The following is a 122500-nucleotide window of genomic DNA, read 5'->3' as shown; positions in this document are numbered from 1 at the left end:
CTGAGACTGCTTTGTCTTTGAGCGTGTGTCTGCCTGTACGTTGAGGACTCCCAGGGAATGGATTCCTGGTGGCTTTGTGAATATGCATGGCTGTCTGCATGCATGATTAATTTCTTGAGCAAATGTCAGCGTATGGAAGCAGAATGTAAATACGACTGTATGCCTGCAGCACATATAGCTATCTTTTAACTTTACTCTGCTTTTATTAAGAAGTATGCAAAAAAACTGAATCCAAAGACACCACATTTATCAATATCAAAACACAAGATGTCTGTATCTTACAAATCTGTTACAAATTAAATTGGGCTGTGAGTGAGTTTTAAAACTCCACAAAGATGATTTTAGTTATTTCTGAAATTAACAATGTGGCAATATTAGTTTCCAGGTTGGATAACCAGGCATCTGACACAAATAGGTTTAAACAATAAGTCAAGTCACTCAACCCACTGCAGCTCTTGAGCTTCAATGTGTATAACATCATGGATGTGAAGCTGGGGTAATGAATAAGAGCATGCATGCTCAGCAAGTCATCCCAGAGTAAATAAAGGAAAGAGACATCATAAGCAGTGCAAGACATCATGAGCAACTAAACAGTAAAATAGTGCCTCAGATTGGTGTATGAACAGCCTATACTGAGGTATCGGTTTTTGCTCAGGTTGAGGAAAATTCTGATTGTATTTTAAGTCTTAGGGAAGCCTATTATGACAAATAGATTCATTCCAAATATCATTTTGTGTTAAATGATAGTCTACTATTGTTGTGATACCCTCAGGGAAATTGTCTTATCACTTTGTGCCAGGGAGATCAATGTGCTGCTCAAGATAGTAAACCCCCTTCATCCCCATGTTTCTTGTCACAAATAGATGGTGTCTTCCTCTACTTGGCCACCCTGCTCCACTAATGAGGCAAATAAGATGGATATTTGGTGGCATTATGGCCTTTGTTTTGTTTTTATGTTTACATTTTGCTGCAGTAGCATTTAATTTAAGTTGCAGAGAGGAAAGCTGCATGTCCTACAGTGCATCATTGGTTGTTATACTGCAGAACCCACCAGTTTTGTTCTGGATATAATGAGCAGAGTATAAATGGTTCTGGAGATATTTTCTGTGTTCTGCTGCATTTGAGCTGCAAATGTAAATGTGTTTCATTACTACTTCTTTTCCTGTCATTATTTGAAATTGAAATGGATTGCAATCAGCAACAATTTCTAAAGATTGGAACATTTCCGCAATGATGTAACACAGGGACCAGTTGTAGTAAAGGTGACAACACGTCCATCAACAGTTATGTGCCACATTTATGTGTCCACAAGCCGTTCTCTCACTGCAAACTGCTCTGGTCAATTAACGAAATGTAAAAATATAAAAAGGTGCCACAGACTGTGTTGTGTATTTTCTTGAATTGGGACAGATTGTTTTCACCAGCTCAGTGGTGTGCTTTTATAGGGATGTGTAGGCAGAGGGAAGCATCATAATCTGGCACTGGGAGCTGAGGGTGGGAAAGAATGGTCTCTAATGAACCATGATGGATGAGGAAAACAATTCATTCAGATGAGAATAAGATGCATTATATCAGATCTGTCAACAGTAGTATAATTGCAGTGTGAAGCATGGGAGTGTGAGAAAAACAACTGTCCCACACTTATATATTCCAATTCCAAATTAATTTTGATCACGAATAAAGGAAATCTGATCATCCTTATTTATTTATTTATTTTTGCATGTCTTCATACTATTAGCCATGTTGTATTTCCCTTTTGCTATGGCTGTGCTTATTGTAAATTTGAACATTTTACAGCATACTGTAAATTTTAATTTGTCTGAGATGATAATACCATCAAAAAAGTTATGAAAAAAGAAAAAAGAAGAAATTGTAGCATCACAAGAAATATTCAGTCACCTCAATCATAACCTCTAATCAATCCAGGTTATTTACATTTGTCATTTGTTTTTATTTTTATTTGCTAAATACTGTAAATCACTTTGAAATATGTGTTATAAACTGTATGCTCAGATTGACAACATACTATTTTTGCTATTTTTAATATTTTTAAGTTTATATTCTCAAACTTAGCATGAAATAAACAGCTGAACCAGCTACCAATGACCTTGTAAATAATGTGAAATTCAGTTGATTCACAGAATCAGAGAATCCTCCAACTTTTTGCAAAAGCTCATCTCTGGAGAAAAGTGAAATAACATCCTAGCTTAGGCAAATATCATGTTTGTGGAGACATTTTTTCAGATGAAACAGAAATGTGAAATGGCATTTTCTGCAAGCAAGAGAACAGTCCCAAAATTTCTTAATCTGACTGTGACCAGAATCCACAAGAGATCAGATAAGGGGACACTGCAGACCACTGTTATGGATCTGTTCGCCTGGTCCACCAGAGGGCACTATTGTCCTGTCTGCTCCATCCTACCAAACCCGCTCAGGGCGTTTTCCCAAGCCAAGGTGCTTGTAAGGCCCGTTTCTGGTTGTATGTTACAGCTCAAGGTATTGTGTTTGTAAACTCCTCTTCCTCCCACTCCTTTTCTGCCTCTCTGGAGGCTCAGGCTGTCTTACATCCCTTATCACACTGCTGGGTCTGACGGTGCTGTGTGTATCATTGTGTGTTTTTGTGTGTTAGCTACAGTATAAGTGCAATTCTTGTGTTTATGTTGTAATGATGGAAGGCGGATGTCGGATGATGATGTTAAGTGCATGATGATAGTGCTCAGGCTGCATTTGCTCCCCACAGTAATTTAGGTTGACTGATTATTTAATTGACTTTTTAATGGCTGACACTGCTTTTTGTTATGTTTAGTTGCATGATCATATCCTAACAGCTAGTGTACATCTTTATAATGAACTTGTACAATTGAGACACTAACAATTTAACACACAAACTCAGAATTTTGTTTACTTAAGCGAAATATTATTTTGCCTTTATGTGCTTTCATGCAAATAAAAATATTCCTTCTTGTTAATTTGATGGTTTTTCTTATGTGATAACAGCTGATCAGTTTGCTCAAGTAAGAACTTTTTTTTGCAAAATCAATGACGTCTCCAACACTTCCTCTGTTGTTACAGTTGTACCTGGTTCCAGACATTTCAAGCTAAGATAGAAAGTAAAAGGGAAAACTGCTGGTGCTTTCTCCACCATCTGACTGGATGCCTACTAAGAGCAAATGGCTCCTCTTCTTTGTATTTCTTGACCTTATCCTCAGCCCGATCATACAGCGACAGAGGAGAGCCCTGCCTTGGATGAGTTTGGATGAGAAGACGTCTCTCTAAATAAATCTGCTAGAGCACAGATACCTGCTGAGTTCATATTTCTTCTGCAGTGCAGGGATTTGGAAAAAAAAAAAAACACTGTCAGCTATTTCTTGTTCTGGTACATAGTTCTTTTTTTTTTTTTTTTGAAATTGAAATTACTAGTACAGTTTTAAAAATCAAGTCATCATAACCAAGGCCAGATGGCTTACATTGTCATATTTAATTATATGTGTGTATGAATATGTGCGCTGGAAATAATACAGTGACACACTCTACATGTGCCAACCAAAACTGAGAAAAACATTTTCTCAGTTTGACAGATTTCCCTCTGCTGTCATGCTGTGGGCTTCCAACTTTTGTCTGAGAAACGAAACAGGAATGAGAGAGAGAAAAAAGTGAACCCACAGAGAATTATCAGCCGACCCTGCAGTTCCTTTCTCTACAAAGCTCATTGATTTGGTTTTCCAGCCCACAACTTCACTGTTTTGATTCAGGCAGTCTGCAGCAGAAGGCTGTTTTCATTGAGAAATCAAGTGAACACTACCTGCCAAGCATCAAACAGCAAATAATCTGAATAGGCTACTGTTTGCTAACAAGTTCACCAATACAACCTAAAAGGTGATTACATGTGAATGTTGTCCTCACAGTGTGTTTCCGCTGCCCCCGAGTGGCCAAAAAGTGTTACCTGCAGGATTAATGATAAACATAATCTTTCTGTTACTTAATCATGCAAAAGGATTCTGTTGTGATAAAACAAAAAGGAGGGAGAAAGCCAATTGTAAGCAACATACATGCCTAATGCATGCCATGAAGAGGACTTAAGGTGCACAGGTGAAAGAACGTGATAAATGAGAGGCAAATAAAGTCACATTAGTGAGGCAGAGTTTGTTAATTATCCAGGGTAATACCTTTCTGCAATATTTTTTTATTGATGTTGTCAGACAATCAATACATGAGTATTACTATAACAGCACAACATTTAGACCTGTACAGGCAGCAACGAGAGCAGCTGCAAATAAACTAAAATGTATATAAAATTATTGTCAGGTTGGGGAAGCAGGAGTGGACGCCAAACGCAGAGGCTGGAATGCAGAGTTGATGAAAAAATCTCCTTCAATCGTGGATGGTCATTAACAGGCAAACAGAGCTGAACAGAACTAGCAGACGAAACAAAACGAATGATCCAACAAAGACTCAACTCAAAACCAGACCTTAAATACAGACTAAACTAATCAGGGAATGGGGAACAGGTGACGAGACACAAGGGCAGGCTGGGAGTGATTGGCTGAGGAAACACAGGAAGCAGGGCAAGGCTGACGAGACTGATACAGGGCAGGTGTGGGGAAGACACAGAGCAGGGCTAACGAGGGTGAAGCAGGGCAGGTGAGGAGGAGTACATGAACACACACAAGGGAAACACAGTAACAAAACCAGAACCCAGAAAACACAATACTCTAAATACAACCCACACCAACCTGTCCAAGAACCATCATGAACCTAAACTAAAGTATACAACACACCAGGCTAAACAACAAAAGGCAGTCCAAACCCACCACCCAAATATAACAAGAAAGGAAGGACTAAACAAAAGTGCAAACCAGGAGACCCCAAAGAACACAAGAACATAAAAATACCAAAAAACACACAAAGTCCAGGCAGGGTGTGACAATTATAATGTTAGAAATTGTTAATAATGAAAAAAAAAGGTTTTTATGATTAGTATTGTAAATTAAGGTGGCTAAAAAGTCAAATACAATCAATGATGTAAACATTCTAAAAAAAACCAGCATGACTCAATAAATAGAACTCAGAACACAAATGATGTCAGAGCCTTCTATGACCTAACAAAGGCTTTCTGCAGGAGGGGGTACAAGCCAGTAAAGCTTAGTTCACATTTAAGAGTCTAACATTACTGTAAGAAAGAGTACTTTCGAAGAGACGTAAAGATGACTTCCCACAATTTGTGCCCGTACGGACTGAAGAGCTTGTTGGAGTGTATTACCAGAGCAGCACTGCTATCTCAACCTGGTGATAATCCCGACTTTTTATTCGAGTATTTATCAGAGCTGGTCAACTTCAGAAGATGTCACCCTGACGATGATCCCAAGATTGTTTCCTTCAACTACCAAGAGATGTGGGGTAAGCTACTGTTCAAAACTATATAATATAATCCTTATTTATTTCATAATTTGTAATAATTAATTACACAGCAAGCTAACCTGATCAAGGACTTTTTCATAGATTAGTCAAGTAATGTTAGCTTAAGGTTTTGATGCAGCCAATCAGCCAAATACTTCACCCATTGCAACACAGTAATTTTTGAAGTGGTGAATAAAATTAATATTCTTGCAATATTTAAAACAAACAATCAGATACTTACATTTTAGTTTTGTTTAACTTATGTGTGGGCCAGTTTAGAATCTTGTTAGTGAGGGTTTATACATTTTGTAGTCGTAGTCATGACAACATTTAAACTGCTACATTTGTTGTTTACACATAAAATTTCAGACTCCGTTCAAACAAAACAACCTGCTTCAACTTTCAAACATATCAAAAACACTTTATCAATTTTAATCCAAGGCTAGTTAAAGTATTGGCACAGACTGAATGGATTTAGATCAGAATTAAAGGCAGAATTAAGACATCACTGCAAATAATATATAATAAAAAAAGATCATTGAATTCTATCTCTTTTGGCACACAATCTCATGTCATTTTGTAAATTGCCCTTTCCAGAGAACAAGTTCCTGGGAACGAAAAAAGCGTCAGAGACTCCAATCACCGCGTCTGCAGCAGCACCACAAGTTCCATTGCAGGCTGAGGTAGAAGAGACTTTGAAGGAGCTGTACTTGGATTTGGCATCTTCTACTGATGGAAACGTTGTAAAAAAACCTCAAAAGGAGAGAATGCCAACCAACAAAACTTCAGGAAAGGACAAGAAGCCCTCTGCATCTCCCATGTATCCCACACCGACACCACCTCCCCGTGTGGGAAGACAACATGGGAAGAATGTACCACCACCTTTCCTTGTTGTAAAGGGAGAAAGGAAGCCTGCACCACCCCCCCGCGATGTCAGCATGAAGACACGTAGAGTGTCCTCAGTGAAGGTTCCTATTCAACAGGAGAGTAAAGGAACCTGTGAAGATGTCAGGAAAACGCCACAAACACGCCGGCGCACACTAACACCAATTCGAGCCAAATCTTCAGAACCGGAGAAGGTTTCAGTGTCAGAATCCAGAGTGGCCAGTAAACCTGCCAAACCTTCCAGTGTTCCCATACCAATAGTGACACACAAGCTTGTTCTCCCACCTATTCCACAGAGGAAAAAACAAGATGGCCAGGTATCTGTGGTCCAGGGCAAGGCTGCGCCCACTAAACCCAGGAAAAGTTCACCAATGAACAGGGAGGTGATGCCAGACGAGACCAGCAGCAGGCCTCCAGTACGCAAAGCACGGGGGCCACTAAAGGCAAAGGCAAAAGCAGTACCAAAAATAGCTCCTGTACCTGGACCAGAGAGCACTAAAGAACCAGGACCAGAGAGGCCCAGAGAGACCACACCTGCCCCACCTACTGATCCGAAGCCAGAGAAGAAGAGGATACGTCCTGACACGGCACCAGAGAAAACCAGAGCACCGAGAATTCTGCGGCCACTGAGGGCAAGGGTAAAGCCGGTGGAAAACAGGACTGTAGAGGGTATTCAGGGTACAGCCTTCGGTAGACCAGGCTCTAGTACTTTTACTAACATTCACCCTCATTTGGCGCATGTGGTCCATATAATAAGATATAGACGGATGCAGATTAGATCCTCTTCTCAGGGTCACAGTGATCCCTCATTAAGTTAACCACACCACTATTAAATATAAGGAGGTTTCCCAAATAGAGTAATTCCACTAGTGCCCCCATAGTGAGAGTCTAACATTACTGTAGGAAAGAGTACTTTCGAAGAGACGTAAAGATGACTTCCCACAATTTGTGCCCTTACGGACTGAAGAGCTTGTTGGAGTGTATTACCAGAGCAGCACTGCTATCTCAACCTGGTGATAATCCCGACTTTTTATTCGAGTATTTATCAGAGCTGGTCAACTTCAGAAGATGTCACCCTGACGATGATCCCAAGATTGTTTCCTTCAACTACCAAGAGATGTGGGGTAAGCTACTGTTCAAAAATATATAATATAATCCTTATTTATTTCATAATTTGTAATAATTAATTACACAGCAAGCTAACCTGATCAAGGACTTTTTCATAGATTAGTCAAGTGATGTTATCTTAAGGTTTTGATGCAGCCAATCAGCCAAATACTTCACCCATTGCAACACAGTAATTTTTGAAGTGGTGAATAAAATTAATATTCTTGCAATATTTAAAGCAAACAATCAGATACTTACATTTAAGTTTTGTTTAACTTATGTGTGGGCCAGTTTAGAATCTTGTTAGTGAGGGTTTATACATTTTGTAGTCGTAGTCATGACAACATTTAAACTGTTACATTTGTTGTTTACACATAAAATTTCAGACTCCGTTCACACAAAACAACCTGCTTCAACTTTCAAACATATCAAAAACAGTTCATCAATTTTAATCCAAGGCTAGTTAAAGTATTGGCACAGACTGAATGGATTTAGATCAGAATTAAAGGCAGAATTAAGACATCACTGCAAATAATATATAATAAAAAAAGATCATTAAATTCAATCTCTTTTGGCACACAATCTCATGTCATTTTGTAAATTGCCCTTTCCAGAGAACAAGTTCCTGGGAACAAAAAAAGTGTCAAAGACTCCAATCACCGCGTCTGCAGCAGCACCACAAGTTCCATCGCAGGCCCAGGTAGAGGAGACTTTGAAGGAGCTGTACTTGGATTTGGCATCTTCTACTGATGGAAACGTTGTAAAACAACATCAAAAGGAGAGAATGCCAACCAACAAAACTTCAGGAAAGGACAAGAAGCCCTCTGCATCTCCCATGTATCCCACCTCCTCGTGTGGGAAGACAACATGGGATGAATGTACCACCACCTTTCCTTGTTGTAAAGGGAGAAAGGAAGCCTGCACCACCCCCCCGCAATGTCAGCATGAAGACATGTAGAGTGTCCTCAGTGAAGGTTCCTATTCAACAGGAGAGTAAAGGAACCTGTGAAGATGTCAGGAAAACGCCACAAACACGCGCACACTAACACTAATCCGAGCCAAATCTTCAGAACCGGAGAAGGTTTCAGTGTCAGAATCCAGAGTGGCCAGTAAACCTGCCAAACCTTCCAGTGTTCCCATACCAATAGTGACACACAAGCTTGTTCTCCCACCTATTCCACAGAGGAAAAAACAAGATGGCCAGGTATCTGTGGTCCAGGGCAAGGCTGCGCCCACTAAACCCAGGAAAAGTTCACCAATGAACAGGGAGGTGATGCCAGACGAGACCAGCAGCAGGCCTCCAGTACGCAAAGCACGGGGGCCACTAAAGGCAAAGGCAAAAGCAGTACCAAAAACAGCTCCTGTACCTGGACCAGAGAGCACTAAAGAACCAGGACCAGAGAGGCCCAGAGAGACCACACCTGCCCCACCTACTGATCCGAAGCCAGAGAAGAAGAGGATACGTCCCGACACGGCACCAGAGAAAACCAGAGCAATTCTGCGGCCACTGAGGGCAAGGGTAAAGCCGGTGGAAAACAGGACTGCAGAGGGTATTCAGGGTACAGCCTTCGGTAGACCAGGCTCTAGTACTTTTACTAACACTTACCCTCATTTGGCGCATGTGGTCCATATAATAAGATATAGACGGATGCAGATTAGATCCGCTCCTCAGGGTCACAGTGGTCCCTCATTAAGTTAACCACACCACTATTAAATATAAAGAGGTTTCCCAAATAGAGTAATTCCACTAGTGACCCCATGGTGATTTTGAAATGCTTGAAATTCAGCCCCGACCTAATTTCTGTCATGCTGCCCACCAGGTACCCATCAGCCTTGGAAGGGGGTCCCCTCTTGTGTGATCCTTCTCAAGGTTTCTTCCCCCTCTACCTGTTAAAGGGTTTTGGAGGGAGTTTTTCCTTGCCCACTTGAGGGGGGGGCCTTATCATGTGGGTTTAATGTAACATAATTAAATGTTAAATTCGAGGTGGTCAAGGGCGTAAGTTAGGGTTAAGGTTGTGTACACACACACACATATACATACATACATATATTCATGAGTATACAAATACACATACATCATATGGGTTAAATTTGTTAAATGTGTTAGATGAGTCTGGTCGAGTTGGCGAAAGTTTGGTTTCACAAGGTGATGGTGGGGGATGCATATACATATATATGCTATATAAAACTGTTAAAATCAATAAAATACCTTAAATAGATTCCACAGTTGTGATATTTTATTCTTACTAAGAACAAACCTTAAAACAATGTGAACTCTCACCTGTAAGTCATAGCTCTTTGCCAGCAGCAAGATGGCAATTGATGTAGATTCATTATTTATGAGTTATTTGTTTCTATAGGCGGATGGTTCTGCCCAATTTACTGACTGAGAAAAAGACATTTCCCGTCTAAACTTGATGATTTAATTTAAATAACTGGCTAAGAAGTTAAACTGTCCCACAAAAAAGAAAAGATTAAAGTCAAAAAATGAATACAGATTTGCGTGGGAGAACAGTTCTTCTTTCTAACCCCATTAATCATATTAATCTTATTAATACCTGGTAAAGACACTGAATAAAGCACGTTAAAAATCAGTATTTCTCTCATGCTGTTCCGCGGACACAGGACATGTGGATGGGCCGTGAGTCAAACTACCGCAGTTTGCTCGGCTTGTTTTGACAACTTAAGATCCAGACATTCAGGAGGATTTTAACGGGAGCTGAATTATCCACAGAGGTCTCCTCCTCCCGAAAACAAACTTACACGGTAATTAAAAGTGGTAAAAACACTGAATGAAACAGTTTCATGTTAAAAATCAGTGTTTCTCTGGCGGACATCGGATGTCCGGATGGGCTGCTGATAACGTTTTCTCAGCTTGTTTCTCTGATAATTTAAGATACAGACGTTCAGGAGGTTTTTTTGGAGCCAGATTATCAGCAGGGGACTCCTCTGCCCCAAAACAAATTTACACATGGATTAAAACCGGTAAAAACACTGAATAAAGCAGTTTTATGTAAAAAATCAGTGTTGTGCAGGTGTACTCTTTGGAAGAGGGGGTATGACGCCATTGAGAAGTGACAAAATGAAATGGACCGTTACCTTGATTAAAATCACGGATTTCTCTGGGTTTGAAAATTGTTGGAAATATTTGGGATATTGTAAGTACACAACTGAACAAAATATATAAAATAGGTCTAGTTGTTTTTTAGACATTTCAATGTGGAATAGTTCCATATTATCCCAGACAGCAGACCAACACTGAATCAATGTTGATTGATCAACGAAACTATCATTGAATCAATGTTGAAATTTAACTCTAACTCAAAGTAAATAAAACATCCTTCAATCAGACATTAATTAACATGCAATTTTATTTATTTGTGCCCCACATCCTGTTTGAACAGGAAATAACATCACATTCAGGAAAGCAAGAGGCTCTCAAAATGTCATTTCATTCATTCAAAATGTATAGAGCTTAAAATCTTAAAATACAACTTATATGATAAATTAGATGACAAAATGACTTAAACAATTAGATGGGAATGTTAATTCTGAATTTATCAAAGCAGATTCCGCATGATGCACTAAAATTTGAATGTCATAAATTCTTGCGAAAATGAAGTGCGTGGACACAGCTTTTTTTGCAGTTGTTATTTCCAAGAGAAAAGCCTGGAAAATCATAACATATGCAAAAAGCAAGAGAAGTAAATGCAAATGGAAGCTTGCCAATATTTAGAGCTTAAAATACAATTTATGTATTACAGATTATGATAAATTGGGTGACACACTGACTTAAAACATTCCTATCTATCAGCACAATGCCCTCAACAGTGCCCAAAAATTGAAAAGTCATAAATTCATATGAAGTTTAAGTGCAGAGACACCTTTTTTCTACAGCTCTATTTGCCAGGAGAAGAGCCTAGAAAACCATGACAACATATACAAAATGCAAACTCACCCACAAAGACAGAAACACCACAGTACTACAGACTCAGATATTACCATAGTTCAACACTGTTCAGGACTTGATACTTTCCAAGGACTGAGGATACTCTCCTGAGGCCAAAGGGTGGCCTTAACCCTCATTAAATGTCCCCTGTTCAGGGGCATAACAAAGCCATTTTTTGCACTGTCACAGCAAAGACAAACTCTGAGGCCTCCTTTTTCTCTGCATTCACTTTTGTAAGGCTAGAATAAAAAAACAGGAAATTAGAACTGCACAGTGTGTATGGGGTGTGTCAGTTGCAGAGAATTATTAGTGCTGAATTCACATGCCTGAATATCTGTTGTAATATTCTGATTATACTGAAAGAAAATTCTATCAGGATTTGAGTTTTTTTCTCATTTCATGCATTTATTTACATTACTAGATTGCTCTGATCACATTATATTTGCAAAACATAAATATATTGAATATTACAAGGTATTCCCACTAAAACACATGTAATACGTGGCTTATTTTTTATTTAATTACAGTCTAAAGCTGGCAAAGTGTCTTGCTTTGGTTTGTCTGTTGGCATGACCAAGTTATGATAGACAGAAGGTGGGTCCATAATATTTGGAAATGTGACCAATTATGTGTAATTAATTTACCACAAAATTAAATGCTAGTGTAACTTGAAATTTGATAAAATGTTTATGTTGAAGTTAAATTCAAATATAAGACTATTTGACTTGATATAGACATTTTCCTTTTAAAGACCTGAAGACACACTGGTGGACTGAATGGAAAAGCAAGGTAAAATCCAACTTGGTTCCATGTCTGTAGCTACTACAGTCCTTTAGACATGGCACTTGGTATGGGGCCCAAACAGTGATCCATTGGCGCTAGAGGGAAGGTCACCAACATTGACAGGATTCACCCTGTAGGCAACATTTATGTTTACACAAAATTTCATTGCAATCTACCAAATAGATTTTGAGATATATCAGTCTTGACCTTACTGCTGACAAACAGACTGACGTGCAGGGTTCCAAGCAGACCAAAAACTTTTGCAAATAAAATTTATGGGATGGAAAATATTTTAAGAAAAAGAAAAAACTGAAATCATACCGTAATTGCAGCCAAAACTGAAATCATACCACAATTGCCCTTTTTCTCCATTCTCCACTGACAGTGAATGCAGTTTTTTGTTTATGCGTATCTTTCAGTTTCTTCCCTGCACAGTTCATCTGAGAGGCCAGCTGATACTCAGGGGCATATTGGCATAGAACATGAATAGGTTACAAAAAATGCCATGCAGGTACATGGGAATATATTTTACTTGCTAGACAATATTCAAAACAATATTTGTCTAATATGTGGTGAATAAAAAACTTGCTTTTCTTAAAAAACTTTAGATTTAAATTACCATCACACATCTGCCATCTTCACTCTGACGATCCGCTCAGCTTCTTCCAACTTGGTCTTTCAGAGAAGCTGGCACTGCCTGGCTCTTTTACCGCAACAAAAGATGTGTTTTATCATTTAAGTTAATTAGTAAAACCCCCGTCACCCCCACCTATATTGATATGGTCATTCACATACAATTTCTCAAGTGAGTGGCTTGCCATTTGTGGAGTTTCCAGCATTCTTACATAAAATGTAGCACTTCACATCTTGGTAAAGGAGCTCAAAACTAGCAGGGCTTGCAGTGACTGAATGGATAGCAATCTCTAAATTTTTACATAAATAAATGTGCACTATGTAAAAAAATTTTTAAATTTTTTTTACAAAGACTATTTTTTGGCATTTCTGATTTATTTGATATTGAGAGTGAAGAGAGACAGGAAAGGCAGAGGAGAGAGAAGGGATAACATGCAGCAAAGGGCCTGGGCTGTATTTGAACCCAGGCCGCTGTGGTAAGGACTCAGCCTTTATACATGGTATGCATGCTCTACAAGGTGAGCTACCGGGCACCCCCACTACCTAAAGTGAGAGAGCCAAACCACAGCCACTGACTACAGTGGGATGAAAAAGAGCATATCAGTCTTTTAAGCATCAGGGGCCAGATTTAAAATATATAGAGGTAAATGGACTATTACTATGATTGTTAATCAGCCCAGTGTTTAAAATGAAAACATTATAAGCAGACATGCAGTCAATGGCTGTGAAATATAACATTTTCTATAGATTTCCACTAGCATAAAGTCATTGTGGTGTTGATTGGTTGTGTAGCACTCGGCTTCTAACACTACTATTTAGTAAGGATTTTAATAATGTTGGAACAGAATCAGAGGATACCAGATTCGAACAGGAGGCAGAAATGGTTATTTGCAACATTAAATGACCACATGAGACAAGAAGCTGCAAACTGGTACCTTGTAATATCTTTTTTTTTTTAAATAAACAAAATAAATAAAAAAAATAAAATAACTTTAAGTGCAGTTAATAGTTCAATTCCACAAAGTCAGTTTCTCAGTTTCAATTTAGCAACAAATTATTTCTTCTGTCACTTTTTCTTTTGGTTTTGAACCACTGAGTTCTTTTCAACTACTAGTCTGTTTTGACTGGGTGCACCCTTCTATAGGTAAACCAAATTCTCAATATCTGGATCCAAGGTTAGTTAGGTAACAATATCAGAACCATATCCTGTTCAATATTATCACTTCACAACACTCTTCAACCTTGCAACAGTTCATCATTCACTGCTCATCATTCACACTCGCTCTAGCAATAACAAAATCACTTTAACCAAGGCACAATAATACACCATATCAATAGTATGAATACTTAGTCCACTCATTTAAACCAGTGCTGGTTATGGCTCGGTCCTTCCACAGGCACAGGGAATGCGTTTGAAGAAGAATGAAGAAGGTAAGCGTCTTTTCCAAATCAAGTCAAAAAATGAAGAGTAAAGTCAGAGTCTGGGATTTTGGATTGTGCAAGTGGGGCTGGGGGTTGAGCATGAAAGTGGTGCTGGCCTTGTGCAGTTAAGATGTTTACCCTACCGCCGTGGCAGGAGAGAGGTAAGGTTGACAGTTCTCGGCTCTGGGCTCTCGGTTCAGGGATCTTCAATCCAGGGATCTAATGGTCTCATCTGGTTTGGCTCACCATCAACTTCAAATCAACTCAAAAAACCTGACTTACAGTCATTGACACGGCCAGAAATGATCATTAATCAATTGCCATTCTGATTTGTCAGGAATGATTAATTCCTTAAACCTCAACAAAATATATACATATAATGTAAAAAATCAACACATTTTAAATAACCTTTACAGTAAATGAATTTCTGAGTAAAATGAACTAAATAACTATTTTTTATCTTAACCTGGTATTTTTAAATTAAAACAATATTACATGAATTACAGACCAACAGTGTGAACTTTACACTCTATATTCTTGGGTGATTCTTCAATTCGGGGCACTTTTGACTTTTGGAATTTTGAAAAAATAATGTTCTTTAATCTCTGTTTTTTCTATTTCAAAAGGTTTATCAATTGGTCTGGAACAAAGATCTTAGCATAGCTTTGATTGTACTTCATGATAATTTTGATATTATGATGCTTTTTTCAAAGTTGTCACAGCAAAATGTCATTACCATCACAAAAACAAAACAGTGATTTTAATACAAAATGATTTGACAAGCAAAGTTTTCACAATCATTCCAGTAAGTACAAAACATGCTCTTTAAGAATTATGTTCTAAATATTTGTAAGTACATTTAAAATACATTTTAACAACATGTTCTCACAAACTTTTTAATATATTGCCTTGTCTCAACAATGAAATATTGCGTAATAATCAGAATATTTGAATTGCAATGTATATTTTTTCAGAAAATGCAAATTTAGACTTTTAAACATTACCACAATGATTGAGGTAAAACCCAAGTTAACAAAAAAGTAATATTTTCTATAAAAAAAAATGTCTTGTGACGGTAATGACAATGTATTCCGGTAATGACAACATGTTTTGGTAATGACATAAAAATTAACACTGGTGTTTTTTGTTGTTTTTACAACTAATGAAAGATAAAGAAAATACTACTTTTTAAAAAGAACACCTTTTGAACACTTAACCTTCCATTAAAACGAATCACTTGGTAAACTACCACAGCATTGCTTATGTAATATCTTCTTTGGGCAAGCTGGCTCATTTCTGACATAAAAAAGGATCAAACAAGAGAATTGGCATGCTCAACTCAAATGTCCCATATGATGGGTGCCAATCCAAAAATGATAAAATGGAAAATAAAGTTTTCAGCACTCTCCAATAAGTGTGTAGCATTTTAATTCATGCACAGCAACAGTGGCGTGACCCATATTAAACAACAGTCAGGGACCTGCCGGTGATTATCAACCAGCTTATACAAATCATCAGAACAATGTCATTGAAAGACAAATACTAGTACGAAATACAGTAGAGTAAGAAAAATAGTATTTAAGTCAGTAAAAAACATATATCACATTCTGTGACTGCAACAACCACATAAGTAACCAATTGATTTTACACACTAGCAATAAGAAAATGCACTTAACAATATAAAAACTCATCATGTGCAGAACCTCAATAGCAGAATTAAAGTGTCTGGCTTTATTTTTTAGCACTTTTTTAAATTAACAGCACTCAAATATCACTTTGTAAAAAGATATTTTGACAGTTTAGAGTGTGCTACCAATATAAACCTTAGACACAAGTTTGTCTCATTCTCTGAGGGAGCACAACATCTCCCACACATTCTCTGGTAGCCTCATGTGCCTTTTTGTGACAGGCTGGGGCTCTGGGACAAGACCAAGCAGATCATGTGGCTGATACCACAGGACATCATCTTTCATAGGCCAAAAGAAACGGTTCTTGCCAATGATGCTCATTGTTTTCACAAGGGTACAACCTGCTGCATCTACATCCTGAATGATGCCTGGATACACATCTTGGTCATATTGAATGGCACACCATTGTCCTATCAGTTGATCTGTGATCTCTGAAATGGGGACAAGTGTTGATGGCTGTATGTCCATCTCAGGTGGCTGCAGATCCAGGGGTGATCCTTCCTGGCTTGTAGTTGGCTCATCTCGCTGAATGGCCACTGTCTGTGGGCCATAGCACTTGCACTCCTCTGGAGCTGAACAGAAACAGCTGAGTACTCGCCACTTGATGTGACCTGGATTGTTGGTGAAAATCTGTACAAAAATTAAAACAATTGGGTGTTACTGAATATGCTACATTCACAGAGTACATAAAGACTAATTTAATAAATAAATATTATAATATAATATATAAAATACTCCACCTGATGTATTTTCATTGTTCCATGAACTGTTTCCAGTTGATTTGGTAGCAAGGCATCCTTTGCTGAAATGTCTTCTTCAGTGACATGGAAGAGCTTGATCTTTGATTGCTCCTTCGACAGGACATCGAAGAGGATCTCACCACTTGGTATATCTATTCCACGGGCAACAATAGCATCAGCATTTCGTTTTATTGCTGCCCCAACTCCATCCGCAGGCCCTTTGCCATGCCCGGCCTCCAAAAAGTTCCAGGTCACCCTGTTGAACCCAAACCTAAAGGGTATTGTGGAGAGTAAATAAAAATTCTTCTTGGATCGGTACTGGGTTGTAGGGCCGTCACTTATGACATGCAGGGTTGTTGCAGAGGGGTTCTGTTCCTTCAAGTGGGAGAGCACAGAAGAGAGATGTGCCCATATAGCTGAAGGATCATGCCTCATTGATGAGGAAACCGAACACAATGACGACGTCCCTTTTCCTGTGTAGGCAACTCCAGTGTGAAGGGATGCTTGCTTGTGTGAGTCGCCAAAATGTACGGCTTGAATCTCAGATGCGTATTTGCAAAGATAATTCTCAGCAAAATCCACTTGAAGAATAATCTCACTCTGCCCAACATTTTCTTTCAGACGACTCAGCATGGAGTACTGATGGCGGATGTTGAAGACATGTCTTGCAAACCTCTCTTTTAAAGCAGTTGTGTAGTCTTCCAAAAGAGATTGAAGGGTACCATATATCCGCTCCTTTGTTGTTAAGTGTACATTGAACTTGTGTTTTGTTCCATCTTTGTTTGTCTTCTCACGTTCTTCAACTTTATTTTTCCAGTTAAACCAATAGGTCTGTAAGCCAGGATCAAATTCACCAGTTTGCAGCTCTTTTGCTTTGCAGAGGTTACACTCTCTGTATGCACATTCTTTTGTTGGCTTTTCACAGCATAAGGTCTCCATCATCCTGTCAGGGTTTTTGCTTTGTATCACTCTATGATACGCTAGCTTGTCAGCCATAAACTGCACATTGGCATGTATTTTGTATAAGCAGGTATCTCTGTCGCATGAAGTAGGTGCCACAACCCAAAAAGGTCGGTTTTTGCAAAACTCTGTATATGACAGCTTCAACAGTGGACTTTCCATTTTGAACTTCAGATAAAGGTTGTGAAGTGTGTCATTTAGAAAACGCTTCTGCTTTTTCACCTTCTGTCGGGTGAGTGTCTCCCTTTTCCCTGTTGTTGCTCTGCTGTTATCGTCTCGTTCCAAGAATATCTTAATTCTCTCAGTGGTATCCACACTGATTATGTTTTTGTAGGGTTTCCTATGAAAGTGAAGACCAGCAGGCCGTTCGCTGTTTTTCCGCATCATCTTGGCTGAGAAACCAAGTTGGTTTTGCGCTTCTTTCACCTAGTGGTACTTCTTTAGAATCTTCAAAGCCAGAATCTTTGACACTACTTGTTTTTCTTTTGTGCCAGAATCCTTATATTTTTTTCTCAGCTGAGAAAGCACTACATTCTGAAACAGTAGTGTTCTTCGAAGGGCCTTCGGTTTTAGCTGCATTTGTTGCTTTAATTTCATTTTGGGGGATTCTGAAATTTTCAGCTTCTCGGAGAGCCTTTGATATCTCTTTTTATACTTCTCAACCTTTCTCAGAGCATGTTCAAGCTTCAGATGGTACTCAGCAAGGTCACGGTAAGCTTTTGCCCTATTTGCTCTCACTTTTTTCCGTCCTCTCATATGACTTGGGGTTTTATGATGAGAACTGTCAGAAACATCAGGTGAAGCTTCAAGAATGGGCACTTCATTCTCATGTTCTTCCTGACCTATAGGAGATATGGGGGGGGGGGGGGGGGGGGGGGGGGGGGGTGTTTTCAGTTATATAACTTTGTATCTTCTCTCTGTTCTTATCACTGGCCCTTTTGTTTCTTTGGTTAACTTTCCACTGACGTCTCCTGCATCTTTGTTCCCGCTTTGATAATTGTGATATGGCTTTCAATTTTCCTGTCTCTTTTCTTTTTTTGTATCTCTCTTTTTCTCTTTCAAGATATTGCTGATATTTCTCAGGATCTTCCTTGATTTTGTCTCTGTATTTTTTTGACCGTTGAGCTGGTTTAGCTGGGGCCATGTTGACATCTTCAAACAAAAATGTAAATAATGGTTGGTCACTGTTCAATTATGTATCATAGTAAAGTAGTAAATAGTAAATTAAGCTAATATATTCTAGTTATAAGGTAATAAACAGATAAATTGTCATTACCATCACTGATTGTCATTACCATCACAGTCACTTGTGTGATGGTAATGACACGTGATGGTAATGGCAATTTTCACTCTTTGCAGAAAATGTTAGCTAAGTTTTAGACTTGCTAAGCTAACTGGTTAGCTAGCATACAATGTACACTGAATATATGTAAATAAAGTGAAATTTCCCATTAATGAATTAAAATACACAAATGGTAACTTGTTTGGTAATGACGCCTAATAAACATACTCTCAGATCAGGATGTATAAAACACCAAATTACTTACATATATGGGCATAAAAAAATCAGACCTCTGCCTCATGTCAGTTTTAGTTTATTTAAGCTCTACAACAGTCGGCTAATTGCACTGTTCAGCACTAAATGCTAATTTTTGTTAGCTCTAGGCTCATTCACTTGAGCTAGCCAGCTTAGCCTAGCATCGTGTGGCGCAGCATTTAATTGTTTACTTTTACTACTACTCACCAATTCGGGAGTTCCTCTGTGTCACTCGGCAGGTTTCAGTGAGCAGCCTCTCACACACACACCTCTACGAGCTTACAACAAAGTACAGGCTGTTACTGTTTTGTTTTAACAACATTATTTGGTGTTTTTACTGTTTTATCTGAGTTATATTTTTACCGTTCAGCAGCAGGTCCTCTCTCAACAGTGTCACCCAGCGTCTGACTAGCGTACGTTGTGTAGCTTGCCTGCGGTGCTGTGGACCTGCACTCTGATTGGCTGAAGCACTTCTGTGTTGTTAACCCTTTGTGACCCGGGTTACAGTTGCATAACCACAGCAACTGGTTCCATATTTTTTGCACTGTCATGTTAAAGTTCATTGTCAAGTTCATTGTTTTAGATGTCTGTGGTAAGAGCCCTACCAGCAGGTAAAAGTTGATGAAAACAGAGCTCAAGGTGATGCATATCTTTCTCCTGGCTGAGGGCAGCTGCCACATCAGGAGAATGAAGAAGGCCATGTTGGGCACCAGCAGCAGAGGGTCCTGGAACTTAGTTATCAAAGGCAAAAAACACAATATATGTGATAATTACGATTGATTACTTAAGTCAATGCAGCAGTTTGTCTCTTGCCTGTTTACTGGAGCCTACAACTTCCTAGAGGTCAAGCAAAAGTGCAGTAGAACAGATAGCTGTGGCCTCTGACTGTGGCAAATATCAGTGACAAAGTGACAATAACCATTTGTTATTCCATTGTGGAATCTCTGTCTGTATGTATGTATGTGGGTTTGTCTATCACGTATCTCGAGAACCGTTCATCCGATCGACTTCATACCTAGCAGGTGGATTGCTGGGTAAAAGAGGAAGTGCAATGTTGATGTGTGAAGTTGTCTGGATGAGTGGTTCTCGAGAAACATATAACAAACACCTCATAAATAACGTTGATTTGCTTCTTCTTCTACCCATGGGGTCAACAAACTTAAATACTGACAGCGCCAGTCTGCCATTGCAACCCACATTGTGGTCGGAGATGGGACTACACCCATAGCAATAAGAACTACCATAGAGAATTTATTGAAAAAGTTTAGAGAGTTATGTATGTTCACGACATAGTGCAGGATGTCTCAGGAACCTTTTGAACAGACACTACAGTTCATCTGATCAACTCCAGCTCAACTCAAAATTGTACGCATGTGAGGCGTTTGGTAAATTAGTAACAATTACCAAATTGTAACATCTACCAATAGCCTGCATACGAGGTGTTTAGGGAACATGGGTAAATTATAGTGTTTACTGATAGACTGCATGTGAGGCTTTTAGAGAATATGGGTAAATTATAGGCTGTGTTCGAAATCGCATACTAACGTACTATTCATACTAAGTATGACGTCAAATTGAGTATGTAGTGCGTTCCAACTGCATAGTATGTGGATTTTGTGTACGCAAGAAATACCCGGATGTATACTACATTAGCAAGAATTTCTGAGTATGCGGCGTGAGCTTACTGGACATACTCAACTGCCCCACAATGCATTGCGTCTCTTTAGACTGTGCAATGGAGGAGATGAGCCAGGCTAAAAGCTTTTGTAATTTTCGCTGTAGGACTGTTAATATGTCACTTCATTAAGTTTTAATATTTTTTCAGGCGAGAAAGTAACCATTTAGATTAACAATATGGGGTCAAGTTATCCAAATAACGCCTGTTCGTACATTTGCTCCGTTTTCGGAGATGTGAGGAGCCGCTGGCCGGGATCAGCCGGTCATCTCAGCTGCTAGCCGTGCTTTTCGCTGACCGTGCAAGAACGGCCACCGTCTGCATCCGAGCCAAGGACAGAAAGACAGACTACACACACACCCTGCTTGCTTTCTGAAGCGACCAAGTAAGAGGCATAAGTCTGGGCAGAGGCAGTGTTAGTTGTGTGTTCTTTTCAGCATCAGTTGCTGTTGTTTAGCATTTAGCTTTTTAGCTTTATTGCTATTGCTTTGTTGTGTGAGTTGACAGACCGCCGAGTCCATTTTTCTCTGCTTTACTCTTAGGAGTATTTTAAGTTTGCTGCCTGTTTAGTTGTGTTCACCACGCTAGACTGTTTTGTGTTTGTCCCGCTCGGGACTACCGCTGTGTTTGTGTCATCGTGAGTGAGAAAGTAAGTTGCTTTGTCGATCAGAAACCAGACAACGTGCGTCACAGACTGCCGTCTGTATGTGCGCTCTCTGTGGACAAAGGAACTGCTTCTCTCCCTCTCATGATCGCTTTCTCTCCTTCTTCCCTCTCTTTTGACTAACACATATACGCGCGCACACACACATGCATACACGCACCAACATCTTTTTGCACATCTGATGGTCAGATAACGTCGGACAAAGCTTTGCTTTGTCTTTCCTTATCCGCCATCAGACTTGTGTGTTTTTCACGGAATTGGGTGAGTGCAAGACGCCTACTACAAGGCGGCACCATCTTGCTTCTGTCTGACCAAGACCCCACCGTACTTCCGCCATTCGGTTCTCGTGTGACGTGACTTCCTCCCATAGTCATGTCCACGTCGCAGACCGACAACGTCATCACGTCAGGCCCTGTCGCCATCTTGTCGCACACACACACACACACACACACACGCACGCATTCCCCTGCATGTGTTCAACCCTGTACATAGCTGGTGTTTGTTTGGTAGAATTAGATTTTAGAATAGTTGTTTATTGAATGAAGCATTTGTTAACTTTGTTAATTTTGCTAAGTTTAATAAACACTGTTATATCTTTAAAAAGAAGTTCTTTTGTCATTATTGTGTGTAACATGTTGTGAAAAGTGGCTGATTGAAGGAGTCAGAGCTCAAATTCACCCTTCTTTATTTACCCTTGAATGTTGATCTCTTAGATATTAACATTCTAGGTGAACTCCCATTTATGAGACTACCTTGTTTGGTTATTGGTCCCGGTTTCCGGGTGGTACCCCGTATTTGTTAATTCATATTAATAATTCTATTAATTGTTATAATTAGTTAATGCAAATAATCAACTGTGTTCCTCACAGATCCAACAGTTGGTGCCCGAATTATTGATTAAGATTAACAATATCTTGAATTATTGCTAATAACCAAACACACTGCCGGTCCCAACAGGAGCATCGGTAAATTGTAGCATCTACCAATAGTCTGCATGAGAGGCATTTAGGGGAGGGCCACAACTCTCTCTAGGTATTGAGAAATCAGCCCGTTCCAAACGGGCACGTTTTGAACAGGCACTGCACTAGTGCCTTAAAATGAACAAGCACAAATGAAGGTGTTGTTAAATGTACACGGCACTGATTAGCACAAATGTATGATGATCTCATCCTGAAATTAGTTAGCCTACCATTTCTCGAGGATTTCCCCATTCCTCTGCTGGAGGTGGATGCACCAATAATGCCTGGTCCTGTCCTTCTGTTGCAAAGGAATGAGGAGCTAATCACAGTCAACTAAAGCTTGGGACAAACACTGACACTATAGCCTCTGATTACTGTCAGATTTGTGTAGAATCAAAAACATAAAATTACACTGAATAAGCATCTAATTGAGGACATGACAAATTTATTGGAGACATATATAGGAAACATGAATTTGTTGTCTTTTTTAAACAACACTCATATCAATTTGTGAAATATGAATTAACTGCATCATTAAGTGCAATATGAATTAAGTGCTGTATGAATCACTGCTCCATGACAACAGGAACAAACAAGCTTCACAAGGGTAGCCAGTATAACAGACACTTGGCCCATCTGAATAGTAGTAATGTACAATAACACATAACACTGCCAACACATTCATGATGGCCATAAGCCGTCGTCAGAACAAACCCACTGCAATAAACAAGGCAGTTATGTATTTTAACAGTCTAGTAAAGTATGTTAAAGTTTGTGAGGGAATAACCACATAAGCACTAACAAAATCTCTTTTTTTGAAGCAAAACAAATTTGATAGTGTAGTTACTTAATTTGTGTGTTAGGGCTCTGGCTGGGTCTCTAGTTTTTCTCCTTGTGTTTCTGTTTTTTTCCCCCTGTGTCTCCTCCTCCCCAGTTTGTTTGTGTGTGTGTGTGTGTGTGTGTGTGTGTGTGTGTGTGTATGTGTATGTGTGTGGCCACGGCTTCCCTGACCTGATACCTGGGTTCAATTCCACTCCTGTCTACAATCAGCTCGTCAAGCCTCAGCTCAAATACTCCAGTTCTCCTTCCACTCATCGCCAGATTGTTCAGTCACCTTAGTGGTACCTACACTCTCGGCCACTCGGTATTAGCAATACTAGAGTTATTTCCATGTGCTCTCCTTTGCCCAGGTCTCCAGTGTCAACCTGGTCATCTGTTGTTCTTCAGCTGCAAGCCCATTCTCCAGCCACACCATGCGAAGCGCACCCAGCCACCTATCTCTCTCTGCCACACAACCCCTCTCCAACCCGCCTGCCCCTTGCCAGCACCAGCCTCCCTCCCTCCCTTCTACCCTCCAAAGGTTGCTCATTAAACCATCTTTTTCTCATCCATCCATCTGTTTTCTGTGTCTGCTTTTGGGTCCAAAAACAACCTCAGCCGTAACATTGTGATTAAAAGATAGTATCTGTTTTATGGGAGGAATACCCCTCTGCTAGCTCAATGTGGTTGTAACATTGGGGTTAAAAATTTAACAGCAAAACTATTTTTGTCAGCTCATATTAGCTGCTGCATCAACACCACACAGTATGTTGAAATTGGGCGATTGAGCTTGATTTCTGTATTGGAGATAGGGTCGAGTCACCAAGGCATTGGATTTATACACTAGAAGACTTTGAAAAGACTTTTAAAAGACTTAAGTCTGACACCCTCTCACATCTAAAAACAATGTGTCATAAGTCACTAAGTTTACTTACAGACTAAGATTTTGCAAAGACTGGGGATCTTGCAGGGCCACTATTTGCAAGACTACAACTAAATTCATTTTGAGATTATTTCCCATCCTGCTCCTGGTGAAATTTACAAACAGAAGCTGCCCTCGTGTGTGCAGTGGTTTGTTCTGAAAAACCAGCCAAAAACAAAATGTAAATTAATTAATTCAGTTATTACTGAACAACAACCACTGTGAAGAGAAACAACAGACACTACACACTGATTGTTCCTGTTATTAAGTCATTTTCATTTAACAACTCTTTTTTTACAAATAATATTTTAAGGGGTTAACATTTCTTAGATCATTTCAGCTAAGACAATCACATTTCAAAAGGTGTCGCCTTGTACTTGAAAAATGCCTTAAATTTCCAGGTTTTCCAGGATGCGTGGGAAAACTAGGTATTTTTGCAACATTAAAACAGCTACACAGTTTATACAGCTGCCCACAGAAACCACATTCAACCATTAACTATCTGGACACAGCACTTTCAGCTGCTGGATGTTGGAGTATTTCTGTTTGAAAACCCTGCAAACTCCATGAAATACAGTAGAAACAGCAGAAGCCTGGATAATTATACAAAGGCAGAAAGCGGCAGGTTTAACTCCTCCAACTAGACTGAAATCATGTGTGAAAAAGCAGTAAATACACCGCAGACACACAGCAGCTGAAAGAAAAGGGGAGGTAATATTATGAGCTTTAAAGTTTCATCGGGATCATCAAGCATATCATGTTTACAATTAGCTGTTAATCATCATGATCAGCCACCATCAGTAATCAATACAAAAACACATTATTAGACTGTAAACCATTAGGGATGTTCTTAATTATTTTATTATTATTTATTTAATTTCGACTGATTAATACTATCAGTTAAACAGTTAAAGTTGGAGTGCAGGATTTTTGTCTCCCACTTCTGGCAGTGATTGTCTGCCACAGGCATGCAGCTCACTCTTAAGAAGGTCTGAATCTTAAGTTATCAGAGAAACAAGCTGAGTAAACGTTAGCAGCAGCTCAGCTAACAGCCCCTACTGGGCGTCCAGCGCCAGCCCAACAGCATCAGAAAAATAATGATTTTTTTACGTGAAACAGTTTTATTCAGTGTTTTCACCTGCTTTAATCACCGGGTCTGTTTGTTCCGGAGAGGAGGAGACCTCTGCAGAACATTTGGCTCGTGGTAAAAACCTGCTGAACGTCTGGATCTGAAATTGTTAGAGAAACAAGTTAAGCAAACATTAGCAGCAGCTCAGCTAGCAGCCTCTACTGGGCATCCTGTGCCTACTGAACAGCGTCAGAGAAATGCTGATTTTTAACGTGAAACTGCTTTATTCAGTGTTTTCACCTGTTTGAAACATTGGGTCCATTCATTTTGGAGAGGAGGAGACCTCTGCAGATAATTCGGCTCAAAACATCCTGAACGATGAACACTGAAGTAATCCTAACCCGAAGAAACTGGTTGTATAACAAGACAACAACTCCCATGATCCCATGCTACTTCACACTGTCTTCACACTCCGTCTTTTGTTATTGTATTAACTGAGAGACCACTAGCAGCTGAAATTACATATTGTGCATTTAAGCTAAGTTACTGGAGGAGTCTATAAGAGCGAGTAACGTTAAACGTTAGCCTAACCTTACTCTGCCCTGGAAGCAACATGAGGAGAACTGCACTGAGTTGCACCAGCTGTGCTTAAGTTCAAACGTAGCCTCGTTTGAACGTAAATTCTTACTTAGGCCGGAGTTTACGTGCTACTAACATTTTAAGGGTTGCACCAGCTGAAATAGTTACAACATAGGCATAAGTATAACTTAAATATTACACCTAGCCCTTAGTAGGTGTAAAGTCCTCCGTATAGTAGCAGTTGGCACGGTTAGCATGGTGCATCGTTTTGAAAGGTGGGATAACTTATACCGGCTGTTTTGCGTCTGCAACATGTTCTCCGTGATAGATTACATCCGTTGGACATTTATGATGACCTTGATTTATACTCGTGCTTTAGTTTTCCATGAGCGGAGATACAACAGATTACCGACCTTCTAGCAGCAGACCTGCAACATGACACGGACAGAAACGGTGCCCTCAGTCCTTCCCTACAAGTGTGTCTGGCTCTAAGATATTTTGCCACAGGATCATTTCAAAACTTGGTTGGTGATTCAAGTGCATAAATCTACTGTATGTAGAGCAATAAGATCAGTCGCACTATTGTTGTGTCAGCGCTTTAACGACTACGTTAAGTTTCCAACTCAGCCTGAGCAACAGAATATGACGCGTGAGAAGCTCTACCAGATAGCTGGTTTTCCTGACCTACTTGGCTGTGTAGATGGCACACACATCAGGATCAAGAGACCCAAAGACAACGAAAATGATTTTGTGAACAGGAAGGGATACCACTCAATCAACACTCAGACTGTGTGTGATGCTGACCTTGTTATCACAAATGCTGTGATCAAATGACCAGGGGCAAAGCATGACAGCTTCATCCTCAAGCAGTCTAGCCTTTGGAGAAATTTGAGGCAGGACGATACCCTGGGAGGTTGCTGGGAGACTCAGGATATCCCCTGAGAAAATGGCTTATGACCCCATACCTAAGTCCAGCAAGTGTCAGTGAGCAGCGCTACAATTCAGCACACACAAAGACAAGAAATGTGGTGGAGCGGTGCATAGCTGTTCTGAAGAACCGATGGGCCTGTTTGCAAAGAGGTTTCATCCAAACATCATTTCCTACATTATTTTTGTTGTATATTTTACAAATCTGTGTTAAAAGCAGACAAATTCTTACCAGTATAGCTTTATAGATGGTCTGGCTTTGTGTTGGTAAAGTTATGATCATGATTGATTGTTTTCAATGGATGCATTGATCTGGCTTGAAGTGCTTTTAGTCAAGTTGAAAAATAACACTTGTATAACTTTTAGCTATATTATATATATACATATATGTGTGTGTGTGTGTGTGTGTATATGTATGTATGTGTGTATATATATATATATATATATATATATATATACACGTGTGTGTGTGTGTGTGTGTATATATATACATATATATATAAATACTTTCATATTTTCATATAGGCATCTTAATGGAGACTGACAGAGCTGCAGCTGTAGCCGGTGCCTGTGTTGTCTTTCACGACATGGCAATGATGTGGAAAGTACCACTGGTGGAGGAGGGAAATACAGATGATGGGGATGACAGAGATATTCCCTTTTACAACAAGGACCCCCTACCAACAGAGGCAGCCACTGTTCGGGCCTACCTTACTGCATCCTACTTTGGATGAGCTGAAACTCAAAAGCTACATAATAGGCATGAAAAAAATGTTTATTTAGTAGGCCTACTGTAAATACAACAACACAATGTTTGAAATATAAAACTGCACAAATAAATAACAATAATTTCAAAATTTCATTAAAATGAATATAATTGATATAATAATTCAGAATAAATATGATAAATCTATCATTTTTTTCAACAAGCTGTGAACAAGCTACTGCAATAAGAGGCCTACTGTAAATACAACAAAGTCTTTGAAATATGAAACTGCATAAAAAATAACACTCAATAATTTAAAAATCAAAATGAAATAATAAATATAATTAATAAATTAATTTATAATGAATTATTTTTTTCAGAATGTTTTTCTTTTTCATTCTTTCTGCAAATCCAACAGTATTAGCAATAATTATTAGTAACATAATTAGTAATAACAGAATTAGTAATAACAGTAGTAGTAATAACAGAATTAGTAACAATAGAATTAGTAAGATTTGGCCGAATTATAAGATTTGTTCTTTTTTTTTAATGTCTAAAAATAATGTGACTGACAGAGGAAAGTTATTGTGTGCTGGTAAGTGTGATGGTGTATCCTTGTGCTTTTATATCTTCTTGTAATTTAAATAGTTCTAGGTTTAATTTGATCTTTTCAAGCTCAATTTTTTCTGTTTCTGCTTTGATCCTTTGATCTTGTGTGTTTCCTGTTGGAGCTTCTCAATTTCAGCAGTAAACAGGCGACATCCTAATGTGTTGACATGATCCTCTTCTGTGCTCGGAGCAGGAAGCCTCCTGTTGCCTTTAGCTGCTGGACTGATCCTCAGGGGACTGTGTAGGCTGACTGTCCACATCCAATCCAGTGAAGGTGGGCTCTGGAGGTTGGAGGGATGGTGGCAGACATGCTTCTGCAGGTGGGGGCAGAGGTTGTTCAGGAGTATGAAGGAGGGGTGGTGCTGCTGGTGGGAGAGATGCTTCCAAAACAGGCGCTGGAGCTTCTTCTGCTGTGCCACTCTCAATCCCAAATGAAATTCCAATTACTGAGGGGGAGTCCTCTCCAACAATGTCCAAAACCAGTGAAGAGTATGTCTGGCTTTAGTCTACCTCCTGTTGGGACGTGTCTTGGAAAGTCCTCAACTGCCTGCATTTTAAGGTCACTCCTCTTCTTCCTCACTTCTTTCACATCCCTGTGCTCCACTCCCTTTACACTGATGGCGCCTGTGATATCCTCCCATATTTGTTGTTTTTTTTTTATTGGTGACAAAGTTATTACATTTAGATTCCAGTGATTCTTTGCTTTGTTTATATTTTGTGAGACAGATGGCCAAATCCCTGAAACAGTACACAAACTAATGTCAACATAGTAATTTATTACACTATGTTATAGGACTAGCACTTGAAAGATTAATGTTAGACACTGACGTTATAGTGTTGGCAAGCAAATATATAGCGTTAAACAACTTTCTAATTAACAACTACTAATTTATAACAGTTTTTGCTAGTGTGGGCTATCATTATGTGTGTTACAACGTTACAATTTCATCTCAAACAGTGTACCGTTATGTTACCCTATGCTGCAGTTGAAGGTTTCACCACTCAATGTCACCATTGTTATTTTTCACTAGCTGTAGACCAAGGTTGTAAGTGAGGTAACACCTTATCATAATGTTTTGCCCGAGTTAAATCACCTTTTTTGTTGCTGTTTGGTGATTACCGTTTTTTAGCTTTTTTTTTAGCTGTTAATGTCAGCCGTTTAATGTCTAATGTCTTGGCAATTGTGTAGCAAAGTGTTAAAAGACAAATGGGCACGAGCTTGTTTTTGCACACACTTAATGAGCATGACAGGTTTTAACATATAAAAATAATGTTACATTAAAAACAACAATAAATACAGTGATTGGCAACTCAAGTACTTTATTTTCTGAGACGATCGTAATGTGGTAAATTACAAAGCAATGATAATGAAAAATGCTCACCACAGATGTAATGTGACAAAGTTACAGTCTATGAACCTAACGAATAGCAATATCATTATTATTTGGTTAGTGTTAATGAAATATGAAAGCTCTTAACCCAGATTGTCAGCCCAACTGTCATCATGTTTATGTACTTTGACAACACGGTAATAAACACTGAGTCAAGGATGGTGCTTTTCCCTGATTGGTCACAGAAAGTGAAAACGTCATTTTCTGCAACAATATTTCAATTAGTGTGGACTTTACGCCAGTGTAGATAAGATGAACACTACGTCTGCGTGGTGCAACTAAACATCGACACGGATTTAAGATCAAACTAACTAGTTTCAACGTATCATTTAGTGTGGACTTTACACCCTATCTTAAGAGAGAACTTACGCACAGCTGGTGCAACAGGCCGCTGGATTTTTAACATTAACAATAGTGGAAACACTGACAGGGTTTTTCACAAGTAACTCAGCATTTAAAACTAAGGAATAGTTGCAGAGGTCAGCCACCCAATAAAACCATAGCTATATTCCCGCTCAAAAAAATAGCTATAGCTGAATAGGAAAAAGCTAGCATGCAACTCTCACTATGCTAAGTGCTCATTCAAATTTCTTGCTGAAATAATAATTAAAAAGGCCTATTAGCTGTTTCTGCACCCAACTCCTATAAATGGTTAGCATTGCCCTCAAAAACCTAAATATAATTTATCATCAACAAACCATAGCAAATAGGAAATTAATGCTAACCCTGCTAGCTATGTGTTAGCGATACCCTGCTAATGCTAACGCAACATCATCAGTAGGACATAACCTAACTTCAGCTATGCAACACAACATCCATTAACTGTGATGAGCTAAGTATGCTAGTAAATGAGCCAGCAAGAAAACTATTCTTCTTCTTTTTCTGTAAGATAACATGGCAATTGGCAAAAAAATATTCAAAATGTACTATATATGGATTTTGTGTTCTCCTCCAAAACCCCTCAGTCAATGTATCTTCCTCTCTATCCTGTCTTCCTTTGCCAAAGACACTTAACTACAGCTCAGATAAATGGGAAATCTGAGACACACTTACCAAAAAATAGGGGTTCCAGAACTGTTGTTTTTTGTTTTGGTTTTTTAAAAAACAAGTTAAAAAAGTTAGTTTGTAAAAAAATTTCCCAGTTCCCATTTGTTTTGAAAGCAGCATAAGGTCAAGTGAGGAAAAGGGAGAGGACTGTTTTTAAAAAATGCACAAATCATTGTTAGTTGTCATTCAGTTTACCTCATGCTTTTCCCCCCTATATGTCCATGAGAAGGCAGTGTTTTAGAACATACAGTACTGTGAAAAAGTTTTAGACACCCTAGATGTTTAGATTCTTAACCATTATGCAATACCATCAGGGAGGTGTCTGATCGGTCCCAAATTTATTCATGACATGGCAATGGCCCCAAGCATACAGCTAGAGTCATAAAGAACTATTTTCAGCAACAAGAAGAATGATGAGTCCTGCAACAGATGATATGGTACGGCCCCCACAGAGCCCTGATCTCAACATCATGGAGTCAATCTGGGATTACATGAAGAAGCACCTGAGATGGCCTAAATAATAAATCCACAGAAGAACATTCTTTCTCCAGGATGGTTACAACAACTTACTTGCAAATTACCATGAAAAACTGTGTTAAAGTGTACCGAGGAGAACTGCTGCCGTTTTAAAGGCAAAGCTGCTCACAGCAAATTGATTTCATTTAGGTTTCTGCTGTTTACTCAATGTTGCAAGAAGTTAATTGATGAATTAAAAAAAATTATAGCAATATTTCTGTAAGCATTCTCACTTTACTTTTAGCTTTTGCACAGTACTGTATGTCGTTAATATGAAAAGAGGGCTGAAATGTAATGACTTATTAATACCTTAAAGGAAATAGAAGAGATACTTCTGATACAAATAAACAATGGTATAACAAATAATAATAAATACATAAAAACTATTGATTAAATAATTACACAGGTGCTCTGCTAAAAGGTGTAGCAGCAAAAATAATTATTTATAGTAATCATAATAATAATGATAACACTCGGCAGCCCCACCCCTACATTTGGGGCATATTCTATTGCATAGAAGCCAAAATGTGTCTGTTGGGGGGTTATGAGGTCACAAAATTAACAGGGTTCATCCTCTGAGTAGCATGAATGTGCTTGCCAAATTTCACGGAAATGCAGCCAATAGTTTTTGAGATATGTTGCCTTGAAATGTTGACCAAAGGATAGACCGACATGGCAATCCTCAGCCCCACTTGCCAGTGGGGAAATATCACCACTGATTCAATGTTTGTCTTGAAAAAAGCAAGGAATCATCAACATTGACTCAATATTACTTAGCCTGGAATATTCAACCTCAACACTGTGATGGAATTTCAATGTTGAATCAATGTCACCTTGGTATAACTTTAAGGTGGCTAAAAAGTGTAATACAGTCAATGATGTAAACATTCTAAAAAATTCAGTAACCTATGACTCAATAAATAGAACTCAGAACACAAATGATGTCAGAGCCTTCTATGACCTAACAAAGGCTTTCTGCTGGAGGGGGTACAAGCCAGTAAAGCTTAGTTCACATTTAAGAGTCTAACATTACTGTAGGAAAGAGTACTGTCAAAGAGACGTAAAGATGACTTCCCACAATTTGTGCCCGTACGGACTGAAGAGCTTGTTGGAGTGTATTACCAGAGCAGCACTGCTATCTCAACCTGGTGATAATCCCGACTTTTTATTTGAGTATTTATCAGAGCTGATCAACTTCAGAAGATGTCACCCTGAGGATGATCCCAAGATTGTTTCCTTCAACTACCAAGAGATGTGGGGTAAGCTACTGTTCAAAAATATATAATATAATCCTTATTTATTTCATAATTTGTAATAATTAATTACACAGCAAGCTAACCTGATCAAGGACTTTTTCATAGATTAGTCAAGTAATGTTAGCTTAAGGTTTAGATGCAGCCAATCAGCCAAATACTTCACCCATTGCAACACAGTAATTTTTGAAGTGGTGAATAAAATTAATATTCTTGCAATATTTATAACAAACAATCAGATACTTACATTTAAGTTTTGTTTAACTTATATGTGGGCCAGTTTATACATTTTGTAGTCGTAGTCATGACAACATTTAAACTGCTACATTTGTTGTTTACACATAAAATTTCAGACTCCGTTCACACAAAACAACCTGCTTCAACTTTCAAACATATCAAAAACACTTTATCAATTTTAATCCAAGGCTAGTTAAAGTATTGGCACAAACTGAATGGATTTAGATCAGAATTAAAGGCAGAATTAAGACATCACTGCAAATAATATATAATAAAAAAAGATCATTGAATTCTATCTCTTGTGGCACACAATCTCATGTCATTTTGTAAATTGCCCTTTCCAGAGAACAAGTTCCTGGGAACGAAAAAAGCGTCAAAGACCCCAATCACCGCGTCTGCAGCAGCACCACAAGTTCCATCGCAGGCCCAGGTAGAAGAGACTTTGAAGGAGCTGTACTTGGATTTGGCTACTGATGGAAACGTTGTAAAAAAACCTCAAAAGGAGAGAATGCCAACCAACAAAACTTCAGGAAAGAACAAGAAGCCCTCTGCATCTCCCATGTATCCCACACCGACACCACCTCCTCGTGTGGGAAGACAACATGGGAAGAATGTACCACCACCTTTCCTTGTTGTAAAGGGAGAAGGGAAGCCTGCACCACCCCCCCGCGATGTCAGCATGAAGACACGTAGAGTGTCCTCAGTGAAGGTTCCTATTCAACAGGAGAGTAAAGGAACCTGTGAAGATGTCAGGAAAACGCCACAAACACGCCGGCGCACACTAACACCAATTCGAGCCAAATCTTCAGAACCGGAGAAGGTTTCAGTCTCAGAATCCAGAGTGGCCAGTAAACCTGCCAAACCTTCCAGTGTTCCCATACCAATAGTGACACACAAGCTTGTTCTCCCACCTATTCCACAGAGGAAAAAACAAGATGGCCAGGTATCTGTGGTCCAGGGCAAGGCTGCGCCCACTAAACCCAGGAAAAGTTCACCAATGAACAGGGAGGTGATGCCAGACGAGACCAGCAGCAGGCCTCCAGTACGCAAAGCACGGGGGCCACTAAAGGCAAAGGCAAAAGCAGTACCAAAAACAGCTCCTGTACCTGGACCAGAGAGCACTAAAGAACCAGGACCAGAGAGGCCCAGAAAGACCACACCTGCCCCACCTACTGATCCGAAGCCAGAGAAGAAGAGGATACGTCCTGACACGGCACCAGAGAAAACCAGAGCACCGAGAATTCTGCGGCCACTGAGGGCAAGGGTAAAGCCGGTGGAAAACAGGACTGTAGAGGGTATTCAGGGTACAGCCTTCGGTAGACCAGGCTCTAGTACTTTTACTAACACTCACCCTCATTTGGCGCATGTGGTCCATATAATAAGATATAGACGGATGCAGATTAGATCCTCTTCTCAGGGTCACAGTGATCCCTCATTAAGTTAACCACACCACTATTAAATATAAGGAGGTTTCCCAAATAGAGTAATTCCACTAGTGCCCCCATAGTGAGAGTCTAACATTACTGTAGGAAAGAGTACTTTCGAAGAGACGTAAAGATGACTTCCCACAATTTGTGCCCTTACGGACTGAAGAGCTTGTTGGAGTGTATTACCAGAGCAGCACTGCTATCTCAACCTGGTGATAATCCCGACTTTTTATTCGAGTATTTATCAGATCTGGTCAACTTCAGAAGATGTCACCCTGACGATGATCCCAAGATTGTTTCCTTCAACTACCAAGAGATGTGGGGTAAGCTACTGTTCAAAAATATATAATATAATCCTTATTTATTTCATAATTTGTAATAATTAATTACACAGCAAGCTAACCTGATCAAGGACTTTTTCATAGATTAGTCAAGTGATGTTATCTTAAGGTTTTGATGCAGCCAATCAGCCAAATACTTCACCCATTGCAACACAGTAATTTTTGAAGTGGTGAATAAAATTAATATTCTTGCAATATTTAAAGCAAACAATCAGATACTTACATTTAAGTTTTGTTTAACTTATGTGTGGGCCAGTTTAGAATCTTGTTAGTGAGGGTTTATACATTTTGTAGTCGTAGTCATGACAACATTTAAACTGTTACATTTGTTGTTTACACATAAAATTTCAGACTCCGTTCACACAAAACAACCTGCTTCAACTTTCAAACATATCAAAAACAGTTCATCAATTTTAATCCAAGGCTAGTTAAAGTATTGGCACAGACTGAATGGATTTAGATCAGAATTAAAGGCAGAATTAAGACATCACTGCAAATAATATATAATAAAAAAAAGATCATTGAATGCTATCTCTTGTGGCACACAATCTCATGTCATTTTGTAAATTGCCCTTTCCAGAGAACAAGTTCCTGGGAACAAAAAAAGTGTCAAAGACTCCAATCACCGCATCTGCAGCAGCACCACAAGTTCCATCACAGTCCCAGGTAGAGGAGACTTTGAAGGAGCTGTACTTGGATTTGGCATCTTCTACTGATGGAAATGTTGTAAAACAACATCAAAAGGAGAGAATGCCAACCAACAAAACTTCAGGAAAGGACAAGAAGCCCTCTACATCTCCCATGTATCCCACCTCCTCGTGTGGGAAGACAACATGGGATGAATGTACCACCACCTTTCCTTGTTGTAAAGGGAGAAAGAAAGCCTGCACCACCCCCCCGCGATGTCAGCATGAAGACACGTAGAGTGTCCTCAGTGAAGGTTCCTATTCAACAGGAGAGTAAAGGAACCTGTGAAGATGTCAGGAAAACGCCACAAACACGCGCACACTAACACTAATTCGAGCCAAATCTTCAGAACCGGAGAAGGTTTCAGTGTCAGAATCCAGAGTGGCCAGTAAACCTGCCAAACCTTCCAGTGTTCCCATACCAATAGTGACACACAAGCTTGTTCTCCCACCTATTCCACAGAGGAAAAAACAAGATGGCCAGGTATCTGTGGTCCAGGGCAAGGCTGCGCCCACTAAACCCAGGAAAAGTTCACCAATGAACAGGGAGGTGATGCCAGACGAGACCAGCAGCAGGCCTCCAGTACGCAAAGCACGGGGGCCACTAAAGGCAAAGGCAAAAGCAGTACCAAAAACAGCTCCTGTACCTGGACCAGAGAGCATGAAAGAACCAGGACCAGAGAGGCCCAGAGAGACCACACCTGCCCCACCTACTGATCCGAAGCCAGAGAAGAAGAGGATACGTCCTGACACGGCACCAGAGAAAACCAGAGCAATTCTGCGGCCACTGAGGGCAAGGGTAAAGCCGGTGGAAAACAGGACTGCAGAGGGTATTCAGGGTACAGCCTTCGGTAGACCAGGCTCTAGTACTTTTACTAACACTTACCCTCATTTGGCGCATGTGGTCCATATAATAAGATATAGACGGATGCAGATTAGATCCTCTCCTCAGGGTCACAGTGGTCCCTCATTAAGTTAACCACACCACTATTAAATATAAAGAGGTTTCCCAAATAGAGTAATTCCACTAGTGACCCCATGGTGATTTTGAAATGCTTGAAATTCAGCCCCGACCTAATTTCTGTCATGCTGCCCACCAGGTACCCATCAGCCTTGGAAGGGGGTCCCCTCTTGTGTGATCCTTCTCAAGGTTTCTTCCCCCTCTACCTGTTAAAGGGTTTTGGGGGGAGTTTTTCCTTGCCCACTTGAGGGGGGGGGCCTTATCATGTGGGTTTAATGTAACATAATTAAATGTTAAATTCGAGGTGGTCAAGGGCGTAAGTTAGGGTTAAGGTTGTGTACACACACACACATATACATACATACATACATATATTCATGAGTATACAAATACACATACATCATATGGGTTAAATTTGTTAAATGTGTTAGATGAGTCTGGTCGAGTTGGCGAAAGTTTGGTTTCACAAGGTGATGGTGGGGGATGCATATACATATATATGCTATATAAAACTGTTAAAATCAATAAAATACCTTAAATAGATTCCACAGTTGTGATATTTTATTATTACTGAGAACAAACCTTAAAACAATGTGAACTCTCACCTGTAAGTCATAGCTCTTTGCCAGCAGCAAGATGGCAATTGATGTAGATTCATTATTTATGAGTTATTTGTTTCTATAGGCGGATGGTTCTGCCCAATTTACTGACTGAGAAAAAGACATTTCCCGTCTAAACTTGATGATTTAATTTAAATAACTGGCTAAGAAGTTAAACTGTCCCACAAAAAAGAAAAGATTAAAGTCAAAAAATGAATACAGATTTGCGTGGGAGAACAGTTCTTCTTTCTAACCCCATTAATCATATTAATCTTATTAATACCTGGTAAAGACACTGAATAAAGCACGTTAAAAGTCAGTATTTCTCTCATGCTGTTCCGCGGACACAGGACATGTGGATGGGCCGTGAGTCAAACTACCGCAGTTTGCTCGGCTTGTTTTGACAACTTAAGATCCAGACATTCAGGAGGATTTTAACGGGAGCTGAATTATCCACAGAGGTCTCCTCCTCCCGAAAACAAACTTACACGGTAATTAAAAGTGGTAAAAACACTGAATGAAACAGTTTCATGTTAAATATCAGTGTTTCTCTGACGGACATCGGATGTCCGGATGGGCTGCTGATAACGTTTTCTCAGCTTGTTTCTCTGATAATTTAAGATACAGACGTTCAGGAGGTTTTTTTGGAGCCAGATTATCAGAAGGGGACTCCTCTGCCCCAAAACAAATTTACACATGGATTAAAACCGGTAAAAACACTGAATAAAGCAGTTTTATGTAAAAAATCAGTGTTGTGCAAGTGTACTCTTTGGAAGAGGGGGTATGACGCCATTGAAAAGTGACAAAATGAAATAGACCGTTACCTTGATTAAAATCACGGATTTCTCTGGGTTTGAAAATTGTTGGAAATATTTGGGATATTGTAAGTACACAACTGAACAAAATATATAAAATAGGTCTAGTTGTTTTTTAGACATTTCAATGTGGAATAGTTCCATATTATCCCAGACAGCAGACCAACACTGAATCAATGTTGATTGATCAACGAAACTATCATTGAATCAATGTTGAAATTTGACTCTAACTCAAAGTAAATAAAACATCCTTCAATCAGACATTAATTAACATGCAATTTTATTTATTTGTGCCCCACATCCTGTTTGAACAGGAAATAACATCACATTCAGGAAAGCAAGAGGCTCTCAAAATGTCATTTCATTCATTCAAAATGTATAGAGCTTAAAATCTTAAAATACAACTTATATGATAAATTAGATGACAAAATGACTTAAACAATTAGATGGGAATGTTAATTCTGAATTTATCAAAGCAGAATCCGCATGATGCACTAAAATTCTTGCGAAAATGAAGTGCGTGGACACAGCTTTTTTTGCAGCTGTTATTTACAAGAGAAAAGCCTGGAAAATCATAACATATGCAAAAAGCAAGAGAAGTAAATGCAAATGGAAGCTTGCCAATATTTAGAGCTTAAAATACAATTTATGTATTACAGATTATGATAAATTGGGTGACACACTGACTTAAAACATTCCTATCTATCAGCACAATGCCCTCAACAGTGCCCAAAAATTGAAAAGTCATAAATTCATATGAAGTTTAAGTGCAGAGACACCTTTTTTCTACAGCTCTATTTGCCAGGAGAAGAGCCTAGAAAACCATGACAACATATACAAAATGCAAACTCACCCACAAAGACAGAAACACCACAGTACTACAGACTCAGATATTACCATAGTTCAACACTGTTCAGGACTTGATACTTTCCAAGGACTGAGGATACTCTCCTGAGGCCAAAGGGTGGCCTTAACCCTCATTAAATGTCCCCAAGCTGTTCAGAGGCATAACAAAGCCATTTTTTGCACACAGCAAAGACAAACTCTGAGGCCTCCTTTTTCTCTGCATTCACTTTTGTAATGCATCTATAGAATAAAAAAACAGGAAATTAGAACTGCACAGTGTGTATGGGGTGTGTCAGTTGCAGAGAATTATTAGTGCTGAATTCACATGCCTGAATATCTGTTGTAATATTCTGATTATACTGAAAGAAAATTCCATCAGGATTTGAGTTTTTTTTCTCATTTCATGCATTTATTTACATTACTAGATTGCTCTGATCACATTATATTTGCAAAACATAAATATATTGAATATTACAAGGTATTCCCACTAAAACATATGAAATACGTGGCTTATTTTCTATTTAATTACAGTCTAAAGCTGGCAAAGTGTCTTGCTTTGGTTTGTCTGTTGGCATGACCAAGTTATGATAGACAGAAGGTGGGTCCATAATATTTGGAAATGTGACCAATTATGTGTAATTAATTTGCCACAAAATCAAGTACTAGTGTAACTTGAAATTTGATAAAATGTTTATTTTGAAGTTAAATTCAAATTTAAGACTATTTGACTTGATATAGACATTTTCCTTTTAAAGACCTGCAGACACACTGGTGGACTGAATGGAAAAGCAAGGTAAAATCCAACTTGGTTCCATGTCTGTAGCTACTACAGTCCTTTAAATATGGTACTTGGTATGGGGCCCAAACAGTGATCCATTGGCGCTAGAGGGAAGGTCACAGGGTCACCAACATTGACAGGATTCACCCTGTAGGCAACATTAATGTTTACACAACATTTCATTGCAATCCACCAAATAGATTTTGAGATATATCAGTCTGGACCTTACTGCTGACAAACAGACTGACGTGCAGGGTTCCAAGCAGACCAAAAACTTTTGCAAATAAAATTTATGGGATGGAAGATATTTTAAGAAAAAGAAAAAACTGAAATCATACCATAATTGCCCTTTTTCTCCATTCTCCACTGACAGTGAATGCAGTTTTTTGTTTATGCGTATCTTTCAGTTTCTTCCCTGCACAGTTCATCTGAGAGGCCAGCTGATACTCAGGGGCATATTGGCATAGAACATGAATAGGTTACAAAAAATGCCATGCAGGTACATGGGAACATATTTTTCATATTCAACATATCCAAAACAATATTTGTCTAATATGTGGTGAATGAAAAACTTGCTTTTCTTAAAAAACTTTAGATTTAAATTACCATCACACATCTGCCATCTTCACTCTGACGATCCGCTCAGCTTCTTCCAACTTGGTCTTTCAGAGAAGCTGGCACTGCCTGGCTCTTTTACCTCAACAAAAGATGTGTTTTATCATTTAAGTGAATTAGTAAAACCCCCGTCACCCCTACCTATATTGATATGGTCATTCACATACAATTTCTCAAGTGAGTGGCTTGCCATTTGTGGAGTTTCCAGCATTCTTACATAAAATGTAGCACTTTACATCTTGGTAAAGGAGCTCAAAACTAGCAGGGCTTGCAGTGACTAAATGGATAGCAATCTCTAAATTTTTACACACAGACCATGTGCACTATGTAAATTTTTTTTTTTTTTTTTTTTTTACTAAGACTATTTTTTGGCATTTCTGATTTATTTGATATTGATAGTGAAGAGAGACAGGAAAGGCAGAGGAGAGAGAAGGGATGACATGCAGCAAAGGGCCTGGGCTGTATTTGAACCCAGGCCGCTGTGGTAAGGACTCAGCCTTTATACATGGTATGCATGCTCTACAAGGTGAGCTACCGGGCACCCCCACTACCTAAAGTGAGAGAGCCAAACCACAGCCACTGACTACAGTGGGATGAAAAAGAGCATATCAGTCTTTTAAGCATCAGGGGCCAGATTTAAAATATATAGAGGTAAATGGACTATTACTATGATTGTTACTCAGCCCAGTGTTTAAAATGAAAACATTATGAGCAGACATGCAGTCAATGGCTGTGAAATATAACATTTTCTATAGATTTCCACTAGCATAAAGTCATTGTGGTGTTGATTGGTTGCATTACCAGAGCAACTGGTTCCATATTTTTTGTGCTTTGTTAAAGTTCATTGTCAAGTTCATTGTTTTAGATGTCTGTGGTAAGAGCCCTACCAGCAGGTAAAAGTTGATGAAAACAGAGCTCAAGGTGATGCATATCTTTCTCCTGGCTGAGGGCAGCTGCCACATCAGGAGAATGAAGAAGGCCATGTTGGGCACCAGCAGCAGAGGGTCCCGGAACTTAGTTATCAAAGGCAAAAAACACAATACATGTGATAATTACGATTGATTACTTAAGTCAATGCAGCAGTTTGTCTCTTGCCTGTTTACTGGAGCCTACAACTTCCTAGAGGTCAAGCAAAAGTGCAGTAGAACAGATAGCTGTGGCCTCTGACTGTGGCAAATATCAGTGACAAAGTGACAATAACCATTTGTTATCTCTCTATATAAAGCAAGGAATCTCTGTCTGTATGTATGTATGTGGGTTTGTCTATCACGTATCTCGAGAACCGTTCATCCGATCGACTTCATACCTAGCAGGTGGATTGCTGGGTAAACGATGAAGTGCAATGTTGATGTGTGAAATTGTCTGGATGAGCAGTTCTCGAGAAACATATACCAAACACCTCATAAATAACGTTGATTTGCTTCTTCTTCTACCCATGGGGTCAACAAACTTAAATACTGACAGCGCCAGTCTGTATGTTGAGTTATGTATGTTCACGACATAGTGCAGGATGTCTCAGGAACCTTTTGAACAGACACTACAGTTCATCTGATCAACTCCAGCTCAACTCAAAATTGTACACGTGTGAAGAGTTTGGTAAATTAGTAAAAATTACCAAATTGTAACATCTACCAATAGCCTGCATACGAGGCATTTAGGGAACATGAGTAAATTATAGTGTTTACTGATAGACTGCATGTGAGGCTTTTAGAGAATATGGGTAAATTATAGGCTGTGTTCGAAATCGCATACTAACGTACTACTCATACTAAGTATGACGTCAAATTGAGTATGTAGTGCGTTCCAACTGCATAGTAAATGGATTTTGTGTACGCGAGAAATACCCGGATGTATACTACATTAGCAAGAATTTCTGAGTATGCGGTGTGAGCTTACTGGACACACTCAACTGCCCCACAATGCATTGCGTCTCTTCAGACTGCGCAATGGAGGAGATGAGCCAGGCTAAAAGCTGTTGTAATTTTCGCTGTAGGACTGTTAATATGTCACTTCATTAAGTTTTAATATTTTTTCAGGCGAGAAAGTAACCATTTAGATTCACAATATGGGGTCAAGTTATCCAAATAACGCCTGTTCGTAAATTTGCTCCAATGTTTTCGGAGATGTGAGGAGCCGCTGGCCGGGATCAGCTGGTCATCTCAGCTGCTAGCAGCCTGACTCCTGAGATGATCAGACGGTCAACGTCCATCGTCATCTTGGGGAGAACATGATCCATGAACTGATCATTGCAGCTCTTTGTTATATGATATAATTCCTTTTGGGAGATAAATGTTAGTCTCACAGATGAAATCTAACAATTATAACTGCCACATTAGTTTGTCTGAATGTAAAGTGAAACTTCATGTTTTTACTGGACAGAACAACAGCGCTGCCTCTGGGGCTCTATATGTACACATATCACCACATTTACATACATATAAATGGATTAAAATGAACAAATCAGTCTGTATTAAATTTCATTTTATTTTATTAAGCGTCCCCTGGTCCTCAAAAGTTTGTACTCCTGAGTCAAACTTGCCAACTCCTCAACCCAGCTACCCGTCTTTCTGTCCTTGATCTATGATCTATGATGATCGGTGAGTGCAAGGCGCTGACTACAAGGCGGCGCCATCTTTCTCTGTCTGACCAAGACCCCACCGTACTTCCACCATTCGGTTCTCGTGTGACGTGACTTCCTCCCATAGTCACGTCCGCGCCGCAGACCGACAACGTCATCACGTCGGGCCCCGTCACCGTCTTGTCGCACACACACACACACACACACACACACACACGCACGCATTCCCCTGCATGTGTTCAACCCTGTACATAGCTGGTGTTTGTTTGGTAGAATTAGATTTTAGAATAGTTGTTTATTGAATGAAGCATTTGTTAACTTTGTTAATTTTGCTAAGTTTAATAAACACTGTTATATCTTTAAAAAGAAGTTCTTTTGTCATTATTGTGTGTAACATGTTGTGAAAAGTGGCTGATTGAAGGAGTCAGAGCTCGAATTCACCCTTCTTTATTCAAGCTTGAATGTTGATCTCTTAGATATTAACATTCTAGGTGAACTCCCATTTATGAGACTACCTTGTTTGGTTATTGGTCCTGGTTTCCGGGTGGTACCCCGTATTTGTTAATTCATATTAATAATTCTATTAATTGTTATAATTAGTTAATGCAAATAATCAACTGTGTTCCTCACAGATCCAACAGTTGGTGCCCGAATTATTGATTAAGGTTAACAATATCTTGATAATTTCATAATTCTTCATAATTCATAATTATCTATGATAATGATCTATGATGATTTAATTGTGATTAAAAGATAGTATCTCTTTTATGTTTTGGCAGGAATACCCCTCTGCTAGCTCAATGTGGTTGTAACATTGGAATTAAACATTTAACAGCAAAACTATTTTTGTCAGCTCATATTAGCTGCTGCATCAACACCACACAGTATGTTGAAATTGGGCGATTGAGCTTGATTTCTGTATTGGAGATAGGGTCGAGTCACCAAGGCATTGGATTTATACACTAGAAGACTTTGAAAAGACTTTTAAAAGACTTAAGTCTGACACCCTCTCACATCTAAAAACAATGTGTCATAAGTCACTAAGTTTACTTACAGACTAAGATTTTGCAAAGACTGGGGATCTTGCAGGGCCACTATTTGCAAGACTACAACTAAATTCATTTTGAGATTATTTCCCATCCTGCTCCTGGTGAAATTTACAAACAGAAGCTGCCCTCGTGTGTGCAGTGGTTTGTTCTGAAAAACCAGCCAAAAACAAAATGTAAATTAATTAATTCAGTTATTACTGAACAACAACCACTGTGAAGAGAAACAACAGACACTACACACTGATTGTTCCTGTTATTAAGTCATTTTCATTTAACAACTCTTTTTTTACAAATAATATTTTAAGGGGTTAACATTTCTTAGATCATTTCAGCTAAGACAATCACATTTCAAAAGGTGTCGCCTTGTACTTGAAAAATGCCTTAAATTTCCAGGTTTTCCAGGATGCGTGGGAAAACTAGGTATTTTTGCAACATTAAAACAGCTACACAGTTTATACAGCTGCCCACAGAAACCACATTCAACCATTAACTATCTGGACACAGCACTTTCAGCTGCTGGATGTTGGAGTATTTCTGTTTGAAAACCCTGCAAACTCCATGAAATACAGTAGAAACAGCAGCAGCCTGGATAATTATACAAAGGCAGAAAGCGGCAGGTTTAACTCCTCCAACTAGACTGAAATCATGTGTGAAAAAGCGGTAAATACACTGCAGACACACAGCAGCTGAAAGAAAAGGGGAGGAGGGATATTATGAGCTTTAAAGTTTCATCGGGATCATCAATATCATGTTTACAATTAGCTGATAATCATCCTGATCAGCCACCATCAGTAATCAATACAAAAACACATTATTAGACTGTAAACCATTAGGGATGTTCTTAATTATTTTATTATTATTTATTTAATTTCGACTGACTAATACTATCAGTTAAACAGTTAAAGTTGGAGTGCAGGAGTGCATTTTTGTCTCCCACTTCTGGCAGTGATTGTCTGCCACAGGCATGCAGCTCACTCTTAAGAAGGTCTGAATCTTAAGTTATCAGAGAAACAAGCTGAGTAAACGTTAGCAGCAGCTCAGCTAACAGCCCCTACTGGGCGTCCAGCGCCAGCCCAACAGCATCAGAAAAATAATGATTTTTTTACGTGAAACAGTTTTATTCAGTGTTTTCACCTGCTTTAATCACCGGGTCTGTTTGTTCCGGAGAGGAGGAGACCTCTGCAGAACATTTGGCTCGTGGTAAAAACCTGCTGAACGTCTGGATCTTAAATTGTTAGAGAAACAAGTTAAGCTAACATTAGCAGCAGCTCAGCTAGCAGCCTCTACTGGGCATCCTGTGCCTACTGAACAGCGTCAGAGAAATGCTGATTTTTAACGTGAAACTGCTTTACTCAGTGTTTTCACCTGTTTGAAACATTGGGTCCATTTATTTTGGAGAGGAGGAGACCTCTGCAGATAATTCGGCTCCCGGTCAAAACATCCTGAACGATGAACACTGAAGTAACCCTAACCTGAAGAAACTGGTTGTATAACAAGACAACAACTCCCATGATCCCATGCTACTTCACACTGTCTTCACACTCCGTCTTTTGTTATTGTATTAACTGAGAGACCACTAGCAGCTGAAATTACATATTGTGCATTTAAGCTAAGTTACTGGAGGAGTCTATAAGAGCGAGTAACGTTAAACGTTAGTCTAACCTTACTCTGCCCTGGAAGCAACATGAGGAGAACTGCACTGAGTTGCACCAGCTGTGCTTAAGTTCAAACGTAGCCTCATTTGAACGTAAATTCTTACTTAGGCCGGAGTTTACGTGCTACTAACATTTCAAGGGTTGCACCAGCTGAAATAGTTACAACATAGGCATAAGTATAACTTAAATATTACACCTAGCCCTTAGTAGGTGTAAAGTCCTCCGTATAGTAGCAGTTGGCACGGTTAGCATGGTGCATCGTTTTGAAAGGTGGGATAACTTATACCGGCTGTTTTGCGTCGGCAACATGTTCTCCGTGATAGATTACATTCGTTGGACATTTATGATGACCTTGGTTTATACTCGTGCTTTAGTTTTCCATGAGCGGAGATACAACAGATTACCGACCTCCTAGCAGCAGACCTGCAACATGACACGGACAGAAACGGTGCCCTCAGTCCTTCCCTATAAGTGCATAAATCTACTGTATGTAGAGCAATAAGATCAGTCGCACTATTGTTGTGTCAGTGCTTTAACGACTACGTTAAGTTTCCAACTCAGCCTGAGCAACAGAATATGACGCATGAGAAGCTCTACCAGATAGCTGGTTTCCCCGACCTACTTGGCTGTGTAGATGGCACACACATCAGGATCAAGAGACCCAAAATCTTTGAAATATGAAACTGCATAAACAAATAACACTCAATAATTTAAAAATCAAAATGAAATAATAAATATAATTAATAAATTAATTTATAATTAATTATTTTAATTAATTTAATAACTGTTAGTAATAACAGAATTAGTAATAACAGTAGTAGTAATAACAGAATTAGTAACAATAGAATTAGCAAGATTTGGCCGAATTATAAGATTTGTTCATTTTTTTTACTGTCTAAAAATAATGTGACTGACAGAGGAAAGTTATTGTGTGCTGGTAAGTGTGATGGTGTATCCTTGTGCTTTTATATCTTCTTGTAATTTAAATAGTTCTAGGTTCAATTTGATCTTTTCAAGCTCAATTTTTTCTGTTTCTGCTTTGATCCTTTGATCTTGTGTGTTTCCTGTTGGAGCTTCTCAATTTCAGCAGTAAACAGGCGACATCTTAATGTGTTGACATGATCCTCTTCTGTGCTCGGAGCAGGAAGCCTCCTGTTGCCTTTAGCTGCTGGACTGATCCTCAGGGGACTGTGTAGGCTGACTGTCCACATCCAATCCAGTGAAGGTGGGCTCTGGAGGTTGGAGGGATGGTGGCAGACATGCTTCTGCAGGTGGGGGCAGAGGTTGTTCAGGAGTATGAAGGAGGGGTGATGCTGCTGGTGGGAGAGATGCTTCCAAAACAGGCGCTGGAGCTTCTTCTGCTGTGCCACTCTCAATCCCAAATGAAATTCCAATTACTGAGGGGGGAGTCGTCTCCCCCTCAGTAATTGGAAGAAAGAAAAAATTCTTTCACATCCCTGTGCTCCACTCCCTTTACACAGATGGCGCCTGTGATATCCTCCCATATTTGTTGTTTTTTTTTATTGGTGACAAAGTTATTACATTTAGATTCCAGTGATTCTTTGCTTTGTTTATATTTTGTGAGACAGATGGCCAAATCCCTGAAACAGTACACAAACTAATGTCAACATAGTAATTTATTACACTATGTTATAGGACTAGCACTTGAAAGATTAACGTTAGACACTGACGTTATAGTGTTGGCAAGCAAATATATAGCGTTAAACAACTTTCTAATTAACAACTACTAATTTATAACAGCTTTTGCTAGTGTGGGCTATCATTATGTGTGTTACAACGTTACAATTTCATCTCAAACAGTGTACCGTTATGTTACCCTATGCTGCAATTGAAGGCTTCACCACTCAATGTCACCATTGTTATTTTTCACTAGCTGTAGACCAAGGTTGTAAGTGAGGTAACACCTTATCATAATGTTTTGCCCGAGTTAAATCACCTTTTTTGTTGCTGTTTGGTGATTACCGTTTTTTAGCTTTTTTTAGCCGTTAATTTCAGCTTTTTAGCCGTTTAATGTCTAATGTCTTGGCAATTGTGTAGCAAAGTGTTAAAAGACAAATGGGCACGAGCTTGTTTTTGCACACACTTAATGAGCATGACAGATTTTAACATATAAAAATAATGTTACATTAAAAACAACAATAAATACAGTGATTGGCAACTCAAGTACTTTATTTTCTGAGACGATCGTAATGTGGTAAATTACAAAGCAATGATAATGAAAAATGCTCACCACAGATGTAATGTGACAAAGTTACAGTCTATGAACCTAACGAATAGCAGTATCATTATTATTTGGTTAGTGTTAATGAAATATGAAAGCTCTTAACCCAGATTGTCAGCCCAACTGTCATCATGTTTATGTACTTTGACAACACGGTAATAAACACTGAGTCAAGGATGGTGCTTTTCCCTGATTGGTCACAGAAAGTGAAAACATCATTTTCTGCAACAATATTTCAATTAGTGTGGACTTTACGCCAGTGTAGATAAGATGAACACTACGTCTGCGTGGTGCAACTAAACATCGACACAGATTTAAGATCAAACTAACTAGTTTCAATGTATCATTTAGTGTGGACTTTACACCCTATCTTAAGAGAGAACTTACGCACAGCTGGTGCAACAGGCCGCTGGATTTTTAACATTATCAATAGTGGAAACACTGACAGGGTTTTTCACAAGTAACTCAGCATTTAAAACTAAGGAATAGTTGCAGAGGTCAGCCACCCAATAAAACCATAGCTATATTCCCGCTCAAAAAAATAGCTATAGCTGAATAGGAAAAAGCTAGCATGCAACTCTCACTATGCTAAGTGCTCATTCAAATTTCTTGCTGAAATAATAATTAAAAAGGCCTATTAGCTGTTTCTGCACCCAACTCCTATAAATGGTTAGCATTGCCCTGAAAACCTAAATATAATTTATCATCAACAAACCATAGCAAATAGGAAATTAATGCTAACCCTGCTAGCTATGTGTTAGCGATACCCTGCTAATGCTAACGCAACATCATCAGTAGGACATAACCTAACTTCAGCTATGCAACACAACATCCATTAACTGTGATGAGCTAAGTATGCTAGTAAATGAGCCAGCAAGAAAACTATTCTTCTTCTTTTTCTGTAAGATAACATGGCAATTGGCAAAAAAATATTCAAAATGTACTATATATGGATTTTGTGTTCTCCTCCAAAACCCCTCAGTCAATGTATCTTCCTCTCTATCCTGTCTTCCTTTGCCAAAGACACTTAACTACAGCTCAGATAAATGGGAAATCTGAGACACACTTACCAAAAAATAGGAGTTCCAGAACTGTTGTTTTTTGTTTTGGTTTTTTAAAAAACAAGTTAAAAAAGTTAGTTTGTAAAAAAATTTCCCAGTTCCCATTTGTTTTGAAAGCAGCATAAGGTCAAGTGAGGAAAAGGGAGAGGACTCTTTTTAAAAAATGCACAAATCATTGTTAGTTGTCATTCAGTTTACCTCATGCTTTTCCCCCCTATATGTCCATGAGAAGGCAGTGTTTTAGAACATACAGTACTGTGAAAAAGTTTTAGACACCCTACATGTTTAGGCCCCAAGCATACAGCTAGAGTCATAAAGAACTATTTTCAGCAACAAGAAGAATGATGAGTCCTGCAACAGATGATATGGTACGGCCCCCACAGAGCCCTGATCTCAACATCATGGAGTCAATCTGGGATTACATGAAGAAGCACCTGAGATGGCCTAAATAATAAATCCACAGAAGAACATTCTTTCTCCAGGATGGTTACAACAACTTACTTGCAAATTACTATGAAAAACTGTGTTAAAGTGTACCGAGGAGAACTGCTGCCGTTTTAAAGGCAAAGCTGCTCACAGCAAATTGATTTCATTTAGGTTTCTGCTGTTTACTCAATGTTGCAAGAAGTTAATTGATGAATTAAAAAAAATTATAGCAATATTTCTGTAAGCATTCTCACTTTACTTTTAGCTTTTGCACAGTACTGTATGTCGTTAATATGAAAAGAGGGCTGAAATGTAATGACTTATTAATACCTTAAAGGAAATAGAAGAGATACTTCTGATACAAATAAACAATGGTATAACAAATAATAATAAATACATAAAAACTATTGATTAAATAATTACACAGGTGCTCTGCTAAAAGGTGTAGCAGCAAAAATAATTATTCATAGTAATCATAATAATAATGATAACACTCGGCAGCCCCACCCCTACATTTGGGGCATATTCTATTGCATAGAAGCCAAAATGTGTCTGTTGGGGGGTTATGAGGTCACAAAATTAACAGGGTTCATCCTCTGAGTAGCATGAATGTGCTTGCCAAATTTCACGGAAATGCAGCCAATAGTTTTTGAGATATGTTGCCTTGAAATGTTGACCAAAGGATAGACCGACATGGCAATCCTCAGCCCCACTTGCCAGTGGGGAAATATCACCACTGATTCAATGTTTGTCTTGAAAAAAGCAAGGAATCATCAACATTGACTCAATATTACTTAGCCTGGAATATTCAACCTCAACACTGTGATGGAATTTCAATGTTGAATCAATGTCACCTTGGTATAACTTTAAGGTGGCTAAAAAGTGTAATACAGTCAATGATGTAAACATTCTAAAAAATTCAGTAACCTATGACTCAATAAATAGAACTCAGAACACAAATGATGTCAGAGCCTTCTATGACCTAACAAAGGCTTTCTGCTGGAGGGGGTACAAGCCAGTAAAGCTTAGTTCACATTTAAGAGTCTAACATTACTGTAGGAAAGAGTACTGTCGAAGAGACGTAAAGATGACTTCCCACAATTTGTGCCCGTACGGACTGAAGAGCTTGTTGGAGTGTATTACCAGAGCAGCACTGCTATCTCAACCTGGTGATAATCCCGACTTTTTATTTGAGTATTTATCAGAGCTGATCAACTTCAGAAGATGTCACCCTGAGGATGATCCCAAGATTGTTTCCTTCAACTACCAAGAGATGTGGGGTAAGCTACTGTTCAAAAATATATAATATAATCCTTATTTATTTCATAATTTGTAATAATTAATTACACAGCAAGCTAACCTGATCAAGGACTTTTTCATAGATTAGTCAAGTAATGTTAGCTTAAGGTTTAGATGCAGCCAATCAGCCAAATACTTCACCCATTGCAACACAGTAATTTTTGAAGTGGTGAATAAAATTAATATTCTTGCAATATTCATAACAAACAATCAGATACTTACATTTAAGTTTTGTTTAACTTATATGTGGGCCAGTTTATACATTTTGTAGTCGTAGTCATGACAACATTTAAACTGCTACATTTGTTGTTTACACATAAAATTTCAGACTCCGTTCACACAAAACAACCTGCTTCAACTTTCAAACATATCAAAAACACTTTATCAATTTTAATCCAAGGCTAGTTAAAGTATTGGCACAAACTGAATGGATTTAGATCAGAATTAAAGGCAGAATTAAGACATCACTGCAAATAATATATATAAAAAAAAGATCATTGAATTCTATCTTTTGTGGCACACAATCTCATGTCATTTTGTAAATTGCCCTTTCCAGAGAACAAGTTCCTGGGAACGAAAAAAGCGTCAAAGACTCCAATCACCGCGTCTGCAGCAGCACTACAAGTTCCATCGCAGGCCCAGGTAGAGGAGACTTTGAAGGAGCTGTATTTGGATTTGGCATCTTCTACTGATGGAAACGTTGTAAAAAAACCTCAAAAGGAGAGAATGCCAACCAAAAAAACTTCAGGAAAGGACAAGAAGCCCTCTGCATCTCCCATGTATCCCACACCGACACCACCTCCCCGTGTGGGAAGACAACATGGGAAGAATGTACCACCACCTTTCCTTGTTGTAAAGGGAGAAAGGAAGCCTGCACCACCCCCCCGCGAAGTCAGCATGAAGACACGTAGAGTGTCCTCAGTGAAGGTTCCTATTCAACAGGAGAGTAAAGGAACCTGTGAAGATGTCAGGAAAACGCCACAAACACGCCGGCGCACACTAACACCAATTCCAGCCAAATCTTCAGAACCAGAGAAGGTTTCAGTGTCAGTATCCAGAGTGGCCAGTAAACCTGCCAAACCTTCCAGTGTTCCCGTACCAATAGTGACACACAAGCTTGTTCTCCCACCTATTAAACAGAGGAAAAAACAAGATGGCCAGGTATCTGTGGTCCAGGGCAAGGCTGCGCCCACTAAACCCAGGAAAAGTTCACCAATGAACAGGGAGGTGATGCCAGACGAGACCAGCAGCAGGCCTCCAGTACGCAAAGCACGGGGGCCACTAAAGGAAAAGGCAAAATCAATACCAAAAACAGCTCCTGTACCTGGACCAGAGAGCACTAAAGAACCAGGACCAGAGAGGCCCAGAAAGACCACACCTGCCCCACCTACTGATCCGAAGCCAGAGAAGAAGAGGATACGTCCTGACACGGCACCAGAGAAAACCAGAGCAATCCTGCGGCCACTGAGGGCAAGGGTAAAGCCGGTGGAAAACAGGACTGCAGAGGGTATTCAGGGTACAGCCTTCGGTAGACCAGGCTCTAGTACTTTTACTAACACTCACCCTCATTTGGCGCATGTGGTCCATATAATAAGATATAGACGGATGCAGATTAGATCCTCTTCTCAGGGTCACAGTGATCCCTCATTAAGTTAACCACACCACTATTAAATATAAGGAGGTTTCCCAAATAGAGTAATTCCACTAGTGACCCCATGGTGAGAGTCTAACATTACTGTAGGAAAGAGTACTTTCGAAGAGACGTAAAGATGACTTCCCACAATTTGTGCCCGTACGGACTGAAGAGCTTGTTGGAGTGTATTACCAGAGCAGCACTGCTATCTCAACCTGGTGATAATCCCGACTTTTTATTTGAGTATTTATCAGAGCTGATCAACTTCAGAAGATGTCACCCTGAGGATGATCCCAAGATTGTTTCCTTCAACTACTAAGAGATGTAGGGTAAGCTACTGTTCAAAAATATATAATATAATCCTTATTTATTTCATAATTTGTAATAATTAATTACACAGCAAGCTAACCTGATCAAGGACTTTTTCATAGATTAGTCAAGTAATGTTAGCTTAAGGTTTAGATGCAGCCAATCAGCCAAATACTTCACCCATTGCAACACAGTAATTTTTGAAGTGGTGAATAAAATTAATATTCTTGCAATATTTATAACAAACAATCAGATACTTACATTTAAGTTTTGTTTAACTTATGTGTGGGCCTGTTTAGAATCTTGTTAGTGAGGGTTTATACATTTTGTAGTCGTAATCATGACAACATTTAAACTGCTACATTTGTTGTTTACACATAAAATTTCAGACTCCGTTCACACAAAACAACCTGCTTCAACTTTCAAACATATCAAAAACACTTTATCAATTTTAATCCAAGGCTAGTTAAAATATTGGCACAAACTGAATGGATTTAAATCAGAATTAAAGGCAGAATTAAGACATCACTGCAAATAATATATAATAAAAAAAGATCATTGAATTCTATCTCTTGTGGCACACAATCTCATGTCATTTTGTAAATTGCCCTTTCCAGAGAACAAGTTCCTGGGAGCGAAAAAAGCGCCAAAGACTCCAATCACCGCGTCTGCAGCAGCACCACAAGTTCCATCGCAGGCCCAGGTAGAGGAGACTTTGAAGGAGCTGTACTTGGATTTGGCATCTTCTACTGATGGAAACGTTGTAAAAAAACCTCAAAAGGAGAGAATGCCAACCAACAAAACTTCAGGAAAGAACAAGAAGCCCTCTGCATCTCCCATGTATCCCACACCGACACCACCTCCTCGTGTGGGAAGACAACATGGGAAGAATGTACCACCACCTTTCCTTGTTGTAAAGGGAGAAGGGAAGCCTGCACCACCCCCCCGCGATGTCAGCATGAAGACACGTAGAGTGTCCTCAGTGAAGGTTCCTATTCAACAGGAGAGTAAAGGAACCTGTGAAGATGTCAGGAAAACGCCACAAACACGCCGGCGCACACTAACACCAATTCCAGCCAAATCTTCAGAACCGGAGAAGGTTTCAGTCTCAGAATCCAGAGTGGCCAGTAAACCTGCCAAACCTTCCAGTGTTCCCATACCAATAGTGACACACAAGCTTGTTCTCCCACCTATTCCACAGAGGAAAAAACAAGATGGCCAGGTATCTGTGGTCCAGGGCAAGGCTGCGCCCACTAAACCCAGGAAAAGTTCACCAATGAACAGGGAGGTGATGCCAGACGAGACCAGCAGCAGGCCTCCAGTACGCAAAGCACGGGGGCCACTAAAGGCAAAGGCAAAAGCAGTACCAAAAACAGCTCCTGTACCTGGACCAGAGAGCATGAAAGAACCAGGACCAGAGAGGCCCAGAGAGACCACACCTGCCCCACCTACTGATCCGAAGCCAGAGAAGAAGAGGATACGTCCTGACACGGCACCAGAGAAAACCAGAGCACCGAGAATTCTGCGGCCACTGAGGGCAAGGGTAAAGCGGGTGGAAAACAGGACTATAGAGGGTATTCAGGGTACAGCCTTCGGTAGACCAGGCTCTAGTACTTTTACTAACACTTACCCTCATTTGGCACATGTGGTCCATATAATAAGATATAGACGGATGCAGATTAGATCCTCTCCTCAGGGTCACAGTGGTCCCTCATTAAGTTAACCACACCACTATTAAATATAAGGAGGTTTCCCAAATACAGTAATTCCACTAGTGACCCCATGGTGATTTTGAAATGCTTAAAATTCAGCCCTGACCTAATTGCTGTCATGCTGCCCACCAGGTACCCATCAGCCTTGGAAGGGGGTCCCCTCTTGTGTGATCCTTCTCAAGGTTTCTTCCCCCTCTACCTGTTAAAGGGTTTTGGGGGGAGTTTTTCCTTGCCCACTTGAGGGGGGGGGCCTTATCATGTGGGTTTAATGTAACATAATTAAATGTTAAATTCGTGGTGGTCAAGGGCGTAAGTTAGGGTTACGGTTGTGTACATACACACACATATACATACATACATATATTCATGAGTATACAAATACACATACATCATATGGGTTAAATTTGTTAAATGTGTTAGATGAGTCTGGTCGAGTTGGCGAAAGTTTGGTTTCACAAGGTGATGGTGGGGGATGCATATATATATATATGCTATATAAAATTGTTAAAATCAATAAAATACCTTAAATAGATTCCACAGTTGTGATATTTTATTATTACTGAGAAAAAACCTTAAAACAATGTGAACTCTCACCTGTAAGTCATAGCTCTTTGCCAGCAGCAAGATGGCAATTTGATGTAGATTCATTATTTATGAATTATTTGTTTCTATGTGAAAGACTTATCTATTCTGTCCAATTTACTGACTGAGAAATTATTATTATTATTATTATTATTATTATTATTATTATTATTACTTTACATACAAGGTGAACATGAATTGTTATTGTGGGGCATCGGTTATCATCTAACTATACACTCTAATGAATAAAGGCACAACAATAATAATAAAACAAAACCTTATTTGCGAATTGTCCTCAAATACGATTTTGAGGTACATGTATTTCCATTTTGTGGTAGTTTATACTTCTTCACTACAATTCAGAGGGAAATATTGTGCTTTTTACTCCATTATATTTATCTGTTACTTTACAGATTAAGAGTTTACATTAAAAAAAAAAACTCATGATAAGCTTATAAAATACAAGCAACTGTTAAAGATTAAAGAAGTGGTTTTCTGTTTTTTGGGATTAGGACCCACATTTCACATGTCTCTGAGTTGTTAGCATTTTCACCAAAGAGACATTTCTCCTCTAAACTTCTCAGATGGTTTCATTTAAATAACTGGCTAAGAGGTTAAACCGTCCCACAAAAAAGCAAAGATTAAAGTCAAAAAATGAATACAGATTTGCGTGGGAGAACTGTTCTTCTTTCTAACCCCATTAATCATATTACGACCCCTCAGAATAGCTTTTTCAATATGGTGGATGTCCTTGTTCCTTTTGAGACTATACTGATCCTTTAGACTTTTGTGCATATGTATGCATATCAAACCTGAGCCACTGTACTGCATTTACAAATATGTATTCTTGTATTTAATGTATGCCTTTAGGCAACAAGAGAACTCCTGATTAAAAGACTAACTTCAGCCATGTCATGAGTTGTTGGAATAGGAATAGATGAGCAGCCCCAGGTTATTTGTATTTGTTGTGTGTGTGTGTGTGTGTGTGTGTGTGTGTGTGTGTGTGTGTGTGTGTGTGTGTGTGTGGCAGCTCCCTCACTGTAAAAGCCACAAGACCAATACACTACACAAACCTGAAAAACTCATTGTGCACCATGCTCTAATGATCTTGTCTGTCACACCATTCACACCCACTCATTTCCACACCTTCAGTCTCTCTCTGTTGTGATCCATCTGTTTATGTCTTCTTATTCAGTCATAGAGGTTAACCTTTGCTTTGTACACACACACCGCATCTCGGTGTTCACACGTGATTAACCATTGAACGTGAGTTAGATATGACTCAGTCTGACATGAATGTCAAGTGTGTGTGTACACAGCATGGAGCCCCCTCTCACAAACTCTCACACAGACACAAACACACACTCACCTTATTGTCTCTTTGCTCCATAACTATGGTACAGTACATACAGTAGGAGCAGCACTGATCTTAATCTTTGCTGCAATGTTATATCCCAATGGCGATCCTTAAGGTCATGGAGATAATTAAGACTTCATTTAATCTTATCTAATCTAATCTAACATAATATAATATGACATAATATAATCACACACACAGCAGAGCAGTGACATAAGCATGGCTTTCTAATTTCACTGCAAATGCAATAGAAATTGTATTTAGATAGGACATTAATGGATTTCAGCACAGACGTGTAAACACACTATGGTTTGGAAACTTTTTCCCACATGGGGAAGACAGACTGTAATCTCTTTTTGATGTATTTGTGCTTGCGTTTATCCTTATCCAGACAGAATCTTAATGCAACTTTTGTAAGTACTGGGATTTTGATGTGAAGTTAAGATTAGACCATAGCTGTGTTTATGATTTTAGTCCTTCTTTTAGGATCATAAGGCAAAAAAAGGAAGCTAGAGCCTGCAAGTTCATGAAATAGACTTTAATATAATATCAGCCATAACTAAACATTGTCCAGACAAGCTGCCTTCCTATGATTGATTTTATGTGTAGCGGGATGGAGAATGTGTTGTCTTCTACAAACTTCCTCATATAATTTGACACTGGTTAAAATGTCGTATGGAAAGGTGAGTGTAGGAGCACTGCAATACTAATCTAATAGTAATCGAATAAGCAGGTATTTTACATGAGCAGTTAAACACAAAAATGCTTACTCTTGCAGCACTCATGTAGAAACAACTTTCAAAGCATACAAAACAGTATGACAGCAGTTTTCTGTGCATTCTGTGTTTATTTACTTTTTACAGCCTGGTAACCTGTCGAGACACTAATAGTTGCATTTATCTTCTGTGTATTAAACTGGAGCATTGGTAATCTGATGATCCATCTACCTTTTGGTTTCAGAATTAATCATACCTCATTTAGTATATTGATGTGTTAAGTCATTAAACATCATCTCCTGTTTACAAAAAACAAAAAACGCTCTTACCCTGATTTTAAGAAGCCTGAATATGCTGGACTGAACTTGACAAATGGAAAAATATTAAGATATAATATGATTATAAATTAATGAGGATGATCTACATATTGTGAGTGAAAGCCTCGTTGCTCTCACCTCCGAAGAGTAAATCCAGAAGACAGCGTTCAAATGCAGCAGTGTGCAGGCAGCTAAAAACCAAAGCAAATTTATTCTCCGCTGTTGCCAATGCTCAATCAGAAATGACACAGATCCATGGTGATGTCAAGGAGTCAAAGAGATGCCTGTGCAGCCAGCAGACAGTGTTCATAAACCTTTTTAACCTTATAATCATGCATACAGGGATATAAATAATGCTGTTACTTGTTGTTCCATGTAAACATCACAAATATTGTCAAAAACAGAATATGAGTCATAACTGGGAGTGCATATGAACAAAGTCTTTGTCTGGATTAATTTGTGGTCCGTGTGTACACATTCCTGATGAATATCATGAGAGGTCAGTAAACAATGTGAGACATTTTAAAGGCATAATTATAGACAATAAAATGATGTGCAGCTCAGCATTAGACCCTCTCAGACTCTCATTTCCCACTCATCCTCTCTCTGCAATTCCTGTTTCAGTCTCCCTTGTCTCCTTTACTTTTTAACATACTTACTTTGGAGGACCAGACCTCCCATAACATGTTATTAATGGATTAAAAAAATCTTTTAAAATACATTGAAAAAAGAAATCATTAAAAAGTATGTAGTCCAATGTATGTAATTGAACGACCTCATACATCTAGTTGGTTTGCTGAAGCCTTAAAGGCCAGTGTGGTCAGAGCTGACAGTTTTCAGCTTTATTCAAGTCCTTTTGATCATTGAAAGGATTGAAAGGAGGATAAATTATTGGACAGGGAGATAAAAATTGGGTTGATTTATGACCATTTGCACTCTTTTTCTTTTCAAGATAACTGACTGTGGGAATGGTAATATTGGTCTGTTGGTTGGTCCACCACTATGGTCTAAACTCAAACTATCTCAACAACCACTGGATTGATTACTATTACACTTTTTACATTCATGATCCCCAGAGGATGAAGCCTAATGACTTAGTGTTCATCTGACTTTTCCTCTAGCTCAACCAGCAGGTCAAAGTTTGGAGTTATCCAGTAAATTATCTCACCAGCATAATTTAGTTCAAGCCTCACAGAGCAGGGAGTAGTATGGATTCTGCTCTTCCTTCATTTCCTCTTTTACCACCTCAATTTCCTCTTTCTCCTTTTTTCAATTAGTTGAAAATTCTTCAAATCATCAAATCGAAGGCATCTGTACTTACACAGTATCCTCTCACTGTTCAGAATTCAAGCCCTCAGTTTTTTTGTTTGTTTTTCTATGATCCTTTTAACTTATGTTAAGTTTCTTTGAGTAACTTGAAAAGCACTCTATAAATAAAATGTATTATTATCATTATTATTGTTATAATTATTGATAATTATTGTTTTAGGTTGTTTTAGGCACAGCCATCTGTTATACAATGGTGTAAAATGATGTCACTGTTCAAATACTGATGCTTGATAAAACATCCAGCAGATGGAACATGATAACAGAAGCCATTTAGGTGTTATTCAAATCTAATTATAATAATATAGTTGCAAGTGGCAATGAGCGGGGTCCAGACCTTCAGAGGAAGTTGAAAACATGCCACATGCATAAATTGCTACATGGTTGGCAAGTCTGAATTAGACACCCTGGGATTTGAACCAGGGACCTTTGTTTCTCCAGAGAAGCTGACTTGCTGACTGCACCACTGGGGAGATATGGTTTCTACACACCTTCTTACAACTTGAGGCAATGACATCACATGTGCCAGATGCTTACAATAGTCAAAATGTTGGTGAGAAAGTTCTGAAAGAAATCACACGTCATTCTGCTGGTTTCAGATGTATTCTCAAAGTCATTTAAAAATTACTTCTGGCTCGTTTAAATGTCGTCACACTGTTTGTCTCCTTCTCATTGTTATTAATATTCTTATCATTATCACACCCCCCCCCCCCCCCCCCCCCCATTTGCTGCTTTCCAGTACTGTGGGAAATTAGAAACTCACATCTACAGTGCAGAGGAAAGATGCAACAAATTGGACAGAGGCCTAGATGTCTACAGCAACATCTAAACATCACACTGTCTACACAGTTTCTAACATGCATGTTTTTTTCTCCGATATGCCTCCTTTGATAAGATATTTTACATTAGTAATTAAGAAATGTTTTTTGAGTCGTATTTGTGACGTACATCTTCAAAGTGGGACTTTATGGTGCATCCATGAATGCAGCATTTGTTGCAGCCAGCACTGGCAGTGGCAGACAGTGTTGTAGTCGAGTCACTAAATCTCAAGTCCGAGTTGAGTCTCGAGCCCCCAGTGTTCAAGTCTGAGTCCAACTCTGAGTCACCAAAGAAGAGTCAGAGTCCAAGTCATCAAGGTTGAGTTTGAGTCAAGTTCCAAGATGGGCTCCAGTGCTCCACTCTGGCACGATCGAAGGGCTGACATACAAATAAGAAAGGTCTACATAAAACAAAAATGACACAGCTGTCACCATTTTATATTAATATTAATGATGCACTGATTGCAATTTTCTTGTCTGATCCTGATTTCCAATTTTTTAAAAGTTTGACCTACCGATTCTGATTTTTGCCAATTCTGATTTTCTTTCTTTATAAGAAATAAACAAGATTTTTTTTTCTGGAGTTAAAGGTATTACAAATTGCGAGCTTTGTGTCTTCGTCACTCATGCTAAAGATCTTCCACATCAATGACATATTGTGTGTGTGTGTGGCTATACTGTCTGTGCCACAGCTGCCACTGTGTGCATGACGTGAACCAAAGTTCAGCTATGTGTGGAAAATCTGACTGGTAGAAAATCAGATATATGAGACAGATCTGCCAGTCACTGATGGCCGATCAGCTGAAAACCAGCCATTTTAGATCAGTGGACGATCGATCAGTGCGTCTCTAATTAATATAGCTAATATCTTATGCCAAATAAGAAGGGCTTATTACAAAAACTATTACTTCTTTATCAATTAACAAGTCCAAGTCCTCGCCTCCAACTTCCAAGTCCAAATGCAGTCAGTACTTGAGTCTGAGTCCGAGTTTGAGTCATCAGTGCACAAGTCCACGTGGAGTCACAAGTCCTGAAAATCAGGACTTGATTACGAGTACTACAACACTGGTGGCAGCAGACCATGTTTTCTGAAATTACACATTTATGCCTATTTGTTCTCATGGTTATGACTCGCGTATGATCATTTTCTTCAAAATACGATAATTTTAAGCCTCTGGTACGATACTTTAACATTTCCCATCTGGCAACACTGTGCAGAGCTGCAGTCTGCAGCTGCTGTGTGCAAAAGTGTGAAATGATATAACCTTGAATTCCAAAGTTTGATAGATGTCTAAAGGCAACACAAAATTTGAACTTCCCAGGACTATCTATCTGTGTCAACACAGGTTTCAAGCAGACACAGTATCAGACTCAGAATCGGAAACAGGGTTATTGCCAAGTAGGTTTACACATACAAAGACTTTGCCTTAGTGTTGTGGTGCATAACAGTCAAAAAATAGAAAGAAGGTAAGGTAAAGAGAAAAATACCACTACCATGACAGATAAGTGATATAACTTTATAAATAAAAAGTTACTATTAAAACGTGAAATATCATAAATATAGCAAAAATTGAGTATTGAGTGTAGATCACCCTCGTTTTGGCATTGCTCAGAACCCGATACAAAATCACTATAGATGTAGCATAAAACAGAAGAAAATAGACTTTGGGTCGACATTTTGCATGTGAAGTACCAGCATCACCCCTAAGGCTAGGTTTGGATAGCTGGTTCCTGGTCTGCAAAATGTCAAAGTGATGAAACGTCCAAATTTAGCTGACACCGGTTAAAATAATTCCATAACAGCTAAAGTGAAATGTTTCACTGTTCTGTGGTGGATGTGCTCTCTGCAGCTGGTGTCTGTATTCAGACAGATTGTTTGTGAGAGAAGAGACACATCACTCTCACACCACTCTTTGACTGCGAGTGAACTGTGTGTGTACTGTAGTTCAACAAGGAGTGGTAACCCTTCTCTAGAGCTGATCACCTCACATCAATTTAACACATCCCAGTTAAAGTTTGATTCATATCAGAATTTAAATCTGATGAGTAGCTCTGAATCAGGATCTTCAGTATTGGGAGTAAGTCAGATATGAGAATTACCGTGTCCTCATGCACTGGGTACAGGGTTTCTCTGAGAACTGGACAGTATCACACTGAGAGAGGGTTCAAGGGAATCAAGGTGATGGGAGATGGATTTGGGAATGGTGGAGGACAGGTGGAGGTCCTGTTTTCCCAGTCATGTTATAGCAGCCTTTGATCTAAGTTGGTTGTATGTCTGTAGGTAATGGTACATGTGCTTGTGACTGTGCTCGTGGTGGTCTGTGTGCTTGTTGCATCTGAGCTTGCCTTTGTGGATATCTTTACCTTCTTTTGAAAAACAAAGTTGGTTGCAGGAGGATCTTCTTCTGCTAGAATCTTTTAACTTGTCCTACAGTATTATTTTTCAGTACTTGCAGGGTAAGTGTCTTTCAGCACCACAGCGCAGACAAGACTCACAGCAGTGGTGAACACCTCAGAGAAGTGTGAACTAGTCACTGTTGAAGGTCACAATGTTGGAAGAGAAAATGCTGACTCTTGTGCAGAGATTCAACAGCTACATGTGGTCAACTGTTAAAACGAGACTGTCCTCACAAGAAAAACAACACTGTAGGTCATAAATTCAGTTGCCAAAAATGACCTATAGTTACGTTTGAGTGACAGCCATCTAGTGGCCACAGTAATTATGACCTGGAGATGTCATGCAGTTCAGATGACGACAATGTAAGATGACTTCCTTTTTAGGAGGAGGCAGGTTGAAAAGATGGCTAGATAGTTAGTGAAATGGCAAGAAGTGGAAAGAGACCAGGAGACCACTGTTCTCTTTCTGTTTCTAATCACGAGTGTCATGTTTTCAGCTGCCACTTGGGACATATTTTTTAAAAACCGTAACATGGTGTTTACTGTTGGGATGACAAGGAAGTTTGCCTAACGTTAAGGAAGTAGTAACCACATTTCAAGTGATCATTTTAACCCAAACCATGATCTTTCCTGAACCCTAACTAAGTGGTTTTTGTGCCTAACGATAACCACACCTTCACCACAGTGTTGTCACATCATAAAACACTATTTTTTACATCATTATTTTTTTAACAGTGATTTGTAATGGTTTGGGAAAGCGGCATATTACGCTGCTATGGGTCATTCTGGAGTGCAGGTACAAACAACCTATGTGGTCATTTAATTTGGAGGACTTGTTGGTTAAAACAGCCCAGCCTTTGGGCTGGTTTCAGGATTAACAGGAGGAAAATCAGTCATTGTAGGTGTTGGTCTCTCTACTGTACATGTTCTACTCTAATTTGATCTTAAGCATGAAGATTTTATTAGGTCAATTTTATTTGGATTTACTTCTCAAGTTAGCTTCACTACAACAAAATATATCCACTTTCTATAAATGGTGCTTTGCCTGGCAGTAACCAGTTGAAATGGCCATTAGACACAGAACCCATCAAAGAAAGATCCACCTCCAGCAGCAGAGAATTTGAAGTCAGTAAATAGTTATTAGAAGTCAAAATACGTCAGTATTAGTTTTGTCATTAATAGCCTGCATATGAACAGAAAGAGATAATATAAAACTTGTCAATTATACTGAGATGAGCAAGAAGAAGGTTTATTCCCGGTTTATTAGAAATTGAACTGATGATCACACAAGGAGGTGAAGGTTATTGAAGTTAATAATAAATAGATTGTGGCTGTTGAGCAGACAATGTCTTCCTCTTTTCAAAGAGATGGAACTCACCTGTAGCGCTGACCTTTGTCTTTCCTTAGCTTTGCTGTTTATTTTTTATCTGCCGTTCTTGGATAGAGTGTAAAAGATTAACATTGAAAAGTCAAACAAACTAAATGCTTTCTGAGAGAAACATGGACTAGCTGCTGCAGATGGATGTTTTGGCATCAACTGGAATGATAAACAAAAATGTTCTCTCTCCTTCTCCCCTTTTGGAGATGGAGATAGGTCAGGGTGATACAGGAAATCCTCACAAACAGAAGAATAAATCCTTTTTTGATCATTCCTCTGTGTTAAACTGTTGTAGGAGCAGACTCCCCAGATGAACAGTTTGGTGCTGAACAAGGAGAGCAGCCATCAGCCAGAGAGGTGTCCAGGGATCCATGTCAGAGTTTTACTCTTTAGAGAGAGATGCTACTTATGGAGAAGAAACTCTACTGTCTGGTTTCCCAAGGGTAACTAATCTGAGCATGCTATGAGTTTTATTGACTTCTTTTGATAATCAGTAGTAAGTGCAACAACAGTAAGGGAGACATTTTGCACAAGTCTCAGGGTTTCTCACATTTTGGTTGCTTGCAATTACAGAAAACAGTAAAGCTACTGTACACTTTCAGAACAATTTTGCTAATTGGAGCAGAGATCCAAGAGGAGCAGGTGAGGAGGTAACACAATGGAAATGCTGTTATTATAATAGTACTGCTTTTTTATTTGCATAATAGGGCTTGTCAATATGGTAGAAATCAATATCATTATAGAAATAAGAATTTCTTTTTCCAATTTTTGTATGTCAGGATATAGAAAATATATTCAAAATCACCAATTTGTGTTAAATGCAATGAACTGTATTTTACTCTAATGCATTACAGCACCTAAACCCTTCAAATGGGGAAAACAAATGAAAACTTAAATGATTAAAATAATAATTTGTAATAATATGTGTGTAATTATGATTTTCTTTGAATCAGTAACTGATTAAACTACATGTGTACAGCAATAACACAGTATGATCATGTCAGCATAACCACAAAAAGTCAGAAGACACATCAACAATGCACAACCCACACATGTAGATGGCACTGACAGTAACATGACAGATTTATTTAAATGGCCTTAACTCTGGACGATCTCTATTTTTTATTCCATTCTATCCCAAAAATGTTCAAACATGGGCTTTTTAAATGTAATGGCATTGATTAAAGACTGGTCAGGTTCAATTATTGTTCTGATTAGAAAAATCAGGAAACCTTAAACTGTTTTATGAGTCTTGATATATCCTAATACATGCACAGATGCTGTGTGCCTGAACAGGATTGGTGCTTGTTTTTATTATCACAAAGATTTGATCCAAATATCCCTTTGAGAAATCTCTGCTATTGTACACTGAGCAAAAGGACATACACCAACACATCAGGTCAAATTACACATATTTTTATAGACAAAAGAAACACCAAAAACAATACAAATAAAAAACAGTTTGTGTGCACTGTGCATTACAATTTATACTATATAGTACAGTATTGTCAAGCCAGGCCATGTGTTCATTTGTAGCAGCATTTCAGCGTTAGCTGTGGTGAAACCTCCATCTTCACCACTGGTAGTGGTCCAAGCTCCATCACTACAGTTGAGTGTGTCTCAGACTCCATTGTTATTCAAAGATAGGCATGGTCCAAGCTCTATCATTGGAGGTAGTAACTGGCCAAGCTCTGTCATCATTTTTATCAAGTTAGGCTCACATCAAAAAGTGGCTATGGTGTTGCTGCTTCAAGTTCCGTCATTACAGTTTACAGTTTGTCATCATCATTAGGGGAAGCCTCTGTTCTCCTGTCACGGTTAGAAGAGACTCAAACTTCTTTGTTTTCTTTTTGTATGTGCTGGGTGAGCTAGTATCCTTGGAATAAATGGGCACCATCTAGGAACATGATTTCCTGTTCTCATGATGCATCTATGCTCAGGCTTCGGGAATACAATAAGAAGTGGTCCATGCTTTGCTGTCACAAATAGCAGAGTGCTTCAGTTTGTTGTGGCATAAATTCTTCTGTCACCATGTACACTGGCCCCAGCTCTGTCACCACCGTTAACAGGGGTTCAAGCTCAGTCGTCATATTTTGTAGTGGTCTGAATTTAGTCATCACACATTGTAGTGGCCAAAGCTATATAACGATAGCAGCAGCCCAGGCTCCATTTTCACCGTTACCTGTGGTGAAACCTCCATCTTCACCATTAGCAGTGGTCCAAGCTCCATCAACAAATTCAATTGAAAGGCAGAGGCCTAGAAAATATCTTAAAAGGTTAGCTAAAATCATATACAAAACCATATATATATTGTAGTACTGCAGGATGTGGTGTATACATAGATAGGTTAGACTTGTTAGTCTGATATAACTCATGAGACAAACATTGCTTAAAGCTACAACAATCAATGTTTTGATTCTATGACATTTAGTATAGATATGCATGGTGCCCAGATAATGACTCCTATCAACTTTGGTGATTCCCCCCTGAAGAGAGGTTGAGCTTGAATATAGTGGTCTTCAGTAAAGTGACTAAACTGCTGAATGGATTGTCATAATATTTGGTACACACATTTGTGTCTCCCTCATGATGAATTGTAATAACTGATAACTGTAATAACTGATCTCTTAACTTTTCATGTAGAGCCATCTGGTCAAAATACCTTTTTATATTGAACAATTATAACCAAATACTTTTAAAACTAAAGACATTCTTATCAGGCCCAGCTGTTCATTGTGTTTAGTGCTTATTAGCAAATGTTAGCATGCTAACTAAGGTGGTTATACTCACATTAAACCTGCTTCTGACATCATCTTTTTGCTCAAAGCACTGCTGCATATTCTCACAGAGATAATAAAGTGCATTTACACTCTACAGTCGGAAGCTGCCAAAATATATATCCGAGGTTCTATTACATGGCTGCAAAAAAAGGAAGGAACTGGCAACTCAGCTCAAGCTTGAATGTGAATTAAAAGCCTTACAAGCACAACTTCAAGTGAGGCCAACTAAGGCTCTGCCACACAGCTAGCACTATGTCAACTTTTTAAAAAAAGCAAAAAAAAAACTGAGAGGGCATTACTTTTTGACAAACACAGACAATTTGAGACAGGAAATAAACCAGGGAAGTTACTTTCACAACTAGTTAAGAAAAATGGGAGCACAAATCCAATATCCTAACTTAGGAATGAAAGAGAAAAGTTGTGCTACAAAAATGAAGATTTGTGTGACACCATGCAAACTTATTACAAGAAACTATATACAAGTGAATGTTGTAAAGATATGGAAAAAGTAGATACCTTTCTCAACAAAATTAAATTACCATATGCCACCCAGGAATAGAGATCTTTTATGCAAACCAAAATCTGGAAGAGAGGTTCTAGAGTCTATTAATTCTCTCCAGAGCTGGAAGGCAGCATGGCCAGATGGATTTGATACAGATTTCTATAAGAAGTTAGAGGTAAATATATCTAGTCTTTTGGCTGGAATGTATGTTGAATCTTTCAAAAAATAAGGGCTACCTCAAACTTTAACTTTGGCAGATATCGCTTTTATACTTAAAAAGGGCAGACTTGTCAGCCAGATCAGACAGGCTTTATAAGCAAAGACTGTCTAGTTATAATATGAGGCACTTAATCAACATAATACATCAAGCTAAAGTAGCCTAAAAAAAAAAATATTGTCTTGATGATGAAAAAGCATTTAATAGGATTGAATGTAATTACTTAGTTGCAGTGCTTAACAAGTTTGGGTTAGGAAAGGAATTTATTAAGTGGATTCAGCTTTTATACTCTGCACAAAGGGCAAGGGTTATTTTCAAAATTGCATTATATGCAGACGATACCTTGTTATTTGTTTCAAGCCCAGAAACCACTTTATGTGCTATCCTGAAGGTTATGCAATATTTAAGTTGCTTTTCAGGTTATTGGTCTGAAACTATGCATCTTGTCTCATATAAGAACACCGCTAGTCTTAAAAAATTTCCATTTAAGTTGTCTCTCAGTGGTTTACCTTACCTGGGCATATATGATTCCCATAATGTATGTGAACTGCATAAATTAAATATGAATCCTCTCTTAAAATTGTGAGGGTAGAGTTGGAACACTGGATTAATCTAACTATTTCTGGGATGGGTAGGATAAGCTTAATTAAACTGGGTATATTATAACATATTCTTTATCTAATACAGATTATATCACTTTATATTGATTAAAAATAAATATTGATAAGAAAATAGAGAAAGAGATTGATAGAATTTTAACGAGTAATATGAAGAGGGAATAAGGTGAGATTGAGATTTACAGTACTGCAGTTACCTAAAAATTCAATTGGATTTGCATTACCAAATGTTCCATTTTACAACTGGGCATATCATGCCTGAATCGAGTGTCTTAATGAGTACTTGAAAAAAATTGATAGTTGTGATAACTGGTGCTGTACTCCTTTTACTTTGCTTGGTCTCCTCACAAAAGATATCACTAAAGGACCTGCAGCTATTACTCAAAAGCTAATAATAAATACATTCCTGGCACCATATAATAAAATGCTATGGTAAAAATAACCATGCATCTCTCCTTGTCCCTATAATGCGAAATGCTGAATTTTTACCAAATATAGAAGGCACCATGTTTAATCAGTGGTACAATAAAGGGATTAGGAATATTAATGATTTAATACAAGTAAATAGTTTGTCATTTCATTAGATCCAGACTATATGGAATACCTTCATCTCACTTTTGTACCTTTCTTCAAATTCATAGTTTTATTATGTCCAAATTTCCAGATTAAAGCAATATGCCTCCTTTACACAATATGTTAAAAAAAAGAAAGAGTAACCATTTTCTTTCTGAGTGTTATAAAATGCTGTGCTCCCTTGCCACAGAAACTATTGAAAAGACTAAATCAGCATGGTTAAGAGACTTGGAAATCAATTTGAACAAGGATGATTAATAAAGCCATAAACTCTCTCTCCATTGTGCATAAAATGTAAGTTACACACTGCCTCGTATATACATTGCTTTTGGTCTTGTTTCATGATTAAATCTTTTTGGGATGGTATCTCCGTGGAAATTAATTGAATCTTCCATTGCTCATCCATCCCTTCTTCTCCTTAATGTTAATAAGACCTAAATAAAATTTAATTTAAACTTTTGGGGAAACTTTTGATGCTTGCAAGGAAATGTGTATTACCAAAATGGGTTGAGTCTGAGACCCCTACAGTTAATATGTGGTACAATGAAATGTTTAATATTCTTTCTCTAAAGGAAATTTAGTCAGATATGTTTGTTTTTTTTGTAAATCATTGTACCACAACAGATTGGAAATATGTTGCTTGCAGGATTGAGTACCTGCCTATCAAATTTTCCTTTACGTATCAGATACTTAATTATATCAGGAGGTCAAATGATTAATAGAAAATGTAAGGATTTGCTGTAGAGATAATCGATTGTTTCTTCATTTATTTTTTCCCTCTTTTTCTTTTTTGTAGTATGTTGTATTCTTTTGGGGCTACTATTTAATTACTCTTTTTTGTTAGCTTTGTATTGCATTATGGTGATTTCTTGTCTTGCATGGGACTGCCATCTATTTTGTCGCAGAGCATTGAATGGGCATGTTATTTGTAATTATTTGTTGTCTTATTGTAGATGATGTTGTCTGGGTTGACAGGACTGGGGAGTTGGTGGAGGTGTTGTGATATTGTCACACATGTCTTATATGTATAATGTTTTTATGGAATAATGTCTTATATGTATAATGTTTATATGGAAATAATATAATATAGTATGGATACATTCTACAGTTTGTTACCTGCTTTTCTAAATCTAAGGTGAAGCATAAATTTGGAAAAAAACAAAACAAAAAAAAAAAAAAAAACATGGTTTGGACATTCTAAACTATCTTTTGTCAGTGATGAAGAGTTAGATGGAGAGCTGCAGGTGATTAAAGTTGTGATCATAAAATCTCAAACACTTACAAATTGGGCAAGGTGGCATTTCTAGGATTGTAAAAGAATAATATAAGCATGTGACTAACACTGCCGACTATGGTACCAGGGTCGCATAGTGTTAAAAATGAAGTCCACAATTCAAGATATTTCTGTACTCACATATGTTACAGCTTAAGATAAAAAAAAATAAAAAAATAAAAATAAAAATCTGTGCCCTTAAATTTGGAAAATTATTGTATACTGTAGAGGAAGACTTTCAATAATACTTAAATAGTAACAATTAGCAAAAATGAATGATACAGAAACATACTTTCTGCCTCTTGACAGGTCACATGTCTTCTGCGTTCAAAGCAGCATTAATGAAAGATTGATAAAGTCAGACTTCATCTTTTGATTGATCGAAGTGACACTCTCTTCCAGGCTGTGATATATTAACAGTGCGTTCCCCAGTTAAAGACATGAGAGGAAATGAGGCGCAACATTTCTTTCAAAAACCTGCCTCTAATATGAATTGCTGTAATTTGCAAGGTTGATTCCAAATTATTTAAAATGTTTAATGAGAGGGAAAGTTTGTCAAGACTATCTTGTCAACTAAAGTGAATCATGACCAAATCTGTCACAATTATTCAGTTACATATACTGTACATTAGCATACAAAGGGTGGCAGCCTGCAAAAAGTTGTGTGTACCTTCAAAATTATACTGCATAAAGGATATATAGTACATACTCTTCAGCTTTTAATCCTCCTGTGTAATCTAGCCATGCAGACACTTTCAGTTCCATTTCCCCTTATTTTTTGTGATATTTGATAGAAATGGATGATAAAAACAGCTAATATAGTCTGGTGTATATTCTCGAAATAACCTGCTCGAACACATTTTTCAAAAAGCTAATTAGATTTTATTTTTAATGTCTGTGTGTATGCTGAATATTTATTGCAATAGAAATTCTAATTTCCACACTTTCACTCAGTGGCACAGTCTGACTCATTAGTCATCAATGTTACATCTCAGAAACGTTAATATTGCTCCGATAACATTAAGCACTTTATCTTTATATTAATAACATGAGCAGTTTGGTTTTGATATTTATTTTTATCAGATTTATATTTAGGTGTGTGCAATTTACCCACAATATGTTCACTACCTTTGTAAAGTAAAGGGAACCAGTCCAATGCAGGACGACTATGGGAGGTTTGTTCTGTTTTTAATCAATATTACTGTACTGACCACCAAACCAAAGATGAAAAACATTGAGTGTTGCTATGAAGGTGTTCATTGCACAAGAAAATAAACCTAAAATATAATAATTCTAAAATAATTGACAGTAAATTATAGATAGGGAAAACACCTGTGTTAATAGCTGATTTCCATATTTTTCCTTATGAACCTCAAGAAAACCTCTCAGCAGCACAGTGCAGGCAGCTCCTGACATTGCTGTCAGCAGAGAGGGCAACGAGGAAGCAGTAACATAATTTCCTCTGTGTGATATAGTTATAGATTACAGTTTTATGGCTGACCACAAGTATTCTTCACTGATTCTGAGGCCTTCAGGGAGTCCCTTTTTTATGTGTGTGCAAATCTTCCATCACCTTTCTCCCACTACAGTTAGTTTGACAGGTAGCCATGTAAGCACTTTGAGCCAGTCAAACAGAAATACAGTGTCCACAAACGTGATTACAAAGTAGCTTCATCTGATTAGAAAAGATCTGATTCTGTTTTTTCTTCCCTCATATGGGAAAAAAATTAAAGTGGAGCATGGAAATTCAAAATCGACACCCTATTGTACACAGTTTTACTTTCCCCATTGAAATTAAGAGTGATGATAAACTTTAACTATGCTATAGACATGACATATAGACAAGTCCCTTTAGTAGGAATGTTAACAATTTGGTTAGTGTTTTCCAGGTTGTAGTTTAACATGCCGTTTATTCTTCTTCTGCTCTGTGCCCATAAATTAAAATATATACTAAAGTAACTCTGAAGCCACAAATTGTAACAACAGAAATGTGGAAGGTTATACACACATAGTACTCTCATGTGTTTGATAATAACAGCCTTAACATGCCATATATATACATATATATGTTTGATATGTGGACTATTTGTAATAATAATAGAGTTTTTTATTGTATTTTCTTAATGTCTTAACAGTGTTTACAAAATGCTTTACATAAATGGAAAGAAAAAAAAATCAGGAAAAAAGAATAAAGGCAAACATAATGAAAGTTAATAAAAGAATGTTAAAAATGGGAATTCTAAAAAAATGGATTAATGAAAACAACTATAAATGTAGATTGTAAATTAATCAAGTTTAACTTAGTAAATGTAAAAGCAAGGCTAAAACAATTAGTTTGTAAGACTGGAACTATAAAGAGATTGCACAGGCTTTGTCTTCAGTAACAGCCTTTCAGTCTACAATGTAGATGGTGGAACAGCTAATAGCATTTGGTTAGATGACCTAAGGAACCATGAAATAACATGAGGATTTAGGAGTTAAGCTTTACTGTGTAATGACCAATATGAAATGTAATGTGAAAATGGATATCCAATATTAGAAGGCCAGCGCACGTGAAATATGGAGAGTACATTTGGTCCTGATCAATAGTCTTGTGGCTAAGTTCTGAACTAACTGAAGACAGTTTAATGTTGACTGTTTCACACAGATAAAAAGTGAATTGCAGTGCTTTAAGCAGAACAACACTGTGGATAATTCTCTCAGTCCTATGGGTAGACAGTCAAGGTCTGATTTTGGTGATTTCTAAAATGTAAGAAGCAACTCTGTTGCTGTTTTTAAAACATAATATTTGTAGTTAAGCTACAGAAGAAGAGAACAACCAATTTATAAACTCAAAATTCAAATATACTGTAAATTATTATTTACTATTTACTACTAGCGGTGTATGATGTCTGGTTTATCAACACATGCGTGCCTGTTGTTTTTGAAATAAGTCCACACAGGTAAATCTATGATGACAAGCATTTGTGTCATTGTGGATTAATGTGTGTCACTGCATTTGTTTTCCAGGTTTGTTTTCCAAAAAAGCAGCAATTTTACCACATTTACTGGCTCATCCTGGCTACTGTAACTAAATTAATTTTGTCAGGGATCATGTGCTTTGTGTGTGCTATGGACATCAACTGATATGTGTGTGTGGTGCCCATAGGTACAAGAACTTTATGGTTTTTATATTTTTTTGACCGATACTAATATCTGAGAGAATATAAGTTGGTAGAGTCTAGTCAACGTCTATTATCTACATTTTACATTCATGCTGTAGATATCTTCACAGATATCTTCATCTATCACAACAGTCTGGAGGGAGCTATAAATCTGTCCATCAATATACAGTACTGTATGTGTTGCAGGGTATTGAAAATAATGGAATCCACCTGGCAAATTATGTAATGATCAAAGTATTTCTATGTTTCCATATCTGCTAAAAGTCTGAAGGTTATTATGTAAGACAGATGTGTTGTACAACACTGTCACTCACTGAAAGTAATTTGAATTCTTCTTTTGGATTCCCCCTTAAGGCAAGGTTTCTTATGAAGGTTGAAATCTCAGTCCTTGACTTTTGATGCACCTGCTACACACACTGCTTTTGTTCATTCTATAATCCTCAGTCGGGCCTGTTTTTTTTCTAAAACATAAAAGATACATTATGACCTCCTTTGAAGACATAGCATGGGGGAATGCTCAGAAAACTTTCTAAATGCTTTTCATTTCTCACTCTTTAAAGTTGTCTTGCTTAGGGACTCTCTCTTTTAAATTCAATCTTCTATTTTTGTGTGCTTGTGTCTGCATGTCTGAGAGGAAGAGAGGAGACAGATGAGAGTGAAAGAGAAAGAAAGCGGGTTAAAGCAAGCAAGAGGTAGTTTTACCTGCTACTGTATGTGCTTCCAAACTGATTCTGAACTGTGATTGGAGGCGACACCTTTCTGAAGCAGTAAAAGTCCCCATGAATCACACAGCGCTCACCCCATTCTTTCTCTCTCTCTGTATATCTTACTCTCGCTCTGGATCTTTCTCTTTCTCCCTTTGGGACTCAGCCTGTCACTGTGACTCTCTCTCTTTCTCTGTTTGTTTCTCTCCACGGTCACACGTACCTGCACTATCAGCAACATGGGATGTGCTGGAGAGAAATGAAGTGCATTTGTCACTGTTTTCACATTTATACACTCATCCTGCCACATGCTGTTTTTATCTCTCTCTGTGTCCTTATGCTTGTCTCTGTTTCTCTGTCTGGTCCTGCCTAACTGCTGGGTCTCATCACTGCAGTTGATGTGTAGTAGAACAAGCAGGCACTTCATCAGATTAAAATAAAACATAACATTTTGGAGGTCTCCATCCTTCACTGAGGGTGGCACATTCTTAATCCGCAATTACCTATTATCTGTTCATACACATAAAGATTACATTTTGCTTGTGTGACAAATGGTCAGTCTTTCCAGTCTTTCCTTTTTTTTTTACAAAGTATATATTCCCCTCCTTATTCACCTTAAAGTTGAAGGTAGAAAACAAAGCTGGCCTTATGTAGACACAAATTCACAAATTTAAATGGCCACAGAAGCTGCACCAAACAACAGACATTTTCTAATAGTGTCAGATTTTCGTGATCAGATTTCAGCAGATAACATTGAAATGACAAGTGTAAGCAAAGTCTGTGTTTGTGTGCTCACTTGCAAAGAAGAAAACAGATCTAAAATAGAAGCTCCTGAAGCAAGCAGTGAACAGCGCTGATAATGAGAGTTGACATGCTACCTCGTGTTTGCAGGGCAATGGGAAAGCCGCACTTCAGGGCCACTGTGTTAGTGTGTGTGTGTACATATATATTTGTTTATGTGTGACTGTTTGAGGGCAGAGGAAAGCCTACTCCAGGGGGGAGAAATGTTGACTTATGTGAGGAGATGTGCTCGACGAGCAGAAATAGGCTCTGAAACATCCGAAATTCAACCCTTAGATTTCCCCAGAGTAGTATCCACTGCAGTATGGTGCTGTGTGTATGATTAAACTGGATTCTTCAACTTTGACCTGAGCCAATAGGGACTGGGTCCACAGATATATGCCTTTTCAGCAACACCTGTACCAGTTAATTGTTTGACATATATTTAGTGAGGGATTAGTTTACTAAAAAAAAAGAGAGTTGGAAGTTGGAAATGATGCTCTTTAGCGAGGCTTACATATACTGTAGGTGACTGTGTAACTCCTGCGTGATGAAGAAGACTGTGTACAGTCAGGGATGACCTGAGAAGCTGTCAGTCCTACACACTCCCAAACTATCTGTACAGGGAAACTCCCATGAGACTACCTATACCCGCAGAGCTATAACTGAGCATGATTAAACATCCACTTACAAACCTTTGTCAGCTTTTTAAGGCAAATGTAACCCGGGTCACAAAGGGTTAACAACACAGAGGTGCTTCAGCCAGTCACAGTGCAGGTCCACAGCACCATAGGCAAGCTACACAGCATACGCTAGTTAGACGCTGGGTGACACTGTTGAGAGAGGACCTGCTGCTGAACGGTAAAAATATAACTCAGATAAAACAGTAAAAACACCAAATAATGTTGTTAAAACAAAACAGTAACAGCCTGTACTTTGTTGTAAGCTCGTAGAGGTGTGTGTGTGAGAGGCTGCTCACTGAAACCTGCCGAGTGACACAGAGGAACTCCCGAATTGGTGAGTCGTAGTAAAAGTAAACAATTAAATGTTGCGCCACACGATGTTAGGCTAAGCTGGCTAGCTCAAGTGAATGAGCCTAGAGCTAACAAAAATTAGCATTTAGTGCTGAACAGTGCAATTAGCCGACTGTTGTAGAGCTTAAATAAACTAAAACTGTTTGACAACTCAACTGGAACAAATATAAAGATGTGACATGTGGAGTATTTAATTGCTCAATGTTTTCTGTGGCTGGTAAAGCTGCTGGACTGTTAAGACTGAAGCAACATACTAAGTTATGTTTTGTCGGGTATTATATTTCATATGAATCTGATTTAAAGAACAGAAGACATAAGAATATAGAGTGTAAAGTTCACACTGTTGGTCTGTAATTCATGTAATATTGTTTTAATTTAAAAATACCAGGTTAAGATAAAAAATAGTAATTTAGTTCATTTTACTCAGAAATTCATTTACTGTAAAGGTTATTTAAAATGTGTTGATTTTTTACATTATATGTATATATTTTGTTGAGGTTTAAGGAATTAATCATTCCTGACAAATCAGAATGGCAATTGATTAATGATCATTTCTGGCCATGTCAATGACTGTAAGTCAGGTTTTTTGAGTTGATTTGAAGTTGATGGTGAGCCAAACCAGACGAGACCATTAGATCCCTGGATTGAAGATCCCTGAACCGAGAGCCCAGAGCCGAGAACTGTCAACCTTACCTCTCTCCTGCCACGGCAGTAGGGTAAACATGTTAACTGCACAAGGCCAGCACCACTTTCATGCTCAACCCCCAGCCCCACTTGCACAATCCAAAATCCCAGACTCTGACTTTACTCTTCATTTTTTGACTTGATCTGGAAAAGACACTTACCTTCTTCATTCTTCTTCAAACACATTCCCTGTGCCTGTGGAAGGACCGAGCCATAACCAGCACTGGTTTAAATGAGTGGACTAAGTATTCATACTATTGATATGGTGTATTATTGTGCCTTGGTTAAAGTGATTTTGTTATTGCTAGAGCCGTGAATGGTGAACTGTTGCAAGGTTGAAGAGTGTTGTGAAGTGATAATATTGAACAGGATATGGTTCTGATATTGTTACCTAACTAACCTTGGATCCAGACATTGAGAATTTAGTTTACCTATAGAAGGGTGCACCCAGTCAAAACAGACTAGTAGTTGAAAAGAACTCAGTGGTTCAAAACCAAAAGAAAAAGTGACAGAAGAAATAATGTGTTGCTAAATTGAAACTGTGAAACTGACTTTGTGGAATTGAACTATTAACTGAACTTAAAGTTATTTTATTTATTTTGTTTATTTAAAAAAAAATAATACAAGGTACCAGTTTGCAGCTTCTTGTCTCGTGTGGTCATTTAATGTTGCAAATAGCCATTTCTGCCTCCTGTCCAAATCTGGTATCCTCTGATTCTGGTCCAACATTATTAAAATCCTTACTAAATAGTAGTGTTAGAAGCCGAGTGCTACACAAATCCAAAATTACATCCAGATTTCATCTATGGGTGTGTACATGTGAGGAAAGAGGATCTAGACTGTGACACCACAGATGAGGCTGAAAATAAAGAGTCACTTTCTCTTGAATGGGAGTTTTAGCCTTTGAGTATTTACATCCTCAATGTCATGTAGAATACATTTAAAACAACAGGGATCACCTGATTTCAGTATCTCTGCATATCGTCAGCATAAAAATGATAGGTGATTCTAAAAGTGGAACCCTGTGGGAACATACAGTATATATATATGAGTCTGTAGCTCATATATCGCCAACAATGCATTGGTCAGATGAATCTGTGTTACTCTGCAGTTTAGCAGTGATGTCTATGGAACTGTTTTTGCAGACTCAAGTCTTTGTGGGCAGTGGAGGACATGGGTGTCTTGTAGTAGTTAGTATCTTTAGTTATTCTCAGAGACATCAACAAAGAGTGTACCTAAAAGCATAGAAAAGGTGATAATAGATGAGGTGAATTTGAGATTATGTGCCCATAAATTATAGATTATGCACCCACTGCCATTGCCAACAATTAAAACATGGAAGGCTAAAAGTAGCTAGTGAAGATAGCAAATTATCCAAATATTTGACACTCAACAGCTTTATGAAGCTTCAGACATTGGTCATTGCAGCCTTAAGACTTTTTAATGGTTGAACAAAAATCTGGTGGTATAAATGTGTGTGCTTTCATACAGTAGCTCCTTTTATTACTTGCAGATTGTAGATCCCTTTGTGGATTCTATGTTTTGATTTAATTAAAATGCTTTTAGAGCATTACTTTAAGCTAATTATGGATATCCTTTGGGGTTGTTGTGTGTCAGCGGATCAGGTGACTCCTTCAATGTCTTCCCTCTTGACTCTATTTTGCATCACAGCGAGTTTAAATCCTCCAGGGGCCACACTTGATGGCTTACAGTAATGGCTTGATGGAGAAACTCAGTATTAACATGTTGCTAGATGCATGATGGTCAGCTGAAGTTGGCATCGAACCACCACTATCTTCATTCTACTCTTACCTCTCTGTGCTGAGGAGGTGAAGGATGGAGTCAGCTAAGAGCCAAGATCGTCCAGGGGTTGCTTGTCATCCTCCTTGGTCAGATTTTTGGGAAGAATTTGCAACTTCTCTCATGTTATTTTTTATGGCAAGGCAGTGTTTTATCAAGTGGGGATTGTCAGTGCATCTACCAGACACTACAACCCAAATCCATAATCAATCTAAGCATCAAATCCATAATTCCAATTTATTCCCCTGCTTTTTTTAATGTCACCTCTTCACATAAATTACGTCTGAGCCATTTTTTTCTTATTACTGGTGCCTCGACTCTCTTAATATATAAATGTTTGTATAAATTCAGTACTGTAAGTTACAAGCAAATAATTGATTTTTTTTCCCAGCACAACATGGGCTATTTAAATATCAGTGCAGTGAGATCACATGACAGAATAAAAACTTATAAGACCAAGAAGTCAAAAGAAAAAGTAAAACAGAACTGGACTTTTTCAACATTTTATCCAATTTCCACAACAACAAATGTGTGTGATTTTTACAACAAAAAAACTATGTGCAAACATTTATTGTTTTCACATTTTTAGTCCAAGGCCTCAGATGAAAAACAAACAAAAATAAATAAAATCTCAAACATGAGGTCTCTCTTTCATAGAAAAACAGAACTATTTACATTATCATCAAAACTGACCATATTTGTTTCTTGGTGTGTGTGTGTGTTTTTTTTAATGGAAAAAGGCAATTTTTCCTGCCACACTATTTCCACCAAGCTGATCTTGTCGTTTCTCAATTTCTATTCAGTAATAAAATGTTTTAAAACAGAATAAAATACACATTTCACTATATGTGTAATGTGGGCAAGCTCCAATGGTCAAAGTGTGCACAGAGGCACCGTGTTTCAGTAGATTTCTTTCTTGATCAGGACACAGCATAGATCTATACAATCACATTTGTAAATTGGAAATACGCCATTTTGCAACTGTCATTGGTTCAGCTCTTTGCGCATGGTTCACCATCCAATAACACAACTTGTGATTGACAAGAGAGAGTCAACAAAGCTGCCAGTGATCTCATTCACCAAAACAGTAAAGAGTTGTTTGTACAGTTGATAATAGATAAATTAGTACATAAAACATAAAATTTTAGCTTTTATACTTTCTTGAAATTGTCCAAAAATAATCACAGTGGTTGATAATCCTTGACGGATTATCAAGCCCCTGGATGGATTATAAGAACAAGTGATTCATTGTAACGGCTGAACGGTGTGCTGCAGGGCAGTTTTTAAAGTAAGTCTCTAGCATGCAGCGTTCCAGAGATATTCTAAAAATAGTAATTAGAGTACTTTTATGTCATATACGACATCGTTGACCCGAGGGTTAATTAAAAACATCATGAAGACAAGTTTTAACAGCCAAAATTTACCAACATTTGGCAGGTGGTTGTTGTTTCCTTCCAACTCTGCCAATTGAAAGTGTCTCTGACTCCTCAGCCAAATGCTTGAGTGGATTGGAGACAGCAGTATCTGGTCCAAAATGAGTCATCAGAGGGTCACGGTTGAGTCAGGCCTTGCAATTGTAGGCTTAGGGTTATGTTGCTCATCTAGTGGCTGATGGGGACCATGATGATCGATCTTCTGAGAGGGTATTGATCAGCTGAGACAGAGTTATTGTCTCTTCCCACTCTGATCCACTCCTTTTTCTTGCTCCCTCTCCTTCACTCCCTCAGGACTGAACTGATGGGAAGTCTACTCTACTTTATCCAGCTATTGATAGAGCTCTTTCCTTGAGACAGCTGTCTCTGTCTGTGTGTGAATACAACTGTTTATGTCTGGCTCTATGTCTGTCTGTGTCCCTGTTTGCATCTGTCTCCTCAAGCCACCAAGAGATAGCATTAGTGTCTGTAACACACAGGAATTGTAGGTTTCCAATTGACAATAGTAATAATGAAACTAACAAACTGAATTAACTGAAATATTTTCAGAGAAAATACACAAATTGTAGATGTGTCCCACGTGAATGAGGTCTTTCTAAACTTCAAACAACACAAGTGGTCATATGATCACACCGGTTGCAAACAAAACACCAATTTAACCCAATTCGACATTTTGACTTTTCCTTTGACAGGAAAAGCACAGGTGAAACTGAGTTACAATATGACTCAGGCTGTGCCTGAAAAATCACTGTGTCCAATCACTCATTCACTACTCCAGTAGACACAATTGGTTTGGCTCATTTTTTAAAACAATTTTAACATTCTCAAAGCTCCAGGTACATTTGTCAGAACAGTTTATATGGTACAGCACAACATAGTTCACCCGCTTAAGACCATAACTCACCCAAAACATTTAACTCATACTTTAAAACAAAGTTATTGTGTCAGTAAATATTGTGTCAATAAAATGAAAAGTTCCTCTGACATTGTGTAAACAGTGGTGGTCAAAATGTTTAGATATTTTGTCAGTATGGCAGTGGACCCTGGAAGTATTCCTTACATTCAAGTTTCAGTCTTGTCCCACTTTTTCATTGACACTGAATGCTTACTGTACTAGATGTACTGTCATTTTTCTCTAGTGAACTGAATGCTATTGTGTATCAAGCTGAATGCTATACAGAGACCGATTTCATCACTACAAGGTTTTACATTACACTTCGTACAGCAAAAGGGCACTCACATTTCCATGTGGCTTATTTTTATTTACAGTAACAATAAAGGTCTTACAATACAGTACAACACAGTAAACAGAAAAACAGAAAACTTACACAGCACAGTAAAGTACAAAACGCATCAGTACAGCAACATAGTAAAGCTATAGTGCTACACTAAATACTTCATCTATCTCACTGGACATTCTGTCGCTCCTGTCTGGCCACAGATTTTCATCAACATCACAGCTGATATTTACGAGGGAAAAATCTTCTTGCAACCATACCCTGCAGTCTTCTGCTGTGATGTCATCACAAGCAGCATCCATTGCAGCAAGCAGAGACATCTGATCTCGAGGCCGATGATCATATACTTTCCACCTCCAAGCAGAAAAGAATTCCTCAGTTGGATTCAGAGATGGAGAATATGGTGGAATCATCCGTTGATGGACAGCAAACCATTCCCTGATGACATTTGCGTGGTGGAAGCTCACATTATCCCACACTACTTATACAGTAAGTATAAACAGACCATAATGAAGGAAAAACCATAACACTGAAATATACTAATATGTAGTGCACTCAGCTGCTTTACCTGTACATACTGGGAACGCAGTTCCTTCAGTTTCTCTCAAATGCTACCTTGTAGAGTTGTTTCATGGTCATCTGATGTCTCTTCAACACTCTGTCTATTATAGAGATGCTGACAGAGTTGATATTTTGAAAGATGCCATTGTCCTCTGAAATTACACTCTGGATCTCTTTCAATCTAATAGCATTATTTGCTGTCACCATGCTGCAGATCTCTTGCTCTTGCATAAGGTGTAAAACCTGCTCTTCTGCCACCAGCACAAGGTAGTAATCTAGTCCTACACATTTGAAATTAGAAATGGAACATATTACTATATTTATACTGTACTGTAATGCATTGTACTGTACTATACTGCATGCCTCATGTATTTCTTACAGAAATACATAGTTTCAGACATGCATACTGTGACATGAATAATTACAGTATTGAGTAAGTACATACCTATTTTCCCTGTTGAATGTTTGGATAATTGAAGACACTGTAGACAGGTTTATATTAAGCTGCATGTGGCGACCAACCTCTGCCATTGTAAGGCCATGGTTAATTACATGGTCCACAATTGTGGCCCGTATTTCATCTGAGACAACTCTATGTCTTTGTACTCTTCCACCCCTTCCTTTGTTTGTTTGTCAATATCCTTACTCATGAATAGCACCTCTAATCCAACTTGACAGGATGTGTGATTGATTGATATAAGATTTGAGAAACTCCCCTTCGTTAGTGATTTTCAAGTTTCAACTGACAGGCAATTTACCAATTCAGCAGATGTTACAAAACTTCCATATCAATGCTAATTATGGAATATATGGCTGAGAGATTTTGACAGTAGAACGGAATATTGTGCATATGATGACTTACACATTAAAAGAATTCCTACATGTTTTGGAGAGTACAACTATTCAACTGAGAAGCAACATAATCAGTTTTGATCAGCAAGACATATGCATTTGGTAATTTTGCAAATTGTAGACAACCGTATTTATTCATTTGCATAGATATTATAAAACATTTGCAATTTGTCTAAAAGAATGAGAAATTCAAATCTGTTGTGAACAAGTGACCAGCGATGTAGAGGTTTTCACATGTTGTTTTGAAAATATTCATTATCATTTGAGAGTTGGGCCAAAGCAACTGAGAAAAAGTGTTGATCCTGTGCTTTTCTGCTATGATGTGTCAAAATGTTTACTGTGAAAAAGGTCTGTCTAAATAATTTATTTGAAAGTGAAACAGAAAGTGAACCTTGCAACTACGGTATGTTTGGTAGTTCACCAGGAAGTGGCTCTATTAATATTTATAACAGGAAATTTGGGTAATAACCTCAACATTTGACATTTTTACTTCTTACTGAATGATTTGGATAATGCAGTTAAGCTGGGGGGTTTGAGATGACAAAATGAAGATCTCAGATCATGTTTGTGAGTAAAATGATGTAATTTATATGAATGATGGCCTCAACAACAAACCCATTTTGTAAAAATATATTTCCATTCAAATAAACTGGCTAAGTACCCCAATAAAACCATACAATGACTTGCTTGGGGACTTTAAATATAAAATACAAAATAAATTATACACTGCAGGTTTTTTTTTTTCCAAATTAGATTTAACATTGTGCAAAACATTGAACAGGTAAAATATGGTAGTCTGACCACTGAGGGTCATGTCACTCACAATCACTTCATGTGTCTGTGTTTCCCAAAAAACTTAAAATACATTTGACTCTCTATTAGCTGACCCTCCGCAACCACTGGTCTTAAAGGGTACATGAAAATAATTAACAAAATGTTATAGTTCCCCACAATAGCAGTACATTTACAGATGTCAACATTACAACATAAATATTAACAGATAGAAGATGCTATTTGAAGGTGATCTATTGTTCTTGATGAAGAGAAAGGATGGAGGATTGATTGAAAAATTAAAAGGGTCAGTACTCCCTTAACTTTGCTATTGGATGTAGGCCAGAAATGTCAAACCACTGAACATATTCTTTTAAGGGTGATAAAATTGAAACGGACCCAATTTCTGAGAAGTTATTCTGGTGTTCTGATATAGATGCTCTTCATTGTTCATCTCAATTTGCAGTGTTGGAAAAATGTTTCAATGTGATCTATGTGAAAATTGCTATTCTCATACTGATACACAAAAACTATGACCGTCATATCATTCGTACAATGACATGTACATTAAAAATTGGTTGCTCATACAGTCTTTATTTATTTGCTCGTCACATAATGATTACCTGACTGAGGTCAGAGAGGAGAGTGGATCAGAGTCTTTATGAGAAAATACTGTTTTGGCTTGAATGTAAAAATCAATAAACTGAGTTATACATACTTCTGTATTCTACCCTTTATTCAAATATTTTATTCAAAGCAAGGGGCCTATTCCAGTGTACCTGCTCCCACATGTATTTTTTTCCTTTGCTGTCTTGTCACCATTTCTCTTCCCTCTCGTTCCTATATTAAGTTGCCACAGTGTGAGTCAACATTTGTTGCGTGTGAATATCCATCAGCTTTGTTTATATATACAGCGATGTGAACAGATCCCACGCATATGTAAAACCATATCCTTACTGTGCTGTGTGAAATGTTCCTCCACATCCAACAATAAACATATGACATGCTCACATACTGTACACATCCATACATATGCAGGCCAGCCAACATATGGCAATAATGAATAAAACCTGGGCAGTATGGTTTCTTAATCATTGGCCTTATATGAGACAGGTAGGTTATTACTGCAGGTGGAGGAAAGAAGAAGGCAATTAAGATGAGTTTGGAGAGAGTGAGAAAAATCACTGACTGGAAAGGTGACAAACAAATAGAGATATGTGTCAATATTCCCCTTATTAAAAATTCGCCTGTTTATATTGCAGGTCTATCTTAGAGCCATTGTCATTTTATTGTAAGTTTACTGTTGCATTTGTTCTTGGTCCTGTACAGTAATTGTATGAAAATTTACAGTTTGCTGTTCTTTATTTAATGAAGCATTGTGTTAGTTCATGCAGGACATGGAAGTCATACACCCCAGCTGTGATCAGCTGACAGCCTGCTAATCAGTCACATACCAATCACACCCCATTTTCACAACAAGGTGGTCCATTTAAATATGACTCCCTCCTACACTAATCCCTGCTACACCAATGCTGCCACACTCACCGCTGCTGCTGGCAAAGCTTTGCCTCCACCACCCAAGCCTCCACCTTTCTAGTTCAGGGTCCTAACATGGCTCAAAGGCTAAACTGGTTTTCAGTGTCTTGCTGTGGGCCCACTCTTGTATAGCCATAGGGTTTTCTGCATTGCACTCCCTGTTTTGGCTTAGCATGTTTCTTGGCCAATCCAGGGAGCATCTTTAGAGTGGAACCATCAGTGCCAAGCATAACTGTATTTCCATTTATTGCAATAAATGGTTAAATCTATGACGAAAGTGTTCCTGACAGAATAATATATGAAAGATACAACGTTTGCTTGTACATGGTTTGTCGGGGGAGAGGAACTGGAATCAATATCCTCTGCTGCTCTTGTGCTGAACATGAGCAGAATAAATTCATGAACATAGATTTCTACAATGTCTGCAACTGTAATAATGTATAAAGGAGCTTGTCAGTAGGCTTTTACAATAATTCCTGTGGATTTGGAGAGATTTGATACATGACTTTCAACAACATACTTGAACTTAACTGTCGACTTCAAGCTTGTTTCGCGCATGAAATAGCATTTGAACTATAGAGATTTACAGTAACAATATTTGATGCTATTTATTAAATGTAATAATCAGTTCTTCCCAGTACTGTTTGATGAGTGGAAACTGATGTGTATTGGGCATCAATAGGTATAATTTATAATAATTATTCTTGATATTTGTGCTTCCATTATGTTAACTCTTGGCTTCTCTGAACATTTACATTATCACCTCCAAGATTAGCACCTCTGTTATGCATTCAGTAGATATAAGCAGGTGAAAAACTAAGGAAAAGCACATAGCCTGTGTTCTATGTATAATGCATGCATTATGCAGTATTGTATTTGTTGGTGGTGCAGATCTGTGAGATGAAGGTGATGATGTTCGTTTGTGAGGGGCAGAGTGTATGAAGTGAGGACTCAGGTGCTAAATACCTCCTCCATTTTATTACATTGGAGCTGAGCCCTGGAAACTGCATGTGTATAGTGGAGGCTCCGATTGATTCTTCTTTGATGCTCTGCAACTTGGCAAACTTGCTCTCAGTGATGAGAATATTAATGATGTCCTTCCTTTGCGTTTAATGTGAAGTTCCTCTAACTGAAGATGACTTCTGAGGTGACAAGACAGGAGGGTTGCTTTCATCTGTAATCCTATTGTTCTTCATTGTCAGTAGTCTACAGGTATCACACAGTATAGATTTATGTGTTATTTCAATAATATTGCACAATTAAGTTTTAATTTCCTTGTCCTCCTTGAGATGAAGAGCAAAGGAATCAGGTTAAGTCATCCACTGGCAAATCCTATGACAAATAAGCAAAGTTGTGTACATTGTGTGTGATTTTATGAGTGTTTTTAGTCTCTGTCTTCCCCTTATCTGGTGATGGATCAACATCTAAACATGACAAGGACCTAAAGATTTTCTTTGCAGGTTATCTGCATGATTAGTAAGGTAAACACTGAGTTGGCTCAAGGCTAATTCAAACTTCTAGCTGGATTATACCAAGTGGCAGGACTGACTTGCCTGGTGTCATTAATTAGAATTAGCATATGATAGTACATTGATGTCAGTATTCTTCTGAAGGCACAGTTGTCAAGTTTGCTGCAGTACAAGGTTTTTACATTTTCATGAACATCAGCTTTCAAATATTAAGTGTTTGATTCCTCCAAATAGCTATTAAGTCATCAAATAATATGTTGTATATTCATGTCAAACAATTAAACCATGACATCTAGTGGTAAACAGTAAATCCATGACACGTAGTGATACCCAAAATGTATGTTCTAATATGAAATAATCACCCCCTGCAGGCTTGAAATGTGACTGTTTGCTTTAGTATTCAAGTAATTCAAGCTGATCGCAGTCAGTGTTCTCTATGTAGGATGAAACAGACACTTTTCAAGCCTACAAGGGGTAAATATCTGATACTAAAACAAAAAAAAAAGACCACAAAAAGGAATTTCCAGTGGAGTTTATCTTTAAATAGGTTGAAGTCTGTCTCAAAACAATACTCTCTCATGCCCACACTAAAAGAGCTATTACAGCAACCAAAAACTATTTCAATGTGCATATGGTCATTTGAATATTGTTTTAACACAGACTGGAAAAAATGTGAACCTGTCCTTGAACTTAACAGTAAGGTAAAGCTCCTAGTTCATGTGTTTATTGTATTTTTATATTTGACTTGATCTTTGTTGTTTCCTTTGATGACGTGAAAAGTCAATACTTGTTGCCTCCTTATGTATTGTACTGTACACATGTCCCTAAATCCTAATGCTTTGTGTAGATATTTTAGGATTAAGACTGTAATCTTTTATTTCATTCTTTGTGAGAAGAAAGCTGCATTAATATATAATAAAAGGACAAGATAATATAAGGAGCTAAACCAAAGGCAAAGATCTAGTAGTGGTTTGTGTGTGTGTGTGTGTGTATGTGTGTGTGTGTGTGTGTGTGAGTGTGTGTGTGTGTGTGTGTGTGTGTGTGTGTGTGTGTGTGTGTGTCTGTGTGCATGTGCGTGTGTGTGTGTGTCAGTGTCAGGCTGTCGGGAAGGCCTCTCAGAGGTGTCCCACAGAGGCTTGACGCTCTGAGGCATGACCAGGTGTCGCTGCACCAGGAGGCTGTCTGCACACTGTGCAGAATATTAACAAGCCTGACCACACACTCATACCAAGACACACACATTTTGGGTTTTTTGCACAGGCATCAAACACACACTCACAGAGAGAAACCAGCACAAATGCATATATTCAAATACTGAGAGTCACACCCACACTGTTGTCATGTGTGCCTACACACAAAATAATAAATATCAACAGGATACAAAATAAAAATGTAAAGTATAAACCATTACTCTACTGTATGTCTATGTCTGGTTGTGTGTATGTATTAAAATTCAGACACACTTGATACACTGTGTGCACATGCGCACACAGAAACGGACACACACAGAAGCCAAGGATTAAGACAGAAATCCCTCCATTCCGCTCCCCCCACTTCACACTGTGATAACGTAGTCAGAGGAAGAGGTTTTTCTCAGCCCTCGTTTTCTGCCTCTGATTGATGGAGGAGTGTATGAGAATAACATTTAGCTGTCGGTATCTGTTGCCAGAGGACTCCTCCGAGATATTTACTCAAACGAACGCACACATACATGGGAGGCTAGTACATCTGAGCAAGCACACTTATATGCATACATGTAAAGACAGATGTGAACATGATGGCTCAGAGTATATGAGTATACACCCACACAAACAAACAACTAATCAGCTGCTGTATAGGAGGTCATGTCAAGTCAAGTCAATTTTTTTATAGCGCCAACAGAAGTTATCTCAGGGCACTTTTCATATAGAGCAGGTCTAGACCATACTCTTTAATTTACAGAGACCCAACATTCCCCCCATGAGCAAGCACTTGGTGACAGTTGCAAGGTAAAACTCCCCTTTAACGGAAAGAAACCTTGAGCAGAACTGAATTCTAGATGGGTGGCCATCTGCCTTCACTGGTTGGGTTGAAAGAGAAGGAGGGAGCCGGAAGTGGCCTGCATGAGTCCTGATCTGAATCCCATTGAACATCTGTGGAAAGAGCTGAAACTTGCAGTTGGGAGATGGCACCCATCAAACCTGAGAGAGCTGGAGCAGTTTGCTCAAGGAGAGTGGGCCGAACTGCCAGTGGAGAAGTGTAGAAACCTTATTCAGAGTTAAATAAAGTGCTTGACCGCAGTTATTGCTCCAAAGGTTGTACTATAAAATATTAAGTTAAGGGTACAGATATATTTGGCCATGCCATTTTCATTTGTTTTATTGTATTAAATAATATGTTATGTTGTAAATCAAAAGCAAAGTTTCAGTTATATTCAATGTGAAATAAAGAATGATGGATACCATATACTTCTGTCAGTTTCAACTTAATACAGAGAAAATATACATATATATATATTCTAAAAAGGTGGAAGCGTACCAATATTTTCGGCCACGTCTGTATATGATCAGATAATGTGTTTCTAAGGTGTTTAAAACCAAGCCCAATAACTTCTGTTTTGTCTGAGTTTTATACCCTAAGGCATGCTTAGTATTTAATTGACTGATTGGTTTCATCTGGCTTCATTCATAAATATAATTGGGTATCGTCTGCATAACAGTGAAAGTTTATGGGGTGTTTCCTTATAATATTACCTAAAGCAAGCATATATAAGGTGAATAATATAGGTCCAAGTACAGGACCTTGTGGAACTCTGTGTCTAACTTTTGTGTGCATGGAAGATTCATTGTTAACGTACAAACTGAAATTGATCTTGTAAACAGAACTTAAACCAGCTTAATGCAGTTCCTTTAATGTCAATGAAATGTTCCAGTCTCTGTAATAGGATGTGATGGTCAATGGTGTCAAATGCAGCACTAAGATCTAACAAGACAAGTGCAGAGAGAAGTCCTTTGTCCAATGCAATTAAGAGGTCATTTGTAACTGTAACTCTGTGCTATGGTGCACTCTAAATCCTGAATGAAAATCCAATCAAATAAACTATTGTTATGTAGAAAGTCATGCAACTCATTGGTGTCTGCTTTCTCAAGGATCTTAGAGAGAAAGGGAAGGTTAGATATAGGTATTTAGTTGGCTAAAACACCTGAATCAAAAGCAGGCTTTTTAAGAAGAGGTTTAATTACAGCCACTTTAAAGGACTGTGGTACATAACCTGTCACTAAAGACAAATCAACCATATCTAGTAAAGAAGTGCTGACTAAGGGTAAGACTTCCTTAAGCAGCATAGTTAGGATGGGGTCTAAGAGACAGGTTGATGGTTTAGATTAAAGAAATCATTGAAGTTAGTTGGGGAAGGTCGATTGAAGGAAAACAGTCCTAATATATATCAGGTTTGACAGCTGTTTCTAAGGTTCCTGTGTTTGGGGATAAATTGGTGCCTGTTGAGGGCAGGAGGTGATGAATTTTGTCTCTAATAGTTAGAATTTTATCATAAAAGAAGCTCATGAAGTTGTTACAACTGAGAGCTATAGGAATACATGGATCAATCTTCTATCTTCTTTTTAGAGGGGCAATAGAGTTGAGAGTCATTCACAGTGAGCCTGCAGCACTATCAACAAGATGATCAATTTGGGATGGACTAAAGTTAGCATAAGAGTCCTCTGTTGTATTGAGATATGGCATTGAATTCAATGCTGATGGAATCACTTCCTTAAATTTAGCTACAGCACTATCAGATAGACATCTAGTGAATACTTTTTTGCCCAATGGTGTGTAGTCCAGTAATAGGAATTCAAAAGATATTAAATAATGATCTGATAAAAGAGGATTCTGTGGAAAAACTATTTAATGTTCAATTGTGATGCCATATGGCAGAACAAGGTTGAGAATGTGGTTAAAACAGTGAGTGGGTTTATTTAAACTCTGAGAGAAGCAATTTACTCTAATAATGAGATAAACACAGTGCTAAGGCTATCATTATCGATGTCCACATGAATATTAAAATCACCCACTATAAGTACTTTATCTGTACTAAGGACTCAACTTGATAAAAACTCTGAGAAATTGGGAGATAGAAATGGAGAGAACCGATGAGGACTTATGAGGAATGAGGTTTTACATATACTGTATATAGTATTTCTGTCTTTACGTGTGTACAGAATATGTGTGTTTTGTGTGAGAGGTATATTCGTGTTATGTCTTATAGAGTTTTCATCATGGAGAAGCAGTATGACTTCATTAGTGCCAGAGGCAGCCAGCCACAGATTACAGTAAGCTCTGTGTATGTATGTGTGTGTGTATTTATGTATGTATGTGTGTGTGTTTGTGTGTGTGTGTCTGTGTGTATATATATATATATAAGTCCTCAAGCATGCACATGTGCATGCTTGAAGGTACACGTGTACACCACAGTAGGCTGTGCAGCTGTGTGTGTATGTGTGTGTTACATGTGTTTGTAGGTTTCAGTGTAAATCCTCCATTTGTAGGCTGGAATTACTCAACATCTCCCACTTGTAGAGGGATGGTGGGATTAATGTCCCCGGATTATTTCTTCTTTAGATCCTTGAGCAAGTGTTTGATATGTGGACTGTGGTATGCTGCACATGCACCATAATGTGTTTCATTCCTTGTTAGGTAATTGTATTGATTACCATGGTTAGCGAATGTGTCCTATTTTAGAAGCTTTCCTGGCTTTGTTTGTTGTCTTTAGCTGTGGAGAAAACAGAAAATACACCTCTAGATTGGTTAGGTGTTGTCACGCTGAAATATTTAAACTGTTTAAACAAGTAAATATTTCAGATATACTGCAAACATTGGTTTTCAATACAGAACAACAGTAAATAGCCAACAGTTTTAGTGAAATTTGTTAAGTCTCACATAAATCCTATCCTCGAGGATATGGATTAAAGGAGTATTCCAGTGATTTAACATTTCATTTCCATAAAGCTGGGTACTCTCAAGACAGATTTAAAAAAAGAGTGGTTAAAATGGATGAAGCAGAGGCTATCCTGACTTTTAGTTCCTACTATGGGTGAAGCTACAAAAATGCTGCTTTCTCCACTTCCCATAATGCATGTTATTGTCTTACATCAGGCTCTAACTGCCTAATGCCCTTGTCTTTCAAACTATACACCCCGCATCACAAACTCCACAGTTTGTAACACAGGCTTCGCATCACAATCTCCAGTTGTTACAAGCTGAGATACATCTTCCAGCAGCTAATGCTAGCTTGGAGCCTTGGTATGAGAGGAGTAGTAGACCACAAGTGCTTGTGTGTATTGATTGACAGCTGTGAGCTCCCACCCCTGACTTTGGCCTTCTCTGATTGGTTAGAATTTGAGACTTGCTTAAAAACCAGAGAAGGGAATATCTCTGTACTGCTGGCAGGCTGTTCAATGAGCCTGAGTCACAGAAGCCTTTGGCAACACCTCTCCACATAGAGATATGCTTTGGAACGTATTTCAACTAAAAAATATTTAAAAAAAATTTTTTAGTGTAGTTTTAAATTGAAGTGAAATGTTCATGTAAACATTAAACATTAAATGCAGGTGATACTGTATGTTGTCTCATCTACTTTTGAACACACAACTGCCAAACATGTAGGGCCACAGTAATTTGGTTTTAAGTCATAGAGGATTTCTAACATAAATGCAGAACAGCCACATTAATGCCAAATGGCACAGAATTATGATCCTGCATCCAAATTTTGTGCATTAGTTGCTTTACGATTTTTTAGCATCTGCTTTAAGCATTTACTTGGAATAAGCCTTTAGTTAGAAATGCGGGAATGAGTGGTGTTTATATAACTTAGCTATGACGCATGCAAATTCATAGCTGATTTCACAATTTTTTATGATACATATTAAAGCAACAGTCAAATGTGACATGGAAACCATCTAGCAAACGTTCTTCTACTCAGCATCATTGTAAGTGTCAGAATAGGAAGGAGATTTGTTTTCTCAGGATGGCACATCTGCCTCATTGTCAGAGCTCACTACATGGTTTCAGATACAAGTGGAAGATTTATGTGGATATGACAAGAGAGTTGGTGCAGGGGGCAAATAAACTGCCATTTTATATTCAACTTTAAAGTCATTGTGCAGAATATGGATACAAAGCGAATGAAATGCAGTATCCTTTGCACATAATGTGTAGTCAGTAAGGGAATGCATATTATACTTTCTGTTCCAAATCTGTCAGTTTGTCACCTAACTCATAGGCCTCATCTCTTCCATAGTATTACAAATCCTTTGAGCTATAGCTTGAAAGCAAAGTAATGATTTCTGACAATGCCACCTGTTTCAGGTTTTAAGACAACCCCCCCCCCTTGAATGAACCTAAAGCTGTAAATCTTTGACATAGTAGACATCTTCTTTGAGTCTCTTGGCGGTTAGAAGGACAGCTTGATAGCCTTTGTGTCTCTGTGTTGAGGTATTATTGATACTTTACAAGGAATAGTCGTTTCCTCTTCACATTGATTTAGTGAGGCAGATGATATATGTGTGTGTGCCTCAGTGTGTATATTTCTCCTAAGATGCTTTGCTTCCTCTAGTATGTGCACTATGACTCTGTTCTATATGCAGGAAAAAGCTTATTTCATGTACTTGACATTCTTTGGATTCATTTCAGAGTTAAATTACTGTTTATATATTTTGCTTATTTTTGCTCACTGTCTCTCACAATAACAGTACTTCCAACTATTTTCATTCTTTTTCCATCATGGTAACTAACTTTGTTCAAAAAGTCAGTTGTGTATTCACTGTGTTCAGTAGCGCTGCTCTCCAGTATATGATGGTTTGAACACTCACATCAAGTTGAGTGTAAATACTTCAGGCTGCTGACATCAGTGGATTTACTGTTATATTTACTGCTTGTGTTGACACTTTCAGCATTTAATGATGCCAGACGGGAGATGTCATATCCGGCAAATATTCCCATATATCCTACTTATATTTACCTTGAAGAGGTTGTCATGAATGCTTTTTTCTAGTTCGTAGCTCACCAGAATTTAAAATCTGAAAAATCAGTTATGACGTGAACACAGCATTGGAGTACTTGAACAGTCATAGCTCATGCTAGTGAAAATAACAGATCTAGTGTTGTATTAAATGCTAGATTCAGGAAGTCGAGATATTTAAATGTGGAGCATGCATGTCTCATTGGAGTGTTTGTGCCATTTTGTTGAAAGGGCGGGTTTTAATTGACTTTTGAGTTTGGTTGTATATGAGTTTTATGGCCTGCTGGATGCTCTTTGAGTTAAGTAAAGCTCTGAGGTTGAGAACAACCACACTTCTCACAGGAGAAGGGCAAGTGAAAGCAGCAGAGGGGGAGCTTTAACATTAACAGCTATATAGAGAGAATACCCCCCAAAGTCATGCTGAAAGTCAGATACTGGGCCAGGGGTCAAACATTGATTTCCAGGGAAAGGCAACACTGGACTGGCCCACTGGGGGAAAGGGAACGTCAATATTGGTGTTTTGTGTCTTTTTAAATAAATCAGTCAGCTATATTTACTATAACAATTTTTTCATCAGGTTTAAGAGCAACCTGTGGTTTCTAAGTAATATCATGTAGTGTGGAGACATAAAATGTGAAGCCAACACTCAAAGTTCATTATGAAGAGATATATATAATGTGTTTATGGTAGCAATTTGTTTGGACTATATATCATTCACATCCAAGTAGTTATCATAGAGCAAAAAGCAAATGTTCAGCAAAGGTCAGATGCCAATTTGCAGCATCAGCATAGAATATGTCACCCTAACCCTGACCTTGACCTAAGTAAAGAGTAAAGTGGTTAGCTTCACAGAAATAAGATCCTGGGTTTGAACCTGACTCCAGGCCATACAGGACTTTCTTTGAAGAGTTTGTATGTTTTCCTGTCTAATAATCTAACAAACCAAGGTGACCTAGAAAGTTTTCACGGGCTTAAAACACCAGTGAATATTGGACTTTTACAGTGATTCCAATAGGATGTGTCAGCAGGTGAAAAGAGGTGAAAGTAGGCAATTATTTGCTAAGATATTAGCCTTAAGAACTTGAGTCTGTATGGACAGAATTGAAAATTTATCATGTGATGCCGAACATAAAGCCAATAAACAGTGCTGCAGCCATGTTTGATTATTCATTAGAAAAAAGGCAACAATATTTCCTCAGGGAAGTGTGATTAATCACTGCTCTGTGTTTGATTAGTTCAGTGTCACTAATGATCCTACGCTTCATGTCATTGGCACTTGTTAATATATTAGTGCAGGTTTGTGTGATAATGTGTGTATGTCTGTTCTTTGCAAATAGCTGTTAACATGCTGGCTGTCCCTGCATTATGACACTGTGGTTCTCAGATGTGTTTGTGTGTGTGTGTGTGTGTGTGTGTGTGTGTGTGTGTGTGTGTGTGATTACACTGGACCTCGTGTCTCTGGCCTACACCCTGGGTGATGCTGTTGTGGATAGGATGTCACAAGACATTACATCACTTCTAATCTCCTTAAATCTCCTTCCATCCAGTTGAGGAAATGTAGGCGGCAATAATGAAGAAAGAAAATGCCACCTCTAACCAGGAACACGCCTGAGGCACAGTGATGATGTCTCACGATGGAGAGTTGACCCCAAAAGAGTTAGCTTCTCACCTCCCACACATTTACAGTAATTCTGAACTGACTCCAGTTTTCAGCAGTGCGTTGCATCTCATTCAGATCTCTCACAGTTAAAGTGCAGTGAATTGAAAATGTAAATGCACAACTGATCTGGGGAGTGTAATGTATTTTTGGTGCTCATTGGCAAAGCAGGTCAAGTGTAAAGAATTAAGCCACCCGTTGGAATCAATGTAAACTCAGCAGTGTGTTACCAGACTGATCAGTCTGGTCAGTTTGATTCCACAGTTTCAGAAAAGCTGATTGTCTGCTTCCTGCCCAGTGTAAAATTGTGGTGAAACAAGTGGCTGGTAAATAAAGTAAAACATCTGGCAAGCCATGGCCAGACAGCAGTAACTTCCTACAGTCTCAGCTGGTTGCTGGCTCCTGAAAGCCGTTGCTAGGCAACCACAGCTGTCAAGAAATAATCTTGGACATAACCCCATGTAAAACAATGAAATGTTATTTAAACACACACAGATTTTGTTATAATTAAACAAATGAGAGATAACTATAGAGCACAGCAAACCGTTTCCGTTTCCAGCGTTTGTGCTAAGCTAAGCTAACAGTAACACTATACATTTTTAATTAACACTTTATAAGACACTATCATGTAGTTTTAGGCAGATATAAGGTCCTTTTAAATGTTTATTGATGTAGCTATCAACAACTTTAATATATATTATTAAAATATATAAAGAGATAATAAATGACAATATAAAATGACAGTTGTAATTATATAAAATATGTCTTCATAGGGTGAGTTATAATTGTTATGTAAACTATATATTGATAAACACTTAAATGTCTTTATATCTGCTTATGACTACATTATAATGTGTCATTAACAATTATATGTTCATCTATTGCACATACATGATAAAAAGGAGAGTTGGCACACTAAAAAGTGTTTCCAGCTAACAAACATGAAGGTGGTATTAATATGTTTTTTTCATATTTTCATCTAACTTTGTGCAAGAAATCAACTAACAGCATTAATTTTGAACCTGCTGAGTGAACTAATACAGTAAAGTTGTGGGTTGGAAAAACAAAACAATGAGCTGAAAGACACTAAAACCCTCTGCAGAGCTGTGCTGAACTGCTGAACTGAGTTGGGTGATAATTCTCTGTGGGTTCATCATAAGTGACACCTTCCACATACACATGTTATTTGCTCCACTGGCAATATAAAAATATTAATTATAGCAGCTTTAAGAAACTACAAGAACTGGGTTAAAGTTAAGGCAAGCTAGCCTACATGGCTCAAAGAAAACAGTGTTTATTGGGAATATTACCTGCTTTGAAGTCAAATGCTTTATATGCTTAAACTCTCCTATCCAAGACTTTCTGAGGTGCATTACTCTACTCTACGAAACCTTTGCTACTGAGGGAGGGCTGCCATTATTCACACTGCAAGAGGTCACATGTCGGGAAAATATAACAGGGGTTGTTTTGAGCATTTGAACAAACAACAAATACTGTCATTTTTCTGGTGCAGATAGTCTGTTTAGTCTGGCAAGAAACCGTCTCTCATTTTCCTAATTAACATAAAACATTAAGCACTTCAAAGGCTACCAAGGAGACTGGCATGTATGTCATCCTATACACCTGTGACTCCACAACAGGCTGAAATGTCACTAGCAATGGCATCAATACCTCTTCATGACATTTCACAGACCTGAAGTTGATAACTTAATTCAATTGGAATTATAATAACCCTATAATATTTCTGCTACTTTTTCTCATGCAAATCAAGTCAGTCTATCATTTCAAGTACAAAAAAAGAGGCAAACAGTGTTCTTGTCTGCCAGATGCAGCATGTGCAGTTTGTCATTCGCACTGCAACTGAAACAATGAACAAATGAGTATGGGAGTACGTTAAGACAGTTAATTTGTTTTATGTCTCAGCAAGTAATGATATTACTACTCCTGAGAGTTCTTACTCACAAAAATAAATATGAGATGGCAATTAATATTTGTTTTAATCTAATTCTGTATATTTATGAGACAGCATGAGACATATGTCTTATCTGTCATCCTATCTACTTGTTGCATCTTAACACATCATCCATTTTGTTGTCAGGGTTACGACATGGCTCCACAGAGTTAAATACCATGCACAAATACTCACTGTATCATTTGTTAAATCTGTGGAATCCCTATCAGGAGACTCTCCTCTTTTCACACCCTACTATTGCCACACCTGAGAAAGCATGATACTTGGTTCGGATATGCTGAGAGTTTCTATAATCTTATTTTTGAACACAGGGTAGTGTGTCACAATGAGCACTTTATGCGCTCATTTAACTCATTGGCACCCAAAGCTCTCTGAACATGCAAGCCTGACAAACAGAAGGTCTAGTGCCAATGTTTTCAGTAGTGGTCCTCGAAAATATCTTTGACATATTAACTTGACAAGACAGTTGCGTTAAGGCTTAAATTCTGACTTTGAGGTTATTTGGTTGCTTTCCCGGGCTCAGTCGAATAGTACGCTTAATGTTTGTGTGGAGGTTTGGAGCCATTGTCAGTACAGAAATGTAAAAGTATTGGTTACACTGTTACACTGTTACAAATGATTTTTTACAAGTGCAGTGCAAAACATCACTCACCACCACAGACATGAAAAAACAACTATCTCATGTATTGTTGCTCCTCTGATTTAAGATGAAAATGAAGGTTGTAATGATAAATAAAAGGGAATCAAAGCAGTGGTATCCTTTTGTTTGATTCAGTGTTGAAATGTTGAAATTGTTGGCTCCCAACAAATCTTTTAAATTGGATCCGATAAATAACTGATGCTCGTAACAATGACGTGGGAGCAGTGATGGTAATGGTGATGGAAGCCATGATGATGACTTGCCATAAGCTGCTCAGAGTCCACTTTTGAGCTGATCCGCACTGATTGGATAGCCAGGCTGACCTAATCTAACCCCTTAACAGGAAATGGATTTTCCATAATGAAATTCCACAGAACTAAACCCAGGCAATGAGACTCATTGACAGGCGTGTCTGAGCGCACTCACAGGGAGTCTTCTTCCAGCCCCACCAATCTGATACACCCAGTCATGCTTTGGAAACCATTTCTATGGAGATGCTTCCAATGTCTTACCGTTTCCTTGGAAACAGCATTACCTGCCTGCCCTGTCAGGACTGGTAGTCACTGATGTACATTGACAGGCTCCCAAACAGACGGGGACTCTTTAGAAACACAACCTGCCCCAGTGTTGGATGATGTAGAAAATTTAGCGGAAAATTTAGGTTGAAAGAGGGTGCGTGGGTCTTTTTAATTGTACACTTAACACATCAGGTGAACCAGGTGAAAATGGATCATTCATCTAAAAGCCTACTGTACCATATAATACAGTTCATTCTATACTGTAATACATAATGCAAACAGACAAAAGTATGGACCAACAATAACATTGACACCATTACCTTTTACCTATTGTGTTTCATTGTACATTCAGGGCACAATAATAATAATTTAAACTTGTATTGGGTTGCCTTTTTTTCCAATGTTGAAAGAAATTAAATTTCACAATGGCAAAGATTTTGAGACAGGCTGAAAGTCACTTTAAGTTTCACTGTTAATATGCCACTTTATTGAGTTTTTTTTTTTCAGGCAAGAAAATAACCATTTAGATTCCCAAAATGTGGTCAGTTTACTTAAATAACACCCATTTGGAAATTGGAGCCGACGTTCTGAGGAGAAGCCGCTGCTGCAGCTGTTGGCCGGATCTCAGCTGCATGATCCAATGAACTGATCTGTGAAGTTCTTTGGTAATTCATCACTGGCTCTAATGTCTCTACCATTTTGATATCTTGAGGAAGTCATAGCACAGATTCACTGTAAACAATAAGCTTTACGCTATATTCAGTGAGTCATAATTCTATGAAAGGTGATGATGATGAGGGGTGATGTGTTTGGGGGGGAGGGCAATGGTGTGGGGGGGGGGGAGGGGGGGGGGGGGGGGGGGGGGGGGGGGGGGGAATTGTGCTCTCTGGTGATATGCTGTCCCCTGTTTGTTTGGTGCAGGTGGCCAAATCTCACATAGTGCTCCTTTAAGATCCTTCACAATAAAACAAGTAGGTAGAGTGCTGAAAATTAATTGCAACAAAAACAACCCATTTCACATTTACAAGGTCATTCCTTTGAAGTTACCAGCCAGACACTTGAGTATGAATGTTCTGCTTTTTTGACCTGCAGAGTTTTATGAGAATTCATCAAACTTTGGCTAAGTTTTACTTGAAGAGCTACCACAGCGGTGTACCAGACAAGATTACGGAGGAAATTATTCTTTGTACACAATCAGCTTCTATGGGAACCGTATGCTTTTCTACATTTTTGTCTTCACTTTCTACTGGAAGCATATTCTGAGCTGCTTGGCACAGGATGACCTTGTTTACTATAAACTTGAACGTGAGTAGAATTAGTATGAAGTGAAGACAAAAGTGTACTGAAAGTGCAAAGGAGATTTTGATATGCACTATGATAATTCAAAAATGAATCCATTTATCACTGCCCTCAAAAACTGTCTTAAATAACCACTACAACAATTCTGTTTCATTTCATTTTATTATTTATAAGGAGAACGCACATTAATCAGCATTTCTGTAAATTTGCCAGTGTTAGCCAGCTGGCTAATTTTCAACTGCAGTCGTTTGGTGGGATGTTCTGATATCATTGAAGAGATGGCTAAAAAGTAAAGACGACAACAAGACACCACAAAGACAGCAATGGCTATAAAATAAGCATTCTCAAGACAGTGTACACGTTGAAACCAGTGTTGTCTGTCTCATCACGCTACTTCCTGCCTTTATCCCTGACAGACAAGAGTCACACTGTAGTTGACATGGCCACAGGAGGTCTTTGTCAGGTAAACGTAAACATATTGTATGTGGATTTCAGCGTTTGAACAAATGGCAAACTGTCAAGAGACAGAGGTTACAGTGAGAGATAAAACAATCCCATTCAAATGAACAAGAGATCTTCTTGTGCAGTCCTGCTTTCTTTTATCTGAAGCCATTCATCTATATCACATTCTGGAGCAGCTCACTTTCAAGCACCAATGATAATGGACCTTTTTGATAGAGATTTCTGGCGATTTCCTTACAAAGAGGAAAGGAAATACATGGTGAGGGGGTGTCATTTCACATGTCTGTGCAAGCAATGTGTATGGATGTGAGGTTGTTTCACATTGATCAAAAAGCAGCCCAGCTGCAGATGTGGTAGTATCTGCTTATCACAGCATCCTGCCTGTCATTCAGAGGCTGTTAGTGAGCTGCAGATGCAAGGCTTATCTAACCTCCAAAAGACATAACAGACAGCAGCCTGAGCCAAGGCCGGCTGCTGCAAAACTGTCAAGCCAGTAAAAGGTTCCACACCAAATTAATTTCCACCATTCAACCTCACCGTACCTCTCAACTCCTTCCCTACTTCTCTTTTATGGCTTCAAAGCTATCAAAGTGTGAATGTGTTGCAGATCTTGTATATCTCGGAACATTGCAGCTCACAATCTTAATGTCATCTCTCTTTCATACATATTTTGCCAGTGATTCAGAAATAAAAAAAATAAAACAAGAAAGGTTTGACCTACGTCTTCAAACTAATGTCTCAATGTCTGTCTCACCGCTTCTTTCTCCTTTTGTATTCCTAGTCTATCAAACAGTATCAGATTGTGGATCAGAGTGTGAGGTGCTGTTGGTGTTGCTTCACCATTCACTCGGCAGAGGAATGATTTTTACAGCTGCTCAGGAGGGGGTTAACAATTTGATGACATGTCACTCACACAAGTACAGGTTTTTCTATTCCTGTTCTGCATATAACAAAAGGACGGATGGTGGATGGTGATGAAAATACATGCATCCATTATCAGTGTGGACCCAAAGTGGGTGAACACTGTGCCATTTCTCCTGCAAAATTAATTTTCTTCAATGAAGGGACAAACAGAGATTTGAAGAATCTATAGAAAATAAACTTGGTTTATTTCCAAAAAAAAAAAAAACAATACCCAAAAATAGTTTTCATTCTTTAAGAAAGTTGTCACAGAAAATCACAGACATAATTGTGATTATCTTAACAGACCTGAGCTTGATGCCTGAATGTACTGCAGTCATAGGATGTTATCCAGTGGCATTTTAGACTATACACTGAAGGCAAGACATTTTTAATATTGGATCCAATCAGCACGTCTTCATAGCTAAAACGAAAGGTGGCTTGCTAGTGCCTTTCAAAACAATCCAAAAGACCAAACTGGGTTAAGTTTAGGCAACCACTGCCGCTTTGTTAAGGCTGCACTATTCAGTATTTTTATATTAATAATGAATCAACTGACAGTATAATTTTAAAGAGATCACTGGTAATAGTCCCCCTCAACTTTAAAGAGACTTTAAAGCTGAGGAGGACTATTTTGTCTATTTTGGATCATCGTTTTTCTTTTCAGGCCATCAACTGTGCTCTCATCAACCTCATTTCCAGATACAGCAGGCAGCTGTTTCAGTTAAAAATCTCTAACAAACTCACCGATGCTACCTGCTCAACACTAAAAGAGAGACAGACTAAGGGTGTTTTCAAACCTGAGCTATTGAGTCCAGTTGAATCAGTGTCTGGTTTGTTTTCCACCTTGGCGTGATTCGTTTGGGCAGGTCTGAACACAGTTATTGAACTCGGGTGCATTCTGATTCACTTGGATTTTTCTCTGTGTGAAAAGAAACCAAATCGAGGGGAAAAGGCCCCAAGTTTATCATCTCATCCAGAGGAAGCATACTATAGGTTTAAAAACACATCTAACTTTTTAAAACATTTAGGAGCTAAATAGCCAGGTATTTCCCTCAGGAGATGGGGGAGTGAACATACGAGTTACATTTTCCTTGTGGTGAGGAACTAAAACAGCTAAATCATCAATATGTTGTTTAATTTCTCTAGGGGCTGCTATCAGGGCTATAGACTTATAATAGTCTTGTTATGTTTATCTTCAATGTAAATAGCATCACAAGCTGAAACCTTATCCATGCCTTTCTCCTGTGTTCACTACTAGTGTTGTTGTGGGGGGAGGGTGCAGAAAGCGCGTAAGCAACAGGAAACCAGAGCAATGATCCTCAAACCATTAATTCATCTTTTCCGATTGGAATATCCTTCCTGAAACAGAGAAGCACTATGCTCTGCCATCAGGGATTTGGAGGAAGCGTTTAGGAGGGTGAGGCGGTGGGAGGCGCTGGAAGAGAGGGAGTGGGGGAAGAAGAGAGAAGAGAATAGTTCATTTCCCAAGGAGCCCTGGTAGAGACTATCAGTTTCTGAAGAGTGCACTCAGAGAGAAATTTTATCGCCTTCATATTTTTGTCTTCTGTAAACAGTACTTCTTATCTGTCCTCACCTCCTTCTCTACATCTGGAAAAGCGAGATCCTTTTTTGCATTTTTATGAGCTGCATTATGAAGCATAGCAAATCAATTTATGCTGCAGCTGTGTTGCTCTTAACTGAATCCTGCTGCTTTGTCAATGCATCGTTTTAAACTACATTTATTTTTTAAAACAACTTAGCAAAAGCGTATCCTAGTGCTTGAGAAACCCTCCTTTCTATCTGGGTCTGTCTCTTTCTCTTTACATGGTAATTTGTTTTTGTCCCCTCTGTGCTCCTGTTGTTCGCGTGTTTTTGTGTATATGTGTGTGTATGGGGCACCACATGAATGTTGATGCCATGGAGTTGGGGAAACAAGATGTGGGGGCGAGTGTCAGCCCAGATTACAGCCAACCAGTCTCATTTCTTTGGCACCCACACACCAGGAACTTCTGACGTAATGTAAATAGTCATACAGCCTTAGGATGAAGACTGTAGTCATCCTCATCATTATCATTTTTATGATCATAATCTTCCCACCTCGATTCTTTAGCCCCTTTAGGTCTCTTCAGCAGAATGTAATAACTTGAGACAGAAAAAAAGGTTTTGTTGACTGCAAAGACAGGCACTGAAAATTATTATCACATTTATGTGATATTAAATTTCAGTTTGCTGTGTCCTTGGCAAGCATTTCTTGTCTCATCTGAAACTACTAATATACAATATACTCTACAGTAATGCTCAAACTGTAACTTTCATTGCATCTTTAATTTCTCTGCTGAAATTCATGACATAAACAAATAATCAAAGAAAGCCAGAAACAGCAACAGCAAGTAAAACAGCAACATTTCCTTTAAATGCCACACAGAACAAATACATCTATTATGTTCTGAGTTACAGTTTGCATTGCACTGTAATGGAAATCTCAATGTATGATACAATCAGTGGGGAGTAAGGGGTGTGACAATACTAATAATCAGGGAGCGGGATTCCCATGTTTCTTAAATATTCCATAAAATGCTGCTTCTTTGAGTCCCCAGGTGTATTGTTCTGCCATTTGTCACTATATGCCAAATCTATATGTCCATGCATGTCAGAAAAGCATTTTTGTATATTTCTATATCAAACCCCATTCATTTTTCTTCCTTCACACAGATTTTGGGGCACCCATGGGACATATATAAAATTCCAAAATTCAAATCATTAAACCTGCAGTGGAGTGCTAGTTATCAATAACATTACCAATTATTGGAAGCACTTTCTTCAGCTGATGTATATATGGCTTGACACTTGGGATTACAACATGCGCTGGGCGAGCTACCCTGTCTTCCTCTTCCTGCACCTCCTCCATATGTGGGGGTGAGGGAGGGGGTGAGTGACGCTCAACATCAGACTGAAAGCTAACATTAGTATCTCTGTCTATCTCTCCTGGCTAAACATCCTGTTTCATGTGGAAACATCAAACTGGAGGAAAACTGTGATCTGAAAACTCTTTCATACAACCTTCTAGGGCTGAGCAATATGGCAAAGAAATCAAATCTTTTTTCAAGCTTGGGGTTGATTAACGATTATAATCGATTTTTGTTTGCGTGTAAAATGCAGGCTTAAAAACCCTTATTTTCTTAAGACAGTCGAGCAAGACTAAGAAAAAGACCTGCACCACCTGCAAATCTGTCATCATTAAGTATAAAATGCAGGTTATCCCACACAGTTATTGACTGTCAGTACCAGATGCTTCATGGGCATCCAGTTTAATAATCAGTTTCAGCACAGACAGAGCAGAAAGGTCAGCTCACTAATTGACTGCTGCTGTTTGTGTTTCTTTATAAGACATCACCCTGATATCTGCAGACTGCTGGTTAGTGTTTGCTACCTGGCAGGCAGGGACAAACTTAACAAAATAGAATCTGAAAACTTCAGTGGACTCGCAGCACTTAAACTTTCATTATCAAAGATGATACCTCATCAAGTAACACAAACCGAGAGCACAGATCAGTACGCAGAGTCATTTTCAGACTGTACTTTTCATGGATACGACTGAAATTCACTACAAGATAATCAGAGAGTCATGACCGCTGTAAACTGCAGGTGCGCATGTAGTTTAACTGATTATGTCACAGTTTACGGGACTGACGTGACTTAAAATGGTTAATGTATCAGTTACCGTCTATGTTACTTTCTGACTAAAAATAACCTTTTTGTCCTTACTGTAATAACTAGATTTTCACAATTTAGACATTTAACACATTATGCAAAAACAAAAATTCAAATTGATTGAATTAATTTGAGATATCGCCCAGCCCTACTACAACCTTCCATGAAATGATATAAGTATGTCAGTTTAAGGTGTGTACAAACAGATAAACACAAACATATATGCGTATGTAAATACATACATTGTGCACTATGTTACTAGACCGGATGAGTGTGTTAACCGAGGTAGCTGTGGCATTTGGCGTTTATTGCTATCCAGGGTTTAAGCAAAGGTGAGAAAAAGGCATTAGTATTGATTGCTCTTCTAAGGAGTCAAAACCACTTTAACTGCAGTTGTCTTTGTTTAATTCCAATCTGTCCCTTTCAGCAGTGTGTGCTCTTTACTGTGACCTCTAATAAGTGATGTCATCAGCCATCACAGCTACTGGTGGGAGGGCACTCCTCTAGGACAGCCCTTTCCCATCATTTGCAGTTAAAGAGGAACTAGGAACGTCCTCTCCCTGGGCCCTGAATACCCAGTTTCCTTTGCATTTGCAGAACCAGCCAAACCCACGAGCAATGTAGCTTTTCTGTCACACACACATCTATACAAATATTGTTATGTAAACCCACTGCCATGAATATCTTCCCTGGTGCATACATGCTTATACACAAATACACACAACATCCTTGTACATGCATTCACATTTGTGCTTGTATAGTGTGCCCCCCTCTTTTTGTGCTGTACACAGCATGATTTTCTCAAATTTTAAAAAGTAGGGGACAGCGAGCAGACAAATTTATATTCTTGCTTAAAATCTGCTGATAGAAAGGGTGCCAAATGTTATAATTTGAACTAAGAAATCACAAATTACTGTGTTTGGGCAGCTGTGGTTGGGTAGCTTGTGATTTTCAGTCAGCAGCAGTTTCTGCTTGCAGATGTATGACGATGTTTGACCTAGTGAAGGGTTGCAATCCATTCATGCAATCTATCATTTCACTAGATGACATCTGACCGCACTCACACCCAGAGGGGATGAATGTAACAAACAACAGAATCTACAGTATTGTGCAATTACCAGAGCATCAACAAGGCTGAGGTGGAAAATGCTCCTCAGTTTATTTTACTGTCAGTAATGTCAGTGAATACATTGTGTTGTTATGAGTAGCCAAGCATGCCAGGAGTTCAAAGCAGACAAGGAGGTTTTGCCTGTGGAGCTGTTGTGACAAGGAGAATAATTGCGTCACGACCAGTATGACACGCAGTTCAGTCAAGGAATAGTGTATTAAAATTCACAAGGTTCAATGGTCAGTGCTGGTCTCACAGAGAAGATGCTCATTGATGCTGAAGAAGCAGCTACAAACATGACAGTCAGTGGGCAAAGCTGAGCCACTCCACAGAGCATTGTGTATTTCATCACTCACAATGGAAGAATCTGACTGAACCGTGTGAATTCTTGGATCGTCAAAATCATCCTCAGTCAGAATAAAGTGTTTTCAGCCTGTGCATTGTAAAATTGGGCTGCAGATTTTCTAACATTTCTGTCAAATGGTGGTATAGCTAATGTCCTCCTGTCTTCAAATTTCTCACTTTTAAGAAAAAATGTCAACATTCCAGCTTTTCAAATGTGAATATTTTGTATTTCTTTTGTCTTCTATGGCAGTAAACTGAATATCTTTAGATTATAAACTAACAGTCAGGACAAAATAAGACATTTGAGGATGTTACCTTGGCTTTGGGAACAAGTGACTGATATTTTTCACCAATTTTGGACATTTTAAAGCCCAAAAGACTAATTGATTAATCTGGAAAATAATTGATAGATTAATTGATAATGAAATAATTGTTAATTGCAGCCCTACATGTAACAGAACAATTTTCTTTTCTTTTTTTTTAATTTGAACATATGGACTTTTGAACACCATTATCTCAACTGTTCTTGTGCCCAAAAATGTTTACATTAAAAAAGGTGATCCACATAGTTGGGGGTATATATAGAATCAAATATAAAGCCACTGACACCCCTTTTTGCCCTGGTCTAATAGTTACACACAGCTTTTTAAGAAATACTGTATATAGCATGTTTCCCATTGGAAAAAGGACTGTGTAATCCACCCAGTCTGTTCTCCACTTCATTATCTATATATCTTTTGTGTTAACCAGTCTCAATAAATGCAAAATTAACTGTCTTCTTCCTTTTCATTGGGTTTTCATTGACGGCCATTGATATACATTGTGGGAAATTTAATAAGTGTGTTTATTATTATTAAATTCTACCATTTTTAAAACTCATTAAACACAGTCTAATTGGTCTAGTCTCCATAAAAAGGGATGAATGGTTTGAAAATAGATCCACTCTATATATGCAGGATGATGGAAACAAAAGAAAACAGTGTAAAAAATTGAAATATAAAGACACAAATCCCGTTCAACTAATCCTAATCCTTTATGTTACATTATACCTGCTGACTGACCAGTGGAACGGCTCATGACACTCTTTCTTTGTCCCACAGATTTAAGATCTGTTATACTTCGATAAGATAGTCAAGTACTAGCTGGAGCACTTCTCCACCAATTCCCCTTTTATATCAGGAAAGAAAGACAGCTGACGCTCATGCCTCTCCACATTGTTCTTAGATTCAATTACTTTATTGTATTACATCATTTATTGTATTTGTCTTGCTGCAAATGCATCATCTCTTAGTGTCCCCCCCAAAAAACGTGCATCGTACATCCAGTAACTCTGTGTGTTTGTTTTAAATTGCAAGGAATCTATGGCCTTGTCCCTAAGGGTTTCCACCAAACTTTGCTTGTTTGAGTATGATGAATGATGTTGGGAACCTGCAGGAATTGTTAGCTTCTCGTTTTAAATGTCTAAAAGAGTTTGCCCAATAACTAAATTAGCCACAAATCTTGCAAGGTCGCTTACTATGTGTACTTTTAAGTCTGTGCCCTTATACATCTCTGTTTATTCAGTCAGTATCTCCATTTAATGCACACAAACAGATGGAAGAACAGATTATTTTACGGTTGAGTCTCTTCAAGGCAGTTGGTGTTGCTCGACACTCAGCACTGTGGGGGGCTTATTGATATTGTTTACTATGAATACTGATTCTGTTCATCAAGATCAGACTTGCAGGTCAGGCACCCTTTAACCAGTCGCTTTTCCTCCTTAAAATCCACTATGGGCCTGTTCGCTCTAATTGAGAATCAACAAGCTTTCTGCGGGATCCTTGTGCTTATGTATGTGTGTCATCAGGCTGTAGAGCTTACTCTGTAAATCAAGAGGTCTTAAGTTTGTAAGGCAGACAGAGGAAGGTTACTGGTGGATTGACGGCATTGGAAAGTTGTGCATTAATGCTAAAGCATGGATCATCCTGTCATATCTGTTACCCAGTGACCCCATAAGTATATGGTTAAGGGGCTTATGAGATAGGGTTTTGATGTAAATTTTAAGACAACATGATGTTTGAGCCTCTGTAGGTTAAGGGGACTGCAACCTAGACTAAACTATGCAAGCAAAGCACAAAAATTAGTACATTAAGAGCAGTATATGAAAAGGTACAGCTTATTTTTGAATATTATTTACTGTATAATTACAGAGGTTGATACTATACTAATGAGGTATGAAATCAATACTGTATCTCTTCTACATAATGGAATATTGTGATTATTATTTGACAGTATCTATCTTAATCTATGTCTGGATTACTGACTGAGAAAGTAATATGACTATAATGTACATGATCACAACCTTAAATATGAGTAAAACCCTTGTTAAAAAGCCTAATCTTCCTTCGTTTACATGCCTGTTATTGGGAAACCTCTTTTATTTTTATGTGAATCCATCAGGTAAAAACAAATGCTAGCTAAAGAAGCCAAAAATTCACTGTATGCAAACACTGGGAAAAAAATTAAGTGTGCAATATAGAACGAGTTTCGAATAAAGAGGCCGCTTTATATGTCTGTATGTCACTGACTTGCATGATTCCCCTCCTGTCGGGCCAATTAAAATGAAAAGATGAAGAGAGACCTTCAGATAAAACAGCCTGCAGAAAAAAATCAATCAAAACATAAGTAACAGACAGTTTTGGCTGGATTATCTATTTATGGTGCCAGTTAATATATTGTAGCATGATGAGCATTTTTCCCTCTGGACTTAGCTGAGCTTGGTTGTGCATGGCCTGGCTGCACTTGAACACAGCACAAAGACTACAGAGGATGACCTTACAGATTGATACCTGCAAACAACATTAGTAATACATTCCTTTTTTGGTCTAAAAACATTCTGAGAATATTACTTGTAATGTTTTAATAATGTTTTCAGCGGAAAGTTTTCTTTTGGTTCCTGGGACATTCTAGGATAACATTCTCTTAAAACTTCTTCCTAAAAATGTTTATTGATAACATTGTTACAATATTATGCCCAAATGTTCCTTAAAACGTTTTCAGCAGGATGTTTTTTTTGGTTCTCAGAATGTTCTAGTGTAACGTTCTCTAAGAACATCCTAAAAATGTTTGATGACAACCTTCTTAAAATGTTCAGTGATAACATTGTTAGAACATAATGCCCTGTGTTCTTCCTTTGTTATCATGTAACATTGTGGGAAGGTTTTATGAAAGACCATTCTATAATATGTTACCTCAACAACGTCCTCAAAACATCCTCAGAAGAGCAGTTAAAACATCATGTCTTAGTTAATATTTAACCTTACAGGAACATTATTTTAATGATAAACATCCTTAAAACATTCTTTCAACATTGCATTAAAAAGTTTTTTTAAAACATTATTAGAACTTGTAGGTAATGCTAGCCAATGTTGTGGGAACGTTCCCTTCTAGCTGGGTTGTACTGTACTTGAGTATTTCCATTTTATGCTATTTTATACCACTCCACTACATTTCAGAGGGAAATATTGTACTCTCTACTCCACTACATTGATTTTACAGCTCTAGTCACTTTTCAGATGAAGATTTGACACAATGGATAATATAACAAGCTTTTAAAATACAACACATTGTAAAGATGAAACCAGCGGTTTCCAATCTTTTTGGCTTTTGACGTCTTACAAAAAGCAGTGTGTACTCAGGGTCACATTTCAGATGTCTATGAGTTGTTAACAGCTCCACCAAAAAGTGATTTTTCCCTCTAAACTTCCCACATGGTTTCATTTCAGTAAATGTTCAAACGATCCAATATTTGATCAAAAATCAAAGATTAGAGAAAAAGTCCAAAAACTGAAAACAGATGCTTCTGATGCTTCAGTACAAATAATCTAGTTATGTCATATATAATAATATATCAGTCAGAGGGACGAAATGAGTAATTTTACTTAGTACTTTAAGTACATTTTGCTGCTAATACTTATGCAACTTTACTTAAGCAGGATTTTTGATGCAGGACTTTTACTTGTAATTAAATATTTTAACATTGCTGTGTTGGTACTTTTACTTATATAAAGGATCTGAGTACTTCTTCCACCACTGTTTCATTGATTGTTCAAGGTTATCAATCAGCTAGGCTTTAAGGAACTTGGTATTAAGTTCTGATTGAGTGCAGGTTGAAGGTTTAAGTCAAAGTGCATATGTTCATCATAGTCAGTGATTCCATTAAGTGTATTAGACAATTTGTAGAAAACATTTGTTGCTGGGTGTGTTAGTTAGTGGCCAGGGTCATGGATTCAATCAAGTTCAAATTGATCATTCTGATTTTTGAGGGGAAATGAGTGCACAGTCAATTTAAGATCAAATTGGGTTATGTGTTTACTTGATCAGTGCAGGCCATTGTAATGATTGGAGTGGGCTGGTTAACTCCTTTTTCTAAATTGCTAAAGCAGTGTGTGCAGCATGGTACAATCGACTGATCCGAGGTTCTGGGATTGAAAGTCCAAAAAGTGGTGGAAACTGTGGAAGGAGATCTGTGGACTTTGTTGTCATGTTCAAGTTTAGTGGCTATCTGGCAATGAAGAGTCAAAGCTGACAATCTAGTCTTAGAAGAAAACAAACAGAACTTGGACTGAATAAAAATTAATAAGAGGCATGTGGCGTTATTAGTGTAGCCCTTTTTTTTCTTCCAAAAATGTCAATTTACAAGTCCAATTCATTTGATATTTTATGTAAAAAAGTAAAAATAACTTGTTACTTCCCACCTCTGCTGATTAGTTTTGTACATGGTGGTAATTAGTTTCAAAGTTATTTGCTGGGAAAATTGCAGGAGAAATTTGTTTCTGTTTCAGATAATGATTACAAATTTCTTTGGGTGAAAACAAGTTTGGTTGTAGCCTCATGCATCACTGCGTTTAATTAAAATGCAAAGAAGTTCCCAAATGATTAATCATAATTTAGAGCATTCCCTTTAGCTTTACTTCTTTACAAAGTCTCTGACAGGAGTTGGTTTGGACTGAGTGCCTCAGCAGGCACCTTTATAGTAATCTTCCAACCTTGGCGGCGTACAGCTTTCTATTTTGTTCTTTCCATTTCTGCAAGAATACACAAGAGCTTAAAAACAAGGCCTACAATTAGTATATGTTAACAGGGGGAGGTTACACGTTCAATGAACGAGCTAATTGCTTTTTACTCTTAGAGGAACACATTAGATCTCCTTTTTAATGTTGTCTGGCAAGTGAAAAAGCAGAATGATAATAACAGAACACGTTCAATCTGATCACCTTTAGCAAGAGTGACTTGGAAAGCTGAAAGTAATGGTTTAGATTTAGAGGGTGATTAGAAAAAAATGTGAAGATTTAAAAAGTATTGTTTTTTTGTTCTTTATTTGACTTCCACTTGTAATGATAATAATAATAAACAACAGCAATTATAATAGGATAATGATGGGTCAGCAGATCAGTGCCCCAGGACCTGGAAGGGTTTCACCCTTTATTAGGTGCAAACAAACAGGAAGCTTAATGTCCTGGTCATCTGTGATACTCCCACCCTAAACCTCCCACCACTAGAATACTGGTTGTGTGTGTGTCTGTGTAGCCAAGTCCAGAGAAAGGCCATCTGTTACAATCTCACCTCACCCCTCTCTCTCGCTTTCCAAACCCCCGTTGTTTACCCTCCCACGTCCTCGTCCTCCTCCTACCTCTCAATAAACTGACTTACTGCTGTCTGCCCGTAACTAACAGCAGCTGAGCAGGACCCGATCTGGTCTGATTTCTGGTGTGAAAATTGTGAAAACTTTGGATAGGGAAAGGGAACATGGTAAAGTCTCATATATGCCAACAAATTATCCAAATTAAACAACAAATGATGTTGTTTATATCCATGTTTACTTGCTAGCAGTCTTTTTCTTCACTGCCTTTGTAGGATCATTGATATGCTTCTTTGCACGTTACGACTGTTGATAACTGGAATAGTGTATAACAATTTATGTCCTGCGGCGCAATCCAAACAAAATGAGGACCCACTTGTTAGTTTATCTTTGACATAGTGGTGATTTTCCTTTCTTTCATACATATACAGGATTTTGCATTTTATGGTTACGCTAGCTCCTCTGTCCTCTCCTCTGCTCTCTTTGTCGGTGTTTGACTGAGGGCGGGGCTCAGCTCCTCCCCACACACACACTCATAGAGCGGACAGCGGAGCAGAGAGGCTGCAGTGGAGACAGTGAACCAGAGGCCTGTACTACAAAGCAGGGTTTGGGGTTAGTGGAGGTAACTTCACGTTTAACTCTGGGTTTTCAGGGTTACGACAGTGGTTCACTTCTTACCGGGGTACATTGCCATGGCAACTTATGCTGAACAACTAGCAGGTTAACTTCAGAGGATTGGATCACAACCTGTCAACACCCTGACCACTGACCATCACTGGAGATCACTGTAAAAAAAGAGTCATCATTCTTACAGGTTCCTGACGTGGACAAAAGTCCTGAGTTACAATAAAGTGACAAGTAAAAAAGAGCAATATATATTTTTATAGGTCAGTGGAAACATTTTATTGTTCCAGGCTTTCTATTTCCACTCTGGTTTTTAAACAAGGCTTCTAACAACGGAGAGATTGTTTACATCACTAAACAAATAATGATGATTTTAGTTTAGCTAAGTTGATTTTATCCCCAGAGTGATAGTTGACAGTGTGGATGATTTTACACTCTGATTCATCACTGCAGCTCAGAGTAACATGAGACAACTGTGTGATGATAACTGTAAATAAAAGCGAAAGCTTGTCTTTTATTAGTAAAATAATCCACACACTGTTAATTGGCTCCCATGATTATAAATAGATAGACCTCATCAGTCATTAACTATGTTTCCACTCTTTGCTTCGGTAGCAGAAACAGTTAATTAATGTGACATATTCAGAATGGTTTCTTCGTCATCTAACTAAATAGCAAAGCACTCTATACTTAAGTCATATATAATAATATGTACATGTATTTTAAACCTTAGGCTACTTTTAATATTTAGAAATTATTTCTAGTCTTTATACATCCTCTTATTCTGTTGTATGATTACAGGCTTGTTTACATTTCACCTCAATGAACATGACTTTTTACTGTCCGTAAAACAGAAGTTTTCCACAGGTACTCGGTATCACCGTGTCATCTCATATCACATGAAATACTTCATTCATGGTTCTGATGATGTCGCTTATAATTAACAATCCCACCGCTTTCACATGAACACGCTCATAGCTAGATCGAAAAACCCAGAGTTGACTGAGCAGGTTGATAACCAGCTTCGTAGTACCGGTTACCTGGATGATCAATGTTAGGCTCAGTGAAGCCAGATAAAGAAAAGATATCCTGGGTATGTTGAACTTGCATTGTAGTACAGGCCCTTGGTGAAGTGAAAGAGAAAGTTATACTCAAGTTAACGACAACTGTGCTCGTTAGTGTAACTTCAATAAAAAGTAAAAAGCCAAAAAGTACTTTATTAAACCCCCTGTTCAACAAGCATAAACATGTAGAAAAGTGGTATTTTCAACTGCTTAGTCTGCAGTTTCGCATCCACCGCCGCTATGTTTCACACAACCACAGCGCACTGGTTAATTGGAGAATTGTTAAGAACAAGCTAAAACAAAAGCTGTCTGTATGTAACCTAACTGTTTAGTTTAGTAGGTAACGTATATTAAAAATTTGGCAAATTCTTGTAAACTTAGATATAGACTGAGATGGCAGCCCTCACTCCTAAACCAGCCCCCTCCTCTCTACCAGCGGTACCTGCAGGCAGTCAATCACAGAGTACAGGACAGGAGGAAGGACTGATAGTGACTAATGTCTGTGTACTTCATTCTTTGTAAACTTCACTTGGTATTTTGATGTCAGGAATATTATTCATTTTACTGACATTTTTAGATTTCTTACCAGTGAGATATTATTGAGTTTATATAGTGACTTTGCTGTTGTAAACATTACTGTTGTTGCTCTAGAAACAATATTGTCTATTCTAATCCTGTTCTGAATTTATTCTTTTTTTAAAATGAAAACTTTCACAAACATTCCTTAGTAATGAAAAAGAACTGGACTGATAAGAGTATGGATAAGATAAAAATACAACCACACTCGTCCCAGCTGGCTTGTGGCTACAGCCTGACTATGGGAGGATGAGAAATCACAATTCAAATCCATTCACTATAAGCCTTGTTTTTACCATGGCACACAGTGTTTTTTTAAATAAATATTGTAATGATAATAGTCCAAAATTATGTGAAAATGCATAGCTTTTAGTAAAATCATATCATCTCCCACTCCCCACAGCACCTAAGCCCTCCAGAAACCTAGGGACAAGTCTGATATAATACTGTAAGGTATGGGGTAATCTGGGAGAGTAGGCAGAGGTAAACAGGCTACCATAACTGTGGTAATACTTCACTTGTTAACCTGCACAATAACACATAGTGTATGTAAAAGTGTAACTAGTTAACTATTTTAGTATGGCTTTAGCAAAAAAATGTGTCCAATAAGCAATAAATTGAAGTACATTTTTACACAAATGCAAACTATATGTAAGCTGGATATCTAAAAACTTTTCACCCACAACTTCAGTCCAGTTTTAATGGACACCAAGATGTTATTTCATCATCTAATCACCAAAACCACACATACTGGGCTGCGAGGTCTGTTGCTCCAACAGTAGTGGCAAACTTCAGCTGTTATAAAAAGAAATTCTTCATGTATTTTATGATATTTTTGCCATCACCACTAATTTGTCCATGGTTTGGCTGTGGTCTTCAGGTAAGTTGATATACACAGCACTGTGCAAAAGTTTTATCCACTAAAAGTAAAGTGAGGATGTTGTCAAAAATAATGCCATCAATAGTTTTTATTTATCAATTAACTTTATACAAAGTTCAGTAAACAGAAGAAACCTTGGTTGCTCCTGCATCTTGGAGAATCTGCCACAGTCCTGTGGATTTAGGCGTCTCAGTTGTTCCTGGCTCTTCATGTAATCCCAGACTGACTCCATGATGTTAAGATCAGGGCTCTGGTGGGGTCATTCCATCTGTTGGCTCCTCAGGACTGCTCATTCTTCTTGTCACTGAAGACAGTTCTTAATGACTTATTGCCATGCTGCAGAATACATTTTGGACTGATCAGAGGCCTCCCTGATAGTATTGCTTTATGGATAAGAATCTAAACATCTAAAGTGCCCAAAACTCACAGTACAGTATATGCAAATACACATACATATGTATGTATATATATCCCTCTAATATATATATAATATGTGATTGACTGTGACACTTAGCTCAGGCACTCCCCTGGTTCTTCACATCGTTGAGTTGAATCATCCCCCTCTACTCCCCATCCCACCTGCCCAATAACAAACTAACTCATGCTTTGAGCTGCTGGGTTTCTATACGTCAGCTTATTTGTGCCTGTAATTATGGGCTGCAGTAAAACCCACTGGCCAGAAATTGTTCTGTAAATAACAGCAAAAAGTGCTGTATTGTCACAGCAAAGTCAGTGAAGAGATTAATAACACAAGTACGTACCATAGAACTCCATGATAATTGCTCTCAAGGGGAATTGGTGTATGTGTGTGTGAGAGAGAGAGAGTAAGAGAGAGACAGGCTATGAATACAATGAGATCAGCTGCAAGTAAATCATCGCAAAGCCACATTTATCACTGAGGCTGAAACGTAATTAGCCTGTTGTAGCGAGGGCAGGCACATTCTCCAATGACAGACATATGCAGACATTTACAGCTTCATTCAGGCCAGGAACCAGGAGGTTATGCTATAAAAAACACAAATCTCTCATCTACAGTAATAGGTGTACCTGTACATTATGTTTTGAGGGGTACAGTATGTGTCTTTCTGTTTACTTCTGTATGCTTGCAGCATTGTGTGTGCTAATTGGACTTGTACACTGAAACTTCAGTGAGGACATTTTTGCAAAGTCAGGTCATTTTGTGTTTATATTCAGGTGAAAGTTGATGTTGGGCATGTAGCGCAGATGTTTAAACTTATAGTTATGGGACAGGCATGAATGTCAGTGGATGGATCTCACAAGGACAGAAGTACAACTACTGTGTGTGTGTGTGTAAGTTTGCACTCACTCTTAATGAAGCCGGTCCCATGGGTGCAGTGATCTTCCCAACGGAGGCTTTTCACGGTGTGGGTAGTACAGGTTAGAGCAACCTCCCTGCTGCTGTTGTACTCCAAGAAAATTGCTGTTGAACCCTTGAGGAGGAATCAGCAGAGAATTCAACACAAACGTCTCGACTTCAAACCTTGCATGCAGTGAAGCTGCAGTAATTTAAGCCATATCTGCACTAATGTGGGTGAATGTGACAACACTGTATATGTGTTCAAAGATTCACATACACCATACACACTGGTATTTTTAGATTGTTTTCTAAAAATTAATTAACAAAGGTCATAACAATAATACAAGAGTTAAACCTCCTCTAGTGGACATGTGTGTGCCACTTGAGCCTGAAACTTTAAACTGGTTACACCAAAACATTTTTACTTTGCCTGTTTGGCATTTATGTCAAGTGTTAAGAAGTGCACTGGCAAGCCAGGACTCTCTGAAATAGATCTATGAAAATCATACACCATTGCTTTTACACTTTAGTTGTCAAAAATGTTAGTGTGAATTGAAAATCAAACAAGGACTCCAAAGAGTTTTAAACCCAAACAGTGAATGTTTATTGATATTTCTGATGATCTCAATCCAGCTGAGCATGTTTTTCACCTGCTGAAGACCAAACTGAAAGCAAAAAAAAAAACATGCAGGAAGCAATACAGCAATACAGACCTGTCAGAGCATGACCAGGGGAAATGCATCAGTTCATGTCTGTGAGTCCGAGAAATAGGGGACAATGTATATAACACAGTTCAGTTTACCCTCAAATTACAGCTGAGAGTCAACACTTTAACCTCACAGTCATTGTTTCATTTTGAATCCAGTCCAGCCTACAGAGCCAAAACAATGAAAAATGTGTTACTGTCCTAATACTTTTTGGCTACACTGTATGTAATCGTATAGACTATAAATAAGTCTCTTAGATATATTGTGTATATCTTCCTTACATATCTCTACATACATAACCCTTTACTTTCTCTATCGAACCATACCAACTACATTTTCATGACTTTCATGACCCTGTAACTGAAAAAGGAAATATGCTCTTGCTCAAAGGAACAACAAACCTGATTGATACTAAGTTGTGATTAAGCACTTGCCCCCAGTATTTCTGCTGATTTATTTTGGATTCAAATCTATTCTTTGCTACTTTACGAGTCCACTTCTCTAGCCTTGGACCTGCTGTTATTCTTCATATCCATTCACACCCTTTCGTTTCTCCTTATGTGATCGTTCAACCACAAACACATGGGGCACAATATAAATTCGAGTGTTAAAACTCCATTTGCTTAATACCAAAATGCAGAATGACTTACCTAGTCTGAAGCAACTGTAGTTGTAGCGTTGTGTAAATGTTTAACTGTACTTTATGTTGTCTGTATCACAAACAAACCATCTCTCTTTCTTTCCCACTTTCTCCATCATCCTCTCTTTCTCTCATGTGCAGGGCTGTTTGAGGAAGTACCATTCTTAGCAGTAGCACTGACTGATGCCACATCAGGCAACAACAGGCGCAACGGGGGCCCCAGCACATTTTGAGGCGCTTTCATCTCCCAGCATGCTTTGTGTTGTTGTTATCTGGCATTTGCAGCCTGCTGTGGGACTAAACAGTAAACAGGAAGTGCTGTGCTGACACAGCCATGCCGCTAACGCCGTAGAGAGCCTCTGCAGCACTCAGAGCCAATTTTAATGATAATCAGCTATACATTCTTTCATTGTTGAAGTATCAGGCATCTGCACCTGAGTGTGTGTATGTGTGTGAGAGAGAGAATACGCTGTGTGCATACTGGAATGTCATTATTTGGCTTTTGGTTGCCTTATTGTGAGTGTTTTATGAATCAAATGATTTTTATTGGCTTATTTAGGTTTGATGGTGACTTTGATGCTTGTGTTATAATAATGAGCGTTTAAATATGTATCAGATATTTACGTTTGTAAATTAGTTGCAATTTATGTCCTTGTTAGTTTTATGCTTTTCTTATATGGATGAAGTAATTCTGCATGGGTGAAATAATTCACCTTAGGGAAATAGTTGTGTGCAGTGTCTAATAATATTGTGTGCATTTGTGTGTGTATGTGTGTCTTGTAGTGACTCAGCTGCAAGTAAGAAGTGAGATGAGCTGAGGACAGGAATGGAAATCAACAGGTTGTCACCTCTGGGCTACTGTATGGCCTCTGATGTATGTGTGTGTGTGTATGTGTGCGTCCAAGAGAGACATACACACACACACAGAGAAGGAGAGAGGAGGAAAGAGAGAGAGACGGGCAGCTCCTACCTCAGGGTGAGACTGAATCATTCAGCGACACTAGTAGCCAGAGGTGAGGCTAGTTCAGCCTCGCTGGTCACAAGTTTTCAAATTTTACGTTCTCGTCCTCAGCCAAGGGGCCTATTCTGAAAGTGTCAGGTCCTCATTTGTTAGATCACATCAAGCCAAATCAAGTCACCTATCAAGTAAAATGTATTAGATGTTGTATTTGCTGATGTTGAGCTGATGTATACCCCCGCAATTCATACATCATCTTGAGTCTGCTGCCATCCAGAATAAACCATGGACAGCTGTATATTCAGTTCTTTGTGACCACTCACCAGTTCAAATGTATGTCTTAAATGCAAGTAACTCTAATGTTAAACCACACTGCTTCCAATTAGAGAGTTTTACATATTGAAAACATCACTAAGAGTAATACAGCTCAACAGTCAAAGCATCATACAACACTGTATCTGCTATTTTTAAAAAAAACAAGCCAACAACATTATAACAATTGAGAAAACAACTGTGAAGCCACATGGGATTTTCTTTCATTTTTCTATTGTGAATTATAGTCTGACAAATCACCTTGAACTCTTGACTGACGGCTAATCACAGCTAGTTTGGGTGTAAACATCAACAGTAATTGAGACAATTCTGCTGAGGCAGTGTGAGCAGCAAGGATAATTATTGTGATTGTATCTGTGAAATATTCCCATCAAAAAAGGCAAGGGTTTCAGAGGAGTGCCTGGGGCTTGACATGCTGTTTTTCAGGGATAAGCTCGCAGCCCATTAAGGTTTTAAGTGTTGAGCCTCAGTCACTCTCTCAAAACACTGTGGTTTACCTGCCCCAGTCAACAGCCAGGAAGATAATTAGCTTACTGAAGCAGGACAGCGGTACTCTACTGCCACTGAGTAAAGATGAATTGCTTTGCCATGTCTGAATTCTGTCGGTATATACATACATAAATCAAACAGTGAACTACAGATAATCTACACTTGCAGCATGTGGGGATTCCTTATCAAATGACAGTTTGAACAAAACCACATCATATCATTATGAAACCCAAAGACAATAAGGTTTACATAGTTAACACATAGTAAACATTACACGTAATCATTATTGTTTTTGCTTCATGACTGATTTATCTTACCAGTAGCATGCTGCACAGCATTATTATTATTATTATTATTAGCAGTAGTAGTGGTAGTAGTAATTCATTGTTTTCTAAAGTGTATCTAACTTTTAATCCCACATAATAAACCATCTTAATAATTAATATCTAACACAGCTTAACCCCCAAAAATGTGTATAATGTAATTTTTACTGCAATATTTCTTTTATTCATTTAATTTTAATGTTTATTTGTGTAAGGACAAATATATAGCATGATGCCATGTACCACAGCATTTATAGCCTGTCTCTAAATGGGCCTTTAAAATACAGTGCATTAAACTCAACAATAAAATATAATAACATCCATTCCAAATTTCAAATTTCCTGCAATTTTGTTACGTTGGTTATGGATATATTACTCCAATGAATCAGTTGCGACTGTCTAACTTACTGTCTGACTAAGCTCATTAATGTCACATGCATGTTGAAATTAAGTTTTCTATTAATGAAAACTGCTTAACACATCAACACCACCACTCTAATGATAATTATAAGATATCTGTGATATTTTTGCAAGATTCTTTATAATCCACTGCACATTAAATTGCATTTAAAGTATATAATGTAATTAATGCAAATTATTCTGTATGAGAACATTTAGTATAAAACATAAAGAACTACTGTTTTTCTAAGCTTCTTGAATGTAGCATCCAAGTTAAACAAGTAAGCAAGACTGAATAACTGACTTCTTTAGTGAAAATGTGATAATTATTCAGAGCTAGTAGTAGACGTGTATTAAGCACTTTTTGGTTGCTATTGTACTACATAATGACATGTTCAACACTGTCAATTATGGAAATTAAGACAGAGGTTCAAAATAACCAAAACTATTCTTAAATCAAGTCCCCATCTTGATAACACGTATAGACTCAGCTGTCCAGACCAGAGATAGATTTCTACCATAAATTCTAGCATGAAGTATAACAGCCAATGATTTATAAATGGCCATGTATTGTAAGTCAAGAGCAAGCTCAATGTTTGGTCTACTATGAACAGTAAATTTGCATCATTTTAGTTTTTTGCTGAAAAATATACCCCTATGCCCAATAGTGTGTGATTTACTGAGTTTAGAAAGGTTGCTGTGTGTAAAAGGTGTCTGGCAGTGGAGGGTTTTTATCTGCAATGCAGCAGTTGGGTGAATTGAGGAGAGGAGTCTGACTCTGCCAGGGACTTAAACACCCTCTGATTGATCCATAGCATCTCTCTCAAAGTCTGGTGAAACCCAAAGACCACTCTCTTTCTTTAAGTGTCGGCTGAAATCCAAACAAGTTGATGGTCTTTTGTGAGAAACGGATAAATGTGGGACTGCAAGAAATCCATGTATGTTTCATGAACTGAAACTCTATCCAAACACAACCCTCTTCATCTACTTTATCTTGACCTTGACACCCCAACACACACTTGTAATAAAGCCCCCCCTCAACCCCCCATTATTTCACTGTAGTGCCTCTTGTTAGAGCTTTGTATATTTACTGACACTTTAAACTTGTGGTTTTTCACTCTCAGGCTGAACTGCTGAGCTTTTAACCTTTCAGTAAGCTTTCGGGATTGACAGTGAGAGTGTTTTTTCATGTTTTGCAGCAGTGAACATTCTCTTCCATGCTGTAAAATATTTACAGTGAAGTAAGTCTGTATTGTTATTTGTTTTTTAATGATAGGAAGGATCTGAACAAATGCTAATACATGATTAGATACAAACATTGTTACCCAATGATATGAAGATCAGATACTGGGGAGAGTATTATATATATGGGAGGAGAAAAATACCTTCTTTCGTTTTCTCCCATGATCATTTTGAGTTGTACTGAAAGATACTATCATCTTCTCATGAAACGCATGTTCTCCTGAGAAAAAGATGGTATGAAAGATATTCTGTCTGTTTTCTGCCAGAAGCAACATCAACGAAACTGAATCCTGCAGAATAAAAGCACCATCATAACAAGCATCGCAGTCAGCAAACTGACTAATAATCTTAAATTTGGGGCATAAACTGCACAATTTATATGTATAACTAGTCCTACTGGTCTTTCCTTAATCTTTACACTATCACTTATTCTGTGGCTGTTTGAAACAAAACCACTCAAATACAGTGTTAATAAACGTTAGCTGACCTATACTTAATCCTTACACTATAATCTATAAAAGTTGTTCTTTTATTTATTTAAACTACTCATCCCCATTGCTCAGTAGTGGCTGGATAGTTCAGAAGCAGACATTTTTTTCATGCTGACTAACTGGGACAAATTGGGTGGTGACACAGTCAATAGAGCTGAATTTTCTTTGATCATAAAACTTTAACTAAACCCAGGAAAAACCTGTTCCTTGAGTTGTTTCAGGTATAATTTACTAGAGCACAGCTTTAAGACATCATCAACCCAAGATGGGTTACATCAGTTACATCAGTAAAAGGAAGATGACGGCGTGCGGTAAGGCAGGTGCTGCTGCGTTGCCATCCAGCTTTCAAAATCTTTCTCTGCAACAGTGATACCATACTGCAAGTGGTAATGTACTCAAAAGTTGCTTCATTTCAAGATTACTACACTGATTGTCATCTATATTGTGACTCTTGTTGCCAGTTCAATGCAGCTGTGGTCAACAGCCATTTCCAAAATCAAAATGACTAAACGCAAGTCTCCTAAACTGCTGTGGAAACTTTCTTGATACCTGTTTATCACACTCCTGCTTGTGGGGGATGCCAACTGTGAGGGACGTGGGCCCAGATTGACATCCTCCAGTGGCACTTGCAGAGAATGTGCATCACTATCCTGGCTTGGATGATATTAAACTGGGGTGTGAATTTACTGCTATAAACAGCAATCTGCTTACCACTGGGTGAGTTTTTAGCTGATTCAATACCAATAACTACATCACCAGCAGAAATCTTGCTAAGTGTTGTGCCACCTTCCATGGAGAATCATTTTCAAAGGATAAACTCTGCATCTCCAAACAAGTCAAAATGCAAGATAAATCCTGCAAGTGTGAAGCCCCGCAGCTTTAAACTTCTCGGCAGTGAACCAGGCTTGCATTCTGTGGGACTCTCGAGCTAAACCAAGGGGGTTATTAAGTGGACATTTGAATATTCAAATCGCTATTCCTAAAAGTGAACAACTACAACATCTTCTATATGAATCAAATTTGGACTTCCTATGCCTATCAGAGACATGGTTATATGAAAGTCCCCTGCTGATGGCTACAATATGTTTAAATGAGACAACTGATGGTCACGATGAGGGTGTGCTATTTTATGTCAAGGACAGTATAAGCTGTAAGCAGATCCAATGGCCATGTGTTAATGACTTAGAATGTATTAGTCTCAAATTAACTCTTTCAGCCAAAATGTCATTTACTTTGATTGGAATTTATATAGCCCCATCTGCAAAAAAAATGTGTTTTATTATAAGTTGAATACCTTTCTTAAAGAGTGTGATAACAATGAGATCATTTTATTAGGAGATTTTAATATAAATTGTAATGATAAAGCAAAATGGAAAGAGCTAAAATGTGTAACAAGCAATTTTAATTTTCAAAAGGTTATTGAAGGACCAACTTGGATAACTAGTTCCTCAGAAACGCTTATGATGTGGCTTTCACTAATAGACAAGAAAGAATCAAGAAATATCACAATCTGGTTACAGGATTGTGTCACCACAATATGATTCTGATTCTGTAAGAAAGCTCACTAAAAGGAGATTTAATATATCAGCCTACAAGGAGATAGAACAGTATAAAATTCCTAATAGTCATTTAACCAATCTTGAAAATGTAATCAAAGAAATAAATTGGAATGACCTTGTACATAATAGTATGGATGATAATTGTAATTCTTTCATGACTGAACTTCAAACAACTATACACAGTTTTATGAGGAAAGTGAAATGCAAACCAGGCCAAAGATACTATCTACCATGGTTAAATGAAAAGTACGGTCACTCATGAAACAAAGGGACCATACTCCAAAGATGGCTCACAAGAATAAGGTAGAACATGGGAGAGGTTTATTTACCACACTGAAAAATAAGGTTGTAAAAGAGCTCAGAAAGGCAAAAGCAACATCTTTCATTAATGCTATTAGTGAAGCAAAGGGAAATGCCAAAGAAATCTGGCAGAATTTAAAGGAAGTAACAGGGATATCTAATCCCATTAATAAAACAATAGAACTGAATACTGAGGGAAATGTGACCCATGATCCAAGTAAAGTGGTAACAGCATTTAATGCTTATCTTATTGATTCTACAAAAACTCTGACTCAGAATTTCCCTGGATTTAATTATTCTGTCACTCCTCTGAATGTTGATGCTCCCACTCTGACTTTTAGAGAAGTGACCAACTCCTAGGTACATATAATTATTATTTCCTCTCTTAATTGTTCAAGGGCAAAGAACGCATATGGGATGGACACAGTATTTATCAAAACCCATGAGGAGGCACTCATTCATCCTATTTCAAAAATTGTTAATTGGTCCATTAATGAAAGAGTTCAAATCAGGTGAACACCTGTTTAGTAACTACAGACCCATCAGTACCCTTTTGGCAGTGTCAGAAATTGCAGAAAAATTGATCTCTGAACAGATAACAGATAACTACTTCCTTCTCATTGCATACAATGCAATTTGGGTTTCGAAAACATCATACCACTGAAACTGCACATTTTTTTCTTCTGGGAAATATTATGGTTAAATTGGACAAGGGAGGTGTGATAGGGGCTGCCTTCCCTGACATAAATAAAGCTTTTGATACAATTAATCATGAGGTTATAATTACTAATCTTTCAACTATTTAATTAGATGGATAAAATCATACCTTATAGACAGAAAACAATGTGTTTGCATACCCCATAAAAACCTCACAAATGGTTGATTATTATGTTGGTGTACCTACAGGTTCAACTTTGTGTCCTCTGTTACTTAGTTTGTATATTAATGACCTACCTGAAGTTTGTCCACCTACTGTAACTTGT

At 38.2% G+C, this 122500-nt stretch overlaps 3 protein-coding genes and 3 long non-coding RNA genes across 9 annotated transcripts; 3 read left to right on the top strand and 3 right to left on the bottom strand.

Moving 5' to 3' along the window:
• The first annotated feature begins 4961 nt into the window (after window positions 1–4961).
• Window positions 4962–9608, top strand: LOC121897631 (proteoglycan 4-like). Its single transcript, XM_042412270.1, has 3 exons — window positions 4962–5397; window positions 5995–7406; window positions 8004–9608. Exons 1-2 carry the CDS (start codon window positions 5205–5207, stop codon window positions 7098–7100), a joined length of 1299 nt encoding a protein of 432 aa, XP_042268204.1. The 5' UTR covers window positions 4962–5204; the 3' UTR covers window positions 7101–7406; window positions 8004–9608.
• Window positions 9609–15587: 5979 nt separating this feature from the next.
• Window positions 15588–17951, bottom strand: LOC121896630. Its single transcript, XM_042410516.1, has 3 exons — window positions 17787–17951; window positions 16605–16979; window positions 15588–16494 (listed from the first exon to the last, which is right to left on the bottom strand). The coding sequence occupies exons 1-3, from the start codon at window positions 17949–17951 to the stop codon at window positions 16018–16020; spliced, it is 1017 nt and encodes a 338-aa protein (XP_042266450.1). The 3' UTR covers window positions 15588–16017.
• A 498-nt stretch (window positions 17952–18449) lies between these two features.
• Window positions 18450–21139, bottom strand: LOC121898529. Its single transcript, XR_006096503.1, has 3 exons — window positions 19465–21139; window positions 19309–19379; window positions 18450–18716 (listed from the first exon to the last, which is right to left on the bottom strand). It is a non-coding gene; the product is annotated as an uncharacterized LOC121898529 (long non-coding RNA).
• Window positions 21140–27910: 6771 nt separating this feature from the next.
• LOC121895792 lies at window positions 27911–29329 on the top strand. The gene is made up of 2 exons (XR_006095848.1): window positions 27911–28016; window positions 28224–29329. It is a non-coding gene; the product is annotated as an uncharacterized LOC121895792 (long non-coding RNA).
• Window positions 29330–33947: 4618 nt separating this feature from the next.
• LOC121895773 (proteoglycan 4-like) lies at window positions 33948–54038 on the top strand. 2 transcript variants are annotated; one of them, XM_042409202.1, is made up of 3 exons: window positions 33948–34031; window positions 49641–49833; window positions 52412–54038. In XM_042409202.1, exons 2-3 carry the CDS (start codon window positions 49641–49643, stop codon window positions 53515–53517), a joined length of 1299 nt encoding a protein of 432 aa, XP_042265136.1. In that variant the 5' UTR covers window positions 33948–34031; the 3' UTR covers window positions 53518–54038. The 2 variants fall into 2 exon arrangements, 1 of the variants encoding a protein (XP_042265136.1); XR_006095840.1 differs by lacking the exons at window positions 33948–34031; window positions 49641–49833 and adding an exon at window positions 51314–51814 and having other exon boundaries at window positions 52412–52499.
• Window positions 38822–45525, bottom strand: LOC121895783. 3 transcript variants are annotated; one of them, XR_006095846.1, is made up of 5 exons: window positions 44535–45525; window positions 44304–44394; window positions 40430–40555; window positions 39266–39624; window positions 38822–39075 (listed from the first exon to the last, which is right to left on the bottom strand). It is a non-coding gene; the product is annotated as an uncharacterized LOC121895783 (long non-coding RNA). The 3 variants fall into 3 exon arrangements; XR_006095845.1 differs by having other exon boundaries at window positions 44304–45525; XR_006095843.1 differs by lacking the exons at window positions 44304–44394; window positions 44535–45525 and having other exon boundaries at window positions 40430–41575.
• Window positions 54039–122500: the final 68462 nt, after the last annotated feature.

Source organism: Thunnus maccoyii, chromosome 1 (assembly GCF_910596095.1).
Source record: "Thunnus maccoyii chromosome 1, fThuMac1.1, whole genome shotgun sequence".
Lineage (NCBI taxonomy): Eukaryota > Metazoa > Chordata > Actinopteri > Scombriformes > Scombridae > Thunnus > Thunnus maccoyii.
The sequence above is the reverse complement of the archived record's forward strand: the minus strand, read 5'-3'. Positions and strand labels throughout refer to the sequence as shown.

What these genes read in the sequence shown, in the direction of transcription:
- LOC121896630 (XM_042410516.1), bottom strand. Translation starts at nt 17,951, where the DNA reads ATGATGCGGAAAAACAGCGAACGGCCTGCTGGTCTTCACTTTCATAGG. An exon ending in AGACACTCACCCGACAGAAG is followed by an intron (nt 16,980 to 17,786) that starts GTGAAAAAGCAG and finishes TCCCACTTGAAG; the next exon opens with GAACAGAACCCCTCTGCAAC. An exon ending in GAACAATGAAAATACATCAG is followed by an intron (nt 16,495 to 16,604) that starts GTGGAGTATTTT and finishes ATTTTTGTACAG; the next exon opens with ATTTTCACCAACAATCCAGG.
- LOC121895773 (XM_042409202.1), top strand. Translation starts at nt 49,641, where the DNA reads ATGACTTCCCACAATTTGTGCCCGTACGGACTGAAGAGCTTGTTGGAG. An exon ending in CAACTACCAAGAGATGTGGG is followed by an intron (nt 49,834 to 52,411) that starts GTAAGCTACTGT and finishes TGCCCTTTCCAG; the next exon opens with AGAACAAGTTCCTGGGAGCG.
- LOC121897631 (XM_042412270.1), top strand. Translation starts at nt 5,205, where the DNA reads ATGACTTCCCACAATTTGTGCCCGTACGGACTGAAGAGCTTGTTGGAG. An exon ending in CAACTACCAAGAGATGTGGG is followed by an intron (nt 5,398 to 5,994) that starts GTAAGCTACTGT and finishes TGCCCTTTCCAG; the next exon opens with AGAACAAGTTCCTGGGAACG.